Source organism: Zophobas morio, unplaced genomic scaffold, assembly GCF_036711695.1.
Source record: "Zophobas morio isolate AGI-343-1 ecotype UQ-CSIRO unplaced genomic scaffold, CSIRO_AGI_Zmor_V1 ptg000014l, whole genome shotgun sequence".
Classification (NCBI taxonomy): Eukaryota; Metazoa; Arthropoda; class Insecta; order Coleoptera; family Tenebrionidae; genus Zophobas; species Zophobas morio.
Genome location: NW_026972119.1, coordinates 1,859,881 through 2,004,059, shown reverse-complemented (window position 1 = coordinate 2,004,059; position 144,179 = coordinate 1,859,881). Strand labels below are relative to the sequence as shown.

The 144,179-nt window shown below is 34.5% G+C and overlaps 9 protein-coding genes and 2 long non-coding RNA genes across 24 annotated transcripts in view; 7 read left to right on the top strand and 4 right to left on the bottom strand.

The window, feature by feature from the left end:
* LOC135129152 (microtubule-associated protein Jupiter) overlaps nucleotides 1-8,882 on the bottom strand; it is a 10,984-nt gene extending 2,102 nt beyond the window's left edge. The window contains exons 1-2 of one of the 3 annotated variants that reach the window (XM_064056247.1): nucleotides 8,742-8,882; nucleotides 2,442-3,033 (exon numbers count right to left, since the gene is read on the bottom strand). In XM_064056247.1, the coding sequence (XP_063912317.1) occupies nucleotides 2,442-3,033; nucleotides 8,742-8,762 (613 nt within the window). In that variant the 5' untranslated portion in view covers nucleotides 8,763-8,882. Of the gene's footprint in view, nucleotides 1-2,441; nucleotides 3,034-3,618; nucleotides 3,759-8,158; nucleotides 8,245-8,741 lie in introns of those variants that run through there. The other 2 variants (XM_064056249.1, XM_064056248.1) reach the window with 2 other exon arrangements.
* C3g (C3G guanyl-nucleotide exchange factor) overlaps nucleotides 1-46,600 on the top strand; it is a 61,780-nt gene extending 15,180 nt beyond the window's left edge. For 2 of the 5 annotated variants that reach the window (XM_064056242.1, XM_064056240.1), the window contains exons 2-13: nucleotides 23,026-23,836; nucleotides 28,987-29,133; nucleotides 29,342-29,520; nucleotides 29,569-30,060; nucleotides 30,472-30,600; nucleotides 30,705-30,728; nucleotides 33,669-33,891; nucleotides 34,177-34,553; nucleotides 38,174-38,339; nucleotides 38,398-39,036; nucleotides 39,089-39,220; nucleotides 43,556-46,600. In XM_064056242.1, the coding sequence (XP_063912312.1) occupies nucleotides 23,026-23,836; nucleotides 28,987-29,133; nucleotides 29,342-29,520; nucleotides 29,569-30,060; nucleotides 30,472-30,600; nucleotides 30,705-30,728; nucleotides 33,669-33,891; nucleotides 34,177-34,553; nucleotides 38,174-38,339; nucleotides 38,398-39,036; nucleotides 39,089-39,220; nucleotides 43,556-43,685 (3,449 nt within the window). In that variant the 3' untranslated portion in view covers nucleotides 43,686-46,600. Of the gene's footprint in view, nucleotides 1-8,313; nucleotides 8,549-23,025; nucleotides 23,837-28,986; nucleotides 29,134-29,341; nucleotides 29,521-29,568; nucleotides 30,061-30,471; nucleotides 30,601-30,704; nucleotides 30,729-33,668; nucleotides 33,892-34,176; nucleotides 34,554-38,173; nucleotides 38,340-38,397; nucleotides 39,037-39,088; nucleotides 39,221-43,555 lie in introns of those variants that run through there. The other 3 variants (XM_064056244.1, XM_064056243.1, XM_064056241.1) reach the window with 3 other exon arrangements.
* A 5,672-nt stretch (nucleotides 46,601-52,272) lies between these two features.
* On the top strand, nucleotides 52,273-57,867 carry LOC135128927 (glutamate dehydrogenase, mitochondrial-like). The gene is made up of 2 exons (XM_064056001.1): nucleotides 52,273-53,266; nucleotides 57,113-57,867. Exons 1-2 carry the CDS (start codon nucleotides 52,341-52,343, stop codon nucleotides 57,834-57,836), a joined length of 1,650 nt encoding a protein of 549 aa, XP_063912071.1. The 5' UTR covers nucleotides 52,273-52,340; the 3' UTR covers nucleotides 57,837-57,867.
* Nucleotides 57,868-61,815: 3,948 nt separating this feature from the next.
* LOC135129149 (zinc finger protein 239-like) lies at nucleotides 61,816-74,673 on the bottom strand. The gene is made up of 3 exons (XM_064056239.1): nucleotides 74,527-74,673; nucleotides 74,272-74,369; nucleotides 61,816-64,975 (listed from the first exon to the last, which is right to left on the bottom strand). The coding sequence occupies exons 2-3, from the start codon at nucleotides 74,353-74,355 to the stop codon at nucleotides 64,235-64,237; spliced, it is 825 nt and encodes a 274-aa protein (XP_063912309.1). The 5' UTR covers nucleotides 74,356-74,369; nucleotides 74,527-74,673; the 3' UTR covers nucleotides 61,816-64,234.
* A 234-nt stretch (nucleotides 74,674-74,907) lies between these two features.
* On the top strand, nucleotides 74,908-77,261 carry LOC135129142 (small ribosomal subunit protein uS12). The gene is made up of 4 exons (XM_064056236.1): nucleotides 74,908-75,014; nucleotides 75,323-75,482; nucleotides 76,889-77,087; nucleotides 77,138-77,261. The coding sequence occupies exons 1-4, from the start codon at nucleotides 75,011-75,013 to the stop codon at nucleotides 77,204-77,206; spliced, it is 432 nt and encodes a 143-aa protein (XP_063912306.1). The 5' UTR covers nucleotides 74,908-75,010; the 3' UTR covers nucleotides 77,207-77,261.
* Nucleotides 77,262-79,501: 2,240 nt separating this feature from the next.
* Nucleotides 79,502-82,766, top strand: LOC135129136 (PRADC1-like protein). Of its 2 annotated transcripts, XM_064056221.1 has the most exons (5): nucleotides 79,502-80,022; nucleotides 80,233-80,335; nucleotides 80,386-80,522; nucleotides 80,579-80,694; nucleotides 80,914-82,766. In XM_064056221.1, the coding sequence occupies exons 2-5, from the start codon at nucleotides 80,257-80,259 to the stop codon at nucleotides 81,200-81,202; spliced, it is 621 nt and encodes a 206-aa protein (XP_063912291.1). In that variant the 5' UTR covers nucleotides 79,502-80,022; nucleotides 80,233-80,256; the 3' UTR covers nucleotides 81,203-82,766. The 2 variants fall into 2 exon arrangements, with proteins under 2 accessions (XP_063912291.1, XP_063912290.1); XM_064056220.1 differs by having other exon boundaries at nucleotides 79,503-80,335.
* A 384-nt stretch (nucleotides 82,767-83,150) lies between these two features.
* On the bottom strand, nucleotides 83,151-115,213 carry LOC135129135 (phosphatidylserine decarboxylase proenzyme, mitochondrial). 4 transcript variants are annotated; one of them, XM_064056216.1, is made up of 7 exons: nucleotides 114,933-115,213; nucleotides 90,432-90,556; nucleotides 89,960-90,142; nucleotides 89,652-89,890; nucleotides 85,737-85,900; nucleotides 83,627-83,796; nucleotides 83,151-83,569 (listed from the first exon to the last, which is right to left on the bottom strand). In XM_064056216.1, the coding sequence occupies exons 1-7, from the start codon at nucleotides 114,965-114,967 to the stop codon at nucleotides 83,262-83,264; spliced, it is 1,224 nt and encodes a 407-aa protein (XP_063912286.1). In that variant the 5' UTR covers nucleotides 114,968-115,213; the 3' UTR covers nucleotides 83,151-83,261. The 4 variants fall into 4 exon arrangements, with proteins under 4 accessions (XP_063912286.1, XP_063912287.1, XP_063912288.1 ...); XM_064056217.1 differs by lacking the exons at nucleotides 90,432-90,556; nucleotides 114,933-115,213 and adding an exon at nucleotides 90,243-90,394; XM_064056218.1 differs by lacking the exons at nucleotides 90,432-90,556; nucleotides 114,933-115,213 and adding an exon at nucleotides 90,286-90,354.
* A 985-nt stretch (nucleotides 115,214-116,198) lies between these two features.
* Nucleotides 116,199-117,688, top strand: LOC135129144 (uncharacterized). 4 transcript variants are annotated; one of them, XR_010280514.1, is made up of 3 exons: nucleotides 116,199-116,843; nucleotides 116,901-117,021; nucleotides 117,070-117,688. It is a non-coding gene; the product is annotated as an uncharacterized LOC135129144 (long non-coding RNA). The 4 variants fall into 4 exon arrangements; XR_010280513.1 differs by having other exon boundaries at nucleotides 116,199-117,021; nucleotides 117,070-117,459; nucleotides 117,506-117,688; XR_010280512.1 differs by having other exon boundaries at nucleotides 116,429-116,452; nucleotides 116,529-117,021.
* LOC135129145 (uncharacterized) lies at nucleotides 117,285-118,433 on the bottom strand. Its single transcript, XR_010280515.1, has 2 exons — nucleotides 118,040-118,433; nucleotides 117,285-117,977 (listed from the first exon to the last, which is right to left on the bottom strand). It is a non-coding gene; the product is annotated as an uncharacterized LOC135129145 (long non-coding RNA).
* Nucleotides 118,434-119,989: 1,556 nt separating this feature from the next.
* LOC135129121 (uncharacterized) lies at nucleotides 119,990-120,713 on the top strand. Its single transcript, XM_064056201.1, has 2 exons — nucleotides 119,990-120,077; nucleotides 120,133-120,713. The coding sequence occupies exons 1-2, from the start codon at nucleotides 119,990-119,992 to the stop codon at nucleotides 120,711-120,713; spliced, it is 669 nt and encodes a 222-aa protein (XP_063912271.1).
* Nucleotides 120,714-124,594: 3,881 nt separating this feature from the next.
* Nucleotides 124,595-134,554, top strand: Pold1 (DNA polymerase delta subunit 1). The gene is made up of 13 exons (XM_064056215.1): nucleotides 124,595-124,818; nucleotides 124,870-125,134; nucleotides 129,630-130,244; nucleotides 131,310-131,491; nucleotides 131,539-131,772; nucleotides 131,824-131,989; nucleotides 132,040-132,248; nucleotides 132,811-133,072; nucleotides 133,124-133,357; nucleotides 133,409-133,581; nucleotides 133,641-133,890; nucleotides 133,942-134,071; nucleotides 134,125-134,554. Exons 1-13 carry the CDS (start codon nucleotides 124,769-124,771, stop codon nucleotides 134,502-134,504), a joined length of 3,150 nt encoding a protein of 1,049 aa, XP_063912285.1. The 5' UTR covers nucleotides 124,595-124,768; the 3' UTR covers nucleotides 134,505-134,554.
* Nucleotides 134,555-144,179: the final 9,625 nt, after the last annotated feature.

Here is a 144,179-nt window from a genome sequence, read left to right as displayed (position 1 = left end):
TCCAGGGTGAACAAAACAATCAGGGTCGACGAAAGTTTTGTCTAGAGAACCTTAGCCATTTTTTTTTTCTTTTCAAATGAAACATGCCTATTTTATGACTTTTTTTTTGCATCTTTAAAAATTTTTTCTTTGGCTACCACCAATTAGAGAATGGTTTTTATTAATCACAGGTTAACAATAAATTTATTTTAATTCAATCCTTTTATTAACAATAATAAAAATAAAAAAAATGTTCTTTTCGGCAGGTAATGAAAAAATGCTTGTGCTGTTTATTATTATTACATTAACGGTAGTCGTTAATATGAAACGTATTTTTTTTTATATGTAATATCAATATCTCATGCCCATTCGGAATATTGACAGAACAAATGTTAAGAGTAAATACCCACTAAGGAATAATCTATAGATGTTTCATTGAAAGATGCGAGAAAAACTACAATTTGCAATCACACCGTCTTGAATAAATATATTGCAATGGTACTTAATTTTTTAAACAAAACAATTATTAAAGTAAGCGGAAAATATTTTCCAAAATCACAAACTTTCAACGTTTAATTGGCGGAACATAAAACTAATATAACTCTTACTAAATGAAATTGCAGATATTTCAGTAAGTTGTATACCATTTACTTAATTAGTAAAAATTTGCGGCATATTCTGTTTTCACAAACGTACGTTTAATGTCCGAACATACTATATAATATATGGGTAAAGTGGAAAAGAATTTTAACACCTGAACAACATAATATGTGATAGCAGTTGGATGTGTTTCAGAAAAAGTATGTTGGTCCTTTTTAAACTCTAAACCTGTTTCTATTTGGTTGTCAAAAATTTGAATTAAAACGTTAAGTACAATCGTATCGATCAAGTTTAGACTAAAAATTTAGTTTCCGGGACCTCCCGCGATTGGTCATCCCTTATGTTGTGTATGCATGAACTTGGATGAGTTGTGACACTTTACTAAACATTTCCATGAAACAATCTCCCGTCTTTAATTGGACACTATGTATTGGTAATGAAAATTATGAATGCACAATGTTTTAAAGAAAATTAGGGAATGAAGCGATTTATTTTATCAATTTCAGTCGGAATGACTTAGTTAATTTTCCTGATATTCTAACATTTAACAGCTTGATTTAAAATTTATATAGTTAAAAACATTTTCTTAATATCTACAGTTTACTCATCGATATGTCCTTATTTTTATTTCTCGAATTATAAATTGTGTTTTGATTATTATTTTTACAAATATACTTGCGGTCCGAGAATTTCCGGTCTTTTCGAGCTACCATTTTTTCCACTGCTTCCCTGTAAACATCGTGGAAACATCGAATATTGACACTTTCTCGGTACTGCTTAGAAACAGATACAAATACCCAATTTTACACAGAAGTGCAGTAGTTATTTACATTATCAGTGCGGTAACTAATATTTTGCAGTGAGAAGTTTTATTATGATTATGAAGCACGACGGCGAAGCCGGAGTGTTTTAACAAAACCGAGCACTGTAAAATACGCACGAATAATGTATTAAACTTTTTACCCGACTTTTTGGTAAAAATGTTGAATGAAATTCGTTTTACGACGTCATCGCATCATTATTTTGGCACAATATACACAGTAGGTTTTGCATCGCTTTATGGATGAGTTTATTTATATATCAAAAATTGAAAAAATGGTGCTTTTATAATCCCAAAAGAAAGAATTTTATAAAATTAGTCCATAATAAATCCGTGATATCATTTGTCAAACGAGATACGGAATGAGTCTTTCAGAACTCTGTACTTTCAGATATTTTCATGTTGGCTTAGAATACAGTGTTTTTTCAGTTCTTTTCTGCACTGTAACCCTCTGACAGTGTGAAAATAACTGACATATGAAAAACCACTGTAGTTAACAAGAATATACAAAATGCGTAAAAACATTGTTTATGATACAGGACGGTAAAAAATGTTTTCTGGCTATTTTGCAATATTTGTGTATTTATAACGAATTATAATTGCACAAGTTACTACTACTAAATGGCCTTCGATTAAAAATGCTGCTTTTTCTATTCTTGTCGGGGCCTTTCTCTCTCTCCCTTAGTGGATAGTATACAAAACTCACTTGACGTACACCGTGTAAAACTTTTATGACTTAAGCCGCTTAAGCCAAAGCACCCTTATAAGTCAAACTGGCTATTGTATAACTTTACTCAGTTCACATATTCCTACCTAGTAAAACTTTACAGCTCCATTATGGCAACAATGGACAGTAATAATACTGTGAACTTGCGGTTCGGGTCCATTATAAGGGTGATTTGGCTTAAGCCGCTAAAGTCATAAAAACTTTACAAGGTGTATGTCAAATGAGTTTTGTATATTGTTTGCGACCAAGTTTCACAACCAGTTTACTAGTCGGCGGCATATCCGTTAATATTATTGTATCGTAATAAGTACATACCTCGTCGTTTCGTCGGTTTATTTTTAAATTCATCGTTGGAACTAACTCCGATGCCTGTTAGGGGATTCCTGAATTGGGTTTGTTTGGAGATCGATCCAATCGTATCATTTGAAGATGTTCTATTTGAATAACTATTAAATGACGAATGTATAGTTTTAGATGGCGCTCCTCCAACGGAAAATATTGTGGGTGCTAGATTTTTATTTTCGTTTAAAGAGAAAATATCACTTCTGTTTTTCAAAGACACTTTTTCATTTTGTTTACATGAGTCAGTGGTGCTTTTTAAATCATCAGTGGCAGTTTTGTTATTTTTGAGTTCATCAACTAAATTATTATTAATTTTTTCACTTTCTGATTCACAAGCGGTTTTTAATATAGCGGTTTGCATTGTTTCGTTAATAGTCGATGGCGCTACGGCGGTATCTGTTGTTGACGAGTCGTGAAGTTTGTCCTGCGGCTCACTAATTGCGATGTTCTCACTTGGTTTGGATTCCTTCAGAACGTCTATTGATGATTTCGGAATGTTACAAGCAGTATTTGGTTCACTGATATTTTCAGAAACTTGTGCCTCTATGTCACCCATAACTGAAATCTAATAACTAGTTTTTAAATTGATTTATTGTTGGGTAACAAGTGGCGTGGGCGTAGGTTAAAAAATAGAAATGATACTACTAACACCCAAAGTTAATAAACACATGCTAGCAATAAAATTGTACACAACTGCTTTAATTTCATTGCAAGGATGTTTCAATATCAAAACTTTATTCGGTAAGATTCTAAGTTGTCAGAATAACAATCAGTTGACAAAAAGGGGAATAATAATTTAGAACCTTATTTATTTTAAATAAAATGTAACAGTTGGTTTAAATTATGTATTGAGATAATTACATACAGGTAATTAACTGAATATGATAACATTTTTGGAGGTCGCAGTTTAATAAAAATTATATTACCGAAAATTTCGAAGATTTTTGACACTGACAATTTCAAATCTTATCAAACAAGATTATTAGGACTACAGTTAGCGCATGACGATTTGAATAAACAGACATAACACAATAAACATATTCTTTTTTTCTGAATATATTTTAATTAATTTGATGCATTTGCCTAATCGCATGTTGAACCGACCAAACAGTTTTTTTTTGTTTATATTTAGCACGTTAATGAAACTTACCGTTTCTTTGATTTTTGTAATTTTTGCACACTATTGTGGACACTGATATCCTTTTTTTAATTTACAAATTACATTTACCTACTCCAAAACACATTTGATAACTTACACATGTCAAAATTTTGTTTTCAAGGCTATTATGTTAAATGTTTGTGACATTAGTGTGTTGCATTAGTTCTACCATGGCCGACTAGTATAAAGATTATGGCCTGTCCAAGAGGTACGATACGTGTTGCCATCTATTAATAATTACACTTAATAATTTAGCAAAATTTTAATTTGACTTGACATTATGGGACTTCAAAACGTGTAATGGTGGTTTGTTTCGGTATGAATGCCTTTGTGCCTTTCAAAAGGTGTTAATAATTCTTTTGTCGTTTTTGAATTATTAATAGATGGCAGCACGTAATGTACCTTTGACATTCCTTCGGACAGGCCATAATCTTTATACTAGTCGGCCATGGTTCTACAAAAGAAACCGTGGCCAACTCATGCATTAATGTTCCATGACGCGACAGCAGATATATACAGTGCGTCTTTTTTAAATGTGACCATAGGAATTCCCATGTTAAATTTTATTTCCCATGTTCAATTATGTTTGAGTAAAGAGTTAGAGTTGAAATTTTTACTGGATGTAATTTGGGTCATATTTTATCGATTTTATTAAAGGTTATACTTTAAATTAAACGATACTTCATAAAAAAAAAAACAATTATTTGGGTATTTTTGCCGGTGATATTGCAGGCAGCCATGTAAAAATAGTTATTTACCTGACGTTTCTAAAATTTGATTAGGTACTTGTTCGATTACTATTATAGCAACTAGTTTTTACTGACCGGATGGTTACTGGATACATTAAATGCTTATCGACAAGAAAGGTTACACAAAATTTTGCTGCAGCATTCTCACATCGTCCCATACCCGGCAAGGGCAGAATTCAAACATTTTATGACACATTTATAAACACAGGTTGTTTCGGTCGTGGACACCAATCCTGGACATCAAAAACGCAATTTCAGTTAAATTATCTTTTATTTTCTTCACTTATGTTTGAATTCTATCATTCCGTTTCTTTTCTAAAAACTGCAATAACAGTTTGATGATTAAATTAAAATTATGCTGTCAAAAATGACAAGTCAAAATGATAAGTCAGAATCTTCTATGATGTACCGGTACACTAGATGTACCTAAACTTATTAACCAGAATAATGTTTATTTTTTAAAGCACAAAATAGCAATTTACTCCAAAAAGTCGTAAAGAAAATGATGAACCCTAAGGCTATTTCCACCGTAAAAATCATCTCTAAGTTTTCACCCTAACACAAGTTAACATGAAGTCTAAAATTTAACATGGGAATCCGTATGACCACGTTTAAAAAAAGATGCACTGTATATTTTTTTAATTAGTGAATACACGAATACATACACAAAAAAATAATTAAAATATAACCAAGGAAAACACAAATCTTTTACAGGAAATACATATTATTTAAAATGAAAAAAAGTAATTTTGATGTGCAAATCATAATAAATCAGTAATCACAATTTAAAATTATAAAATTTAATTTTGCGAATTTTATTTTTTTGTTGTGATAACCCATATAAGTTAATGAATATATAGTATGTGCGGACTGTTAAAGTATAAATAAAGACGTATGCTATGCGTAGTTTCAAGTGAGTTCTTTGCATAACCTAATTTTGTGATGACCATCAACATTTTAGCAAGGGCACGTATATCAATTTGAGTAGTTTATTTTCGTAAAAAACACAACACTAACTATATGCAGTATAGTGCATATGCAGCAAAATTGACAAAGGACATCATCCGAACTACACTGCACACTTTTTGTGAAAAAAGCTATTAATATTGCCATGAATATGTATAAATAAAATACCTACATTTTCATGTCTTAACCTCGTCGTCTATGAGTGAGATATATTTGGGAGAATCTTCTCATTTAGATTTAGATTTATTAATTAATTAAATGTTCACCAATCTGTACACTTTTTCATAAATAATCAACTTGCAAAACTACATGTAGGAATTATTATGATACGTCTTTCAAAATCTTAATTAACCAGCTGAATAAAAAACTGTTATTGTCGGAAAATATTAGGATAAATTATTCGGATTTGTCATTTAGAGGTAATTGAAAATATCTTTAAAATAAACATTTTTATCATGATAAATTGTTATTCATATAAACTTCCGTTTACGTAATTGTGTACTCATTAAAAAATTTACCCAGCGGTGCGATATGTGGCTGCGGTTTAGTAATATTATTTTATCTTTTGTAATTGCTTCGGCAGGATTACTAAAAAAAACGTTAGATGATTTGACAATACGTATTATTAGTCAAGTTAATCCAAGAATGTTTCATTTCCAGTTGTGTTTCACTGTATGTGCAATAAAATTCAGGTTTCCTGTTTCCGTCCTGTCTATCACTGTTGAAAATCGAATAAAATGAACGTTTCTATTAAAGTACTTATTAAGACAAATGAAGTTGTGTTAATAAATAGAGATTAATTAAAATTATACCTACGTATATCAATTTCTACAAAAAAATCGCCTGAAGTTATTTAGAGAGAACTTTCTTCGTACTTTTGAGGAGTATTCTTGTATAAAAATGTATTTACTATAAACATGTATTTATTATTTTTACGTGAGGACAATATTCTATCTACTTGTTATATGTAATGCAAACATTACTTTACTCGGTTCTACAAATTTCGCGGAAATCAAATAGGTTATTACTGAAATCATAAAAAAGGAGTATTTTCGAGAAAACTGAGTACACATTTGAATAATTATTTTTTGGACATTCCCTATACATAAACGCCTAAAACCACATTACTACAATACCAGTAAGGGGTAACTTCAAATCATATCAATATAACATTTATTGAATAATTTTGACACGCTGCCATCCACCAATTTTTTGATAATAACACGACCTAATCCGTTTGCGTAAGTTTAAAAATATCGACATATTTTAAACTATAATTAAAGCGGCAGCCATGTTATAAATTTCAAACGAGATTTACTTAGCAAAATTGAGATGACGTCATAAATTTTTTGATGTGGGGTACTGACAAATTTTAGCTAGCGTTTTACCATATACACAATTACACAATATTAAAGTGGTAGTTTGGGAGATTAGTGTAATAAAATCGCTAAGAGCCAGATACTCCTAGATTCTTCAAAGTTACCATATTACCCTCGTGATTTAAAGAGTAAACAAAAGTTTGTGGAAGAGTATTTATTAGAAATGAAATCCTCAATGTATGAACTTTTGAACTGAAATTATTTTTTGAATCAATTTTAAAAACTGCCGAAATGTTTAGATTTTTGTCAAAAGCCTTTATACGACTTGTACCAGTATACATTTCGTAATCGATTGTACACCTGGAACCACACCGTCGTTTTTGGGTGTTGAATCACAGCACTGTTTGTAACTGCTATATCTCTTTTGTGTATAAAATGTATAAAAATCAAGTTAATTATCGATGTGTATTAAGACTTCATAACAATACGTAGCTTGCTACATTTTTAGAGTTTGACGAACATAAAGTAATAATGAATGAGATATTAAAAAATGACCTGTGTAGGTATGCGTAATTTGTTGTTTAACTTTGAAATAAGTGTATTGTAGAAGTAATCTAATCTCATAGACTAAAATAACGTTTGCATAAGTGCATATAAATTTTTATACAGTAAGGAAGAATAAGTTTTGTAAACTTATATTCCACTGTTTTAATTCTATCTGCGTGCACCTTACAAAGTAGATCCCAAATAATATAAATGGATTTAAAACAGAATGCTAAACGCTATAAACAACAAGTTTTATTGGTTTAATATTAATTAAGCATAAAGGAAATGATCATTTACTGTGCAACAACCACTTTATTTAATATTTTTTTGTTATAGTTTGTCTAATAGTCCAAATTTATCGTGATTCTCTAGCACTTGGATTTTTTTTTTAGTTTATGTTACTAATTAAAGTCATGACTGCTGATATGTGGAGTAAAGTCTATTATTTCATTTGTTGTAAGCAGGTTTTATAATTGGTGCAACGTATTTGTAATAATTACGTTGAAAAACCCTGTAAAATTTTCCGTTACAAGGTTCGTAGTATCTTTATTTAGTTCTGAGAAGAATAATCCTTGTCGAGGGTTGCACTTCCAACGAAATTAAAAATAGTAAAGAAACGCATTCCACAGACTCCCTCTTATAGTTTCAAATGACATTCCAGTAATGCGAAGTAAGTAGTTTTTACCTACGTTTCGCCACGTCTTGCATAAAAATTGGTCAAAAAGGATCACTTACAGCAATAAGTTCAAAAGGCGCGGTTGATTTGAACAGACCTCCGTTTGTTTTTTAGAATAGGGGTATTGGTAGATTACATCGAAAGGGTAACTAAAAATTTAGTGCAACCGTAACTACTGGATCTTGTGTCGATTTTAAAAGAACAGTTAAAAAAATTGTGTTTAACGTACATGATCATGATACGAATATTACCGAGTGTTTCAATGTGATACATACTTTTGAAGAAATTAAGTTTGAACTCGGACGCAGAGTCACAACAAATCAACACCAATTTCTCAAGTACGAAGCCATAAAAAGAAGTGGGATAGGTTAAGTTTTTCAACACATTGTGTAAATTGTTTTAGTAAATAAGCGCTCCCTACTCTTCGACGGTCTGCTTTTTGGATCAGTTTTACGAGGTTTCAGTAGCATAACATACTCAAAGTACGCGGTAAGTGAGTGAGCGGTGAAGTGATACAGTTGGTGCTTGGTAGACATGGGTGGTTTCCACGATTACGATTAACCGATATTAGTAACTAATATAATAAAATATTAGTTATTATTACTGAAACGTTGGATGTGGTTCAGTGCAGATGTAATGTGCATTAACTAATAAGGCTCACACAGGTAAATGTCATATGTGTTTTAAATTTATTTTAATTGTATAATAATAAACAAATAATTTAATACAATTAATTGGAAATAATGACCAGTCCTAGGCACTAATTAAACAATTTTTAACGTAAGTCTAAAACGTTTTGTAGACATGCAGACGGAAAGGATATTGAGTATTTGGGCGTAAATATTTATAAACTGTTACCTTTTTAGCGATTATTTTCATAAATCGTGTCTAACATATTAATCACTGAACACTATGACACATCTCGACGTCATTATTGGTAAACTTTATCAGCTTTAAATATGGTCACATCCTTTTATAGCAATGGACGCATGCAAATTTATTTCGTATCATTGTATGGTAATCTACTGTAAGAAATAGCATCCTAAATCTCATGGTTTTATTTCATTATTTATTTACATGACGTTTGCTGTGAAGCGTTTGTCTGTTGTTGGATTAGATGTTACTGTTGAATTTAAAACGACCGGAAACCAGTGGGTTCCCTTTTGAAGAAACTCCTTTGTAAAATACGATTTTCTAGTTTTTTTAAACGAGATTTCTTTAATTTGTGTCGTTTTTATTTTCAAAGATAAGGCAGGAAATAATATATTATTTTTTGGGTTTGTCAATAATACCCATTGATCCTCATTAAAGTTTTGTTTCTTAGTAATCTTTTATACATTTTGATAACTTATAAATGATTTTTAATACTTTTTTCTAAAATTTACATACAGTCTATTAACGTAAAGTAAGTTTAGATAGTCGAAGCCTGTTCTTTTAATATGATTATTAACGTAATTTTTCCGTAGCGGATCTTTTAAACACAACTTAAATTTTTTTATCGATTTCGGCATCTGTTTTACAAAATAAGTACGTACCTATTTATTAAGGAAATATGCTATTGCGTAAATTAAAATTAAATGACGAATTTGCGAAAGTACATTTATGTGTTATAATAATTATAAAATAATAATGACCAACGGGGGTTAAAACATTTTACTACTCTAATAAATGCTCTAGTTGATTGTGCACCTTTCTAAGTATATTTTGTCATTGGAGTTGTCATATTTATGTTTGTAATAATTAACGCTAACTTATATAATTTAACATTTTACAATTTAATTTTGAGATCTTGTTGATGTTATAAACTTATCATAAACATGGTATTTTTTTTTGCATATCCCCCTCAAAATTTTGCCGAATAAATCCTATCTAATATTCGTATTTTTTAGATTTGTTTATACAACCTGTCTCAAAAATTAATTAAAGAGTCAAAAATATTTTATTGATTAAATCATTTTCCCGAAAATTTGGGAATACAATACTGTCAAAAATTAGTATTGCACTGCACCAACCACGTTGATATACATAAAACTTGGTATTCTTTGTTATTTATCGAGGTAATTGTTCAGCATTATGTCAAAATAAATGTTACTGAGTATGATTAATAGTCTGGAATAATCCGTTTTGTGGTTAACAGTGGTGCGTGGAACAGCAATTAATGAATGAAGTAGTTCAAAATGTAATAATTAATTTGTGCAAAGAAGGGCATTCCAATTGGAAAAATTTGCCGTTTATTATGTTATAATGTCAGAAATATTATTTGTCTATACCAAACCAGCGATTCCACCTCGCCAAAATTTCGATATGTAAATAAAAGTAAAGAGTCGGTTATGAATAGGAAGACATTAAAACGAATTATTCGTCAAAATATATATACGTTCCAACTATAGACAGTTGAGCTTACTGTGGGACGAAATAATTTGAAAAGATGTTTGAAAATCCACAGGCCATCGGGAAGGTCATAGATTAGGACTTGGAACGTAAAAAGTAAATAAATTTCAGTAGTTAAGTCAGTAAAATCTTAGGCCAAAGAAATGCCACTCTGACAAAAAAACAAGGACAAACATTTTGAATTGCGAGCTGCATACAGTGGAGTGATGACTGATGAGTCCTGGTTTGAAGTTTCTGTGGCAATAGCAGAGATCGAATAATTCGACTGAAAAATGAAACATTTATCACCCAGATTGTTTCAAAGAAAAAGTTAAATATACAAGATTTGTTATGTGGCGGTCGATGTTTGTAACAAGTATTGAAAAACTGCATTTTATGGGGGGCACAGTTAATGCAGGAAAATATTTAAACATCTTAGTCAGAAGAAAGTTTATTACCTACAGTGATGCTTCAGGATCTGGAACAGAAATTATTTTCCAACAGGAGGGTGCATCCTGCTATGCGTGTAAAAGAGCTTCATGATGCTTTACAGAAAACAACATTCCTGTACTAAAATGGGTGTCCAGGTGACTTGTCTCCCGTAGAAACACTATGGAATCAAATGAAAAAACGACTTCGTGCAAACCCAGCAAAAAACAATACTAGCACTAAAAGAAAAACTGCCAAGAATTTGGAAAATTCCCACCAGAAAATTTCCTGAAGTTGGTAAACACGATGTCATATAGAATGAATGCTGTTATCAAAAATAAAAGAGGTGTCACACAATAGTAACTTTCAGATCAACGTGTTTCCAAAATTCCGTGTAATGCTATTTTTAATTAAACTCCTAAAATTCCTGATGCTATTTAGTATTAGACGACCCCATATTATTAGAATATTAAAAAAAACAATAATGTACATTTACTTATTCATTTAAATTGTATCGTCCAACGGATCAGATTTTTAACGTGTGGACCAATTGAAGTTCGACGGGGCTCGTATATATTTTATAAAATTTAAATGACGTTTACAATGTAATTCTAATGTAAAATGGTAGCGATGTTTCGACAAATGTTGATTAACGTTTTACCATCGACACGATAGTCCTAACTTTATATAAAATTTGACAACAATCGGTCCAGTAATTCCGGAAGTTATCTTTTTAATAAAAACCGAGACAGGCCGAAACTGGATACCTATTTTTTCGTATTCTAAAGGTCATGTAACGTTGAAAAACACGAAAGTACCGTATATAATAATACTTCCTTAGCATATGCTCCGAAAGTAAAAATGAAACAAACTGCGGGAAAATGTACGAAGTCTGCTTCAAGAAAACACTTCGAAACAGAAATTATATAAGTATAAGCTAGTTATGTTAAACATAATGGCTTTTGGAAAAAACCAAAGAAGACAAAATTTTGTCAGATTGCCGAACAATGTGTTGAAAATCAACGGATAGAGTCATATTTTTATGGGAGGTGCCAAACAAAAATACAGATTTTATTAAAAGTTTTGATTGTATAAGCAGCAGAAATTAAGTTGCAAATATATACAATTTAATGAATTGACAAAACAACTACGTACGGATTGGATGAATAATTCATTTAGAGGGAGTATTGAAATATACTAATATTTTATTTGTGATTTTATGATAGTAGTAGTAAGACTTGTTAATCTGTATTTATTTATATTAAAGTACATAGTACGTTTTTTAATTAAAAGTCCACCAACGTCGCAATTTCTCTCAGCAATACGTATAAGTGGCAACAAGACGACGAATTTTTAGTGGAAAACGAAGTTAGGTTAAGTTACTTATTACAGACGTTGATACGAGAACAATTTTTTTACGAGACATATTTAAATTTTGAATTTTCTTGGCGCTTGCGTAAAGTTCTGTTTTGACTTGATAGAGTTGCCATCAGCATTTGTAAAAATTACTAGATGTATAGGGAAATTTTATGCTACAAGACAAAGCAAAAGATTGTAAACTTTTTTTTATAATGCTATCAATACTTAACCTGCGTAATTGTTTGTCGATTTTGCCGTAAGGCTACAAGGCTATGATAAGTACAGAAAAGGGCTGAACCTATGAACGAACACATTTGGTTTTTAATGATAATAATAGTAATTTTTTACCCAACAGATGACGGTGTCCAAATTGGTGCATGGAAAGGGCTCCTTACAATAACTATGAATGTTAAAAAGTGCACAAAGTGTAAAGTGATACCAATCTAGAAAATATATGTTATTTAAAAAAAAAGTCAATTAAAGTTAGTTGTTATTTTTAGATTTTTCAGTTTTTTAGTGAGGTAATACTAAATTCAAACAGTAGTAAAGCTTCATTTGGACATCTTACAAGATATTCTCCGTAATCACCATAAAAACGATGATTACAGAATTTCCTATCGATTTTACCAATAAGATATAAATATCATAAGGATACCACACAGAAGCGCAGTGCTTTTAATTTAGATCTAATAAATATGGTATTTCCAAAAATAATATAAATAATATACATATAAAACATTCAAGTAGCCTAATGTAAGGTATCAGTTCGGATTCTGATTTAGTATTACGTCCAGATTTGGATTTGATTTGATCCACATTTTTAATCTTAGTACCAATTAATACATACATCGCACTGTGAGAGCAATACTCACGTAACTCAAAAAACAGCATGTTTTGAGTAATAATGATTTAAAATTCCCAAGTTTTTATATATTATTTGTGTCTTAAATACCAAAGGCTTCGAAATACATTATAGTCGTATTGTCAATCTATTATTAATCGTGTTTTTATTCCTTTAGAGTAAAACCTTCTACTCTTTATAGAAAACAAGAAATTTTGACTTACGTGACTATTGTTCTGGTACACCATATCAAATATTTTGGCTTGCGTGTTAATAAATTTAAGACAAGAGCAAACTAGCAACACATTGTAATGAAAAAAATATAACAAAACACAAAACGATCACAGTATTATTTCATTCAACATCTACTATGGCTAAATTGTTATAAAATGTGTTATAATTTTATTTAATTCGTTTTTTTATACATAATTGATTCAGTACATCGAATTTTTTTACGTATTGCTAAAGGACCAAATATTGTTTAATCATTTTCATTTTAGCCTGATGTCAGCGTTGTCGTAATGTTCGGGAATTGATTGACTATTGTTTCCTGATATACTTCCTTTCTATACGAAGTTACAAAATTCCATCGAAATTTTTGACAAATTTTAATTTACTTCACTCTAATTAACTTTCCTACCTTTCCTATTCAAACAAAAATTGATTTCCATGTTTTCGGTCAATTCTTAACTATATCAGAAGACATTGTGCATTTGTTGTGTTCAATTTGTACCTAAATTAGTAGGAGTATCAGATTATCAACATCGACTGAAACCTCATAGCTTCATAGCTTACTTGCATTTCACTTATTTTTGAGATACGGCAGTCTTGCATTAAGTGCACACGTAATTTTCGGAAATGCAATACAAACATTTTGATGAATTTGAGCATTACGCAACTATTAAAAACCGTTTATACTTACATACACTAAAAGTACATTAACTTTTTTATGCATTAATGATAAATTTAAAAATTCGGCAAATTTTGACTTACGTGAGTCTGGCTCTCACAGTGCGACATATAAATAATCAATTTTAGACGTTGATCTAGAAAATATTATTAGCTTACATTTAATTTCGTTAATCTTAAGTTTGTTCTTTGGGTACCAAGTCCTAAAATTATTTAAATCCTTCTGCGCAAGAAATCGTCAATAGAAGTAATCGAATGAGCAAACTTTAAGTTGTCTGCGTAGAGAAGGATACGATAAATAAATTGAGAAAGTGCATCATTTAAATAACGTGCGGTTCTTCAAATTTCGAATCTAGGTGGGCTTTGAAATAAAAAATTGTCGTTGATAATGATAATACAAATTTTTTACGTGTTCACTTTTTTGGGTTAGATATTACTATTCTGCTTCTGCATTTAACGTGACTTTGACCGATGTGTGGTGTATGGACCTCGCATATAGTTACTTACGTTTCTAAACTACCAGCCAATATAAATTTAAAGAATCGCCCGTTATACTTATATTATAAATAAGATAGTTCCTTCCATAACACCACTAGAAGTTTAATGGTAGAGAGGGTACGAAATACCGTGAACCGTGACCTTGTCTTGCACTGTGCACTGTATTCGAAGACTTTTCTAAATTCTTGTACAATTAAACTGAAAGAGCAGATAATGAGTCACATAAACAGCAGCTACAATCCGTAACAAAGAAAGCTGGCATATTATCTAAATAGATCGATGATAAAGTTAGATTTCACATTGTTGATAGCATCAAATATATTACACGGAAACTGTGGAAAACTTTGACCATATCACAGCTGTTAGGGGCAATTTTGTAAAAACAGAAGAAGCACTGTCGCGGCTAAAGTGAAGAGGACACCTTCACGTCCATACGTCACTATATTTCCTTCAGAAACCAGGTTAATCTCTCAACCTAACCAGTAAACGTATTCTCTGTTGTATTCTGTTGCCACCACCTCTACCACCAGTCAGTCAACAGCCAGGACACCCCTTTCATGGCTTTCGCCAACCCTGGTGTGTCATGGGCCAAAGGCTCAGGTATATACCATGGCCTCTCTGGAGATTTTGCGCGTCAGTACTACTCACCGCAACCTGCCATCTCCCTTAACACCCAACTCTTTGCTCTTATGTTTCACTCAACCTGAGTCCGGCCCTGTGAGACCATCACAACACAGCTGGGCCTTCACGCCCATCGGCTACTTTACACTCAGTCTGACTCTGACTACCTTTAAAATGCACCCTCGGCATCTGAGGTATGTGTGGGAGTTAATAATTAAAACTGATTGGTTTTGTCGCATTTAAGACCTGCACTAAAAATTCCGCTTACACAAGCCTAAGTAAAATCATTATTTTATATTATATATCTATTTATTAATGTTATGATATTAATTAATATTGGTATGAAATAAACCCATATGCCGCCCCAGTACGATGCTTATGGGTTTTCTATGATGAGTGGTGGTGACTGATCGTCACCAACGGCGGCGCTCGACTAAAGAAAAGCCTGGAAGTGAAAGTCGCGGTGGGCACTCCAGAAAAACATCGATTGCGAAATATTTAGAAAGGATCGGTGGCTGTTTAAATAGAGACCATCGCCGGGAACGGCACTTTGGTCCAATCAATGAGAGAAGTAGAGTCGTCAAATCCATTCCCGTCGAGTCGGAATTATTCTGTACATTATCGCTATACAGTCGCGTAAATTAGTACTATTGAAAAATAAATGTTGAGTTTTACCCACGCTGATTTTAATTACCGATCAATGTGAATTAACTAAGCTTTGGTGTGGGTTTCGGCATTTTTTACCAATTTTAAAAAAAATCAAAGTTACCGAGTTGTTGCTATTGCGATTTCTCTAAGATTTTTCATAAACAACCATTTAACTAGCAGACGCCATAAAATTTATTCATTAGTGCTTATACTCTTATAAAAATCTAAATTTAGGTGACCATTACGTTTAGATGGATTTAGATTTCTGAAGAAGTAAAAAAATTAATTTAACATTTCCAAAAATTTGTTTTCAAATTAATATTACGTTAAAGAACTCGATTAATAATAGCAACAGTGAAATGTCGACTATGAAATTCTTCAGGTGGATATCACTTCTTAGGCCAGGCCAATAAAAGCATAAAGCTAAACTGCATGAAAATGGGTCCACTGAAGAGTTTTATTTTTCCCATTTATAGTTATCAAAACGGTCTACAATGCAACTTTTATCACGTAGCTTTACTAGAACCTGAATTTCATGTAGGCTGCTCTCACTAGATACTTCAAATAAGTACCGAAAGATGAATGTTTAAAACCAAATATTGAAAACAGAATTTTATGCCCAGTACGTTTGCTTAAAAAATATGTGCACCCAATATAAAAACAAACTCACTTAAAAAATAAAAAATAGATCAAGTCGTCTGCAGAAACCATACATCGTTACACGAAAGGAATAAGATCATCATCCATTTCAATCGTTCCGCAGCTGTTATCCAGTGAGTCCTTGAGTCGGTCCTCGTAAGGTTATAAAAATAAAAGTCCACGGCACCACTAAATTGCTTATATTTGTATGTACCAAATTCCTTGCAGTAATTGCATTTTAATATAATATTTACATTTAATTCAGACATTCAGGAAAACCTTTTCTTCTTTATTATAGTCTTTTGGTATACAACTCGAATAGCAGTGGCTCGTGACTGTCTGATGCGCTGAGGCGATGATAGAAGTTTGACAATAATAGTATAAATAATAAAATTAATTAAATTCATGTGATTAATGTATATTACTTGGTATTAATAGTTAGTAATGATAAAAGTCTTGCCTGAATACCGGTCATTTCCGAGTCAGTAGTGGGTCCTAATAATGATAATAATAATAATAACACCCATAACACATTTAATCAACAATGTTTTTACAAGTCAAAATTTCTAAACGTTTTAAGCCCATGAAATTTTTAATGTGTACTTCGGAACTTTCATGTGACTTTGCACTTTGGATGAAATTCTTTAAATCGTTATATACCGGAGACGTCGTCCATGTGTTTTTTACATTGCCTAAGAGTAGACATGGCCAACAATATAGACTTTCAGCATAAATTTATGGCTACGGCAGAGCCGTTTATATGTTTCGTACCAGGCTGATTTAAAAAACCTAGAGTACTGACGATTTTGTCGCTTATCAATGGAAATTAAATGAATTAACGGTTTTGACTGCTCGATATTTAGCAAAATTTATCGACGTTCTAACTCGGTTCGCCGTGAAAACGGCGTTTCAAGAAGCAACATGACAATATCGTACTCGGGATTCATTTTTCACTCACCTGTACCCTGTACCTATGAAATAGACAAAAACACGAAATACCAACACGTGGGTGTTTATTCACGTTTCTGTAAATTACCCACGCACCCTGCACCCCATTCTGTAAAATAAATCGGAAAATGGTTTAATTAGTAAGCCGAAATTGGCCGAGAAGCATCGAAGATATCGCCTCAGTTCCGAGCGAATTTATATATAGGAGTATAGAAGCTGAGTCATGGAAATCCGTGTCTGTGATTGGGCTTCGTTGGTTCAAGCATTGATTAAATACATATAGATAGACCCATGCTATTGTTTGGAGCGAACAGGCCAACGGCCGGCGAACAAGAGATGGCGCACCAACAGTCGGCCGTCAAACGCCGGCGAAAAGCTTGGACACCAATCGCGCGCGTAGATAACCCAAATCGCAGCAACAATACATTTAATAAAGCTACCACTCGACAGAGGGCGACGAAAACAATGTGTAAAAATCTCATAGTAACCATTTATATAATTTGCAACGTTGCCAGATGAGCCTAGCACAACTCTGCCGTTATTTCTAGTCGATTAGATTTTATTTCGTTTAAAAGTTTCTGGTGAATAAATGGAATTATTATAATGAATAAACAATACAAACAAATTATTACTTGTTATTTTAAATACTTGTTAGTGTTGATGAAAACATAAATGGTAATTAAAGTTATTCTAAATACGGTCCGGTAGCTCAAATTTTACAGTACGAGTGATATGTTTCAGGACGAGTAGGTAGCCGAGTCTTTAATTTCGAAACGAGTACTGCGAAAAGAGTTACCGGACGTATGTTGTTATGTATTTTATTTCATACTGTCAACATACTTTTTTATTCGATAATATTATTATTATTTTGAGAAAAAATCCAAATCGAGTCACTTTTTCTGACATCGTTAGCAACCGCTCTTTGGTAAATGTTTTAATTTGTTTATTCGTGCAAATCAGCATCATATGTTTAAACACATAGTACTTATAACACTTTACAGGACTTATTGTTTTGTATAATCCGACTCGATGGACGAATGTTTTGTGCAATCCGTCTCGAAGGACCAATGTTTGTGCAACTCGGCTCGTCCTACCAATATTTTTTTTAATCTGGTTGATACGACAATGTGATACCGAATTGTACTTTGATATTGCTCCAAGGACCTTTGTTTTCTTGCGTGCGAGATAATAGACAGCGTTCGGTTTCGATGTTTAATACAGGACGGTTACAGAAATACTAAATTTACATTTGTATTTACAATAACAGGTAAAGCAAAAGAGACCCAAAAGGGTCAGTGGCCGCTTCCGGAAATGGAACACTTGTCCTTTTTGGCTCAATTTTATCGGACTTGTCCGTTTTTTTGATTTTACCGGAATCGTTCGATCCAGTAAAACGTCAAACTTGACATAGTATAAAGTAAAATAAATAAATTTTATTCAATTTTGACATGTAAACAAACGTTTATTTTGCCGTCAGTAGGCCACTAAAGCTTTGGTTTATCCGGTAGCACCATAAAATTTTTAAACCGCTAGCGAAATAAAATTTTTATTTTGCTGTTTTAAAACCATGGTTACCATTTCTGTAATTTCTCCAATGCCTTGCTGCTCTTTCCATCTAAGGAACTTTTGATACACTTTCTGATTTGCTCTTTTTTGGGAGCAAGTTTTGCCGTTGGAATCTTGCATGATTTTGCAATTTTTCGATAATTTTAGTTTGTTTAAAATAAACAAACACCGTCGCCAGAGTCACATACTACACACACACACCTGATATTGTAACCTAAATTCTACGCATATAAAACTTTTATTTGGTCGCTGTCAATTCTGACGTTTCTCGAATGTGAACTTTGAATCACCAATTTTTTCACAATTTGGGACTTGGGGTTGTCAAAATTGAATAAAAGTTTGTATTACACTCGCGGTTAAAATGAATGTGTAACTCGTGGTCTTAAGGCGCTCGCGGCATACTCCGCTCTCGCCTTAAACTGGCCGCTCATTAAACATTCACTTTAACCGCTTGTATAATAAATAACTATTATGATGTAAATACAATTAAGTATATCGATAATTCGCTACTGAAAATTTATTGAAATATAATTTGTGTTAAAAAAAGATTTTTGTGGTTTTATGGTTTATTAACATAATTTACTTATTTGAAATTAAATATTTTTAATACATAGCACAAGTTCTTGATATTCTTTATTTTTATTCCAAGTAATAATTGTGTTTCCTTTAGTTTTAATCAAGAAAATTTTTCGGTTATTATCTAACATACTTTTGTACATTAAGAAACTCCATTCCACGTCGCAGGACGTTACAGGACAATATTTAAATAAATAAAGAAGTCGTTTTATGTGTTTTAAAATTCACTCTGATTTCCGGACTTTAGACTTTTTGGTGTTTCACTTCGGGACAAGAACTAGTCGTATCTCAAAGAAAACAAACAATGGAATATACCGTATTGTACCTATATTTCATAGTAAAAATGTCTAAATTTTTTTATGAAGAGACAGACTGTTCTAGGAAACTTTACTAAATCTTTTCATTTACGAGCTATTGAAAGTCCGCCGGTCTCACTGATACTTCTTACTTGGCTCCTACGAATGAAGCGAAAAATGCACAGATTGAAAATATAGTAAATGGGGTAGTATGTATGCGTGATATGTCGTTAGACATTAGGTATTTTGCAAATAAAATTTATTTCATTGAAAACAGAAACAATAAAAAACATATCTGTACAAGTTTGGAATCGATATGGCCAGTTGTTTAGAATATGCAAATATGCTTTTGTTCGTATTTACAATTATTACGAAACAGGTTATCAAATAATCTACTTTCACATGGCGAGACTTTGAAGCGGCCGAAGAATTAAAAACCATAAATTTTCATTGAAGAAACAAACTCTTCCAAGAAAATTACCAAATCTTTTAGTTTACGCACTATTGGACGAGCACTCCTTAAAACGGTCAGTATACCTAATCGCATTATTCCATTGATACCTACCTACCGAAAACGTTGCCAGATGAGCCTAACACAAATTTGCGGATATTTCTCGTCAACCAGATATTATTTCATTTAGAAGTTTCTGGTAAATAAATGGGATTATTGTAATGAACATATAAAACAAATAAATTGTGATTATTATTTGTTATTTTAACCCATTAGACGCTTATAGGCTTATAAGCATACTTTTCTTGAAAAATCGGTAATAAATTCAGTGAAACATCTTTGTGCCTTAATTCCTATTGGTAAACTGGGATTTTGAATAGAGGTCGCAGGAAAATTTTGTATGGTTTTATGGTTTATTTACATAATTTTCTTATTTACAATGAATGTTTTTGATATATAATACAAGTTCTTGATATTATTTATTTTAATTACATTTAATAAACCATAAAACCAAAAAAATCTTTTTTTAACACAAATTATATTTCAATAAATTTTCAGTAGCGAATTATTATCGATACAATTAATTGTATTTACATCATAAAATTTATTTATTTTACTTCATACTATGTCAAGTTTGACGTTTTACTGGATCGAACTATTCCGGTAAAATCAAAAAAACGGACAAGTCCGATAAAATTGAGCCAAAAACACGGAGGTAGAAGAGACACTCTTCTACCTCCGTGGCCAAAAAGGACAAGTCTTCCATTTCCGGAAGCGGCCACTGACCCTTTTGGGTCTCTTTTGCTTTACCTGTTATTGTAAATACAAATGTAAATTTAGTACTTCTGTAACCGTCCTGTATTAAACATCGAAACCGAACGCCGTCTATTATCTCGCACGCAAGAAAACAAAGGTCCTTGGAGCAATATCAAAGTACAATTCGGTATCACATTGTCGTATCAACCAGATTACAAAAAATACTGGTAGGACGAGCCGAGTTGCACAAACATTGGTCCTTCGAGACGGATTGCACAAAACATTCGTCCATCGAGTCGGATTATACAAAACAATAAGTCCTGTAAAGTGTTATAAGTACTATGTGTTTAAACATATGATGCTGATTTGCACGAATAAACAAATTAAAACATTTACCAAAGAGCGGTTGCTAACGATGTCAGAAAAAGTGACTTGATTTGGATTTTTTCTCAAAATAATAATAATATTATCGAATAAAAAAGTATGTTGACAGTATGAAATAAAATACATAACAACATACGTCCGGTAACTCTTTTCGCAGTACTCGTTTCGAAATTAAAGACTCGGCTACCTACTCGTCCTGAAACATATCACTCGTACTGTAAAATTTGAGCTACCGGACCGTATTTAGAATAACTTTAATTACCATTTATGTTTTCATCAACACTAACAAGTATTTAAAATAACAAGTAATAATTTGTTTGTATTGTTTATTCATTATAATAATTCCATTTATTCACCAGAAACTTTTAAACGAAATAAAATCTAATCGACTAGAAATAACGGCAAAGTTGTGCTAGGCTCATCTGGCAACGTTGCAAATTATATAAATGGTTACTATGAGATTTTTACACATTGTTTTCGTCGCCCTCTGTCGAGTGGTAGCTTTATTAAATGTATTGTTGCTGCGATTTGGGTTATCTACGCGCGCGATTGGTGTCCAAGCTTTTCGCCGGCGTTTGACGGCCGGCTGTTGGTGCGCCATCTCTTGTTCGCCGGCCGTTGGCCTGTTCGCTCCAAACAATAGCATGGGTCTATCTATATGTATTTAATCAATGGTTCAAGTGAACCGACGCTCTGGCCGCTTCAGTTACAGAACTCGGGGCATAAATCGTACAGTATTCAATGGAAAATGTTCGCAGAAAGCTTAAAAAATAAAAAATCATCTACAGATTTCCCATTTCAACATATTTTTGTAACTAAAAATGCATTGACAGCTCTTCTGTAATTATAAATTAAGTCAATCTGTTCTTAATATATATGCTGTGAGGCGCCGCCTCACTTGCCTCATATGACGAGCCGCCACTGTCGAATAGTCCAAAATATTAACAAGGTGTAGTTTTTCCTGATTCGACGTATTAGCCGAAACACGTCTCCCCCGATGGCTGTATACTGTTATGGATGGTCTTGTTAGTTACAGTAGCATAAATCGAGAATTTTATTTTTGTAACTTGCGTGGATGTAGTAATTTGATCGGAATTTGATTTTTTTATTTCTGGTTCTACAGGTATATTGAGAAAAATTACAAATATTTTCATCATTTTCGATGGGATGCCTTTTTCTGAGACGCTTCATTGGAACTGTTTATATATAAATTATTTGTTTTATTTTTTATAATTTTAAAGTAACGTTCATGTAATCATAATTGCTTCTTTAACACTGTTTCTGGTGGGAACTTTTTTATGGCTGCATTGTACGTGTTTTGTAAGAACATAATTATTTGCTAAAATATTTATTGTTACTATGTTACGCATATCATTTGGTGTCGCGCGAAAGCAAATATTTGCAGATGTATTGCATAGTATGTATTATTAGAATACTTTATACACTGCGCCTTTTCTAATTTGTCAACATGCTTTCTTATTTTACCGGATTTCAGAACAAACTTAGTTATTCTTCAAAAAAAAGTATATTTCACAGAAATACGAACAAATACAGTAAATATGATGACCACAATTACAAATATGTGTTTTGTATACTGGTTATGTTGCGCAGGTGGTGGTGTGAATCAGATGAGGGTTGGTGCTGAACTGTCTTTATTTTTCTCTTCAAGGTCGTTGGAAGGGTAGGGTGTGAAAACCCAAAAGTGGGACATAGTTAATAGATTTTTAAAATTAAATATTTTTTGCACAACTGAAAACTGTAAATAAACTTCTGTCATTATTATTGGTTCATATGTTTCTATTTTCATGTAAACAAGAGCATCTGACTAATAGTTAATTTTGTTTTTTTCAGAAAACGATAGTCCCATTGCTTCACCTTTGGCTGGCTCAGGTCCAGGTGGTCACAAACCATCTTTTAAAAGCACTAAACTTGCCAGACGTGCTCGTTCATTTAAGGACGATTTTTTGGGTAAAATATCTCAAATGCGCAGCCCTACAGGTCCGGGCTTACGATCCCATAGTCCTAAAGACCGACCGTCCAAATCTGATATAATCGGTCATGGATATCCAACGACAAAAGGGCCTATACAGGAATTGGATAATTTGTGGAAACAAACCCAAGCAACCTTGAAGCATTTTAAAGATGTTGTCTCTAAACAAAAATTAGAGATGTTACCGGGAAATGGCACTATAGTGCTTGATACCGTTTGGCAAATCAATTTGGCTGTTAAATCTTCAGTGTCATCGGATTACAGTAGTGCAATTTTTTCAGCTACAAATCACATGTATCAAAGTGTAGCTAGGTTAATCAAACTGTGTGATGATGCTTTAATAGATGACAAAAGCAGCGAATTGACGAAGGAAAATGTTAACGAAATTGTGGCACAAGTGGAGATTGCGGTACAAGATCTTATCAGATTAGCTCAAGAAAAGATATCTCATCAACAAATTATGTACAAAACAACACCAAGATCATCATGTGTGAACACCAGCTTAGAAATGCCAGCACAACGAAATTCTTTACCCGACATCCCATTGACACCGAGAGAACGAGAACTTTTAGAACAGAACTCCCATGGTCCACCTTTGGTAAGGAGTAGTCACAGTTCGGAATCAATATTGAGAGATTCAAGTCCCCCGCCTAAACCACCACTACCAGACGGGTAAGTGACATCGACTTTTATACCTACATATATATAATTTTATTGACATAAAAATATTTTTCATCATACAAACTTTGTCACCCCCTTTCATATTCTTAGGGGTGGAATCTCGAAAAAATCTGAAATACGTGTTTCATTATTTGTGTTGAAGAATATTAAATTAATACTAAGTTGCACGTAAAAATTTACAGTAGAAATATTTTTCCCATACAAACTTCGCCACCACTTTTCACCCTCAGGGGTTGAATCTCGGAAAATGTTTAAATCCGTGTTTCATTATTTGTGTTCAAAAGCACCAATACCACGTTTCACGTAAAAATTTAAATTTACAATAGAATATTTTCCCCATACAAACTTCAGCACCACTTTTCACCCCCTTAGGGGTTGAATCTCGGAAAAGACTTAAATATGTGTTTCATTATGCATTAATACTAAATACCACGTTAAAAATTTAAAATAGAAATATCTTTCCTATACAAACTTATCCAACACTTTTCACCCCCCTTAGAGTTTGAATCTCCGAAAATACTTAAATAAATGTTACATTATTTGTCTTGAAGAACATTAATACCAGATTTTAAGTTAACTTTACCATAAAAATATTTTTCCCATACGCACCCCTTTTCACCCCCTTAGGGGTTTAATCTCGAAAAATACTGAAATACGTATTTCATTATTTGTGTGAAGAGCATTAAATTTTTAGTAGAAATATTGGTCCTTACAAATTTTACTACCCCTTTTCACCCCCTTTCCAAATTTCAAATTTCTATCATTAGCTGTTTGATCTGGCCGTTGATAGGTCAGTCGGGACATTGCCTTTTATATATATGTATAGATTTTTTTAACCTAAATTTTTCACTTCCATACAATTTTTCAAACATTTTTTTTTCATACAAACCTTGTTCTGATAATTACAAACACAACAAAAAAAGAATCAGCCAAATAGATGCAGTCGTTGTGAAGTGATACGCGTACATATATTCAGCAAATGGTTTTTATTTATAGAGATTATTATACAGGGTGTCCCAGAAATAAGTGCCTTAATTTTAATCAGTTATAGAGCTCATCAAAATCAACAACTTTTTTTAATAGGGTTTTGTTAGGAACTTTTTAGATATCAAGTTAAAAATTGTTAAAGTTTTATCCCAATTAAGGATACCCGCCCATGTGCCCATGGATCCTCAGTTCCCCATAGTCATTATAATCAGTAAGTTATGGTCAAAAACAGTTACTGGGATACGTATTTTTCTAATATGCCAACATGACAAACATTTAAAGAGAAATTGAAAGTGCTGATTCCTAATAGCCTACGAATTTTCATCGGCCCTAATGTCGCTGTTAATTACACCTTCCCTGGTGAATCCGGCATCATCAGTTGATGGTATAAGAGATACAAAATTTGCTTGTTCGTTTATTTTTCTATTAACCCGCTCACAAAAGCTTTCCTTACGTGTTGTGTTGGTTTCAATAACTGAAATTTCTGGTCATTCTGTGAGTATCTTCCAAATACTACTCACCAATGCTCAGTACATCACAAGCATCGCGTGCTAGTGCCCGGTCGAGCTTCGACACTCTCCAAAACAGCCTCTTCAATATTAGCAATTCTATTAATATGTAACCTACCCCCATTATGAGCTGCAGGTTTAAAAGATCCGTATCTCGAAGATGCTGTACAACGTTCTTAAAAGTGCGCACATTTGGCAGACGACGATTTGGGAAACGTTCTGAAATAGTAATTTACGCAACTAGTTCGGGATAGCCTGCTTCCCGCATGAACGCTTGTTTGAGGCACGACCGAAGGGAGTGCCGCATTTGCGTGAATGCGGGAAGCAGGCTCACGAACGTGTTGTGTACAATATTTTTTGTGTGCGGGAAGTTCGACCTCCCGCACTCTGGTGAATGCGCGAAAGCTATCAAAAAAGGTCATGAGTACAAAAAAATTCTTTTTGCACTCATGGCCTTTTTTGATGATGTTTCTGTTTTTTGTTAAATTTAATTTAATTCTGCGTTTATGTCTTATTTTTTTTGCTAATTTGTACAACATATGTCAATAGTGACTGATTCTTTAATAAAATAACGATCACTAGTTAAATTAATAATTTTTAAAGTGGTTTTGCGAAATTTTTCAGGGTGGACGGTATTGTTTAACTGCGTTAAATATTAACTAGCGTATTTCATCAGTTCTCAGAATAATGAACATAAGAATTGTACTCAGCGTTGTCGCTAAAGCAACTTTACAAAATTCTTTTTTTGTTGTACAAAAATAATAATGTTTTATAAAAGTTGAAGTACAAGTTCTGAAATTGAGAATTATGGCATTTCGTTAAATAAATGTTTGATGCCATGTTGTTGCCGTAGTATCAAACTTTCCTGTATTTAAAACATCGTCTTGGAATCGTATTGGTGAATGTGAAATAAGTGTTAAACAATACTTTAAACATTTATTACGTTAATTTATTATAAAAAAATGTTTTTTGAAAATTTTAAGCGATTTTTATCAAAATTCTAACAGGTGTTTAATATTTTTTTTACAGTTATAAAATTATTATCCAGGGCAACTTTGAATGTGTATTTTGGGTTGCATTTCGAATTCAGACAGACTCATAACTCGTGGATCATCCTGTCTAATGTCCGTTCCATACATGTTTACCTTGTGTGAACATATTATGTATGAAATACATATATGCTTAGATATACGATAACAAAATACTAAGCAGTGTAATTATGGGAACACAAAATATCTTTACTCAAAAAAAATACATTTTTTTTTACATTATACTGTAGAGTCTGACAAATAAAATAAATATGTAGCTGTGTTTTATTTTCGTGCATATATTTTCATAACTTCTTAGCCAACGGAATTATTTTATGTGATTATGATGCCACTCCAGACCTGTCTACACTAAGAATATAAAAGTTGCTGCTGTTTGTCTCTTACATTTGATCTGACCAACTTTAAGTGCATCACAAAATACATACATATGCAAAGCTTTTTATAAAATTATTTTTATAAAAAGTACAAACATAATGACCTAGTAGTTTATTTTGACGTTTATAATAATTCTTTTGTTAATTTTGAAGTCGGAGAAGTTTCTGGTCTTTGCGAAAAGATGCGGGTTAGATACACTAACGATGAAAAGGTTGATACGGTCTTATTTTGTGGAGGATGCGGAAAAATGCTGTTGCAGCAGCAAATCTCTGCGCAAAAGGATATCCCGCTAGGCAACGACCAAGATGTTTAGAAAAAACTGTAAGACAAAATTGTCCGAAAGAAACAAGAGTATTTTTTAAATCTTTTAAAAACAACACGTTGAGTCATCGAAAGCTGCGTGGAGAAAATCGACCAGTGGCGTCGAGATTTTTGTTCTTGTAGGGGTCAATGAAGATTGTAAAAAAAAATATTCCAGTAATTATTTACTTCTCTCGCAAAAGGAACTATAGTTCTGAAAAGTACTGATTTACCAGCCGAAAATATAGAATAATAATGATAATAAAACACCGTACACGGACGAAATCGAAAACAGCAACGGCAGGCACACCACTATAAAACAGCTGACTGTGACAGCTGAAAGCACCACTCAAATTTGAAAGTTACTCACCCGACTCAGAATTGGTCGTCTGCGCAACTTTCTTGGTGTGCTGTTTTCAAAAGATTTCCGCCCTTACCAGGTGACAGTAGTTTAAGATCTGAAAGAAGATTTTCCCAGAAGAATCCAATTTTGTAATTTTATGCAACATAAGAAAAAAAAATGTATAACCCACATTGGATCAGAACAGCTGATTTTCAAAATGTTTATTCCGTAAACGTGTGGGCTGCTATTGGAGATTACGTAATTCGCCCATACTTTTTTGAAGGCAACTTAACAGGTTGCAGGTATCGACAATTTTTGGAAAATGATTTGCCGGGTTTATAAGAGACTGTTCCTCTCAACGGTCGACAAGAGCTGTGGTTTCAGCAGGACGGGACACCACGTCACTATCACAGAGTCGTTAAGGATTATTTTTTAGTGTGTGGCAAATGTAAAAATGGATTATGTAGAAGAGACAGCAAAAAATATAATGTTGAATCTATTGCCACCAAATTCAGAACATTATACCAAAAAACATACGAGGAATTTCTGAATTGATGTGAAGATAAGAACGTAAGTCACTACTGAAGACAGTGGCAAAATTTTTGAAATTACCTGAGCCAAATACCTATAAGAGCAACTGTTTGAGGTGTTCCTTCGCCACACTTTTAACAGCGGCATGGTGGTTTTACGTTGAGGATTCGCTTTCGAACAAAAATGAAGATTACAAAACAGTTTTAGTTGGAAATCTCCAGATCCCTTCAACAAGCAAGTGTGTTGCTAATTACAATAATTCATGCACCAATATAAGCTTGAAGAATGATGTTGTCAATGAAAAAGTTAATCCGTATGCTTTTTTGTTATAAATAATTGTAAGATAGATGTAAATACTCACATTAACAAATAAATATTTAACAATTGGGTGTATTTAACTAAAACTTCATCGAGCTAAATAAGCGCTTTCACGCCCTAGGGACAAAGAGGCACTTTGCGCGCGGAGATGAAGGCAAAAAAGAACATTTTATTCGATTGTACATAAATGTATTTTGTGTTACTTTGAAAGTTGGTCAGGATTCTGTTATTATTATAATACCCACCCTGTGATTTTAAATTTATTTTTAGATAAGATTTTTCAATTGAAGTCAATAAAGATATACAACCCACAACACACAATTTGCACTTGTTTATTGAATCCAATATAAATTTAAAACACACCGAAGGCTGGCTTTTTCAAATATTTTAATTTTTACATTTATGTGCATCAAATCCCGTCTGTTAAAAAAGGTCAAAAAAACATAATTTACAGTCCTTGGTGGTATCTTGTAATGTAAATCCGTAACCAAACTTGTTATTGAAACTGAAACATCGTTACAGATCTTCAGATACACACGTCGATGAAAGACTAAACAAAAATGTAATAAAAAAGTAATGGTTTACTTGACTTATTTCTTTGTTAGATCGAGAAAGGGTTAGCTAGGTTTGGCAATCGCTTTCTAAAAGAAAATTAGCAGTACATCTTTTATTTAATGCTTATAATTATATTCTATTTTTACATTATTTTTGTACCGAATCTTGTTACAGCGTGCTGTTTAATATAAGTCATTCAGAGCCGAGCAGCTGTATAACGCCACCTCCTTTACCCCCTAAAAAGAAAAATTATAAGTTGCATCGACCTTCCAAAGAATGTTGTAGTATCGACAACTCGCCAGTAACTTCTAGTCTTGAAAGGTAATTTTTACTTCATTAAAATCACCATTTTAATTAACTACTTACTAATAGGTAATGATATATGACAAATAATAATCTGATTTTACTTATTCTTCTTTTTACGGAGAATTAAAAGTTGCAGTTATCAAAAATGTATATTTTAAGCTCATGCATACTAAAATTAGAGTAATACTTTATGAACAAAATAAATTAAAACATGCTTTTATAGGGTTTCAGTGCGATCAAAATCACCTGAGGACTCCATTTCACTTTTATCTGCGAGTGCAGGTAGTTTAGATTCGATGTTGAATCATTCAAGAGGAGAAGAAGATGAAGAAATAAAAGTGATAATGGACACAACATACGATGGTGAAGGGGCTTTAGAAAATCATACGTCAGATATATTCGGTAAGTGTTGGAATAGTGGATGACGAATAGTTTTACAATTTTGTGTAGGGCATAACGGATCACACAGTTCTTGGGAAGAATCATCGTTGAGCTCCAACATATCAAGTCAAATCCCTGACCAGCAATACGACTACAACAGATTATCTAATACAGACTCAGGATTTATGTCTTCGCAGTCATACAGATCCTCTAGTTACTCAAAAAGGAGTTCGCAACAAAGTTCTGTTAGTTCTCAATGGGTTACACATCAACATATGGTAAAACAGGTATCAGCTGAAGTTAAAGCTGAAAATGTTGTACAGAATTTCGGGAAAGACAACGAAGGTTACTTGACCATAAGGAATTTTAATCAAAAAACAAGTAGTAGTAGCAGTAGTAGTTCTTTGGTGTCCACTGTAATGAATCTGGGGCACCAAATTACCACAAATGAACCTGATACGATTTTTGACGATTCGCTGCCACCAGCGATTCCACAGAAGACAAGAAGAAAACAGGAAAGACAACCTTCACCTTATGATAATGTACCTGATAGCAGTTTAGGTAAGTGAGAGCAATTCATTTCATTTTCTTTATATAAATATCACATTCATACATCTCAGTCAAACTCCATCTCATAAATAAATATTAACAGTGTGCTGTTATATAATTTTTCTCGTAGTCAAAAACGATCATGTTTACTGTCATTTAAAACGCCAATTTTTATTAGGAATGCGCTTATATTTCTTCAAAAAATTTTTATTATCTATACAAAAACATGGTTTGAAATTTTCAGCAAGCATAATAAATTACAAACAGTATACACTATGTACAATAAATAACAAACAATATATATAATACATCTTTAATAGAATATGCAAATATAATAATCCCTCTTATTTTTTTACTAAATGCGCTGGCGAGTCATTACGATTCCTTGTTCAAATATTTACAACATGATTATTTTCTATATAGGAGGAGAGCTTTTGGTCACTTGTGCGGAGCACCAGTCTCATCAAAGTCTTTCCAGCAGTACGAGTGTGTCGAGTACAACCGCCTTGGACAGCAATAAACCTCCACCTCTCCCACCCAAAAAAAAGCATAGTAAGTAAAATTTGAGTTTTATTTGAAATTTTGGTTATGGTTGACATTATAGAGTCTAGAGTTATTAATATTAGATTTTTTAATGCGATAAAATTTGTTCATAGTGTTCCAGTCTGTGGCTTACTCTGGTAAGTAAGCCGCTAGAAAAGAACATTTTGTTATTCTCAAAAATGTTTTAGAGGCTTGTTATTTTTTTTGTTTTTTTTTTCTGCAAACTAATTTTGTAGTTTATTGTGATTTGTGCTACAGCACTTATATAACTGTATCGTTTCGTATTAATTCATTTCGAGTGTTTGTGGTGTTTGTGTGGTGTGGAAATGTATATATATATATATTTTCTTAATTTATTGCTCAAACAATTTACATTGCAAATATTTTATGATTTTAATTTTTTAGAAGTTCCTATAAGTTCATTAATTTCTATTACGTTAAAAATTATTAAATTGTATACTTTATTTCTTAAAGAAAGTCCGCAATGATTATTGTAAAAAAATACGTTTATCCATTGTACCCCACTATATACAGGTGTCAGAAAATTTTTTGGATTTTGGTACTCAATTAAAAACAGTTTTAATAAATCCCTATAGAAAAATTCGAACATAAATTAAGAATTTTGTAGTAAAAGTGTTCTCTTAATAAGTTACGCACCAAATTTACATTTTTTTTTTTTTTTTTTAATGAAACACCTAATTGCACCTGTAACCAGCCTAGCAAGGTTGGGGCGTGAGTTGATCAGAAATAATATTTAGTTTAAAAATTAAAATCAAATTAAATGGGTAGCGTGAATTTTGTCTGATCTTCCTACCTGAGAAGTGCTAATCACACATCACAGAAGAATGGGAATTCTCTTACCTTTCGAAACTTCCCTTTTCACTGCTCAAGGGCACGGCCTCACTCACTAGTACAAATGGGGTCATTAATAATGACCGCCTCCCGCAGCCATGGTCCTAGCTATGGACTGCCGAAAATACCCCAACCCTTGGAGAAAGCATGTGGTTGTTGTTGCGCTTGTACACCAACCTTGCCTTTCTCGAACGGTTCGGGTACTTTCGGCAGTCCACAGCTAGGACCATGGACGCGGGAGGCGGTCATTATTAATGGTCTCATCTGTACCACAGTCCTTGAATCACTAATGTTATTTTATCTAACTCGAAATGGGTTGGCCGCAAAGTCCGCAAAAAGAAAGTCCAACTTACAGTTGAAAATCGGTGACCCATATTTATTTATACACACTAATTATTTAAAATTACAAAAAAAAAATGAAATGAAGAAATGGATCACTGCTCAGGGTGATGTCCACAAATTTGGAATTGGAAGTAAAGTCACTTGAGCACCAAAGTAAAAAAATAAAATCCCGACCAAAGAACTAACATAAATCGTCCAAAACTAAGCTTTTATTACTTCGTAAAAAGTGGAGACCCCACCCGGCATCAGGGGGGCTAACAAAGAAAAACCAATGGAATGCAATTGTTGAAATGAAGTGCTTTCTGGTTCTCTCTCGAACCATGCCAGCAAACCGCCCAAATCGCTGTTGCTTTACATGTATTTATTAAAAATTACTTCCCTAACAATACCATTTACAGTATAAAGCAAACCTATTGAACAGCCATTTGGAGTAGGCCACTGGCTCACGACTTGATTAGGATAGCCAGCCATGGATCTCAAAACCCCTTCTGTTGCTTGAAACGGTTTCGCCTAGGTGAAATCGCAAACTTCATTCCACCTGTGGTAGGCTAGATCTATGGCTATCATCCATCCGAATTTTCAATCTTTCCTTTTGTCAAAACATACTTACATATCTACAAAGCGAGGAAATCGCTCGTAGTAATCGTCGACCAGTGGTAGATTTTTTCGCAAATACTACTTGTATATAAACACATATTAAACAAGCGATTACATTTTCTACATATCCTTATAACAACGGACGAAAAATACCGCTACCGCATTGATTGTTAGTTAGGTGTTCGTTTGAACGACAAATTTTAGATTATACATTCATTAACAAATTAAAAGTTTTTCGATATAATAAATCAAAAAACATGGAAAACGGCCTATTATCTTTAGAAAAATTAAATTATTGTACAGAGAAAGTTTTATTTTTTCATTATTTGCAGAAACATTAACGTAATAGTGAATTTCATACACCGTTTCTTTTCTAGATAAAAAATACAGGGGCCTTCAGAACTAATAGAAAACCTCTGAGTTATATGTTATGTTCTTGTTTTGTTACAGTGAAAATAATAAGTATGCTAAAAACATGTTGGAATACCACAAATTGATTTTTATGAAAGCTCAGTTCTGTGACTCCACACTACTCTTGTCTTTACATTTACCAACAATATCGGCGTTTTCTGAAAAAATTGTGCTGCAGTAAAAATATTTTAATAACTGTACCACGATGCAGCAGTGTTCGTACAATTTAAATCTTTTAAAATTTCTACCAAACCGGAATTTTTCTCACTAAACGAAATTAAATAATCACGATATTGACGTGACATTTTAAAATTGTATATTACTTAACAAAAAGAAATAAATGTGTAAAAAAGCTCAGCATATTTTTTAAAATGCTTTAATTAATTAAAATATTAATATCTTTAGTTTTCTCAGTGTTGTTAAAATAGTAAAACTTCTAATGATTGCAACTTTAACTTAAAACCGAAAAAGGGCTGGATACAGTTAAGACGGGCGATTTCACGTGTCAGTTAACAATTAATATGTATCTACTTTTTTTTCATTTGTTTTGAATGATTCACTTGTATGAATTTTACAGTTACTACTTCACTCTACTGCGCTGCCTTCTTTTTTCATTGCTTTTTTATGCAGCAATTGACACATCTAAATAAGTTTTGATTGTGCCATTTTCTCATCACGTTCCGGAGGCGTCCCATGCAATTTAACAAGTGGAAGGATTCCCATAAAACAATAATGCAACACTACAAGCATATTTTTCCTTATCTATTTTCAACATTATATGGAATGCATTTTTTTTATAATTTTTTGCATGTTAACGTGTTTTGCTTAATTTAGTAAATAATTTTGAATTACAATATCAAAATTTACTCTTCCAGTAATGGCTTACATGGAGATGTTTGGCAACTGCTCTCATGCTAACGAACAGGAATTTATGAGACACTCAGTACACATGGTTCAAACGCATTGGGGTCAATCATCCACCTCTGGGTTACCAACAACGCAGTCCTGTTCATTTAATCATACTTCTCACAGTTCTAGTCGATCATCACATTCTCAAATTCAGATTTTAAACGTACCACATTCCACGATGGACCAAAGGTATAATGTTTACTCGCAACTTTCTTTATTGTAAATTAGATTTAATGTACAAACATTACACTATATATGTTATAAATACGTATTTATTAAACAAAAATTACCATATATATAGTTCTACAGGTGTTTATTATTATATCTGTGAAAAAAATCTACTAGAAAAAATATCCAGTTAAAGTATTGTTCTCATAATTGTTGTATTCATCTAATGCTTTTTAGTCCTTTAACCTTTTGTTCAGTACTTCCATCAGTTATAAATGTATTAACGCTGTCTTTCGTTATGTGTAGATTATCATCACCAATGCATTCTCCAAATACCGACATAATGGAATCAAATTCTCCTCCTCCAGCCTTGCCACCAAAACAAAGATCAAGGATCAGCTCAGTTAAAACATCTCCACCTGTCACACCAACAGCAGGAGAAATTAAATCACAGTCTTCTGTTTCTGCATTGCCAGATCTTCTAGAACATACTACAAATTCCAAATCTAATGATGACAAAAACGAAGTTAATGAAGTTAGTGTCTGTGATATAGATTTAATGGAAGAGCCCAATGTTGAAAAGTGGTTGGTCATGAAAAAGCCAGATGAGGAAGGACCAGATATCAGAGGGGGTCCAATAGACGCTTTGATTATCCAAGCTACGAAAGCTACCAAAAATGGTGGTAAGTTGACTATTTTTAAAGTTTATGCTTACAGCTTTATTAATTTGGTATCAAAATTTATGACATCTCGCAAGTTTGTCACTTATTACTCTATTAAAATGTGACAATGCCATAAAAGTTACTTAGTTTAAAGGACCACGATTGTAGCTCACTCAAGAACTATTGACAACATTGATGTTGTATGTTTGCTTTAAGAATATATAGTGACTATATAAAAAAATGCTTATAAAACCAAGAGTGGTTTGCTAAAAACGACTTGCTCCCAAGGAAACAATTTAAAGAGCAATTAAACCAATGTTTTTATAGCTATGTGGAACCGTTGACTACAGATAATAACTAATACACTGTTTAAAATATTGACAATGTTTAAGCGATTGGAGCTAAAAATTAGCAACCATGTTGAGCAAAGTATTTTTACTTGTGAAATTTTGAGTAACATCGAAGTGTATTCAAATGATTGAAATTTGTTTGATGTTCAACTACTTGTATGTTAAAACTAAATGTTGTCAGCTCGAGCTCTTGGTTGAGAATGATGTCGAACGTGATGTTTGTCATTTTCGTAAGCAAACCTCTACTTCTCAGGTGGGTGATGGTCGAGACCATCCCTGCTTAGTTGATACTCAACACGCTCGGAAAGTAAAAAGTTGAAAAGGGAAGGATTTAGTTCAAATACTTAGTTGTTGCAGCCGATTTATTGTATGATGTCTCTAAATACATTTCATTTTGTGAAGTTAAAGCAAAAAAACTTTCTCAAAAACTTGTCATGATTGATTGATTAATCAACCGCTAGTATGTTATATCACAAGTAGTTAAAAATCAACATTTGAAGCACATTCATTGAAGCTTTTGAGTAAAATTTGCAAGTTACATAATTATTAAAATGAAAGTAGGATTGCAATAAGTAAGATTTACCTTTACGCTAGATAAACAGATTTCACATCTCTAAATGAAATAGATGCATTTTTAACTAGAAATTCATGTGTATTAGAAAATTTTTAAATTTTAATTTTGGATCATTCATCTTACGCAATTTGTTTTTGCTTCAAATTGCAGAAGAAAAGGAAAATGGTATGTAAAACATTAAACTCTCTAATAGAAGCAACTTTTCTTCACTTTTTCTCTGTTACACTCTACACTGTTAAGCATATGTGATTCTATTGCCAAGTGTTTTTACAAATTATGTAAATATATTTTTCAGTTTATGATGATATACTGCATTTTAAAAGCTAAATTTTTTGTGTTAAGGTGGTTTGGTAGTGCATGCAAATAGTATTTAAAAGGGTGCAATTACTTATTACTATAGAGCGGCAGGAGAATTCGTTGTATCTGGCGCTATGCAATAACAGTCTGTTATTTTGTCACTCTTCCTCACTTGCACAGTTTCTAACAACGATGACGCTTAGCAGAGAAGTAACACAGTACTACGACTCATTGATTAAATACATCGGCGTTTGACGGCCGAATGTTGGTGCGCCATCTCTTGTTCGCCGGCCTTTGGCCTGTTCGCTCCAAACAATATCATGGGTCTATCTACATATATGTATTTAATCAATGTACGACTTAACCTACTCCCCCAATCTGTTTCGGTAGTAGTTCCAGTAATCAGATTCATCTAGGAAACAGATACTAGTGTTATATTGTATGAAACCATAAACTTTAAAAAAGGTGTTAAATACAAATATGTTGATTGTACTTATAGGTACTTTGCATTTATTGGTATTTTGATTTAAGACTTTACCTACAGTAACAATCTTTTTAAGTATAACAGGTAATGACTGTTTACTTATTTGTGTGTTCTGCAAATTACAATGTGTGTAAGAAGTGTTTTTTCATTCTTTCATTTCCTTGTGAATAACAAGACGGTGAAAAAACACCTTTTTATCCAACTCAACATAAAGACATAAAAAAAAAATATAAAGCAAAATATTAAAAAAAAAAATCGTCGCAAATTTTTTTTTAAATTATCTGAATTTTCATTTTACTATAAAATTGAGAAAAAAATACACTGCAAAGTTCGATATTTTGATACGTTTTATTTGCTTTTGTAAAATGGTACATATTTCTTTAAAGCATTTTCTGCGCTTCGTTTTTGCGTAAGTAATGAAGCATGCATTTTTGAGACGCATGAAATTATTTCATTTACTCGGGTATTATGCTTCTTTGAACAATCCGATCCAACATTACCAAATTTTACATCAAGTTGTACTAGCGAACAACGTTGCTCAGAATTTTTTTTTTTTTTTTGATATGCAATAATTTAAAGTATTAAATAGTGAAGCTAAAGATGCATTTTTTTAAATTTGAAATGGTATTTTTTGCTTTTTTCCGCGGGCTATTCTCCATTTGCAAATTTAATATCATTACTTTTGGCTAATAAATAGAAAAGTTATTTGAGGTTTCCTCTTTTAGCTGATACACCCTGTATATATATATGAGAAAATAAATATGCCGGTAGCTTTTTCTTTGACACAACCAACATTTTTTTATTTTATTTTTTCTAAAAACAACAGTCTAAATTACGAGTATATTGAAATATTTTCAAAAGTAGATCATAGAGATGCCATAAAAATTTCAAAATGGCCTATCAACCAATAACTGTACTAATTGAATTCATGTTATTTGAATTGAGACATACCGTATACATAGATGGTTATCATGTATTTTGGAACGTACATCAAAAGATTTTTTTATTACATATATTCTTATATGCAACTGAATCAGAACGAAAAATAAAATTATGTGTAGTCTTGATGTCAAATATACCATATTGATGTTATACATACATTATAAACATTTAAAATTTTCAAAAGTACATTAAAACATTGTGTCTAGTAAATTTTGAACATACATTTTTAATCATGATATGTGGTTGTGCTCCTAGTGTAAAGATATTTGGGACATGGCGTTCAACTTAACGCCAACTGTTTTGCAACATAAGAATTATTTGAGCAGTGCTGCAAATAGTGACCAGTACTATTAGTTTTGATGCCAGTACCTGCAAAAATAAATCCGATAAAATATCTTGTTATAGATATATTTAAAAATATATGTTGGATTGTACTAATTTATTTATTGTTATTATATATTCTGACACTTCTTCAATTGTCGTTTGTGAATTTGATAATTGTTTAGGTTTGCGCGTACCCCTTCTATGAATTTTTGGATTCATAACTCCAAAATTTCTAAATATCATAAATTTTATCTGTAACATTTTAAAACTATCAAATCACCTTAATGAAACTACAAATAAGTAGTAAAGTTTAGTATTCCCTAAAAACTAAGAACATACATATTTTTTAAGTTCTATTTACGTTGGTAAATCGAGATTGAATGCACATACTCTATGACCTTTATTTTTACAACATTATAACTTTGATTAAGATATTTATGCTTCAAAATATTTTGGGTGATTGGTTCACTTATCTAAGGCTATATGTCTTGTTTTCTTAAATGGGAACTGTAATTAATGACCGCTTCATTTCTTACTGTTTTTCACTTTACTGAGGTCATATAACCTTAGAAGGTTTAGATTATTATTGCATTACATTTTTAAACTATCTAAATGTTTTTGTATATTAAGGAATAACGAATGTTTTGCCTAAAAAAAAGTATGTTTTCAGTTTTCATGTACCAAGAAGCATTTCTGACAACTTATCGCACGTTTATCACTCCTTTGGATCTGATCACCAAACTTATAAGAAGATACGAACACTTTTCATATCAACCTAACAAAAAATTACGATCGGAAGCTTTTGCACTGATTGTTCGAGTCGTCAATGATCTAACGTAAGTGTAACAAGTCTTCTTAATTTTCTGATATATGTATATATGTGAATGTCTGCAGTGTTTCAGATCTAGACGACGAGTTGCAATGTAAACTGATGAATTTTGTGCAACAATTGATTTCTTCTGGTGAAATAACTTTGGCAAAAGCGCTTCGAGTTAAACACTTAGAACGATATGAAGCAAAACAGCTCAGTTTAAAATATACTAGTGTTGTAACTAGTTTGTCCCTTAGTGCTAGATCATCAACTCTATTAGATTTTAAGTCGGAACAAATTGCTGAACAAATGACTTTGCTTGATGCAGAATTATTTATGAAAATTGAAATTCCAGAAGTTTTAATATGGGCACAAGAGCAAAACGAAGAAAGAAGTCCCAACTTGACAAGGTTTACTGAACATTTCAATAAAATGTCTTATTGGGCGCGGACTAGAATTTTAACAGTTGATGGAAAAGATGTCCGAGAGAGATACTTTCTTAAATTCATAAAAATCATGAAACATCTAAGAAAAATTAATAATTTCAATTCATATTTGGCGTTATTATCGGCGTTAGATTCTGCACCCATTAGGAGATTGGAATGGCAAAAACATGTACAAGAGGGCCTAAAAGAATATTGTGCGCTGATTGATAGTTCATCGAGTTTTAGAGCGTATAGGCAAGCGTTGGCAGAAACACAACCTCCTTGTATCCCGTACATGTAAGAAACGTACTACTGTTTGTTTAATAAATTTTTTACTATTAAATTTTAGTGGGTTGGTTTTGCAAGATTTGACATTCGTTCATATCGGAAACAGTAATCTTCTAAGTGATGGTACAATAAATTTTTCCAAAAGATGGCAACAATTTAATATCGTTGAAAATATGAAAAAATTCAAAAAGGGGTGAGTATTTAAAAAAATCACGTACTAAAGTTGTACTGTTCTTGAGTAGCCTATTCTAAAATTATTTGCAGAATGTTCAATTTTTGAAGTATAATATACAACTTAGTTATTTTAAATGAAACAACCTATATATGTTTACATAGTCTGATTGGCTTCTTCCTAAGCGTTATAAAACCACCTGTTACTTTTGCTTAAAATTTAGCAATTGGTAGCAGCTTCGGTTGATTGAGAACGGCAATAAGAATATTGTCGGAATATGAACGTTGCCAAATTTACGATCAACAAGTGGTTTTTCTATTTGTAGCAGTGGCGGCTCGTCATATGAGGCAAGTGAGGCGGCGCCTCACAGCATATATCTTAAGAACAGATTGACTTAATTTATAATTAAAAAAGAGCTTTCAATGCATTTTTAGTTACAAAAATATGTTGAATTGGTAAATCTGTAGATTATTTTTTATTTTTTACACTTTCTGCGGACATTTTCCGTTGAATACTGTACGATTTATGCCCCGAATTCTTTAACTGAAGCAGCCAGAGCGTCGGTTCACTAGAGCCAATGAAGCCCAATCACAGACACGGATTTCCATGACTCAGCTGCTATACTCCTATACATGAATTCGCTCGGAACTGAGGCGATATCTTCGACGCTTCTCGGCCAATTTCGGCGGACCCATTAAACCATTTTCCAATTTATTTTACAGAATGGAAGGGGTGCAGTGTGCGTGGGTAATTAGCATAAACGTGAATAAAAGTCCAGGAGTTGGTGTTTCGTGTTTTTGTTTCTTTCATAGGTACAGGGTACAGGTGAGTGAAAAATGAATCCCGAGTACGATATTGTCATGTTGCTTCTTGAAACGCCGTTTTCACGACGAACCGAGTTAGAACGTAGGTAAATTTTGCTAAATATCGAACAGTCAAAACCGTTAACTTCCATTGATAAGCGACAATGTCATCAGTACTCCAGGTCTTTTAAACCAGCCTGGTACGAAACATAAACGGCTCTGCCGTAGCCGTAATATTTATGCTGAAAGTCTATATTGTTGGCCGTGTCTACTCTTAGGCAATGTAAAAAACACATGGACGACGTCTCCGGGATATAACGATTTAAAGAATTTCATTCGAAGTGCAAAGTTACATAAAAGTTCCAAAGTACACATTAAAAATTTCATGGGCTTAAAAGATTTAGAAAGGAACACAACTATTGCCGAATCCCTCCAAGAAAGTGCTAGTTTAAACAAAATTTTGACTTGTAAAAACATTGTTGATTAAATGTGTTATGGGTGTTAATATTATTATTATTATTACTATTATTAGGACCCACTACTGACTGGGAAATGAACGGTATTCAGGCAAGACTTCTATCATTACTAACTACTAAGACCAAGTAATATGCATTAATCACATTAATTTAATTAATTTTATTATTGATAATATTATTGTCAAACTTCTATCATCGCCTCACCACATCAGACAGTCACGAGCCGCCACTGATTTGTAGATATTCTCGCCTACACAAAATATTGTTACGTCGTTCGGTAATTAAAATCGGCATGGGTAAAACTCAACAATTTATTTCTCAGTAACACAAAGTTACACTAATTACACAGCGATTAATGTTCAGAATAATTCCGACTAGTCTGGTGACAATTTTCGGCAATGACCTTTCCTTCTTCGGGGGAAAAAAAGCCATAACAAATCTCCTGTCTGGAAACCTATTGAGTTACTCTTAAGCTCGTGGCGTGTTTTCATTCTATCTTGCCGTCCGAATCTTATGGCGCATCATTTCGTGAACGCTCAACAGCTTCTTCGTCAAGTCATCGTCATAATTTGTGACCTTCTTTGGTCCTTCACTTGGAGAGCCGAACAGTATGTCACAAGGTAGACGAAGCTCCCGCGAAAACTATGCACGCCGGTGTCTGACCCGTTGTGTCATGGACAGCTGACCGATAAGCTTTCAGGAACAGTGGAAAGTGTATACCCGAACTTTCTGATGTTCAGGCACCACCTTCAAAAAATGTTCTAACATGGTGTGATTGAACCGTTCTACCGTTCCATCCGACTGCGGATGCAATGGCGTAGTCCATCTCTTCCGCATCCCTAGTAGTTCAGTAATCTTTTAGAATAGGTTTGACTCGTAGCTTCTGCCTTGGTTTGCATGCTTTTCGATTGGTACTCCAAACCTCTTGATCCAATTGTCAGTCAGCATCATTGCAACCGTAGTGGCTTCTTGGTTCTGTATGGCATAAGCTTCGGGCCATTTTGCTGAAATAATCGTTGATGATCATTATGTACTTATTCCCGTACTCGGTCACCGGGAAAGGACCTGCTGTGTCCACTGCAATTCTTTCGAAAGGTGACCCGACGTTATATTGGTGCATGAGCCATCTCGCCTTAGTCGTTGATCCTTTGACCGCTGCACAAGTCGTACATTTCTTGCACCAATTCTCGACGTCTTCTCGACAACGGACCCAGTAAAATCTCCCTAACTTTAGAAAGCGTCTTGTTGATTTCAAAATGAGCACCAGCGCTCCCGTTGTGCATTTCTCGAAGTACTTCCTTGATTCTGATGGCCGGAACCACCAACTGCATGGTGGTATGTTTCTCATTCGGACTTTCCCAAGCTTGCTTAAACAATCCATTCTCGACACGTAGGGACTCGCACTGACCTCATAACTCTTTGAAAGAGAGTGATTGGTCTGATATTTCCGACCAACCTGGCCATTACCCCATCTTTTTTCCATTTGAGCAGCGGTTCGATATTCAGTTTTCGTTCTTGATCTTTTCTAAGCTGAGTCGTTGTTCATTCTTCATCTTCTGTGATTGTTGTCCTTTCGCAGCTGAACAACGCTTCGCGCTGATTAATCTTGTCGCATTGTTGTGAAGCTTACCAACCGTGAAGGTAGAATGAGAGGAGGGAAGATAATTTGAAAAAGTGGCTGGTACTGCGCTTTTGGTGGGGGTTATAAATAGCTTTTCTAGCTCCTCCGAGAAACTGGTTGTTCCAGTGGCGTGCTCGAAAGCATTTGTCGAGGGGCTGAACATAGATACAAAAATTAATCAGTAACAAGTTAATGGCATTGATTATATATTATGTATTTAATCAATGTTAATGATAAGGGTCATGAATGAGTAGTGGTAAAATTATTTTACTATTTGCTGCCTGTGGACCCATTAGTAACCAAAATGCACCGCCTCTGATCCTCTGTTGATAACCGACAACTACCGATGTAGTACGGAAAGGGTCATAAATGGCTCTTGCGTGGAGCTCTTTTGCCGACGTTCCTTTAACATGGGTTAAATTAGGTATACTCCCTCCTGTCATCCTACCTCCATGTTACCAGCCCTGTATTGGATCTTAAAGTGAAACTGTTGAAGCCGTTCAAGCCATCTAGCCACTTGTCCTTCGGGATTCTTGCGTTCCTAATGTTCAACAGCTCTGACGATCGCGAACAACTCTTTCCGTGTAGCACAGTAATTCTTCTCGGGTTTCGATAGTACGCTGCTGAAGTACTCGATGACTTTTTCTTCCTTGTCCTGCACCTGTAACAATGCGGCACCTATTCCAAGGTTACTCGCGTCCAATGATTGCGAATAGGACAGAATAGGACTAGAACATACTGCATTCTTCAATCTTCAAATTTGTCTCCTTCATTCGGCTAAATACTTCTTCTAGATTGGTTAAGTGATCCTCAAATGTTTTCCCCATTATCATGATGTCATCTAAATAAACCATGTCTTCTATGTTAGCCCTCCTAATACCATCTCCTTAGCCTCTCAAAAGTAGCATTATATAGTCCAAAAGACATTACAGTAAATTGATACGAGCCGCTCCCGGCAGAAAAAGCGGTATTTTGCTTGTCTTCTGAATGAATACCAAGTTATCAGTAGTCGCTCTTGAGGTTCAACGTAGAGAACCAGGCGGATCCCGATAATGTGAGCGTGTCATCAATTCGTGGAAGCTGGTAACTGTCCATAATTACATAGTTTACTTTCCTGTAGCCTAAGCAGGATCTCGTCGACCCATCTTTTTTGGTGATTAGCCCTGCAGGCGAAGATCTTGGACTGTTTGATTCCTCTATAACACCTACATCCAACATTTTCCGTACCAGTTCCCCGGTTTCTTGTTTTGCCAAAAGTAACCTTGCGCCGTACGTACTAGAAAGTCCTTTAAGCGTCGTACCGAGGCGGTGTATGGATTATTTCGTAACACTATATACTTATATAGTATGTAACTTTACAATACAAGTTATTTCCATTTGATGCTGTTAATAACTAACCATAGACATTGCAGTTTAATGTTTGAATATATTAAAATAAAATTTGTGTTATTTGCAGCACTCATTCGTTCAAGAGACATGAGCGCATAATTCAATTTTTTCAAAACTTTGATGATTTCATTGGAGAAGATGCAATGTGGCAACTATCTGAGACTATAAAACCCCGTGGAGGCAAGAAACCTACTTAGTAAGTAAGATGCTATGATGGGATAATAGCAATACTTCACAGCTATATCGCAATTTGAAAATCTACATATGTATATATATACCGGCTGTCCCAGTTTTTTTTTGTGGTAATTTCATCATTCATACATGATAGAGTAAATAAATGATTTTTTTTTTTTTGGTGCAACATTGCCTGTTTTTTTACATATTTTGAAATTCAACAATACATATATAAAAATAAAAATCATTATATGCTGCAATAAGTAAAATCATCTAACTTAAGGAGAGTATTTAATGCACCAAAAATACAAGAAATATCACCGCTAAATTAAATATTTAATGAGGTTCACATAACGAATATATACAACAATCAAACTGGGACAGCAGAGCGTGTATTTTAAATAATACATTTATTTTATACATTGTGTGTACATCTAAAATATCAGTATTTTACGAAATACTATTTTTGCGGAAATTTTTTGTCCTTTCTTGGAGATTGAACCGTTGTGTGACTGCCACTGTCATACGATGTTAACATCTCAAAAACAGTAGGATTTAAACATTTCTCATTTGAGATTTCATTCAAACAAGGAATATTTATGCAACGAATTTTCTTTAATCTTTCTATTTTTATTTTTTCTATACATTAACGGTAAACTATTTTGTAAACATCAATGTGCCACAATTTTTGTTTGTGTCACATGATCTGAAAACTCCATAAATAATTTTTTAAAATACGTTTATCATTTCAAATCAAGGACGTTGTACGTCATTGTTTCAAATCCATTCCTTGTATTTTCAGTATTTTAAATTTACATTAAATTGGATTGTAAATAATAAAATTTAGATTTTAATGCAAAAGGTCCTTGTTTTTTATTTGTGACTTTTATACACCTACGAATGTTGCTGCAAATGTTACATCGGTTACTTAATTGAATGACATTAATAATTAATTGAGTGATCTAATTTTGTCTTCTTCTTCACATACTGACAGTACTGATAAAATTTAGAAAACTCCTATAATGCAAACCATATGAGTTTAATACAAGAACGTTGTATTAAGAGGACGGACGATGCCCTACCGTTCAAGTGTTGAGAAAGTGACTAACAATTCTTTCAGTCCACAATTACCGTTAACAATCTATTTTTAAACAGCCCGCCCACTAAAACTAAAAGTTGATACAGTGCGCGGTGTAAAAGCAGTGAAGTCGCACAGGTTTCCATCTTTCGAAGTAGCACAGGGATGTGATAATTCATTTTTCTCCAGTAAGGTATCACAGCAAGTGCCAAGTCATTTTCTTTTATTTCGCTTTAATGGCTTGTATAACTCATGTTTTACGTTACTACAGACTGTATTATAACTTCATAAAAAATTAATACGCATTAAAACATTGATTTGTTAAAATATAAATGAAAACATACTAGATTTGGTATAAAATTATAATGGTTACTAGACTAGGGGATTCAGTTGGTTTTGTCGGGTGCAAGCTTATTCTTGCAAAAAATTCAATATATCGTTTATTCGTTGAACTATTCAAAAACTTAAATTATGTATATGTCTGTTTTGCAACATGTCTTGCCTATTTTTAGAAGGTGTTATTTTATATATTAAACAATGATATGACGTTACTTTTGCAAAACTACAAAGAAAAAATTAAGCTCTTATTTTGTGGTATAGGGGTGTTTTCATTTTTGTCATTACTTCACACAGATTTTATGAATTTTATTCATCTGTGTCACTGTGTAGGTATAATGAATAGACAGCGGATTTCTGTCGGGTTACGTCACGATAATAGGTGGGGACGCGCTGGATCGCCAGGACTCAGTAGCGGGTGATAGATAATAATCACTGAATTTAATTATCACTTATTCCATAAATTCAATTAACGATTTATTAATCAAACGGCTAAGTGAATGAGAACTGGAATTAACAGCAGAGTGCAACGAAGCAGCGTTATTCTAATCTCAAATAAACGAAGTGCAGCCCGTGACTGCAATGAATTCCCATCCCGTACGAGCCGTACCGAGTTTGGCTTTGCCTAGCCCGACAGAAATCCGCTCTCTAATAATGAATCACATGAAATGATTTGTAAATTTTTTAAATGTGATTTGTAATTAAAAATATAGTATTAATTGAAAAAAATTACACTGATTTAAGCGATCGTACTCTTTTCTTTAGTCTCAATTTATTGTAGAGTCGTTCAAAAAGTAACGGGTGTGACTTCATCTGTTACAAACCAGTTGTAGTATTTATGGAGAGTTCATAAATTAACTACTAGTATTTTTCAATGTAAGACTGAATTTTTGTATTATATACTTATTTCCTAAAAAAATAATAAGATTACGAGGTTATACTTTCTGTTCTTACAATACTTACTTATTACGATCAACTTTACTGACGTACTAACAATTTCGTTTATATTCAACGACGTTAAGACACTGTTGTAGCACTTCAAGCTGTATGTTAGATAAATTTACATAATATAATAGTTATATGTGTAATACGAGCATAATTGTTAGAAAAAAAGTTAACTATTAGAAGGCCTAACTAAATTTAAGCAAATACATTATGAACGGCTGAGTAGACTGCTCTACAAAACCCAAGTAAATCACCCTAAAAGGATTAATCAGTATAATAAAAAGGAATTTTAGTTGCAGTATTTTTTAAATCTATATTATACAGATGTGTTTTAAATTTGCGAAAGTGTCGAAGGGTATTTTTCGAAGTAATAGCTCCTATTAGCTCAATTATATAAGAGAAAAATTCATTCTGATGTTTTTCAAATTATTTCTACAGAAATGTGCTTTTATAACTTAGATCATAGAATAGAAAATGTTGGTACATATCATCGTTATTAAAGTCTAATGATGGGCTGCTTCACTTGTACAGATAACTGAGTTAGTTACAAACAATAAACGTGCATTGCGACATTTTAAAGCGTTTTTTTGCACATTTCTGTACCCACTGTGATGTTGAATTTTTCATGTTTGTGTGTATGCTTTTAATTTTTACAGGAATTTTTATTTATATTGTTTAGGATGGCCATAATTGTCTATACTTAAAACGTGTGCCATTATATTTGTTCGTAAAATTTGTTTTCATGATATTAAAATTAAGAAAATCAATTGATTTTAGAATGTGTTTGTGTTATTATTCTATATCAGTTGTGTGATGTAAATACATTGTGTAAATCTATTTATATATGTATAGTTTTCATTTTCAATTTTGGGTGACATGTTTTGTGTCCTTGCTTTTAAATTATATATGTTAGTGTGATATTGTACTGTTAAGTACGCAAATAAATATGTCTGACCAAGAAAGTATTTAAATATTTCATATTTTCACCTCAAACATTTAAATTCGATGTATTTTATTGTCTACCTTGTGCGAACTTGGAGAAACAAAATAGTATCCATTGAAAATCAAAAATCTTACCCGGCTTATTTTCTAATTTTTAACACTTGGTAAAGGATAAAATATCTACAGCGAATTGAGAAGCCTGTTCTTCTAAAATACTGAAAGCATCAAGCACTTTACTGAGGTGAGTATTTTCAAACATTTGGTAACAATCATGATAGTGTTACTGCTTACATCAATTTTATAAACACACTAAGTAGATGTTACAAAAATTAGCCTTTTATTATTGGTGTATTTTCTTCACATTCGTGTAAATAGTTAAACCCAACTTATAAGTTTTGCCCCAGAAAATAAAAGAAAAGCAATATGAGGTGATAGCAACGAAACTCTAATATAAGTTATATATTATAATTATATAATTTAAAAAAATTAAAAATGAAATTTGGAGATAATTTAAGGTTACTGTGAACGTGGTAAATCGCTCATCAGAAATTATTTGTTCATTATTGCAGTCATTTTGATTTGAAATTAATATTCAAAATAGCATGTTTCTTTATATGTACAGTCGCGGACAGTGAATTTCGTCCACACAATTCACGCGAATTCACAAAAATTCACTGTAGTCGGTGCTTTATTGTCATGATGACTGACGTAAGTATTGTCAAATTTAATTTAGCTTCGAACCTGCCATCGATTAGTTATTTTAATAAAGGTAAACTAATATCCCTTTTCCAAGACGGGATGTCGCTACACTTTTGGGCTTACCGCGGACTAGTGTTAGTTATCGTATAAAAAAATGTTTGCCCCTTTATGTCAAAATGACAAAAAAAGGTTAGAAAGATCTAAGGGCTAATTTAGACTTTTTTCTATCAAAGAAATTGGGTGGACGAAATTGACTGTCCACGACCGTACTACCTTTATACATGTGTCTCAAAACATTAATTATTCATTTTACTGATTATATAAAGAACGGCTTATATCGAGAAACTAAATTTAAGAAAAGTGTTATTTTGTTCCAATGTCGGAAAAATATTACCACCAACGAATAACAAGAAATTATTTATTTTGCACTTTACCTCTGTTTCTCCTAATACTGATATTTTGTGAACGCAACAGCTAATCAGACTTATTATTGTTCTAAATGGAGCGATTTTTGTATTTAGCGCTTGGGCTATATGATTTGGTAAAACCTTGCATTGTGCGTCTGTGTCAAATTTTACTTTAAACGTAATTTTACCTAAGTAAAATGCAGTCCATGCATCTTCATCGGTTTGTGTTTTGCTTCACTGATTTTGTGGTGACCTTGCCAGCTCTTTTCTGTAATTGTTTGTTTCAACATATAGCGTCCGAGTTTTTGGCGGTAGCCGTCACAAAATTGTCCCTTAGATCCCAGACTTGTGAAGGGCCGCTTCGGGAGGTGAGAAGGCTAAAGTGGGATTAACCTAGCCATTCGTAATGGATAGAGTTTCCGGTGTTAGGGACGCATACCTTAAGAGTAGAAGCGCGTAGAAGAGGTAGAAACGTGGGCAGTGCCCTAGAGGACACTGTCGAAGTTTGTATAAATGAATAAAGACCAGCGAACAGTAAGATAAATGTATTGCTAGTGACAAGTGTTAGGATAAATAAGAATGATAAGAATAGAATAGTATATGACCGTGCGGTCGAAATAGTTGAATGTTAGTTACGAATTGAGAGTTGTGAATTGAATGTGTATGAATGAGTTAAGAATTAAGAATGAATGCTACCCTGTGTTCCAAGGTGGGGGTGGCTCTGGCTCCCACCCTTACGGGTGGGGAGGGGTGAAACAGGTCCCCGCCAGAGGCTCTAACATAACCCCCCGCCTTGAAACAATTACATTGTTTTAAGACCAAAAATAAACTATATGGATAAACTATATGATAAATACAAATGAAATTACATGAATGGGATGGATATTGTTACAGAAAGCAATGAACATGAAGAAACGCATTAAACTAAAAAAAAAGATATCTAAGACAAATTACATGTGTACAATATCAGTGAATACACAATATTTACAATAGACCTAAAAGTAAATTTACAACAATTATAACGTACCGAATCAATGAATAATACGAGGAGTGAATAATATGGCGAATGGATATAACAATATAAATATGAATTAATGTACATAATACAATAAACCAACAAGGAGATGCATATAACAAATTGACAAGATGTATGCAATATGGTTAAATAGAATTCTAATGGATGCGGTTGCGAAATTATCTTTTTCACTTCACCGACACTACACACACCACCACTTCCTTTCCAAAATGATGTTGGAGGGCCGCGTCCTAACCGCCACTGTAGACGCGGAAATTTCTCCTTTTTCACGAGGACCCATCTTGCCATTCCTGGAACGTTGGAAGATGGCCTTTGCCACCCTAACCTGCCTTTCAGTGTGGTCAAATATTCGAGGTACCACGACTTCCAGAAGTGTTGATGGTAAGCGTGGATGAGGTGCCAAGGGATCGCCTGTTGATGGGAACGACGACGTGGTTTTTTCCTGAGGGACCAGTGGATGGCTGGCCGAAAGAGGCATTGGTCAGGTATAAATGCGACCAAATTATTGCGGTCGCTGGACAGCGGCTTCGAAAGGCGCGAATTCAGGACGGCTTTAACTCTGACAATGAGCGCATACACGCCCTCGCCCTCAAGATGGTTTTTATCAGTAATTTCGTTATACTTCCGGCTATTCATATTTAAACTCTTTGAACTAAGATTTGAACGGTCAACAACCTCGCAAAGTTTATTGGAAGAAACGTGGGGATTTAAAATACAATTGTGTGACAGGTAAACGGAATTATTTGAGGAATTTTCGTTAAGTACCTTCAGGTGCACAAGGTCTAGGTACTTCCTTTGAGAGACAATAAAACCCTCGTTACGTTTATGATCACGTCCCTTTGCTAACAATAACAGTTGGACAGCCAGTTCTCGGGAATTTCCTAATTTAGGTAGATTTTCGAAATAAGGGACTGTGGAACGCCCCAACTTCCTCTCGACTGATAACAGCCACTTTGGGTGCATTTGTGCAAAATTCTCTAACCGCGGCTGATTTTCCGAAAAGGGGTGTTTGACCATGAAATAGCCATCGGGTGAATGGCCTGTGGTAGTATACTGAAAAGGGGTTGCACAAAGATCGCTTTTAAACCCTTTGCTTAATGACCTGCTTCCGGTTTTGACGGTTTCAGCTTCCCAGAACCGAGAAATAATTTGGGCTGAACTAATTTTGTGATGATGGGAAGTATTATTTTTTAAAGATGCAAAACTGCCGCTAAGAATCAACCCCAGCGCGGTATTTTGAAGCACCGGTGGGTTTTTACTGGAATGACTTTTTATTTTGGGTTTAGCATTTTCGGAATGTTTTTTCTTGTCGAGTATTGCTACGTTTGACGTGTTGTCTTTAATATTTGAGTCTACGGATTCACATAAATATTGCGACCTAATTTTAAATTGGTTACAGACTAACAATGAGCCACAGTTTTTTGAATTAACTGGAGGACTTTTTACTTTGTCTAGTGCGGTAGATGACTCTGCATTAGAAGTTTTATCTAAATTAATTTGAGATACGCCTTCGGAGTTGTAACAATCATTAAAAAGATTATTTTTCTCTTCATTGGGTGTTGAATTTGGAAATTTTGAACGATTTGATATTTCACTAGGAGTTTTTGAAATAACGGAATCAAGAGGAGATTTTTTACCAATAGTGAACCGCAATTTACGTAGAGCATTGAAATGGGTTTTGTGAATTTTGATGGGTTCTCCATTTCTTAATTTGTGTACCTTTAAAGGCTTTAAATTTTGACAAGTTTTTTCCAGATCCGTGGTTGGTACGTTAGTGTTTATCTTACATGAATTCGAGAAAGTACACAATGGATTAGTTTTTTCAATGAGAACATTATATAATTCGGATATTTTTTGAATATAATTTAGCACGTCTCTGATATTATAAATTATAGGTTTGATCGTCTCCGTGTTACTCGTGTCATTCGGGACTACCATTGTTTCGGATTTTTGCTGAACTACAAGCATTTGTAATTCTGAATAAATTCGCTGTACGTCTTCATATCGACGCTTTAAGTGGCCTCTTTTTTGATGATTTGCAACATTTGATATAAAATTAGAATGTGAATCTATTTCGCTGAGAAGAATTGAAAATTTAACAAAAGTATTGTCTTGGATTACCACCATCTTGAGTACGAGAATAATGTATTACACCAACCAAACAGAATTAAAGCTTACCTGGAATCCTGGATTCGTGGATAGAATTATCTTGGCTGACGCTGAATGATACTTGAAGATTTTGCACAGCACTCGCGGTCGTCACCGATAGTTGAACACTGCGCGGATGATTTCTAGGTGATGTTTTGATAACTACTTTGCTGAATTCCAGCCGATGAATGATATGTTGAGAATTACACTTATCACTACCACTGTTATTCTGTCGCTAATCCGGCTCGAAGGACCATGTCGAAATTTGTATAAATGAATAAAGACCAGCGAACAGTAAGATAAATGTATTGCTAGTGACAAGTGTTAGGATAAATAAGAATGATAAGAATAGAATAGTATATGACCGTGCGGTCGAAATAGTTGAATGTTAGTTACGAATTGAGAGTTGTGAATTGAATGTGTATGAATGAGTTAAGAATTAAGAATGAATGCTACCCTGTGTTCCAAGGTGGGGGTGGCTCTGGCTCCCACCCTTACGGGTGGGGAGGGGTGAAACAGGTCCCCGCCAGAGGCTCTAACAGACACATTCTCCCAATACTTCACATAGGACCTGTATACTGGTATAACCGAAAAACGAGAAACAGATCTGAGCGAAGGGTAGGGGAAACTCGACGGAACTGTTCTTCGACTACGTGACGACGGTGGTTTGAGGAAGTTCTCAGGGCTATTTCCGCCTAGCGGCGGAAGTGGGTATCGTGGCTAAAGTGGACTTTTTAGAAATACCAACGGCTGAATTGGATAAACTCAACTGAATAGAACTAATGCCGTTTTCTATTTATTAAATTCGCTAATTGTCTAATTAGCGAAATTACGTTCCGTACAAGGCATTATCCGTTAACGTACACAATCGCCAATAAGGACACTGTATTTTCTATGTTTCCATAGATATAACAGCTTTTTCTACGTTTTGCGTATTGTAAGTTCTACAGGTCGTGGTTCTACGAAACGTGGTTTCTCTAATTGTCTATTAGCCTGCAAGCAAGCCATGTACATAATATACTTCAATATTTATACGTCAACAACCAAATTCTGTTTTGAATTGCAAAAGTATTAGAACAAATTCGAAATGGCTTTGATGAAAATATGGGCTAATAGAGAAGTAATACGATTCATGAATTTACGTTTACCACGGATTCCTGCATCATGTGGTCAGAATCGTAACTATGCCGATCATAAAATTCCTGAACGTTTAAAAAATATGGAAAACGAAGCAAATCCCAAATTCTATGATATGGTTGAATATTTTTTTCATAAAGCATGTGTTTTTATTGAAGATAAGTTGGTAGACGATTTAGGAAAGATTAAAGGTACGAAATTACCGCTAGAAATGCGGAAAGCACGAGTTAAAGGGATTCTCTCATTATTGGAACAATGTGATTACATTTTGGACGTAGCTTTTCCGATTAAAAGAGACAACGGTACTTATGAAATAATTCAGGGTTACCGAGCTCAACATAGTTCTCACAAACTGCCTATGAAAGGTGGAATCCGATATTCTCTCGACGTTAACATGGATGAGGTGAAAGCTTTAGCTGCATTAATGACATTTAAATGTGCGTGTGTTGATGTGCCTTTTGGAGGGGGCAAAGCGGGACTTAAAATTAATGCGAAAAACTATTCAGAAAACGAATTAGAAAAAATTACAAGACGTTTTGCTTTAGAGTTGGCTAAAAAGGGGTTTTTAGGCGCAGGTATAGACGTTCCAGCTCCTGATATGGCTACGGGCGAAAGAGAAATGGCGTGGATTGCTGATACTGTTAGTAAAGCTGTGGGTTTCAGAGATATCAACAGTAAAGGTTGTGTAACGGGAAAACCAATTAACCAAGGTGGAATTCATGGGCGAGTCTCAGCCACTGGAAGAGGGCTGTTCAACGGTCTTGATGTGTTCATTAATGACGCTAACTACATGAGTAAATGCGGCTTAACACCAGGGTGGCAAGGGAAAATTTTCATACTACAAGGTTTTGGAAACGTTGGTTTGCACGCTATGAGGTAGGTTTTTTCACATTAATGTTGTACAACTTATGCTGGAATTTAGAAATTTTACCACAGAAGTGATTATTCTTTCCATAAAATTAATCATATATTTTAAGAGTAATTTAGGGTATACATAATGTTTGTATTTTGAGTCGCTAATTAATTAGCTATGGGCAAAACATATTCCATGACGTTTGCCTAAACTTTACTACAAAATAAAGAATAACCAGCTTCTTAAATATACAAGAATTTTTTCGTCCATAAAATGAGCTGCAACTTATTTTTTCCAACTCATTGTTTGTCTCTTTATTTACCGTAACCAACAGTATATTATTCATCGAATAATAATGTCTTACTGGATAATTACCCACGTCCGTACCAAGTATATATTTGCAACCAGTCTATTTATGTTAACACGTTAAAATTTAGCCACCGTTACAAAAACGCATCTTCTTATATTTGCGGCGTATGACCAGTCAAGCACACTTGTACCAACACAACTTTATTGACTACTAGCTAACAACAAAATTTAATTAAAGGTGACGGAAGATAAGCGCCAAAACTTTTTTCTCTCACGCGTCTCTTAAGCGGTGCTGCTGTTGCCCGGCCACTTCTCGTCATTCTAAATGTTGCCAACAGTTGAAATTAAATCTTTAATAGGTTACAGTCCTCCCCTCTAAATTTGCTATCCCATTTCCTGTGTAATTCCTACACCAACCTACTAATTACTGTTTTTACATTAATATAATTACCTTAAGTTTAGCTATTCATTACATATGAATCTAGGAAATAGCAGCGCGGTACTCTCACGTGTCGTTTAGGTCTAGTAGAAATGTCGGTTGTGGATATGATAGGATATATGATTTTGTGATTGAGGATAGAGGAAAAAGGAAGTACAGGAGCTCTTCGATCTTATCAAAAGTTGCCGACTTCCCTCTGTTGCAGTTTTTCTCAGGTTGTTTTTGTCGAAGTGTTCCTATGTCTGAGGTCGGATATAATTTTTTATGTGATCCATATGCTTTTTGGGTGGTTTACCTTTATGACATGTTTTCATTTTATGTATTTTTGAGCCAATTTACTTCGTGACAATGGCCTCGATCCAGTTTTTTTATTAGGATCCAAAATCACGAATGAATACATTCTTCTACTTTGTCTTTCGAGCGGTCGAAAAAGTGGAAATCCAAAGGGTCTCTCACTCAAAGAAATTTAAGATTCAGAAATCTGAAGGAAAAGTGATCGCACCGATTTTTTGGGATAAGGATGGTATAATTTTAACAGATTACTTAGAAGCTGGCAAAACTATGACGGGACTATATTAATCTTCATTATTGGTTAAACTGCAAAAAAATGATCGAAAAACGTCGCGGGGAAATCTCAAAAGATGTGCTCTTTATGCAAGAAAATGCCCCCCCATATTCATCAGATTTAGCACTTTCTGATTTGTCTCTTCTCGAAACTGAAAAAAAAACGTTTGAAAGGAAAGATATACTTATCAAGTTTTCGCCGCAATAAATCGCCTTATAATTTACATTTTAAATTTTGAAAATGTTCAGTATTTGAAGACAAAGAAGTTATAAAATCGTAGACCCTGTTATCATCTTGACAATGTACATGTGGGTACGCAATTATAGTCGTCTTTCGTGTTGTTAGGAATAACTAAAAAAAACTGGTCGGAAGTTGTTTCAACAGAACTTTCTTCGCACCTAATAACTACAACGGAACATATCCGGCATTTTCGAGTTGAGTTTTTAATTTACACAATTTTGTGATCACGTCATCAACGTTTTTTGCAACGACACGTGTATCACCTAGGATTAGTGCAGTGTAATACTAAAAATAACAGTATGGTATTTTTCTGGAAAAATGGAGTGAGTCATTTCTGATTTAATCAATAAAATAAATTGACCCACTCATTAATTATACCTGTTTAAACAAATCTAAAAAATATAAATGCAATGATAAATCACAAGGTGCACATTTTGGGTAGAATTTATTCGGCAAAATTTTGAATTGACGTCATCAATTTTTTGGGGGAATATAGATATATTTTGATTAACAATTTAGCATGCTTACAATAACTTTAAAACGTCTGCAATATTTCAAAGTATTCAGTTTTACAATTCTCGATTTATTCAATAAAATAAATTTACTGATTTATTAATTTTTTGAGTCACCCTGTATCAGCAAATCTAAAAAGATGAATGCAATGATAAATTACAAGTATAGTCTGATCATATTTTGCACATTTTAGATAGGATTTATTCGGCAAAATTTTGAAATGACCTCATTAATTTTTGGAGGGGATACGCAAATATATTTTGATTAAAAATTTATTATGCTTATCACAACTTTAAAACATCTGCAAGATTTCAAAGCATTCGCTTTTACAGATTCAAAATTATATTCCAAAATCTTGTTTTATATATTTTTTTTTCCAAAAACCTGGGCGTTTCGGGTAAAAACTCAACACGGAGTCATAAACTACAGGTGTAGGACTATGTTATTTTATACAATTTAAAACCCATTTACTATGTACAATTTTGAAGTGACGTCATCATATTATTGGGGCGGATGATTAGACAAATCTGACAATAATCAGCCCAGTATTTTCGGAGATTATCTGTCTAATAAAAATCCGGACAGACGACAGATAGACGAACAGACGAACAGCCAGACAAATGGAAACGGGAGACCTATTTCTTCGTACTCTGGGGGTCATGAAAGGTCGTGAAGACACAAAAGTAGTACACTAAGTTAAGTTTTACCCTTGGCACCAAAAACATTGGCGTTCACAGAATTTCAATATCTATTCATTTTCAAGATACAGGGTGACTGCGAAATATAATTCCCCTTTTTTTTGCGTGTATTTCGCAATCACCTTGTATAAGACCGCGGAGATAGGGCACTGTGTACCAAAATAAAACTGGGTGGCAAATTAGATTACTGGTACAATCATTGTAATATGTAGTATTTAACTGTAATTAACTTCAGGGCACAACGCCTATACTTACCTTGTTTTTTATGAAAACAAATTTTATTGAAAATGTGTCAGGTACATATTTTGTAAATCAATGATACAGTATTATACATATTTAGATTTACAAATTCATATATAATTTCCAAGTAGGCAGTGTAGAACAAACAAATGAATAGTTTTGTTACAAATAAATGGTCTAAAATTATTTAGATATAACTTCCTTCGCTTCTGAGGCAAAAATAATGCATGTTAGATGGCAATTTTCAGACTGATTTAAGAATGTTTAGTAAATTATATACGTTGATATGTTATTCTATGAGAAATTCTGTTCCTAGAACAATAGAACAGTAAACTACATCAAACAATTTTTTAGTCAAAGGACGAAATTGTCTCAAAAATATAGTGTAGGTTTTTGTATGATAAAATTAAAGACGGGCAAAATTAGTTGGCGCGCTCGAGAAGTGCTTAAACTACTCATTATCATTTCCAGTCCAGGGTCGCGCCACCGAACATGCAGCGATGGGCGAAGCGAAACAATAACATCGCGCGCTACAGAAGGAAAGTGGTAGGAGTCGCATGCATTAACTTTGCCTGTCTCTAATGATAATCCACACAACAAATTTAAAAATGTCGTCTTTACTAAATAAATCCCACTTAAAATATGTAAATTAAGGTGCTACCTTGTGGTTTATTAAGTCTTATTAGGCTTTTAGAAAAAAATTAAAAATTGTATAACGAAATTTTACAATTAAATTTGCATATCTTAGAAACTGCAAAACATGTTACTCTAAAATTTTGCAACCGCAAGGGAAGTACTTTCATGACTCTTTAGACCAATTTTGTAACGATCATATATATATAATTAATCCAGTAATACGACGCAGGTACCTTCATCGAGCTGGAGCCAAGTGTATCGGAGTAATTGAAATTGATGGTGCTTTGTATAATCCAGATGGCATAAAACCTGCAGAACTAGAAGAATTTCGTCTATCTCAGGGAACCATAGTCGGATTTCCTGGAGCAAAACCCTTCGATCGTGATGCTCTTATGTACGAAGCGTGTGACATTTTAGTTCCGGCTGCTGCTGAAAAAGCTATTCGCAAGGATAATGCCAACAAAATAAAAGCGAAAATTATTGCTGAAGGTGCTAATGGACCAACAACACCAGCGGCGGATAAAATCCTTCTCGCTAAGAATATTTTAGTTCTTCCTGATTTGTATCTGAATGCTGGAGGTGTAACTGTTTCATACTTTGAATGGTTGAAAAACATCAACCACGTTTCGTTTGGAAGGCTAACATTTAAATATGATGAGGATTCCAATACACATCTTCTTCATTCAGTCGAAGAGTCTCTTAGAAAAAGTTTAGGAGGTGCAGGAAGTAAAATTGCAATAAAACCTTCCGAACAGTTTAAATCAAGAATGGCTGGCGCTTCCGAAAAAGATATTGTTCACTCTGGACTACAATACACAATGGAAAAGTCTGGAAAAGCTATTAAAGAAACTGCAGAAGAACATAAGTTAGGACTTGATCTTAGGACTGCAGCGTATATGAATAGCATTGAAAAAATATTTTCCACTATAAATGTAGCAGGTTTAACTTTCTGATTACGGTGATTAAAATGATTGTTGTTCATAACATCCACTTCCAACTCCCACAAATCATAAATTTCATTGTATAGTTTTTATGTATCTACTCCACTGTTAACTACAATTAAATGTAAAAGACGGTTATTTACATTTAACACATTGTTGACAACATCACCAACATGTGATGGAAATACAAAGGTAAAATTACCTTAAACAATTAGTAGGGACCCATCCCAGCAAGACATAGACACCAAAATATCAAAGAAACAATATTGTTACGATGATAGTTAATTAAATAAATTCGGCGTGGGTAAAACTCAACAATGTATTTCTCAGTAATATAGATTTATACGACTAACTACACAGCGAATAATTTGTACTCAGTATCATTAATCGATTCGGCTGGATTACAGTAGACTGGACTGCTCCCGACAGTGGTCGCTATTTAAACAACCGTACGCTTCTTCTGGAAAAGTCGCGAACGCCGCTTTCGAGGTTGTTTTGGAGTCCACCATCGAAATTTCCCGCGACTTTCGGTGGACCGCTTTCAGACTTTTCTTTATTCGAGTACCGCCGTCACCGATGATGAGTCACCACACCGTACATACTAAAAAAATCCATAGCGGCGTATGGGTAATTTTGTAACAATATAATCATTATATCACAGGTGGGAGAAACATAAATATCTAGAATGAACACACTACGGAAGTTAATGTTTAATTTGACTATTAATAAATCTACTAGAAGTATATAAAAACAAAAAGTCAGTTTTATTGGCTTCGTGTTATGTTTGCGCCTGTTAATGTATTGGTCAAGTTGTGTTTTGATGATTTAGAAAATTTAGTACAAGCGACGTCGTAAATCCAAAGACTAATACCTCTTACAAATCGTGTTACTACAATTGACAATGCTGCAACCAGTGAAATATTGTGACGAAAGCAGGTTTTACGGTGCATGTTGTTGATTTCGTCGAAAATTTTTAAAGGTATGACAGACGTTGGTGCCACCTTTGAACCCTTTAGTACTACTGGCTGATCGGGAGAGTACTAACGCCTCACGTCACGATGTTGCCACTTTTTACGGAGTAGTGCGTTGGAACCCAGCTTTTGCTTCCCAAAGACGCGCCGGGATTACTTTCATCATAGATAGCTCGTGAACGATCGGTTACAGAAAAAGAAAACAAATCCTCTTCATTACCTCTAGTTACAAACAAACGGCAGGACGGTACTCCGCATATATCTTCACATCGAGAGTGGTTCAATTCAATAGTTTAGATTGAGTTAGGTAAAGTAAAGCAAAGTAAGCAAGAAGGGGTAGTATCCTGTTGGTGACCTGCCAGGGGAGCGAAACTTCTTACGGTGTTGCCAGTACTTAGTAAAGAGATGGTGTTAAAAACTAGCACCTTATTAGAATTTATTATTTCTGTGTCCAGATTATTTTAAATGATTAACATGAAAAGGTCTTAAATAGCTCTTCATTTGGTTTCACGAATGCTTTTTGCAGCAAATAGATCGTTGTTAGCTTGGGTATATTGAAGACTTTAAGGCCAGGGTCTATTTTTGTTACATGGGTTTTTAATATGTACATTTCGAAATGTAACATCTCCATTATTAACAGACTTATTATTGTTGTAAAATTTTAAATTTGTCCACAACTTTGTCTCTAGATATAAAGAGCAATTTTGCTATCATCGTGTTTTTTTTTATTTTAGTGAAATTGTTGCATCACGTACTTATATTCCAAAAACAGTATCTCAGTTATTTATGGAACTTTCAGAACGCGATTTTCAACACTGTTAATACTTACAAAACTCTAGGTATCCTGTCAGATATTTGTCGTTTTGTTGGAAATGAGATACAGTAAAAAGAATACTTCTAGCGGCTTCTGTTTTTTGCTGTATCTCATTTCCAACAAAGAAAGTCGATAATGTGTTCGGGTACATTTTATCGGACGATGTTTAGAGTTTTGGAAGCTGAACAGTGGTGAAAATCGCGTTCCATAATTTCCATAAATAATAATAATTGAGACTGATTTTTAAAAACACGTGATGCAACAATTTTAACAAAGTTAAAAAAATATATATATGACATTAAACTTTAAAAAAATACCCTTGCATTATAGTACAAGTTGTGGACGGGGTATATTTAAAATTTCATAACAATAAGTCGGTTATTAATGGAGATGTTACGTTCTGAAAATTAGTGACATTCTGTGACCCAAACGTAGCGACTAATAATGATGGATTGAATACATACAGGAGAAATAATACTGGATCCAGAACTGATCCTTATCGAACACCAGACAATACCTTACCTTTTGAAGAACACGATGCAGCTGCTCTTACACTAAAATAACGGTCGTTTAGGAAAACAAAAACCTCAGTCCACTTTAAAAAGAAATGCACACGCCAGCTTTGTTCAACTTATTAGACCTATGACCTAGACAGAAAGCGATGATGTAGAACACGAACAAAAGCCTTTTAGAATTCCAAATAAATGACATTAATTGCTCATTTCTTTCTAATTACTAGGGTAGCACCAAATATTCCCTGCCTGACAGATCCTGGTACAGTAGCATATTAAGATGCTGGAACTGATTCTAGTCGTATTAAACTTGGAACACAACAAAATACAGTTTCCGTCAACTAGTTTTTTGACAACTGGCATTTGTATGGCATTTGTTCATCACGATGTCTGAAGTCACGAAAATTGAGTATCGAGCAGAGATCTTTCCCTTCAAAACATTAAAGATCGGTTGGGTGGGGTGTATGGGAAAGTCCTAGTCTTATTTTTTGATGAAGGAGTGGTCAAAACGGTTTCGAATGGGGCAGGGATCCTTGGAAGATGACGCCAGAACAGGTAGGCTGGTCGAAGTGGTAACGAACAACAACATTGTCCTTGTTGAAGATCTCGTGTTATTCGATCGACGTTTGAAGGCGAAAGAAATAGCACAAAAATGGGGCCTTTCAGATACAACCGTTTGCTGAATCGTCCATGATTATTTAGGCACGAATAAAATGAGTGCACGTTTCGTAAACATTTCTCAGCAATTCAGGGCCAGCGTCGTGTTGAATGTGCTCGGTCGTTTTTGGAGCTCTACAGAGAAAATCTTGTCGCCATACTGCAGACAATTGCCACAAGGAATGACACCATGGTTTTGTACTATGAGCCTTTGTATGTACAAAAGAGAGTTGATGGAAGGGAGACGAAACGGAGAAGCATCACCAAAAAAGTTCAAAGTCTGTCAGTCGACAAAAAAAGGTGATGGCTACGATCTTTTGCGATTTCAAGGCATTCCTCTTATGAACATTAAAGAACGCAACACCACAGTTAACAGGGCATGTTATGCAGTTCGTGATTGCGGTTTTCAATAAATCGATCAGGCTCCATATAGCCCAGATATGGCCTCCAGTGACTTGATTTGATTTCCCAAACAGGTATGATTACCTGTTTGGGAAATTGAAAAACGGGCAGGGCGCCATTTCGGTGACAATGAAAAGCTGAAGATTACAAGACAAGCAGAAAAAGTATTTTTTAAAGATACTGAATTGTTACTGAAACGATGTAATAAGTGCATTGATGTTAGGGGGGGTTTACAGTGAAAAATAAAATTGAATTGTAAATCTATTTAATTGTAGGGAATTTTTGGTACTGCCGTCGTATGATGTCCAGTCGTTTAGACATCGAAGTAAGCAAGAAACGATAGGCTTATATAGTAAGAAACTGTCCTGGTTTTAAGAAATCACATTATGATGATCAATCAAGAATTGATGAAGGTGACAACATGACTCTTTTTATAATTTTCTGGTTTTGTTTTGTCGCTTTTTTTAGTAAAGGAGTAACTTATGCCTGAATTCATATTGGTGGATATTTGCAATGAACAAGTTTATTCATGATTGTTTTTTCAAGCTAGGTGACCCTTAACATAAATACTCCCAACACATATCTACCCTGAAACTGAACTGTCAAGAATAAGTACGGGATAAAACCAAACAAATTAAGATTGTTGCGTATTTATTTCGAATATAAAACTACATAGTGACATGCAAAATACAATACAAATTTGTATTAGTAATGATAGCTGTATAAGGAACATATTTCTAGAACACTTCGATTTAGAAGAAATCATTACATTGTAAACTTATTTAAAAATGGAAATTGATGTTTTCATGAGATGTCAAGGTAAATGAGTCGTGAAAAATAAATACACTTTTTGGAGATCAATAATTTGGCGAGTTTCAATAATGTCGGAAATTATTGCACAAGTAAAAATCTTGCATAGTTTGTGGCTAGTTTTTAAAAATCAAATATACCTGCAAGGTACTAAATTCGCATAAATGATTAAAATAACTAGTAATGAAGTTTCTTGCAGATGTAAGTCTCCTCTTTTAGTACCAATAGGTGAAGCAACAAACTATGCAAATATGACAGTCTCTTTAGTTACTCTTTTAAAATTACTAAAACAATCCGATCATTCACAGACTTTGTTGTAAAGCAAAGTCTTATAAAATAGATAAATATTCTTTGTAAATTTGTATAAGTATATATAATATAAAAACGATTATAAGAGTAAACTTACAAAAATACGAATTGAAATGAGAGTAATGACTTTCAGTGTGATATTGACTTGATTAAATATCGTTCTGTCTACTTAAGTAAGTACAAAATTAAGGTTTATATTTCTGAGAAAAAAATAGCACTTAAAAGTAGAACCTGTCTACAGAGTGTTTGAACAATTCTTTCATTTTGGCCACAACCAATCGTTTTTCGCTTGTAATATTTGTTATTTATTATTTATTTATTTACTAAAAAGATACACCAAACGCCAAACTCCTTTCTTCACTTTTATGGAAACATTTAAAAAGCTATGATTTTTTGTAGATCAAAAATTTTAATCAAAACTGTCGAATTTCAAAAGTGACATTCCATTCATTAACTTTCATTTTACTTTCATTCTCTTTATTTATCTTCGCTAACTTGATTTGTATTCACATTTACGATTTGAACACACAAAAATTACTAGTAAAACATAGTGCTAAACCTGTATTTCACCTAATACTAAATGATTCAAAAAAAAACTTCTAGAAAATTATTATAATTCGAACTATCAGCGTGCTGTACTCCAGTTGAATAATAACGTAAATAATGTCAAAACTTACGCCAAGGAAAATTTTTCAACATATTCAAACTTATACAATTTTATTTTTAACAAAGACAAGCAAACATGAATTTGATGTATCATTTGTAATATTTCATGTTTATATTTTTCCAGGTATCATTTGGAAAGAAAACATCAATGTACTCTTAGGCTTCTAACCCATACTATTATTGGAAAAACTGTTACTATAACAAACTCTGTCACCAATCTGTTTATTTAGTCTGTAAATTTAGCAAAATTGTAAATTTACAAAACCCGGCTTAACGTTTAATTCTAATTTTAACAGGTGTGCTACAGAATAGTTATTACTATCTGTTAAAACAATTAGACCTGTAGTCTCTATTTGAACAGGCACTAATGGGAAAAAATATAGAGCTTTTCGGTTTGTTCCTTCAGTAAAATCATATGTCCATTGACCACTAAATAAAGAGGTCGTTATAAAATTATTTCACAGGCTCCGTCAATCAACGTGAATGTTCTCTTAGTTAATACTAACCGCCTCGAAAATGTCCCTTTTCGGCAATGAGTATTGAAGTAGAAAAGAGATCCTTTTTTAACATTGTTTTTCATCGAATGCAGTTCAGCTTTACAAATCTTGAACTATCTACGAAATAAATTTAATATTTTATCATGTAACGGTGTATTGTAAAAACGTTACACAAATAAATTAATTATATTTTATGGAGTTTACCCTCAATTTTCTGACATTAAATTTTAAGCAATGGCATCGTATGCATTTAGGTAGAATCATTACTGAAAAAACTGAACCAAATTTTGTGTTAAAATGCACAGTTGTAATAAATTTTTGCACTCCTGGGAGTGAAGTTGCTGTTTCACATTCTCTAATTTGGGGACTGAAATGGCTCATTTAATCCCAATGGACTGAAATAAAAATAGGATGTTTCCATGACAACGAAATAGCAAAACTTCAAAAGTTTACGAATTTAATTGCTGCTGTCAAAGTGACATTCGAATTTATTTTTACAATTTCAGGTTTAAATTAACTGGGAGTACAGAAAATAGCGTTTATACCACAAGACTGCAGTATTATTTAATCCCTCAGGCGATTATTTTCCTCGCCTTCGGTTCAAGACTTAAACTTTCGCCTTCGGGATTAAATGATGCACTTTAATCCTTTCATTATTGTATAAGAAGGGATAAAAGTGTCTATATTTTATACCCATTAAATTCGAAAATTGAAAGGTATTAATTTTATTGCACAGTTGTTTAATCAAGTCATGATCAATCATTGCAAAAAACTAGCATTTTAAACCATCCACTCTATCACTGCTCTCATTTCCCACGTCCTCAGAAAATTTATGATTATTTCTAATATGTGAGTTAAGATTCCCAGACTGCACAAACGCTTTATCGCAAAAATGACACTTAAAAGGTTTTTCGTCCGTATGAAGTCTTATATGGTTATTTAGGTTACCCGACTGAGTAAAGGCCCTATCGCAGTGAGGACATTTAAAGGGCCTTTCTCCTGTATGAATTCTCAAATGATTGACGAGGTTGCAGGACTGTGCAAAACCTTTATGACAAATTTCACAAATATATGGTTTATCCCCTGTATGGGTTCTCATGTGAATGAGCAAATTACTTTGAGTATTGAACCCTTTCATGCAAAACGTACATGTCAAGGGATCATCAGGATTTTTGCTGATTTGCTCGTGTTTTAGCAAATGAGTTTTCATTCGACGAAAATATTTTTTACAAATAGGACATTTTTCGAGAGGAAGGGATTTACGTCGGGCGTAAGTATCACCAGCACGTTCCGCTTCGTCTTTTGAGACCAGTCTTACCGTTTGTCGAGGAGATCGAGAAAAACTTTGTACTTTGATGTCGTCCTTTGAAGGCGAATATTCTTTATCGAAGAGTCTTATTTTGATTTGAGGTTTTTTACTTAAAGGAATTATAGATATGTCTGGTGGCACCATTTTTGAATGAATACCGTTGAGGGAAGATGTGCAGGACTGTTTTCTTTTAACGCACTTTTCCTACAAGAAAAATTCTCAGATTATTTTCAAGTTTAACACTGCACAGCCAATGTTAAAAAGAAATGCTACAAAAAAAAGAAAAGAGTGTTAAAAATGTTTGAGTTACATTCAGAGACTTTAAAGTATTTTAAGTATTTAAAGTCTCTGGTTACATTATACAGGTGTTCATTTTATCTGTTCACGCCTGAATATTTCGACATAGGCAACCCATTTTACGTTTCATAAACAGCTTTGATTAATTTTTATTTTTAAATCAAATTAATTCATTTTTAAATAATAATGAACGCATAGATAGCAATGATCAGAACCAAAATTATGACAAATTATTTCTGTCAGCCAAATATTTTCAATTTTCGTTTGCTTTAAAATGTTTTCGAATTCTGAAACATGACATGCTATTAATATTGGGAAAGTGTGACAAAAATTTTGATGCTACTGTTCGTCTCTACGCCAGGCAATATCCCAATAGAAGAACTCTCTAAATCAAGCGTTTAGAAAACGGGAAAAAAAATTACGAGAATTTGGGCAATTCAATAAAAACAAAGTTATAAATCGAACTGTAACAACGCCGGATAATGAAGCTGCTCTAATTAAAATTGTAGCAGAAAATCCCAAATGGAGATTAGTGTGGGTTCGGTTTTCAACATCTTAAAGGCAAACCGATTTCATCCATACCATGTGACAATTGTCCAATATTTAAAAGAACGCGATTTTATCCGACGGTTAGTGTTTTGCGAATTTGTGAGGGCTCAATTATGAGACAATCAAGATTTTTTATTTAACTTTTGATTTACGGATGAAGCCACATTTACCAATAACGGGTGTGTAAACAGACATAACTCACATTACTATGCCCAGCAAAATCCCCATTGGTATCAGGAACAGCACTTTCAAAAAGTTTTCAAAGTTAATGCTTGGTGTGGAATTGTTGGTTACCACGTCATTGGTCCACATTTTTTTGAAAGAAATTTAAACGGACCTATGTATCTAAATTTGTTAAAGAATATTTTACCTGAACTGTTGGAAAACGTAGAAGTAGACATACGAAGACGACGCCCTGATCTAACGCCACTAGATTTTTTTCTTTGGGAGAAGGTGAAAAATGACGTTTATAGTGTCCCAATCGAAAATGAAAACCACTTACGTGAAAGGATAATAGCGTCATGCAGGTCTATAACTCCCGACATGTTAGAGTTCGTAGAAATTTTGAACGTAGGATAGGACTTTGTGAAGATCGTGGAGGCAGGCATTTTGAACATTTATTATAAATTCGTTTTCGTTGTAATCTGATCCATTAATAAATAAATAAATTAATTCATTAATTATTAATTTTTTCAATTTTGTCATTATTTGGCATTTTTCTGTGATTGCTATGATTGCTTATTAAAAAAAAAATAAATTGGACGAAGTTGTCTCCGGGGAGTATAATATGTTGTCTATGCAAAAATTGTCAGGCGTGAACAGATAAAATGAACATCCTGTATTTTGATTAAAAATGTATCATGCTTATCATAACTGTAAACCATCTGCAAGATTTCAAAGCATTCGGTTCTGCAGATTCAAAATTAAATTGCAAAATGTTGTTTCATAATTTTTACTTTTTTCCAAAAACCTGGACGTTTCGGGTAAAAACTCAACACGGAGTCATAAACTACAGGTGTAGGACTATGTTATTTTATCAATTTAAAACTCATTTACTATGCACAATTTTGAAGTGACGTCATCGAATTAGTGGTGGGGATGATTAGAGAAATTTTGGTTACAGTTTTACCATCTACATAATATAAATACATCTGTCTAATAAAAATCAGTGACTGCAGACAGACGGATAGACGGACGGACGGACAGACAGACGGAAACGGGACACGTATTTCTTCGTTCTGTACGGTTCATGAAAGGTCGAGAAAACGTAAAATTCCAGCGTCGGCCGACGGACTCGATTACAATACTTAGTTTCCTTACGCTCAGGAAGAAAAAGTGGTCGAAAGTTGTTTCGACAGAACTTCCCTCGGTCCTGACGTACAATGAAACATATCCAGCATTTTCGAGTTGAGTTTTTTCTTTACACAATTTTGTGATGACGTCATCAACATTTTTGCAAGGACACGTATATCAACTTGGATTTTTTGGGGTGGCGTCATTAATTTTTTAGGAGGGATGAGCAAACACATTCTGAAAAAAAATGTACCATGCCTATGATAACTTTAAAACATTTACAAGATTTCAAAACACTTGATTTTGTGGTTCCTAATTCAATAAGTAAAATAAATTTACGTATTCATTAATTTTTTTTGGGCCACTCTGTATATGCAAATCCAAAAATAATGAATGGAATGATAAATCACAAGTGCAGACTCATCACATTTTAGATAGGATTTATTCAGCAAAATTTTGGGGTGGCGTCATCAATTTTTTAGGGGAGATGAGCTAATACATTTGGATCAAAAATTTACCATGATTATGATAACTTTAAAACATCTCCAAGATTTCAAAGCATTGGTTTTGCAGATTCAAAATTAAATTGCAAAACGTTATTTTATAATTTTGATTTTTTTTCCAAAAATCTGGACATTTCGGGTAAAAACTCAATACGGAGTCGTAAACTAGACGTGTAGGACTATGTTATTTCATACAATTTAAAACCCATTTAGTATGTGCAATTTTGAAGTGACGTAATCACATTATTGGTGGGGATGATTAGGCAAATTTTGGTTACATACAAAATTTGACAATCGGCCCAGTACTTTCCGAGATTATCTGTCTAATAAAAATCCGGGACGGCAGACAGACCCAAACGGGAGACCTATTTCTTCGTACTCGAAAGGTCATGAAAGGTCGAGAAAACGTAAAGGTAGAGAGTCGGTCAAGCGACTCGATTACAATACTTCCTTTGCTTACGCTTGGGAAGTAACAACAAATTAATTTTTTCGCAGTGAGTTTTGGATTTTACATGGGTAGGACCATCACCGTTATCCAATTTTCAAAATATTATTTTATGAATAATAAAAATTTTCAAATAGAAGTATTACTTTTAACTTTTTGAAAACAAAAAATTTGTGCACGAATTCTACTTTATTTAATGGCACTCGAATGTATTTTATGGTTTTTAACCTTCGAGATATGATCTGGGGCTCATGCGATTAAAAAAACCGATTTCGTGGACTTCCTTACTACAGTAAAAGTAACCCCACATCAGCACTCTATTCAACCTTTGTCTTTATGGTGGTGGAAATCATCTTTTTTTTTAATATTTATATACACTGTTTATTTAAAAACTGGTGGTAAGTAATACAAATCCCCTGCAAAATCAATTATAAGATAGTATGATGTACTGTATATGTAAGTATATGTATTATCCTCCTATCCCTTTAGAACGTAATAAACTAATAACTAAATACATATATTTTATTTATTAGGGAACAAAAGATAATATATTTTATTAAATTTTGACATGTAAACAAACGTTTATTTTGCCGTCAGTAGGCCACTAAAGCTTTGGTTTATCCGGTAGCACCATACAATTTTTAAACCGCTAGCGAAATAAAATTTTTATTTTGCTGTTTTAAAACCATGGTTACCATTTCTGTAATTTCTCCAATGCCTTGCTGCTCTTTCCATCTAAGGAACTTTTGATACACTTTCTGATTTGCTCTTTTTTGGGAGCAAGTTTTGCCGTTGGAATCTTGCATGATTTTGCAATTTTTCGATAATTTTAGTTTGTTTAAAATAAACAAACACCGTCGCCAGAGTCACATACTACACACACACACCTGATATTGTAACCTAAATTCTACGCATATAAAACTTTTATTTGGTCGCTGTCAATTCTGACGTTTCTCGAATGTGAACTTTGAATCACCAATTTTATCACAATTTGGGACTTGGGGTTGTCAAAATTGAATAAAATTTTGTATTACACTCGCGGTTAAAATGAATGTGTAACTCGCGGTCTTAAGGCGCTCGCGGCATACGCCGCTCTCGCCTTAAACTGACCGCTCATTAAACATTCACTTTAACCGCTTGTATAATAAATAACTATTGTTACAGCTTCATTTTCTGGTGTTATTACTATAGTTACGACGCTTAACTTTATTTTTTTTTAAGTTTACAAACTTCTCTTGTTTGCGTTTTTTAAAAGCTTGGTTAGAAGGAATTGTATATTTGGGACATCGCCCGGCATGTAGACGAACGCCAGCATCGAAATTATCATCAGCCTTACCACGCTTTCCCACAGTTAAAAGCAAAAGGTTTTTTCGAAATTTGAAAACATCATTAGCAAAAGTTGGAAATAATTTTATTGCTAGAATTAATTTGTCACAATTTTTGACGTAATCATTGCCATATTTAGGAGCATTATTTATAAAAAAAAATTAAGACGAAGTCGTTTATGGAAAGTAAATGTGTTGCCTATTCAGAAATATGCAGTCGTGAATAAATAATCACCCTGTACTTAAAAACAAATAAATTACAACTGATCACATTATTTCAAAAGTACTACCTGTATAAGAGATATATTAAAAACTTATCACAACCCTTAGATTTCAAGGAAATATAATAAACAAGATACAAACATTGGCACTGCAACACGATTTACATGATTACAAAACAACGAACTCTAATTAATGAGTTACCATTTTAACAACCTTAAAATATGTGACAATCTTCCATAGCTCCTAAATTAAATTGTAAAATTTAGTTGCATACATTTTTTTTTAGTCTATAAGTAAAATGTCAAAAATATGAATGGATAAATAAATAATAAGTGCAGAAGATACTATTTTATACATTTTAAAAATGATGAGCAAAATTTTAAGATAACGTCATCAAGTTCTTCAAAGAAATGAACATATGAATTTTGATTGGCGATTTACCATGTTAATGATAACTTTCAGGCGTGTGTAGAATTTCAAAGTAAAGGGTTTTGTAATTCCTAAGTAATCTTTTTTTCCAAAAACCAATATCCACAAGATAAAAAATAAGCTGGATCTAATAGTATTTACGTGGAATAACGTCCTCAAATTAGGATCATCCAAATTTTGGACAATTTCACAACAATGAATGAGTTTATTTGTCCAATAGAAATCACAGAAAAGGCAGATGGACAGAAAGAAAGATCTATTTTTTCATATACTAGGAGCTATTAAAACACAAGAAAAGACGACGTTAGCCAATACAGTACTTCCCAGATTGTGCTTGTTAACTAAAAAACTTAAGAATGTTTTAACTTATTTAAACAGGGTGATTAAATTTGAGAACTGTTAGTTTACTTGTACTATTCAAATGGGACACTTTATCTTTTATAGCATTTACGAGCTTATCGTCAACTCAATATTTTTTATACCAAGTTTTTCAAGGTTTATCCTAACGGTATTTTTACAATTAGTGTTGCTGTATGATTTGCTGACAGAAAGTTTACTTATTTTTCATGACCTTAAATTTTTATACATTATAAATGCAACATATTTCAATAAAATACAAACCCTATAAAAATATTTCATTTCTAAATATCTGCATGTGTTATACATTTACACATCTATACTGTTTGTAAATAAAAAACGATTTTTGCAAGTTTTAGCACATATTCAAGTCGTCAATATCATTTTGGCATGTTCAACAACTTACAGAAAGTTTGTTACTACAAGATATTTTGAAAAGCAATATATGTATGAAAATGCTAATTTCCATTACAACTGCAAAAAAAATTTTAATATTTTACAAACCTACAGCGATTTTGCCAGCCACTTAAATCTCTCTTCGTAATAGAACTATGTCATCTTTTAATGACATCAAAAGAATGCAGAAAGATCGCCAAACAAAAATAAATAATTATAGAATTAAGAATAAAATAAAGCTTGCGTTGACTTGAAAAAGAAAACTTACATTTAACGTTGTTAACTTGTTAGTCATTAAAATTTTTAAATATACTCGTTGAGGATCGTTTCAATGACTCCGATATTGAAGTAAAATAAACAACAAAACAAAAACAAAAATTCAAAACAATATTAATAAGCGTCTCTTGAATTTAATTGGCAATATTGAATCTTAACAGCTGAATTGTGTGCATTTTCAATCCTCTATCCTAAACCAATTTGCCTGCAGGGGTTAGGTACTGTTTTAATTGTTAATTACTCTTCAGTAAGCACATAACAGGGGTTGCCGTCGTCACGTTTCCGACAGCGAGGGAAGTACTGTCTAAACTCTTTAGACCAATTTTTTTTAGGCTGCATTCTTTGTAGTAAAAAAAGATTTTCTAATAAAACTTATTACTCTTATTCTAAACATGGTATCTGCATAAAGTGTAGAAAGCTTAAAATGGGAGTTTTTTTAAACGAGCCATTATTAACTTCAATTATTCTACCAGGGACTAATGGTAACGTCACCTGTAGTTTGGACGGAATTTCTAGGGAGTTGACAAACAAACACAACATTAACATACTAAACATTAAAAGTGTACTTCTTTTATTCTTAAGATTGGGGACATAGTAATTCGTTTAAGTATATGTGTGGATTTTTGAACGCAAAAAATGAGTTTCACAATTTGTTATTTACTTTTTTTTTGTGATAAATTATGATCAAATTTACGAAATGTTACACAGCGATTTATCAACAAAACGTTGGGGTCAATGACTTAAAGTATTTAAAATAAAATATCTACATAAATATATTAATTTGAGATTAATGCTTTTGTAGAATAATAAGTGTAAATAGTGGCCATTCTTTTGATAATGCCTTGTGCAGAATACCTATCTGCTATTTACAAATGTACACACATTTGTTTCTATTGTGAAATATTTAACCTTGTTGAACGGAATCGCTCAATTTAGTTTACTTTCATAGGCATAAAAACGGAAACAAAAGGCTCGCTACTAAATCGCATTAATTTTGCGGATCTTGACATATAACAATCGAACCTTCTTTATTTTTGGTGTACATACTCAATATTACCAAAATAACTCTACGAGTAAAAAAAAATGGTGTAAGGTTACTTATACAGACTTCCCCAGCGCCTGAGTGGAATCAAATAAATATAATTAAAATACAGAATAGAATTTGATTTCGCGATTTATACCTTTTTATAATAACCCCTGTTAAGTTAAAACAATCATATGCTTGAAGTGTTAAACTACAGGTAAAGAAGCATGCTCAACATTTTAGCAAAGACACATACTTAAATTTAGACAGATACAATGTAATACTTCTGATAACAGTACTGTATTCCCAAATTTTCTGAAAAATGGGGTGAGCGGTTTTTGATTTTATGAATAAACTAAATTGCTTCATTCATATTTTTTTCTAGTACAGACTCATTATTTGCATATTTAGATACCATTTATCCAGCAAATTCTTAAGATGACGTCATCAAGCTTTTGGTGGGATAAACAAATAAATTTTGATTAACGATTTACCATGCTTACGATAACATTAAAACGTTTGTAAAATTTCAGGGCATTTTACAGTTTCTGCTTTAAACTAAAAAAAGTCAACATTGTGTAACATTTTACAGTTTAAAGTAGAAACTGTAAAATGTTCCACAATGTTGACTTTTTTCCAAAAATCTGGATGTATGGTAAGAAAAAATCAAGGTGGATTGATAACCTACGAGTATATTTATTTTACAATAATTAAATATCACTTACTATTAGAGATGTACCGACTGTAGGTCTGGCCGACTAACCGACTAGCCGATTGTTCGGCCAGTATAAACAGACTAGTCGGCCGACTGTTCGGCTTTGCTAAAACCGGTTTATAAATGCGACAGACAGTGTGTTTTTTTTCTATTTCTCTGACTACCTTAAAAAAAATTTTTATTTTAATAAAAGGAATAACTAAAGTTCCTTTGTTTTCCAAAAAATGTGTTAAATTTGTTTGGATAATTTTAACATTTAATTTTTTTTAGTAACTCAGTACAAAAATAAAGAATAACACAATTTAGAGCCAGTTAATACAATATTTTAACTGAGATTAAGTTGATCGCGCATTTAACAAGGCCATTAGCGAGGTCTGATTGGCGTAGAGTCGGTCACATGGTACTTCAACCAGGGGTTAAAAATTAAATCGCAATTAAATATTTAATTGAGGTTCTGTAAACCGGGTTTAATTGTTTTATATACTATTTAAATTTTGATAAAAAAAACCGACAGATCGGCTGTTTGGCCGAACGGTCGCCGACTGCAGCCGACGATGAAAAACGGCCGAATAGTCGGCTTATCCGACCGGTCGGCCACTAGTCGGTACATCCCTACTTACTATGCAAAATTTGAGATCACGTCATTAAAATAGTAGTGAGGGGGGGGGGGGGGAGGATCGTCGAGAAAACATGAAAGTAGCCGTAATGTATGGAAGAAATGAAAAAAGTGCAAATTATTACCTCACTTGTTACAATCAGGTAAAAAATTTGAAATTTACTGTAAAATGTAATCAACTTTTTATCGAATATTTATTACATTATAAACTGTATTGAAAGTTGAAGATAAAATTATCTTCGATTCGTTCAACAAATCAGTTCATATATTTTTAGTATTTCTAGGCCACCTGGTTGTGAAAAAAAGAAGAAAAACATTAATTATTGTTAAAATACTTTTTTAAATTTCCCAAAAATAAAATCTTACAGCATGTCAAGGGAATGCCTTACTACTCAATAAATTATAATACTCTTGTGATCCACTTTTGAAGCCTGCAGCTTGCCTTTGGTCAATTGATATCGATAATGTGTTGACGTGACCCAGTTTGGTCACATAATCAAAAAATAATGCTCACCTTTTGGTGATACATTTTAATGGATTGTCAAAAAATAGTTTCTGTTGTAAAAAAATGTGGGTGCATATTTTTAAGTTTAAATATGTATAACAAACAGGTCTTAAATAACCGTCTCCAATAAAGAACACATTATGCAGTCTACCTTAGATCAGTTATGTAATCAAAAGTTCTGTATTAACTGAACAATGTTTAATAATCTGTAAAATATCTTGGATAATGCATTAATAAACTTGCAATCACAAAATCATTATTAAGACAGATTTTACTGCAATTGCGTAATCTTCTGACACAAGAGAGAAATGTTTCATAACTCTGATTAATTTGTTGTTATGCATAAAAAATGCATTACAGAATTATGCATACATTAACCATCTTCAACATAAATATATATTAAAACAATCCGACTGTGGAATTCTTTCAGCCAACGTACATATCACAACTCTAAAAATTCTAAAATGTCCTGCTCTGATTTACTATAAAAAAAGCAACATAAATATATTTTTAGAGACATTGTAGTCTGAAGAATCATTGTAACTCACATCTTCATCTTCACTGGACACATGATTAATGATCACGTCAGGCTCCAAACTTCTGTGAAAATCCCTTTCTTGGGCATTTTCCATGATTAGCTCCGAACCTGGAATAAAATAAACATTGGGAAATCATTCCTTCTAATAATAAAGCCGCATATGTGTTTTGTTTACGAACTGCATAATTTTTTTGGTGCTGTCAAAAGTCGCAAAATAAACAAACGAGCAATTAATGTGTGATTCAGCAAAAGGAATGGTAATTACCTTTATTACTGAAAAGTACCGAGTAGAACTGTAAAACACGCAAACATTATAAGTTGGTCCAGATTAAAGATACAAAAAAAGCTATACAGACAAGAACTCGAAAGGTTGCTTAAAAAAATATACAAAAAGTGCGCTTCGTGCTGTCAAAATTCATTTATCCTCTTCTAATGCAAGAATCGGATCGATTTCATAGTAATGCCAACATCCATAGTACATTAAAAGTTACTAGAATTTAAAAAATAATTTACGACAATAATTGCTTAAAAATAAATAAAACCAGTCTTTTTTGTGTGATCAATATTTACAAAAGTGAAAAACATGTAGGTGTACTATTTTTAATATAACATGTGTTTTTTTTTTCTCAAAATAGTCCTAAATCCTAGGGACTTTATGCTTGCCGTAGATATTGGCAATACATACATACTTCTTTACGTCGGGTTGGCATTGACGTCTTTCTTTTCACCGAATTTTCCTTGCAGCAAGCATGGGTGAGTGTAGAGAAAATTAGTTTTTTTTTTAAATTGATAAATAGCGCAAAGTAGAGAAACGAAAGTAAATCAAAATTTGTAATTTTTAGTTGTATTTTTATTTACATACTAACAACTAGGTTAACAAAAGTGTCTGCTTCAAACAAACCCGTTGAAATTTTGTAGACGAAACCAGCATTTAAATCTAAACCATCCTATACGTAAATACACGCAAACCGTAATTTTTTTGTAAAAATATCGTAGCTAAATGTATTCGGGAGTTCTCAGCAAAAATATTTTTAAGGTTACTAATTTTGTGTTGTTTTTAGGCAAACCCCGCGGTTTGAGGACGGCAAGAAAACATGTGAACCATCGTCGTGAACAACGATGGGCGGATAAAGATTACAAGAAAGCACATTTAGGAACGCGTTGGAAGGCAAATCCATTTGGAGGTGCATCTCACGCTAAAGGCATTGTGCTTGAAAAAGTGTGAGTATCTGTCAGATATGGTATACATTAAACACATCGCACTAGAAAACCGCTGGGTATCCATTGATACTTTAGGGTGTATTTCGTGCAAAATTAAATTGATGTACTCTGAACCATTGGATAACCATTTTGATTGGTTCTACACTCTGATATGAGTACAACATAATATAATTTTTGTCAATTCTGTGCGCAGAATTTACTTGTGAATGGGTGCTTTTGAATCAATCACAGGAAAATTCTGTGCGGAGAGTTGATGGTGGCGGCAACGAAATTGAATGTAAGTATATTTTAAATGTAAGTTTTATAATACTGTTAAAAGTGTTCAACTGTGGAAGTTCAATTAGATAAAAAAATGTTGTCAGTTAATGGTATGTGCAAACGGAATGGAGATCTACATATAAATGTAAACGAAATGTATTATCACTAAAATGGGCAGATTGCCTTTGTTTCTGTCATCCCATCATGTTGGGAAGTCCTTTTTAATTTTGTTGATCATTCTTTTTTAATTTTTCTCGTTAAGTCAATGCTCTAAATTAGTGTAGATAACATAAGAAACAGTGGCTAATTCCCAACACTATGACGGAAGTTTACTTTTTTGACAGAAAATCTTTAGATTTTGATAATAAACAAATCATTTCAGTTTCACAAACAAATCTTGATTGTATCTGAGTTTCTTAACATCCTGTATTTAGTTTTTAGTCATAGGTGTGTGCCATCAAGGCTTCTGTGCACCAAACGTTTTTCTTCTTCTCATTGCTAACTGAACGTAAATGTCGAACATTTAAATGTTTTCTTTTATTCCTTGTCGATGACGATATTTTGCTTCAAAATTCTTAAGTCATTTTAAAACAAAAACTGTACTTCGTATGCTTTTATATGACTAAAAATAGAGATTTGGTGTGGTTAAATATTAACCATGTTATATGGACGTCAACGACTAAAAATCTCTTAAGTAAATTTCAATTTTTTATGAAAACGAATAGAAAAGATTGTATTCTTTTTTAATATGCCTTAAGTAAAATGTTGATTGTTATTTTTTATCATAAATGAATGGACAATGATTTCTTTCGTCGAAACTTGTTACAATTTTTGCTCTGAAAATTGACGGACTTGTTCAGTTTCGGTCACTTTGGTAGGCACAACCAAGAAAAGGACAATTTACGATCTAGGAATTTTAGTGTTTGTTATCAATAGTTTCCAACATGTTTTTTCGTTGGATTCATTAACGTTGAGTTTATGGTTTCAATGTCCTCCTAGGTTCTTTATCCATTTGATATGATAAATAATCCGTAATTTAGAGTCAGTAATTTACAAATTCTATCACTGTTTTTAAGACTGTAAGGTGGTGGATGTTAGAGTTATAGACTATAAAAATTCGCATTTTTATTTTTATATCTTCGTTGCAGGGGCGTAGAAGCCAAACAGCCGAACTCAGCTATCCGCAAATGTGTAAGAGTTCAGTTAATAAAGAATGGAAAAAAAATCACAGCATTTGTACCGAGAGATGGTTGTTTAAATCATATTGAAGAAAATGACGAAGTTTTAGTGGCAGGCTTTGGTCGGAAAGGTCATGCTGTAGGTGATATCCCTGGAGTTAGATTCAAAGTAAGTCATGGACAGTGAAAGTTTCAATACTTACAGACGTTGTTTTACAGGTTGTGAAAGTTGCTAATGTATCCCTATTAGCTTTGTATAAAGAAAAGAAAGAACGACCCAGGTCATAATTCATTTTTTGTAAACTTTTTTTTACATCTTAAAATAGATGTTTAATTAGATAAACTGTTTTATTATTCTACATCATCAAAAAGAATAACTTTTAAACATATAGGTTCTGAACAGTATTGTTTATCTGAATAAACAGTACTGTTTCATCTGTAACTAGGTTCCAAATGACAACAGATGAAAAGTAGACGATACTATTAAATTATGATTAAACTTAAACCTTTAAAGTCGCTTTCTGAATGTTCAGTGAAAAATGAAGCACTTGACAACGCTAAGTCTTCCTCAACTGAAATGATTAAAACTACTTCAAACCTTCCGTGTCAAACGGTTGTCATCTATTATTATTGTGCAAGTGGGTAAGTTACACATTCAAAAATAAGTTCCTTCAGAACTAAAGGGTTAATCTTATTTGAGGTATTTAAAGCTTGTATCTGAACATAATTGATGCACATCCCAACAACCGTGTTATAAAATTTCCACGCATAAAATAAAAAAGTCGGTTACGGTATGTTGGTTTCATTGCGGTTTCTGAAACAACTGGATGTTAATTTCAGGATAATCTCAAACGCTACAAAACCAAAGTCGTTTGATGTTGTTTACATACTGTTGAGATTATTTTTAAATGTTAAAGTAGTCTGTTGCAACAATCTTTTATAGTGCATTTTAGAAACTATTCAACCAATCACTTTTAATATATGACATACCATCTATCCATCCCCATCAAAAACTTACGAAGTAAATCCTATTTGTTACAATTTAAGCAGCATGTGGGAGAAACTTCAAACTGTGAACTCAGCTTTATTGAACGTAAATTCCAAATAGCATGACCATTTATATTTGATGGATTTACAACACCGGGGCTGGGATTTATAGATACTTAATATTAGAGTCGTAAAATTTTACGAGGATACAAATTTTTTGCTACAATAATACATAATCCATCATCAACAGACAAGTATAAATGAGAAAAAAATTTGAAGGCGGGAAGGTACCTACCCAATAAATAACGGGTGTCTGATTAAAAACCGGGTCAATAGCTGCATTCTAATGTATTCTTTTTTTTTTCGTATGTCGTAGTATTTGTCATCGTGTTCGAGATAGGTAAAATAGTTATGTTAGCGCCGCTTATGATGGGTGTCGCGACTCAAGGTTGAGCCTGTGCTGAGCATTGTATGGTTGGGAATATGAGTAGCGGTGCGAGGTCAGGACTGACAGGAGGCATGTAAGGAAACTACCATGATACCAGACTGGTGGTTGTGGATGCGTCATTTAATATCTGAGATATACTGTGATCTGCTGAGACTGTATGGGATATACTGTGGTATGGGATACGTTGTAGAAAAGGAGCAGCGAATAAAGAATTCGTGACGCTGTGTGTTTCTAAATTTGGGGAAAAACAAGATATTAGTTGTTCATGCTAAACTCAGTTTAAAGATTAGATTCACAACCAAGGGGGGTGGAATTCTTATGCCAAGCTCCTCGTTCACAACAGTCGATATAATAAGCGGTTGACAGCTTTTAAAATTCATTTAGGAAACGAGAAACGACGTACGGAAAAAAACCTGATGACATATTTAATACTCTTGAAGTGCTCTTGACCAGCGGTAGTGTTATGCTTTAAAAGGATGAGCAACCCCAAGCAAACAAGCCCAAAAAATACTATTTGTCCTACCGTTCTCACAGCTTTAAACACAGCGATAATCTAATTTTGAAAACGCACTTGCCCTATTAAAAGATGGATGTACAAAATGACCAGACTACATTTTTAAAATTCTAACCCTTTCTTCTAGATATTAGGGGTCACAGTTTGATGAATTTCAATACGTGTTTGTAATGCCTTTTTTAAAGGAATTCAAAAATCCGGTCTGGTCATTCTGTAGAAGAAGGCTTTGTATATTTTAAGTTAAAATATCTTTTAGATATTTCCGGTAATTACTATAAGAGAGGTGCAGGACAAAACCAATATTTCGCAAATTTTCGATTTACAATGCAATGGGGTGCCTCCTTTACAGGGACATGATGAAATTTTGTAGGTATACCCATCTATTTGTATAGTCTCAGACAAAAGTATATTATACCTAACTTTCCCAAAATTTAAATAATCTTATTATGTGGGCCAGCGTTGGCTCAAGGTCATTTAGAGTTGCTCATCCTCCTAATTTAGACACCCGGTATATTCTACGGTGTCCCTGTGGTGGTGTAGTGGTAGCCGTGGCAGGTAGGTGACATTGGCAACCTGCTGGCACATCCTGAGATTTGTGTGGACCACGGTTGTAGAATAGATAGGTTTGTACACTAATGGCTTGGGATGGCGACGCTTCTTTTCGATCCCTATATCCATGGAAAGGACACATACAGCTAGCGCCTCTACCTTGTCCAGCGGAAATCATTCTAGTTATTTTGGGGATTTTCGTTTACATTGCTTTATGAACAATACAAAATTTGTAAATGACATTTGATCGGAGTCGATAAGTAGGATTTCTTTTATTAATTACATCGGTTATAGACAGATGCCTATAGAGTTCTGTGTCCCTAAAACGTCAAAAACCAGGCGACGCGATCGACAATTGGCGTCGCTAACCAGGGATATGCAAATGTATGCTAGTGTATCAACCTATCTATTCTACAACCGTGGTGTGGACTGTGGCATTTTTATAACCATGACTCCGCGAGACTAGAAGTGAGGTTAAACTGTTGCGAGATAAGATTTATGGTTGCGAGACGGTGGAAAGTGGTTTAAATGAAAGTGAGATTAAGACGAGTTAGAAGGTTGTTGAAAAATTTATTTCTTATTTTGCTAATTAAGTGCAAGAACAGAGTAAGTGACGCGAATAATCTCTTCCAAAATTATAACAGAAAGCAAAATTTAATCTGTCAAAATGTATTCAACTTTCCGCATACTCACATATTATTTAACAATTACCAAAACTTATTTAAGAAATTAGATTGTCACTGTACAAATTTGACCTAAATATCTATTTACTCAGTCACATTTAATTGTTTAGTCCCTTCCAAACTCATTTTTTAGGGTTTACCAGCATTTTAGATTATTATGTATGCTATAGCCTCCTTATTGAAGAAAGTGTTTCTATTAGGCATATTATTTTTCCTCGGCAGCAGTGAAGGTGGGCGTAAGTAGTACATACATATTTGTACAATTTTTGCAATTGTTTTGTTCCAGCAAATAACTTGCACATTCATGATGGTGCAACAACAGCAGAAATTATAGCTGGTGATATTTTTTTTGAAATTATTGAACCTGTAGAGTTAGAGTATACTTACCGCATCAGACCTGCTAAAGATTTTGGAGCACCTTTTGTATGCTTATAGTATGAACTCTTGTTTCATTGGTTTCTTAATTTTATTACTTTTAGAATGAGTCATTTTATATAGAACATGTGCCACTTGTGCCTATTCAACCGAAATTTGGTTGTACAACTCCTAATAATATTGAAGATATTGAAGGAAATGTTGCTTTAATTGAAAGAGGGTAAGTTTATTTAATCATGGATATGGTTACAATAATTAAGTAATTTTATAAATATACAAAGGCTTAGAAAAAGATAACAGGTTTTAAAATTTTATTTCATTAATTTAAGGGGCGGTATATTAAGCCCAAAAATTTATTCCTTCAGCTTAGATAACTTTAATGTTGATTTGTTCCCACTTTCAATATTTTATCATTTTTATTAGATTAATTTTATTGTAGGGAATGTTCATTTAAAATGAAAGCCATAATTGCGGAAAAAGCAGGAGCCCAAGCAGTAATAATCACAGACGTTTCAAAACCAACTGAAGAATATTTTATTGAAATGATTGATGACGATTCAGCCGATGAAGTAAACATTCCGGCAGCATTTTTGATGGGTAAAAATGGAATTATGATAACAACAACTTTACAGCAATTAAAACGATCTTATGCAATTATTAATTTACCTGTAAATTTAACTTTTACACCTGTGCATGAGATGAATCAGCCACCATGGCTGGGTTGGTAATAGTGCCGATTGCCGCCTTTGTTTTTACTTGTAGCAATATTTTGTGATTGTTGTATAACATCTGAAGAAGTTATTGGTTCCTTTAATGCTGCGTTAGTTCTTCTTTTATATATATATATATATATATATATATATATAAATGTTCATTGAGGAGTTATTTAGTGTTAAGTTTTAGAAATTTTTTGCTGGCCCGCCATCTGTAATTAACATACATGCGTTTAGTTACGTTTATAATTTTACAAATGGCAACAGGGAAAAGAGGGGGATTTTAGAATAAGTTACGAAATTTGGACAAATAAAGTAGGATTTGACTTCAGCAAAAACTGAAAGTATATAGTTATTTTTACTTCACAAATATGTGGTTGACCAATTTGACTTTAAAAATTATTTTCCATACATACAAAAATCTGTTCAAAATCAAAATGTTACTTTACAATGTATGCACCATAACATATATACAACTATAATATTCCACATTTCATGGCGCCTTTACAGTTTCTGTGTTACATACAAGAATGGCTTTGAAAAATTGCAAATTATGTGAGAATTTCATTTTAGGGTCAACGAAAATGACCAATATTTTAATATATGTAATATCTTGGTCTTAAAGAACAAAGGTTTTTTTTTGATAAATTTTTATTTGTTGATAAAATCCTTCCACAAAAATAAATACTACAGTATATTTCTTCATTTTAAAGTATTATGTATTTCTGAAGGGTCAACCAAAAAACTGGCCATCGTACATAAATTGAAAAATGTGATTATAGCAAAAAATATATAATTGTTGTGTTATGGAAAATAGAAAAGGTAAAATATGTAAGAATTTTTTTCAGGAGAAACCAAATTCAGCACAATTAGGTATAAAGTTAAATTTATGACTATGATTTATACATCGTACAGGTTCAAGTTGTGATATGTCTAATTTACTGTAAAACGTACCTGAATTTTTGTACCGTACCTTTAAAAAAGTAATCCGCCATACTATTTCATTTGATTAATTTTATCCTATGGTTCTTCCTAATTCATTTGAGCAAAACTGTATTTTCTATGTTAACTTTTCAATGAACAAAATAAAGGAAACGATGTTGCGTGTTCCCTAAGAACGTAAAACATTTTAACATATAAAGGAAATTATACAGCACAATAAGATTAGTCCAGAATTCTACTTCATAAAACAACGAACTGATTAATAATTAAGAATAATATTGAAATTTCTGTGACTTAAGTAATTAATTTCAACTTAAAACTAACATGAAGTGTAATAAGTACTTCTTTGACCAATTTCTTAAACAAAACATGGCCTTTTAGTACATACCCATGTTTGTTAAATGTGTGTATTTACGGTACGGTTCAACAGATTTTCCCATTAGTTAAAAAAATTACGTGGAACTGACCAAAAGAGAATATTCTGTCGAACAGTACTAGGTGTTTTATTTTTTGCCATGAAACTTGCTCATCTCTAGTCACATTGTTGGCAATAAATTTTGTAAACGTTTACTGTTACTGTTGCTCTCGTTTGTAAGTAAAATAATTTATTCAATAAAGTGTATTCAAAGACTTGGAATACTTTTGTATTATTTCTATTGGCCATACAAGTGTACGAGTATATAAACAAAGCGTTACACCAAAGGTGGTCTACATCTTTAGTCACATAACTCGTGAATGATATGTCAAGGCTTTTTAACCAATATTCTTTTTTAGGATTGTTTAAATTTTTAAGAAAAATTATACATTTGTCTAAAATAATGACATAATCCTAAACATTTTACAATATTTTTCGAGAACCCCGAATGTTTAATTTATATATATTTTTACAAACAAGATATTTTCAAAATATTTTGTTAATAGTAAATGTTTCAATAACTTTCAACATGATGTAGTCGCAACGGATACCACAACTACTCCATAATTCGGTCAGGAAACTATAACGGCAATGAAAACAAACATGTTACTTGAAGGTGCACAGAATTATCGTGTACTCCTACATGTAATTAAATATCACAATAAACATACAAAATTTATTTAGTTTTAACAACTATTACTTTAATACTTATTTGTGTTAACTAGCTTTAGGAATATCTTTTGATGAGGTCTGGATTCTATCAACGAATTTTTGGTGTTCAATTTTTCCTAAGCTTTGTCCCATTTTCACGTGGTCTCCTGGTAAAACAGTAAATTGAAAACCAACTGGAGCTTCAAATACCAAAACTATAGTAGAACCCATCCTAAATTCTCCAAACGGGTCTCCTTTTTTCAACTCAACATTGTTACCTAAACAAAAATCTTTACATCGTCCAGTATTTTTAGGGTGATTGGTATGGAGATTTTTGTCACAATAAACTTTCACGGTTCCAACATTAGTAGCACCTGAAGATAAAATTGCAGTAGATTCGTTTATTGTAAAATACATTTGGGCTAACTTACCCACAGCAGCATATGAGAAAAATCCATACTTCCAGGTTCCCAAATAGACTGCGCGTTCGTTTAGACAGAATAACCCAGGCAACCATTTGGCTATTGTAGGTTTCACTGATAAAAGTTGGCCATGAAAATGTCGTCTGAGCGTGGGCTTCCATTCAGCGGGCGAATGAAATCTAATTAAAAAAATAACGTTTATTTCCGCAGAATATTTTCGATACGTTGTTCATATAAGGCATCAAGATTTTCAGCAACTGATAATAATAATAGCCTTACTAAACCCAATATACCGACATCTACAAAGGATTAATAATCTAAGAGTTGCAAACGAAACCAAATGGGAATTTTTTATAACTGACAATATACATATGTATTATTACCTATGAGAGAAATACATTCAACGAAATTGATTCTGATTTTAGCAAGTCAGAAATGTAGAAACAACTTAAACTAATGTGAAACATTAGTCAAACATACAGAATAGTCAGAATATAGTGCCATATAACTATAAAAAAACACTTATTAAACAAAGGACAATTTTGTGATCATTAAACATAAGCTATAAAAAATACTAAAATTTTAAATACTCTACAATTTTTCGCACACAACAGAAAAAAATTTCAAATAATGTAAAATAAGGCTAGATCTGCTACAATTGACGGCAAAAGTAACCAATAACAAATGAATGCCAACTAGGGACAACGCAGCAAATTCCTCATAATGTTTGCTGAAAATCTACAAAAATTTCAAATGTTATGCTGTCCCAGTTACTGCGAATATAAATAGTGAACGTGGAAAAGATAGTAATTTTTGCAGCAGGCACGATATCTTAAAAAGTTTACAAACATGCTTTTCTCAAACTTCAAATAGTAGAAAATATTTTTCGGCCAAATTTAGCTACTGATCACTATAGCAAAGAAACGATTAATGGTACATACATAAAGAATAACATCAACTTAACAAAAAGAAATGAATCCACTGAATATTAGTGAGATGCAAGTGTGGCGACCTATGTGTTTGGTAATCTTAAGCACATAAGCGAAACACAATGAATGCTAGACAACTCGTTGGAATATGCTGTACTGACGAGATCCAACAAGATCGAAACTGCAGTCTGCAGCTTTCCAACGGGTTGTCTAGCCTTCGGTGTGATAAACATTTTGCAATCCACTGAATGTTCTGGAGTCGTGACTAACTGAGCGATTTTAGACTACAATGAAAACAAAATGGGGAAGAGTAGTAAAAAGTGTAAAAAACAGAATGGAAAAATAGAACAATAAATTGCAGAACTAGTGATAGAGAACATCACTTACACTAGTAAAACATTAATATATGTATGTATGTATGTACATATATGCATACTAATTTTAGAACTGCATCAACTAAAAAATACAGTACTGTTTTATTGAAAACTTGATTTTGTCATTGTAAAAATTGTTCTGAAGAGAGCATGTAGATGCACAAGCCCAATCCATTCTTCAAAACATTACATTAGTAAACTACGATTTCGAGGTTTCTCAGTATTGGTTAACAACTATTACGGTCGATTAAGAAAAAAAAAACACGTTCCACTACATAAACGTTTTTCTACTTGTTATTAATGTTTGGGAAATGTGTAAAGTAACTCGAACTTTTTGAAAAACATGTTAAAGGTCATAAAATTCGACATTAAGTTATGCTTTTCTCCCAAAGAAATTCAATATACCACTTGCGCTCAAAACCTAGAAGGTTATTTGAAAAAAAAATCCTACAAATATATTAAAAAAATAATAAAATTATTGAAATTACACATATTTAAATGAGAAATTTTGGTTCACACCGGCAAGGCAAATGCGAAACTGGTGAATATAACACGTTTGGCTTGTATACACATCGCGTTAACTTGATAACCAACTAATAATAAACAGTTATAAAAATTTGTAAAAACTGTAGTTATCCTTTTTTCGATAGTGAAGTACTGTGAACGTTTGCTAGAAAAACAAATGAAGTTTGTAAAGTAACCCAATAGCTATGCTTGCTAGACGATCTTTAGAACTGTTTTCGAATTTCGAAATCTGGTGTCATTAGTACGAAATAAATGACAGACATATTTAAAGTGACTGTATGAACTTCATACCTATGGTAATCTCCTGGAGCTAAGTAAATAACACATTGGTAGAGAGTGTTTTCGCGGTGAGTGTGGTGAAGCAGGGAAACTCTATAATCATTTGAACCATTATTGTTGTTTAACCAAGTATTCGCACCCAAGAAATTTTCCAATGAATATGTTACGCCTTTCACCTAAAAAATAAAATTTCTAATTGTAGCGGTGGAATAACTGAGTACAATTTAAACAAATAAAGGTAAATAATTGTTAAGACTTTTACTATTTAAAATATGTCTTTTAATAACATATGGGTTAAAAGAAATGGTTAAAAAGAGAAAAGTAAACAAGAAGAAAAAAGTTTACCAACAATTCACTACGAACAAAGTACAGATTTAAGTATGTATTCCAAAATTTTATGTCTCTAGATTTTCTACATCTTTATGGTATCAAACATTTTTGGTAAGTTCTTGTTTCTGTGGGTTTGCCCATAGTAATTTACACCACATTAGACATATGGTATTTCACTCTGGTTTACATATTACATTTTCTCTTATATTATGAATTTATGACCTAGGAAACTATAAAATATGCGGGGTTTGTTTCATAAAAAAAAAAACAAGCAAATAAACTACTTTAAACTACCTTTAAACTATGTGGTAATATTTAGACGCGCGCGGTTTTTGAAACATTGTTGCGGAAGTTCAGCAGCCCTTAGCCCTTCCGTACGTGCACCCTCCAGTGGTACCAAAACCCTCCATGGACTCTCCGTTCCGTCGTGCTTGCGTTAATATTGTTTTAGACCATAATTATTTGCACTTATTTCGTAAAGTATTATTAATAATAAAATTTTGAATCTTTTTATGTAATTACGACATAAAACTCAGTTGTAACAATATTAGATTAACAAATCTGATTGTTAAAAATTTAAATAAGTTATTTATTTTTATTTTATTGTTTTTAAAATACGGAGTAACTGCATCACACGAAATTATAACTTTGAAAATAATTTCAAAGTTTTGTTTTGTTGTATTTGAGTAAACAAATCATAAATCATTTTTGTGTGCTGTATTGTTTTTGAAAACTTGTTTGAAATCCTATAACATTTTTGCGATTTCCTGTAGGACGCAAAGAATAATTTTGATTTTAATGGAGTTTAATCTAGTAAAAAATCCGAGTCCAAAAACGTGTAGAACCAGATGCTGTTTATTTTTTTAGGATTTGTTGCAGTACTAGTTGCAACTTGCAACCCATTAGTGCTAGTATCACGAAGAAAGAGACTACTTGTTCGAGAACCCCTTATTTCGACACAATTCACCGCTTATAGTAGGTAAAGAAGTTGTGCTGTGTTGAACGTTATCCTTTTTCTTCTATGCGTTCTTTCTTTCAACTAGCCCAATTCCGCAAACTTCGATTGAATGCAAGAGACTTTTTTACCCTCCTATTATCCAAGAAATACATAATAAAATTTCCACTAGATTGCATTTTAAAGAAATTACTATGTACTGTAACCTCATTTGATATACACCTGTTAAAACTTTTATGACTTAAGCGGCTTAAGCCAAAGCACTCTTATAAGTCAAACTGGCTATTGTAAGCTTTGTTGACCCGAACCGCAAGATTATTACTGCCCATTCTTGGCATAATGTAGCTGTGAACTGAGTTAAGTAATACAATAGCCAGTTTGACTTATAAGGGTGGTTTGGCTTAAGACGCTTAAGTCATAAAAGTTTTAACAGGTGTTTGTCAAATGAGGTTACTTTACTTACTTTGAAAGGCAGAAAAGTTGAAGCACCTGTACATTCCTTTACATCACATCAACATCAACCTATTAATAATCAAAATGGTTCTTTAGAAACTTTTGCGGTGTCCATTATAACACCAAAAAATGTCTTTTTTTTATCTAACGAAATCCCGTACAACAAAATGAGAAACGTCATTTATTTTATGAAAAATAATAATCAGAGTAATGTCTAATATGGCTGTTATAAAAACCGTAAAAAATGTCATCATGATTCCGTAAACAATCAATGGTACTCCAACGAATTCCTATATCACTAAAAACTCGTGCAATCAATCCAATTTATAAGACAAAAGGTCAGAACGATAATATGCATTGTTTTCGCCTCATATGTATCTATTAGAGTTCAAAATTCTATAGTTAGAATGTTGAATTATTTAAAGACAAAGAAGCTACTCCCACTCTATACATTCTCGTGAAGAGTGTCGGAATGCAATAGTGGTGGAGTCTTAAGTAGTGGGATAATAAGGCCTTAGCTTAGTAATCAGTTTGTTCATCCTTGGAGAAACATGGCGTCCTTTTGATCAAATTTTGATGTTGTGGGTTTGTTCAACTTGTGTATTTATATACATATATATTTTTTCCCTATTTACCATGATATCCGTAAGAAAAATCAAATGAACACATGAATTTTCCGCAATTATTTTTTAAATTATGATATTAAAAGCAATAATAATTCAAATTTCAACGCAATTGTAATTAATAGTTATTTATGTACCAAAGACGAAAAACTGTCTATTATAGTTGTGTCTGCAAATTGATAGCCGAGGTTAGCAAGCAGGCGAGACAATAGACAGTTTTTCGCCGCTGAGGTGCATATTACATTTTTTCGTCGACCTTTATGAAAGTAAGCACTCACCTCGTAAATAATTAATTTGACAACAGCAAATGACAGTCTATGATTATGTTTTTATTAAATCGTGGATTTACGAAAATGATCCAATCGCAAAATTTAGGATTTCGTGAAAACTACAAAACCGATTCCTTTGAAATTTTGTATGCTCATTATCAACACGGTAAATCGATAGCAGAATTCATCTGTTTCTTCCCTAAAAAAAATTCATCCCAAAATTTCGATAAGTAAATTTTGATTGTGGTTTAATAATGTATCTGTCCACATTTTTTAAATACGGAATGTTTCAAAAATAAGTGACCTTAATTAAATAAAAAATATATAGTGATTTCCACCGAAAAGTTTATGACACCATACATATAAATTACAATCGGTCCGGTAGTTTTGAAGATTATCTGCCTAATAAAAATCTGAATAGACGGTATACAGACTGAACCACGATACGTAATTTTTATACTCTATGGGCCATGAAATATCGAGAAAACAACGCCCTCCGATAGACTTACTACTTTGCTTACGCTCAGAAGGTAAAAATAAAATTCGCAAAATTAAATTTTATGATTTTTCGAACATTTTGTATGCTATAGAACGTTTATTCCCACAACACCCAAAACACACAAAATATTTGTCGACGTCATTTTATAAGATGTTCGCCTTCACTTTTGCATATTACCTATTTGACCTGTCACTATTACTATGAGTTTGAAGACGTCTTTCGATGTCTGTATATACTAATTACTACCCAACTTCCGTCGTAAATGTCGTCTGTGAAAAATACTAAGAGTATCTATTATCCCTTAATTGTGCAAAAAATGAAAAAGTTTATTTTCCAGATATCCAGTGTATTATTAATTTTTTATTATACACGATAAAGGAAAGAAGGTCACAGCGTGATTTTATTTCTTCTTATACCTTACAGATTCTTTAAAAAATAGCTTAATAACTTACAGTTAAGTTAAACTCTAAACTCAATATTTCAATAGATAATAATTTACAAAATGTTGAGATATTTTTGTAATAGTTTCAGACAGGTCATTCGATTGTAAATATTTTCATTTAGACTGAAACCAGACAGTCTACATTCATATAAACATCAGAATACACTGAACACGTTTATATAAAAAAATATGATGTCAACTAATCGTTGGAATGGTAAACAGCATAATATATAAACATGCTGATAACAGAATCATGAAGCAAAAAAAAACAGCAATTAAAGACAACATGCAAATTTCCAGATGAATTTAGTTTATGGCAGATTGATAATATGAGATTATATCGAAAAAGGACATACTTGTTCAACTTGATTGGTATGGACCGTGCCAAAGTGCAAAATTGTGCCATCACATGGTGAAACCAAGTCACTTGCGTGGTCGATTGCCCGAATTCCATTTTTCAATGGCCTGGCAAAGAAATCCGCCAGGCTTGGATAATACCTTAAATCCTCATGTAAAGCTTCCGACAATTTAACACCAAAAGTGTTAGCATACAAACCATATATAAAAGGTCGTAAAAACTCCGGAAGCTGGATGTCTGTAAAGTTAAAGAAGCAGTTTGTGTTTATTTAATAATAATCAATAATAACATATAACAACAAAATACCTGCAATCCATCCCCAACAACGCGATACTGTTCGCAAAGGTAACATGCAATAACAGTTGATTTCCCATTCATTGGCAAGACGTTCTGCTGATTTTTTTCGATACGAACGCCATTGCATGACAGCGATTAGACAAATTCCTACTGGAACGAATCTAGTGAAAATTCCCTTCCACTCAAATTGATCTACATATATAAAAAAAGTAAATATTAATTTTACCAGCAGTTTCAATAAATGATGATAATGACTAATGAAGTTCCAACATAATATGTGGAGTTTGCAGACCTTTAGAAATTACAAGTTCATTAATATAATGAATGGTCCATACAATTATTTCGATGAGATGTGGAAGCATGTTGTTAATGTGGCGTGTGTAGAACAAATGAATTATTTCTTAGTGTCTTTATCGTATTTATAAATTTCATAAAGGTTATCTTTTGACCTTCCTGTTTATTGGTTATTTCTAATGCTTACCAGAATTTCGCTCATTTTTTGATAAATCTCTTTTGGGAACTAAATTAACAGATTTTACATTTTTTCTTATGTGCCAGTTTGATGAATTAATCCAATTTTTGTATACACTAGTGCGTTGATAAAGTCTGAAAAGAAATAAACACATTATTATAAAAAATATCCCCGAGATATGTTTGATTTTAAATTTCCAGAAGAAGCAAGGTTAAAACATCATGTTTTTTTTTAAGACATTCGCAATAGAAATATTATTGTGAATGAAACATTTCAGTGAATGAACAGTTAAGAGATGTCTGTTTTTTGAAAATATTCTTTTTTAATTAAATGTTCAACAATGCAGTAACATATTTATAACAAAAACTGAAAGAAAGTAATTTTTGTAAATTTTTAGGCACTTGAATTTGCAAGTTTTTTTTTAATGTACTTTAGAGTGTTAAATTTTATGCCTAGTGTGATTTTTTGTGTATTTTCGAGTGTTTAGTTTTACGTCTACTTTTATTCCCAATCGTTTGACTTTATTATTAGAAATGGTCCATATTGACATATTCAGTTGTTAGGCCACTACACTTACTGAAATAGACGAATTATTTTATAACATGCGTCTATTTGAAATGGTAGACAGTAAGACTTTTCTTTCTATTTGTATAATTTAAATAAAAGTATACAATTCTTTTTGAGGAGTCTTATTTTTTTTGTTTTCTCACTCTAAGTGGTTTTAATCAATTTGAAATCTATTGCGAGAGTTAGAAGGCTATGAGTTAGTCTTAGTTTTACACCATCCGTCATTTAATCCTACTAAAACAGAAAACAGGACATTTTATAATGTTTGTACGACTATTAACCAAACAACCTGCAGTTTATTGAAACTAGCCGTTTCAGTTTTTTTTAATATGCAAGTTCTATCAGGTTATAGAGAAAAAAAAAAGAATAGCCAAATGCTTTTAATGTAATTTGGGGTTTTTCTTTTGTTAAGTTTGTGAAAATTGTTTCTTTTAATTTTTAAAAAGATCATTTGTACGACTATTCGTAAATAGTGGAAAAAAATTATGTGGTACAATGAAATTAATTTTTTTTGGCATAAAACGGTTACAACGTATTTTAAAATGTTTGTACGACACGGTTTGTCTTAAATATATGTGTTCATTCTCATTGCATTGCTTGAAACTACTGCCGCGGAATGTATGTCCATATTAATTTTATAAATAAAAACAGCGATAAAATTATTACGCACAAGCAGAGATTCAGCATATGTAGATAGATATAATTATTTTTCTTTAAATTTAGCGAAGTATATAAAATGAAGTGTCAGAAGTCGACATTAATTTATTTTTCTGATAAAGGTTATTTTAAGTATAGTTGACTGTACATATTGTACAATCTGCACAAAAAATATGCAATAACTTTAATTCAAAATTCGAAATGAAAATTAATTAGTGGTAGATGTTGATTGCATATTGTTTTAAAAAATTGGTCTAAAGAGTTTAGACAGTACTTCCCTCGCTGTCGGAAACTTGACGACTGCATGCCTATTGTATTTTTTTCTCATTACATTTTTGTAGTGGGAATTTAAAAAAAATTGCGATGACGTCATCAACATTTTTGCAAGGACACGTATATCAGTTGGGATAGATGTAGTGTAATACTAAGAATAAAATTATTGTATTCCCAAATTTTCGGGAAAATGAATTGGGTCGTTTTGAATATTGATTTGTTATAATCAATAAAATAACGAAACAATTTACTCACGTATACGGCGCCGGTGTGTAATATGTAGAGAGCGGATTTCTGTCGGGCTAGGCAAGGCCAAACTCGGTACGGCTCGTACGGGATGCGAATTCATTGCGGTTACGGACTGCACTTCGTTTATTTGAGATTAGAATAACGCTGTTTCGTTGCACTCTGCTGTTAATTCCCGTTCTCATTTACTTAGCCGTTTGATTAATAAATCGTTAATTATATTTCTGGAATTAGTACCGATTAAATTCAGTGATTATCTATCACCCGCTATTGAGTCCCGGCGATCCAGCGCGTCCCCACCTATAGTCGTGACGTAGCCCGACAGAAATCCGCCGTCTAGTAATATGAGAGGCAACTGAAAATCGTTTATGTATAAACATTCTTAATTTAAGATGACAAGCGTAACAGCATACGTGACTGCCCATTCACAATGGACATAAGACATAAGAACGAGCGCATAACAGAATTTACGTTTTTGGTTTGTGTCTGGCTTATGCTTATATCTACGTTCACAGTGGACAGAGTGAACTCTGTAAGAATTGTTAAACTGCGCAAACGCAGAACGGAATAACTCCCGGCTAAACATAGAAACGGCTAACCTCAAACTGAGTCAATCAAAATATCTAACCTACAATTTCATACGATATTCGAACTTGACAACTCGCAGTACAGAACAGACTCGCAGTGTGAAGCTTTGATTATAATTTATATAATATAATCAAAGGTGTGAAGTGCCAAGTGCCAACTGTCAAAGGGAATTCAATAGCAGCATTCAAAAGTCCCTAGATTTTAACATAATTTTGACATAATTCGTGCACAAAGTTGAACTTATTTCAACTTTGTGTACGCACATAAGGATTACATAAAACGTTCATAAGCATAAGAATTACGTTCGTCCACTGTGAACAGGGGTACACGTTTTCCATCGTTTCAACTTTATGTATTTATGTAAGCTTTATGTGCTTGTTATGCCTTATGTCCATTGTGAATGGGCAGTAAGAGTCAAACAGAGAAACTGTAAACAAAACGACCATCGGTTTTATTGCTTCGACTTCCGCTTATTATATAAAACATTGAGTTTTATTTTAATTTTTGACGGTGGAATTCACAATTGGTTGATTATAAACATGTCTATTTCACATTCGCGGAACCTAGACAGCGCACACGTCTGTAATCTTAAAGTCGATGTAAATAAGCGTGCTACCCTTATGTTTCAACCGAGTTTTTACTTTAAAAAATTTTGTGTCTACCAAATTGGGTTGCTCCAATGTAATACTAATAATAAGTGTTGCCTTTAATTTAATCAATAAAATAAATTGACTTCATTAATTTTTTTGAGCCACCTCATAAGAAAATCTAAAAAATATGAATGAAGTGATAAATCACAAGTACAGACTCATCATATTTTTACGCTTTAGATAGGATTTATTCGGCAAACTTTCGAGCTGACGTCATCAAATTTTTTGAGGGGGGATTAGCAAATACATTTTGATAAAAATTGGTCTAAAGAGTTTAGACAGTACTTCCCTCGCTGTCGGAAACTTGACGACTGCATGCCTATTATGTTTTTTTTTCTCATTACATTTTTGTAGTGGGAATTTAAAAAAAAATTGTGATGACGTCATCAACATTTTTGCAAGGACACGTATATCAGTTGGGATAGATGTAGTGTAATACTAAGAATAAAATTATTGTGTTCCCAAATTTTCGGGAAAATGAATTGGGTCGTTTTGAATATTGATTTCTTATAATCAATAAAATAACGAAACAATTTACTCACGCATACGGCGCCGGTGTGTAATATCTAGAGAGCGGATTTCTGTCGGGCTAGGCAAGGCCAAACTCGGTACGGCTCGCACGGGATGCGAATTCATTGCCGTTGCGGACTGCACTTCGTTTATTTGAGATTAGAATAACGTTGTTTCGTTGCACTCTGCTGTTAATTCCCGTTCTCATTTACTTAGCCGTTTGATTAATAAATCGTTAATTATATTTATGGAATCCAGCACGTCCCCCCCCCCCTATAATCGTGACGTAGCCCGACAGAAATCCGCTGTCTAATAATATGAGGGGCAACTGAAAATCGTTTATGTATAAACATTCTTAATTTAAGATGACAAGCGTAACAGCATACGTGAGAGTCAAACAGAGAAACTGTAAACAAAACGACCATCGGTTTTATTGCTTCGACTTCCGCTTATTATATAAAACATTGGGTTTTATTTTAATTCTTGACGGTGAAATTCACAATTGGTTGATTATGCCACACGATTTTTAACCAAAAGGTCGAATCCGATTCAGGGCCAGCTGGTGGCAATTGGTGCCGGCTATTGTTACGCTCAGGGGCCGAGGGTTGATTAGGTTTGGCCTGAATCAGGGGAAAACGATACGTAACTTAATCTCTAATTGGGCGCCAAGGTCCTCCGGCAAAACGGTGGTGGGAAGTGCTTGGACCTAAAGCACTTCTCGAGCCGACCTGAACTATCGGGTTAAAAAAAAAGAAATGTGGGTGTGAGTTGTATATTGAGAAAAAGGGGAAAAAAAAATCAATTAATTATAATTAAGTAAATAGTAAACGCCAGCACAGCAGCGTCTGACATGCTTTGTGTTGCCAATCTTACCATCCCAGTTTCACCCCCCGTGGCTGCTGGTAGATCTGATGGAGGGCTCCTCATCCTCATCAAAGCGCAAAAAAGTCGAAAGTAAACCTGTCTATTCAGACCAAGAATTAGTTGGATTAAATTTAATGGATGATGTAACATCTTTGGACACTTCCGGAGGCTCAAATGAAAGTGGACAGGATCCTGACTTGGTTTTTGAAGTTCTTCGTTGGACATCGACTTTTGTGGACAAGTCTATGTTTATTAAATGCGTTATGGAGGATAAGGCACATAGAATACTTCTCACTGCGCCGCCCAGATTTGGCAAGACTATGGCTTGCAATATGCTGGAGAAGTTTTTTTGAAATTGTCAGCAGTGAACAAAAGTCGGAGAAATATAAACTTTTCCAGGATCTCAGAATTTGCAAATGCATAGAGAATCATGATTGTGAAAGTAAAAGATTTTTTCGCAAGCATTGCGGACAGCATCCAGTAATTTTGCTTGATTTTGCACAATTATCAGTACAGTCATATAGCGAATTTTTGATGAGCCTTAGAAGGATGATAGGGCAGGAGTTTAAAAAATTTAAAATATATTTAATCCGTAAAGACGGTGAAACATATAGCTGGTTAAGCAACAACATGGAAGAACTGGATCATACCGATTTTTTGGACTATTTGAAACCAGCAGATAAAGATGATCGTTGGATAAAAGCAAAAGATCGTAACGAAGCAGAAAACTACATAATGGTGGCTTTTCAATATTTGATCGAGGTTTTGTCGGTCCACTATCAAACAAAACAAACCCATAAGAGAATTATTATAATAATAGACGAGTTCGACGCACCTTTTATGAATATGTTATTTAGTGAAAACTCAGACCAACAGATCATAGGTTTAATACAACAACTAATGCGTCTTTTATGCAAAAGTAGGATGTCAGCACAATTTGTTCAACGAGTAATAATTTTTTCTGTCACTGCATTAGGCGGTATGATTTCATTAGTTCAAGCTAACAATGTGAAACGTAGAACATTCTTGGACAATGATTATGGTTATTATAAATACTTTGGATTTACTAGGAAAGAAGTAAACGCTTTAGTTAACAGCTGTGTCCCAGAAAGTCAACGACAAAAAGCTCTTGATGAAATTGCTATGTGGTACAACAATTACATTGTAGTGGGAGACAAAGATACAACTATTTCTAATCCTGTGTCTATTGCCAGTTATTTACCGCATCTCGTACGAAAAAATTATTGGATTGAATCGGTTGGAACCAAATATATCTGCCAACTATTTAAATTCGAACAAATGCGGGAGAAGGTGTTTCCTGCCCTTAGAGACAATGAGAAAATTTCCATCAAAACAAAAACTATAGAGTTGAACGATATTCATAATCTGAAATCATTATGTGAATCAATTTTGAATTGTATCAAACCAGAGCAGGTAGACTTAGCTTTTCAGTTTCTCACAGAATGTGGGTACTTTAACGTTATTGACAAGAATGATGGGAATTGGACATTACAAATTCCGAATCTAGAATTGAAACAAGTATTTACAGACAAACTTCAGGAGGCTTTGATAAAATTTGAAACTAACCTGTTTACTGTAGAACAACAAGAGTCATTTGTGAATGCATTAAAGTCTTTAGGAAATGGAGAGAAGCATGAACCTATGGAATATGTTGCGTTTAAAAAATCTGTGGAAAATTTGTATACCGACCGAGAATTACCAAAAGCTCATTTTCACTTTCACTGTGACCTTTGGATGTTAATCTCTAGTTGTGGGAAGTTGGATTGCTTTTCAGAATTTGCAATAAAAAAGGGATGGTCACCCAAGCTTGATTTAATTATTATTTCAAAATGTGCAGTAATTATAATTGAACTAAAGCGGCATGAACGAGATTCTGCAAGGAAGGCCCTAGAACAGTGTCTGCGGAAAAAATACTATGAAGCAATCGAACTTGTAGGAAATGAAAGAAAGGGTTTAAAGAAAATTTTAATTGGTCTTCATCTCTCAGATGATCGCAAAGTGAGCATGAGGTATTTAGAAAATTTTGAGAAAAAAACACTGCAAAATGGACCAAACAGAAAAACAACAAAAACAATTGTAGAGGATAGCTATGAATGTTAAAATCATTCTCTCTGTTAGTTATGTACCCTGTTTTATTTTATGTGCATATAGAATTAAACTATACATATAAATTTAAAAAAAAAAAAAAAAAAACAGTTGTAGCGTAATGAAATCGAAATAGTCTGGTCTTACTCTGGTGGTAGGCGACCCTAATGTGTTTGGCACGCAGCTAGGCCCCAAAATCCGGAACAAATCCGAAGACTGGCCGGAACCTTCACAAATGTCCCTCAGGACGTCGTTCCTGGACCGAGTCTAACTGGGCGGTGCTTGCCCGGACAATCCCATCCACTGGCGAGCGCAAATTGCTCAAAATTCCTGGACAGCACCAGCACTCCCGCACGTGGCAAAAATTTTTCAACCAAAAAGACTAATGGCGACTCAAGAAACGGATGTTAAAAAACCCTATCACGGCTTCTCGAAGGTTTTTCCTTGAAGGAGGAGAAAGGCGGGAAATTTCCGCCATAAAGGCTATGATGAAAAAGGGCTAACTATTTCAAATTTGACACATAGTTCAACTTCCGCTGCTTTGCTCCTGCGTACAACCTCTGTCAAGTTTTTGACATTCGGTTAACCTCCTAATCCAAGTGTCAACAGCAATACACGCGCCAAAATAACGCAAATCGAATTTCAAAACGATAGGGGGAGTAGCAAGGCAAAGAGGGAGAAAAGCCACCCCCAACATCGGGTGAGTCGTATTTACAAGGCAAACAGAAATGGCCTTCGAGCTCTTCGTAGGCCAACAACCCTTGCCCGTCAACTACGCTTCCCTCCTACAGGATAAAGTTCAGGGCTTAATTTAAGGAACTCAGGACCCGCTCATGTAAAATCTTATCACCTCTCGTAAGTGCTCCAATCTAAGTCAATAAAATAAAGCTTAAATTAAAAATTCTAGTAGGGCAGAGCGTTCCGAAACCAGCTATGTATTACTGGTTGCCTTCTTACAGGCGCGCTTTACCGTACATGAAGAGGCGAAGGAGAGAAGAAATGTGGCTTATCACGGAAGTCAAAACTCAACCGTGACAATTATAAACATGTCTATTTCACATTCGCGGAACCAAGTGAACGCATAAAACAAATGCAGGTCTGTAATGTTAAAGTCGATGTAAATAAGCGTGCTACCCTTATGTTTCAACCGAGTTTTTCCTTTAACAAATTTTGTGTCTACCAAATTGGGTTGGTTGGGGTGTAATACTAATAATAAGTGTTGCCTTTAATTTAATCAATAAAATAAATTGACTTCATTAATTTTTTTGAACCACCTCTTAAGAAAATCTAAAAAATATGAATGGAATGATAAATCACAAGTACAAACTCATCATATTTTTTGCATTTTAGATAGGATTTATTCAGCAAAATTTAAGGGTGACGTCATCAATTTTTTTAGGAGGGATGAACAAATACATTTTGAACAAAAGTTTACCATGCTTATAATAACTTTAAAATATTCCCAAGATTTCAAAGCATTCGGTTTTGTAATTCCTGATTAAATCGATAAAATAAATTCACGCCTTCATTAATTTTTTTGAGTCACCCTGCATATGCAAATCCAAAAATATGAATGGAATGATAAATCACAAGTACAGACTCATCATATTTTGTACATTTTAGATATGATTTATTCCACAAACTTTTGAGCTGACGTCATCAAGTTTTTGGAGGGGATAAGCAAATATTTTTTGACTAAAGATTTATGATGCTCTTTATAGCCTTAAAACATCTGCAACATTTCAAAGCATTCTGGTTAGCAGATTAAAAATTAAATTTCAAAATGTTGTTTTATAATTTTGATTTTTTTTCCAAAAATCTGGACGTTTCGGGTGAAAAGTCGATTCAGAGTTGTAAACTACATGTGTAGGACTATGTTATTTTATACAATTGAAAACCCATTTACTATGTACAATTTTGAAATGACGTCATCGCATTAGTCGTGGGGATGATTAGACAAATTTTGGTTAGCGTTTTACCATCTACATGATATTCTTAATATAAGTACAAAATTTCACAGCAATCGGTCGAGTACTTTCGGAGATTATCCGTCTAATAAAAATCCGGGACAACAGACGGACAGACGGACGGACGGACAGACAGACGGAAATGGGAGACCTATTTCTTCGTCTTCTAGGGGTCATGAAAGATCGAGAAAACGTAAAAGTAGAGAGTCGGCCGACCGACTCGATTACAATACTTCCTTTGCTTACGCTCGGGAAGTAAAAAAGTTAACGTGCTTATGATAACTTTAATACATCTCCTATGTTTCAAAGCATTCGGTTTTGTAGTTCCTGATTAACTCAATAAAATAAATTCACGCATTCATTAATTTTTTGAGTCACTCTGTATATGCAAATCGAAAAAATTTGAATGGAATGATAAATCACAAGTACAGACTCATCATATTTTGTACATTTTAGATAGGATTTATTCAGCAAAATTTTGGGGTGACGTCATCAATTTTTTAGGGGGGATGAGCAAATACATTTTGATAAAAAATTTACCATGCTTATGATAACTTTAAAACATCTCCAAGATTTCAAAGCATTCGGTTCTGTAATTCCTGATTAAATCAATAAAATAAATTGACGCATTCATTAATTTTTTTTCGGTCACCCTGTATATGCAAATCGAAAAAATTTGAATGGAATGATAAATCACAAGAAGAGACTCACTATATTTTGCACATTTTAGATAGGATTTATTCAGCAAAATTTTGGGGTGACGTCGTCAATTTTTTAGGGGGGATGAGCAAATACATTTTGATAAAAAATTTACCATGCTTATGATAACTTTAAAACATCTCCAAGATTTCAAAGCATTCGGTTCTGTAATTCCTGATTAAATCAATAAAATAAATTGACGCATTCATTAATTTTTTTGAGTCACCCTGTATATGCAAATCGAAAAAATTTGAATGGAATGATAAATCACAAGAAGAGACTCACCATATTTTGTACATTTTAGATAGGATTTATTCAGCAAAATTTTGTGGTGACGTCATCAATTTTTTAGGGGGGACGACCAAATACATTTTGATCAAAAATTTACCATGCTTATGATAATTTTAAAACATCTTCAAGATTTCAAAGCATTCGGTTTTGTAGTTCCTGAGTAAATCAGTAAAATAAATTTTGCGCATTCATTAATTTTTTTGAGTCACTCTGTATATGCAAATCCAAAAAATATGAATGGAGTGATATATCACAAGTACAGACGCATCATATTTTGTACATTTTAGATAGGATTTATTCGGCAAACTTTTGAGCTGACGTCATCAAGTTTTTGGAGGGGATAACCAAATATATTTTGACTAAAGATTGATGATGCTCTTTAGAGCCTTAAAACATCTGCAACATTTTAAAACATTCGGGTTAGCAGATTCAAAATTAAATTGCAAAATGTTGTTTTATGATTTTGATTTTTTTTCCAAAAATCTGGACGTTTCGGGTAAAAACTGAATTCGGAGTCGTAAACTACATGTGTAGGACTATGTTATTTTATACAATTTAAGACCCATTTACTATGTACAATTTTGAAGTGACGTCATCGCATTAGTGGTGGGGATGATTAGACAAATTTTGGTTAGCGTTTTACCATCTACATGATATTCCTAATATAAGTACAAAATTTCACAACAATCGGTCCAGTACTTTCGGAGATTATCTGTCTAATAAAAATCCGGGACGGCAGACGGACAGACGGACAGACAGACGGAAATGGGAGACCTATTTCTTCGTATTCTAGGAGTCATGAAAGATCGAGAAAACGTAAAAGTAGAGAGTCGGCCGACGGACTCGATTACAATACTTCCTTTGCTTACGATTTTTATTAGACAGATAATCTCCGAAAGTACTCGACCGATTGTTGTGAAATTTTGTACTTATATTAAGAATATCATGTAGATGGTAAAACGCTAACCAAAATTTGTCTAATCATCCCCACCACTAATACGATGACGTCACTTCAAAATTGTACATAGTAAATGGGTTTTCAATTGTATAAAATAACATAGTCCCACACATGTAGTTTACAACTCCGAATCGACTTTTCACCCGAAACGTCCAGATTTTTGGAAAAAAAATCAAAATTATAAAACAACATTTTGAAATTTAATTTTTAATCTGCTAACCAGAATGCTTTGAAATGTTGCAGATGTTTTAAGGCTCTTGTACGGAAGCGTAGAATGGTCAGGTGGAATTTTTTTTGGAAAAAACTCGACATGTCGAGATTAAACTCAACATGTCGAGAAAAAACTCTACATGTCGAGATTAAACTCGGCATATTGAGAAAAAACTCGACATGTTGAGAAAAAACACGACATGTCGAGAAAAAACTCGACATGTCGAGAAAAAACTCGACATGTCGAGAAAAAACTCGACATGTCGAGAAAAAACTCGACATGTCGAGAAAAAACTCGACATGTCGAGATTAAACTCGACAAGTTGAGAAAAAACTCGACATGTCGAATTTAATCTCGACAGACGGGCAAACAGATAGACAGACGGAAACGGAAGACCTATTTCTTCGTCCTGTTGAGGTGATGAAAGGTCGAGAAAACGTAAAAGTAGAAAGTCGGTCGACGGACTCGATTACAATACTTTTTTCGCTTACGCTCGGGAAGTAAAAATCTATCAAAACGATTTATGTTTCTGTTGTCCTTTCCTATACAAACAACAATTTTGAAATTGGTGTCTGAAATTATTACGTTTCGTAAATTTAGTGGATAAAAACATACTAAGTAATTTCTATCTTAAACCAGCTTCATGATAAATAGGACAATGTACGAATTCCTTCGTTCCTGAAGTACAATGAAACATATCTAGCATTTTCAAAAAATTATAAAATTTGATTTTGCGGATTTTATATTTTTTGAGGACCTCTATAAGTTGAAATAAACGTGAGTATGTAATGCTAAAGTAAATGTAAAGAAGTATGCTACGCGTATGTTTCAAGTATGTTTTTGACGTGACAACGTCTTATAATTCGATTGAGCCGGCTGCACGCACGAAAAAACATGACTCATGCGGCGTTGCCTCGCTCTGAGGCGTTCCATGTGACTCATGCGGCGTTACCTCGCTCTGAGGCGTTCCATGTAAGGCTTGAAGTGCAAGCGAGAAAATCTAACTTGATCAATTTCATTGTGATTTCTAATTACCTCCTTCTCTATATACATACAAATCTATTAAACAAATGAAATTAAAATTTTCTTTTGAAAAATGCTACCATTCCATCAGTATTTTCTTAAGACGTTGTCACGTTCAACTATCGTCAGTAAACCGACTTTACAGACAACCGATTTTTACTTTACAAAATTTTGTGATGACGTCAATCATCATTTTTGCAAGAACACGTATTGTATACCCCCCCCCCCCAATGTTTTGGAAAAAATCGTGTGAGCCGTTTTGATTTAATCAGTAAAATAAATTAATATATTCATTCAAATGCAAAAAATGTTATTGCAAAAGTATAGACTCATCATGATTTGCACAATTTAGATAGTATTTTTTCGGCAAAATTATGACATGAGACATCATCAATTTTCTGGGGGGGATAAAGAGATTTGATTAAAAATTTACCATGCCTGCAATAACTTCAAAAGATCTGCAAGATTACAAGGCATTAGGTTTTGCAGTTCTTGATTTAATTAATAAAATAAATTGAATCATTAATTGTTTTGCATCACCCTGTATAAGCAAATCGACAAAATATGAATTTAAAGAGCAAAATAAGAGTGATAAACGATACTGCAGACAAAACGTAGTTGGCAGCTCTTTGTACAGGTGGCTGCCTGGCTGCAAGATATAGGTACACGTAAATTAGAGGAAGCAAGTGACCAATTTTGCATTTTTCACAATCTCGAGATCATTTGTGTCAACAAACGATCAGTCAAAGACGAAATCGTATTTTTGTAATAACCAAATTAAAAACAAATAAATTTTATTTTATTTTATTACATGTTTATACATCGGAAGAATGTCATGTAGACATTTGTTTGATTTGAATAAGTTTATCGCCTCAAAACCGATGACTAAAATTATTCATAAGCCTCAATTGAAAAAAAAATATTCTGGATGTTTATTATAATTCTTACTTTATCATTATTTTATTGTTATAAAGACAAGCATATTCTCACATTTTCGAGAAAATGTTCTTAAATTGATCAATAATAAATTGACTGATTCATTAATATTTTTGACCCACCCTGTATAAGCAAATTTAAAAAATATGAATGCAATTATAAATTACAAGTACAGTCTGATCATATTTTGCACGTTTTCGAAAGAATTTATTCGGCGAAATTTTGAGATGACGTAATCAATTTTTTGGGGTTGATAAACAGATACATTTTTATCAAAAAGTTACCATGCTTACAATAACTTCAGAACGTCAAGATTTCAAAGTAATCAGTTCTGTAATTCTTGATTTAATCAATGAAATTGATTCAGTCATTAATTTTTTTCAAACACCATGTATAGGCAAATCTAAAAAATATTAATGCAGTGATAAATCACAAGTATAGACTCATCAGTCATTATACTTTGTACATTTTAGATAGAATTAATTCAGCAAAATTTTAGGGTGACATCAATTTGGGCAAATACATTTTGATCAAGAATTTACCATGCCCATGATAACTTTGAAACATCTCCAAGATTTTTTTTTGTAGTTCCTGATTAAATCAATAAAATAAATTCACGCATTCGTTAATTTTTTTGAGCCGCCCTGTATATGCAAATTCAAAAAATATCAATGGGGTGATAAATCACAAGTACAGACTCATCATATTTTGTACATTTTAGATAGGATTTATTCGGCAAATCTTTGCGCTGACGTCATCAATTTTTTGGAGGGGAAAAGTAAATATATTTTGATCAAAAATTTATCATGTTTATCATAACTGTAAACCATCTGCAAAATTTCAAAGCACTCAGCTTTGCAGATTCCAAATTAAATTGCAATATCTTGTTTCATAATTTTGATTTTTTTTTTTTCAAAAAATCTGGACTTTTCGGGCAAAAACTCAATTCGGAGTCATAAACTACATGTGTAGGACTATGTTATTTTTTACAATTTAGACCCAGTTAATTATTTGCAATTTTTTAAGTGACGTCATCACATTTATTGGTGGGGCTGATTAAATAAATTTTGGTTAGTGTTTTACCATCTATGATATTCCTAATATAAATACAAAATTTGACAACAATCGGCCCAGTACTTTCTGAGATTATCTGTGTAATAAAAATTCGGGATGGCAGACAGACGGACGAACAGATAGACAGACGGAAACGGGAAACCTATTTCTTCGTACTGTAGGGGTTGTTGAAGGTCGAGAAAACGTAAAAGTAGAAGGTCAGTCGACGGACTCGATTACAATACTTCCTTCACTTACGGAGTAAAAAGTCTAAATGTCGAAATTAAACTCGACATGTTAAGTTTAAACTCGACATGTCGAGTTTTTTCTCGACATGTCGTGTTTTTTCTCAACATATCGAGTTTAATCTCGACATATCGAGTTTTTTCTCGACATGTCGAGTTTTTTGTCGAGTTTAATCTCGACATGTCGAGTTTTTTCTAGACATGTCGTGTTTTTTCTCAACATGTCGAGTTTTTTTTCGACATGTCGTGTTTTTTCTCAACATGTCGAGTTTTTTCTCGACATGTCGAGTATTTTCTCGACATGTCGTGTTTTTTCTCAACATGTCGAGTTTAATCTCGACATGTCGAGTTTTTTCTCAATATGTCGAGTTTATCTCGACATGTAGAGTTTTTTCTCAACATGTTGAGTTTAATCTCGACATGTCGAGTTTTTTCCAAAAAAAATTCCACTGACCATTCTACGCTTCCGTAATAAAGAGCATCATAAATCTTTAGTCAAAAAATATTTGCTTATCCCCTCCAAAAACTTGATGACCTCAGCTCAAAAGTTTGTGGAATAAATCATATCTAAAATGTACAAAATATGATGAGTCTGTACTTGTGATCTATCACTCCATTCATATTTTTTGGATTTGTATATACAGGTGACTCAAAAAAATTAATGAATGCGTAAATTTATTTTACTGATTTACTCAGAAACTACAAAACCGAATGCTTTGAAATCTTGCAGATGTTTTAAGGTTATAAAGAGCATAATAAATGTTTAGTCAAAATATATTTGCTTATCCCCTCCAAAAAATTGATGACGTCAGCTTGAAAGTTTGTCGAATAAATCCTATCTAAACTGTAAAAATATGATGAGTCTGTACTTGTAATTTATCACTCCATTCATATTTTTTGGATTTGCATATACAGGGTGACTCAAAAAAATTAATGAATGCGTAAATATATTTTATTGATTTAATCAGGAACTACAAAACCGAATGCTCTCAAATCTTGCAGATGTTTTAAGGTCATAAAGAGCATAATAAATATTTAATCAAAATATATTTGCTTATCCCCTCCAAAAAATTGATGACGTCAGCTCGAAAGTTTGCCGAATAAATCCTATCTAAAATGTACAAAATATGGTGAGTCTCTTCTTGTGATTTATCATTCCATTCAAATTTTTTCGATTTGCATATACAGAGTCACTCAAAAAATTAATGAATGCGTGAATTTATTTTATTGAGTTATTCAGGAACTACAAAACCGAATGCTTTGAAATCTTGTAGATGTTTTAAGGTTATAAAGAGCATAATAACTGTTTAGTCAAAATACATTTGTTTATCCCCTCCAAAAAATTGACGACGTAAGCTCGAAAGTTTGCCGAATATATCCTATCTAAACTGTACAAAATATGATGAGTCTGTACTTGTGATTTATCACGCCATTGATTTTTTTTGGATTTGCATATACAGGGTGACTCAAAAAAAATTAATGAATGCGTAAATTTATTTTATTGAGTTATTCGGGAACTACAAAACCGAATGCTTTGAAATCTTGTAGATGTTTTAAGGTTATAAAGGGCATAATAACTGTTTAGTCAAAATACATTTGCTTATCCCCTCCAAAAAATTGATGACATCAGCTCGAAAGTTTGTCGAATATATCCTATCTAAACTGTACAAAATATGATGAGTTAGTACTTCTGATTTATCACTCCATTGATTTTTTTTTGGATTTGCATATACAGGGTGACTCAAAAAAATTAATGAATGCGTAAATTTATTTTATTGATTTAATCAGGAACTACAAAACCGAATGCTTTGAAATCTTGCAGATGTTTTAAGGTTATAAAGAGCATAATAAATTTTTAGTCAAAATATATTTGGTTATCTTCTACAAAAAACTGATGACCTCAGCTCAAAAGTTTGCCGAATAAATCGAATCTAAAATGTACAAAATATGATGAGTCTGTACTTGTGATTTATCATTCCATTCATATTTTTGGATTTGCATATGCAGGCTGACTCAAAAAAATTAATGAATGCGTGAATTTATTTTATCGATTTAAGCAGGAATTACAATACCGAATGCTTTGAAATCTTGGGAATATTTTAAAGTTATTATAAGCATGGTAAACTTTTGTTCAAAATGTATTTGTTCGTCCCTCCTAAAAAAATTGATGACGTCACCCTTAAATTTTGCTGAATAAATCCTATCTAAAATGCAAAAAATATGATGAGTTTGTACTTGTGATTTATCATTCCATTCATATTTTTTAGATTTTCTTGAGAGGTGGTTCAAAAAAATTAATGAAGTCAATTTATTTTATTGATTAAATTAAAGGCAACACTTATTATTAGTATTACATTGGACCAACCCAATTTGGTAGACACAAAATTTGTTAAAGGAAAAACTCGGTTGAAACCATAAGGGTAGCACGCTTATTTACATCGACTTTAACATTACAGACCTGCATTTGTTTTATGCGCTCACTTGGTTCCGCGAATGTGGAATAGACATGTTTATAATCAACCAATTGTGAATTTCACCGTCAAGAATTAAAATAAAACCCAATGTTTTATATAATAAGCGGAAGTCGAAGCAATAAAACCGATGGTCGTTTTGTTTACAGTTTCTCTGTTTGACTCTCACATATGCTGTTACGCTTGTCATCTTAAATTAAGAATGTTTATACATAAACGATTTTCAGTTGCCTCTCATATTACTAGACAGCGAATTTCGGTCGGGCTACGTCACGATTATAGGTGGGGACGCGCTGGATCGCCGGGACTCAGTAGCGTGTGATAGATAATCACTGAATTTAATCGGTACTAATTCCATAAATATAATTAACGATTTATTAATCAAACGGCTAAGTAAATGAGAACGGGAATTAACAGCAGAGTGCAACAATACAGCGTAATTCTAATCTCAAATAAACGAAGTGCAGTCCGTAACCGCAATGAATTCGCATCCCGTACGAGCCGTACCGAGTTTGGTCTTGCCTAGCCCGACAGAAATCCGCTCTCTACATATTACACACCGGCGCCGTATACGTGAGTAAATTGTTTCGTTATTTTATTGATTATAACAAATCAATATTCAAAACGACCCAATTCATTTTCCCGAAAATTTGGGAATACAATAATTTTATTCTTAGTATTACACTACATCTATCCCAACTGATATACGTGTCCTTGCAAAAATGTTGATGACGTCATCGCAATTTTTTTTTAAATTCCCACTACAAAAATGTAATGAGAAAAAAAAACACAATAGGCATGCAGTCGTCAAGTTTCCGACAGCGAGGGAAGTACTGTCTAAACTCTTTAGACCATTTTTTTTGTGTGTAATTAAAATGATTTGGAGTGTAATTTTTATAGGCGGTTTATTTGACCATTTAATAAAATTTTAAAATACAAACTAAATAGTATTTATTGCAAATTAAAATACGTTCAACACTTTTTGCGATAATATTAGTGGAAAATTAGATGAGCGTAAGCTAAGGAAGTACAGTATTCGAGTCCTTCGGACGATTGGCCACTTTTTCTCGACGTTTCATGACTCCTGGAGTACGAAAGAAGTAGGCTCTCGTTTCCATCCTTCCGTCTATTTGTCTGTCGGTCTGTCTATTTGCCTGGCGTCTGTATACATTTTTATTGGACACATAATCTCCAAAACAACCGGACCGATTGTTGTCAAATTTTGTACATATATTAGGACTATCATGTAAATGGTTAAACGCTACCCAAAATTTGGTTAATCATCCCCACCAAGAATGTGATGACGTCATTCCAAAAAGGTTTCTATTCTAAAATGATTTAAATGTTATACAATAATAAACTCCCATACTTGTGGTGTACGAATCCGATTTGTTTTTTCCCTGTGAGGTATGCAACTCACAATGTTAATTGTTAGTGATGTGTAGGTTAACTAGGGAATAGAACTTCTGTTCGGGGAAAGAGAGAAACTTCTCTCGCTTTCTCTCTCGTATGGCGGCCAGGCATGGATGGATGCAACAGTTTTGTATAGAATAAAGGTACATTCACAATGAGATAATTTGTACAAATAATTTCAACACAAAATTAAAGCGCTGCGGGAACCAGGTTTTATCATTCACAATATGTGCAATTTGTAACCAAAATTAGCACGGTAAATGTGGAGTGTGAGGTTAGGTAATAATAATAATTTGTGAAAATACCATTAAAAATATCGAAAAGGAAGGGAGAATTTATTCATTGTGTCAGAAAGAACAAGTATTGTCACGTAATACAACACAAAATAGGTTATGAGCGTCGTCCGTCAACATTGTCAACTAAACATAAGTACTGCGCAGACTCATATCATACAATTTGACGTTCAATTTGCAGTTTGGCCGCAAAAGTTTGGAGTTTACAAACTTTCACGTTACGTACTAATTATACTTATTAATTTTTCTGATGTGAATGGTATCATTCAAATGCGTGTAGCAAACTACTACTTATACGTACTAATTTTACGGATTACATACAAATTATCTCATTGTGAATGTACCTTAATGGTTGAGTTGAGTAAAGTGTATCCAGGGGATACGGTGTTTTAATCCTAAGATATCACATTCCCTAAACAGCAAAATGATGACAAAAAAAATTAACACAGTATAGTAGCATGTTACCACTAACTCTGGATGTAAGCGACAATGGTCAAGTGGTTAATTTTATTATTATTTCTGAGAGGCCATTTTTCGCGTTGATATTTGCACAATTCCCTTGCAATTTGCGCTCCCACGCCGCAGAGGCTGCGGGGGTGCTTTTTATGTCGCTGATTTTAACTTTACAGAGGTTATCACAAAACAAACATAGCAAAATCTAATTTTATAATTTTTGAAAGAAACGGCATTCGTTGGACTTGTACTTCAGGAGCGAGAGAAGTTCTGTCGAAAAAACTTCGACCCATTTTTTTAAATGGTTAGTATCAACTTTTCTCACAAATAAAACCATACAATTAAAACACACACGACGCGTGGTTGTTGCTTTCTCGAAATAATAAATAAATTTAAAAAAATTTCCAGACTCGATGTTTTGCATTAATCTCAATAAATAAGTGTGTTAGGTCATCCCGGAGATAGATTACAAGATTTAAAGTGAATTCATGAAGGTTTTTAGATAAGCTTTAAATTTCATTCTACATTTTTTTATGATAACATATACGCGTAAATTAAAAATATGGCTACATTAACAAAACCATGGGTCAAACAGCGTCTCACTCTATAAATCTCAAACGAGGAGACGTGTGGGCAAATTTTGGTTACATCTTATTAATATCCACTCGTTAAAGTTCTAAAATTACAAAGTCATCAGTTCAATAGTCTTAGGGCTTATCTATCTAATAAAACCACACAACAAACAAATGAAAGGGGACCGACTTTTCGTGTTGTATAAACTTTGTAACGTTAGAAAAACATCAAATTACAAAATAAAAATTCGTTAAAATGATTCTACAACTTCCTTCGATTTATTTAGGAAGTAAAAAAAATAATAGATGCCATTTTCGCCCATTAAATTCTTTTATTGACGGCAATCAACATCCCATTCTTCTATATTTCTTCACATTACATAGATTTTAACAGACTTAAAACACACTAATTAAACAAATCTAACTCAGAATCTCCCGATTTGAAAATTAAATTTCGTGTAGAGAATAAATAAATAAATAAATAATTTAATTGCCCAACAGAAACTTCCACTAATAGGACAATATTAATTAAACATAATGAAAAACTAATAAGAAAAACAAATGAGAAAAAAAACTGTTCGAAGATTATTTCGACAGAACTTCCCCCGCCCTTGAGTACAACTCCAGATTTTTCGAAAATCATTTGGTTTTACGAATTTTATTTTTTTTATGATAGCCCTTATAAGTTAAAATAAAGATATGTATGTAATGTTAAAACAAAGGTAAAAAATTGGTCTAAAGAGTTTAGACAGTACTTCCCTCGCTGTCGAAAACGTGACGACTGTATGCCTATTATGTTTTTTTTTCGCAGTGGATTTCAAAGAATTCGGTTTTGTAGTTCCTGAGTAAATCAATAAAATAAATTTACGCATTCATTAATTTTTTTGAGTCACCCTGTACATTCAGATCCAAAAAATATGAATGGAGTGATAGATCACAAGTACAGACTCATCATATTTTGTACATTTTAGATACGATTTATTCGGCAAACTTTTGAGTTGACGTCATCAAGTTTTTGGAGGGGATAAGCAAATATATTTTGACTAAACATTTATTATGCTCTTTATAACCTTAAAACATCTGCAAGATGTCAGAGCATTCCGTTTTGTAGTTCCTGATTAAATCAATAAAATATATTTACGCATTCATTAATTTTTTTGAGTCACTCTGTATATGCAAATCCAAAAAATATGAATGGAGTGATAAATGACAAGTACAGGCTCATCATATTTTGTACATTTTAGATATGATTTATTCGGCAAACTTTCGAGCTGACGTCATCAAGTTTTTGGAGGGGATAAGCAAATATATTTTGACTAAACATTTATTATGCTCTTTATGACCTTAAAACATCTGCAAGATTTCAGAGCATTCGGTTTTGTAGTTCCTGATTAAATCAATAAAATATATTTACGCATTCATTAATTTTTTTGAGTCACCCTGTATATGCAAATCCAAAAAATATGAATGGAGTGATAGATCACAAGTACAGACTCATCATATTTTGTACATTTTAGATATGATTTATTCCACAAACTTTTGAGCTGACGTCATCAAATTTTTGGAGGGGATAAGCAAATATTTTTTGACTAAAGATTTATGATGCAGATTAAAAATTAAATTTCAAAATGTTGTTTTATAATTTTGATTTTTTTTCCAAAAATCTGGACGTTTCGGGTGAAAAGTCGATTCAGAGTTGTAAACTACATGTGTAGGACTATGTTATTTTATACAATTGAAAACCCATTTACTATGTACAATTTTGAAGTGACGTCATCGCATTAGTGGTGGGGATGATTAGACAAATTTTGGTTAGCGTTTTACCATCTACATGATATTCTTAATATAGGTACAAAATTTCACAACAATCGGTCGAGTACTTTCGGAGATTATCTGTCTAATAAAATCCGGGACAACAGACGGACAGACGGACGGACAGACGGACGGACAGACGGACGGACAGACGGACGGACAGACAGACGGAAATGGGAGACCTATTTCTTCGTCTTCTAGGGGTCATGAAAGATCGAGAAAACGTAAAAGTAGAGAGTCGGCCGACGGACTCGATTACAATACTTCCTTTGCTTACGCTCGGGAAGTAAAAAGCGTGCTATGCGTTTGGTTCAAGTGAGTTTTCCCCAATACAAAATTTTGTGATGATGTTATCAACTTTTTTGCAAGGACCGCATCTCAATTTGAATAGATGCAGTGTAATACTAATAACAACAGTAGTACATTGCCAAATTTTCTTAACTTAATCAATACAATCCTTTCTCATTCATTTTTTTTAAGTCACCCTGCATAACTAATTCCAAAAACTACGCGTGCATTGGTAAACTACATTTAAATAGAATGTATTCATCAAAATTTTGAGATGACGTCATCAATTTTTTGGGAGGGGCGAAACGAATAAATTTTGATTAACGATAATCTTAAAACGTTTACAAAATTTCAGAGAATTCGATTTTGCAGTTTCAAAGTTAAATTGCAAAATGTTGTTATACAATTTTAATTTCTTTCCCCAAAAATCTGGATGTCTAGAGCGAAAACGCAGCACGGAGTCATACACCACAACTGGCGAAGTATCGTATTTTATAAAATAAAAAAAAGGTTGTTGCAAATTTTGGAGATGACGTCATCCCATTGGTCGTAAATGATTAGCCAACTTTTGGTTGGCGTTTTACCATATACACGGAATTCCTAATATATATGTATAAAGTAATAATTGATCACAATTAGTACGGTCATTCTGTCTAATAAAAATTGACACATACAGACAGATGGACAGACAGAGAACAGACAAACAGACAGCCACACCGACACTAGACAGACAGACGACAAACAGATGGAAACAGGAAACCACTTTTTTCGTACTTTACGGGTCACGAAACGTCGAGAAAACATGAAAATGGCAAGTCTCCGGATGGATTCGCTTACTATACTTCCTTAACTTGCGCTCCGGAAGTCAAAATACGTATATGTGTAATATCCTGAAAAACACAGAAAAGCACAATTTCAGTACGCAACAGTTTTTTTTCGTATTGGTTTCGCAATTGTCGCTATCCTCTTTGCATCTAGTCGAGTGATTCCTTGCACGTTACCCTCCACATGTTGCTCTTTCACACGCTTGTTGTGTCTATGAGTTTGCACCCCTTATCCTTCGGTGTACCTGGGTGGACCGAACACCGGGACTTCCATTTGGAAAGGCATTTTCTGCTTCGTACACCCACAACGCCTAGCTTACGGAGGCGCGTATTATGTGGTAAAAGAGGAGGATATTTAAACCATAATAATTATAGCAATAACAATAATCAAAAGCAGAGAGGATTCACAAAACATAAGTGTGGGAGTACGTTATTCTACGAAATTTAATTTGTTTGTTGTAAAAAATTTTGAGGGGATGTCATCACGTTGTTCGTGGGGATGATCAGCAAAATTTTGGTTAGCGTTTTCGGATTTACATGATATTTCTAATATACATACAAAATTTGACAACAATGGGTCTAGTAGTTTCGGAGATTATCAATCTAATAAAAATCCGGACAGATGCCAGACACGCAGACAGACAGACAGATGAAAACGGTAGACCTATTTCTTCGTACTTTAGGGGCCATGAAAGTTGAAGAAAACGTAAAAGTACAGTCGGCCGACGATCTCGATTTGATTACAATATTTTCTTCGCTTACGCTCGGGAAGTAAAAAGAATACCGTAAAACCGCATTTGAAAAATAATAATCACTCAAATAATGCAGGCAGCCATGCAGGTTGGTAGTTAATTTAAATATTTGAAATGCAGGGCTGGTAAAATTTGATTATTTTAATCCAAATAAATTAAGTTCGACTCCATGCCCCCTCAACGAGTGTACTTATAATTAGTTAAGATCACTTTACTAAAAATTTTCTAATCTGATATGTTGTGAAACTGTCAACTTTAGTAACGATATCTAAAATTCTGGATGTTTTTCCCCGAGTTATTATATTATTCACACTTCATAGCTTTTCGCTCAGGAGTTTAAAATAGTTCGTTAGTGGCATTAAAACTAATCAAACTAACAATGAGATATTTTGGAGAGATAGAACCATGAACATGATTGTCAGTTGAATTACCAAAATTGGGAGAATCATCTCCAACAACAATTTGATGACGTCCGCTCGTTATATTGCATAAATATATATATGAAATAATAAACTTATCTACTTGTGGTTTATGAATATGTGTTGATTTTGTCTTTTACTACAATTTTTTTTAATGTTTAAACCGCCTTGTTCTTTACCAATACCGAACGTAATGTTATAGCAGGAACAGCTCAGAGGTACAGCCTCGGCGTGCGTCGTATACGTGTTCATTAATACGAAAGAAAGGAGTTATGGTGTCCCGATTTGAATCAAAATTTTGCGCACCGGGCTTCTACTTAGTAAGAAAAGGGTAGAAATATGAATAAAAGAAAAACCACTAATTTAAGCGAGAGATGTGCAGAGGGTATGGGTTTGGGGAGAAGGTGACTCGGTGACTCGACTCGACTATTCGCCATATTGATTTGATCTCGTTTCCAAGCAAAAGATCACGTCAGGAATAACTTCAAGTTTTCGCTCTGTGCAAATTCAGCAATTTGTGCCGTGATTTTGTTCCTTTTAGTATCCTGCGGTTTTCCCCGACTGAGTTCGTCAGTCTACCAATCTGCTGGCGCAACAATTCGCCGTTTCGTTCAACCAACGAAGTTTTGTTCCGGTGGTAAGCACGTAAAGTGTTTTATTTGTTCCTCACTTGTAAACATCAATTTACCAAGTCACTGTATTCAACATGAAAATGTCACTTAAAATTTTTACAGCCCTGCTCGTGCTCATACAGCCATGTATTTTTAACTATTATAAGTTAAAATGACAGCCAAAGTTGATTCAGGCAAATTTGCACTCACAACGTTTCTTTACCTTTACTTGAACATATTACATACATATTTTTATTTTTATTTATAATGTTTGTCATAAAAAAAGTAAAATTCGCAAATTACGTTTTACTTTTTCGAAACAGTTGGCTTTGATGTACTGTACGTTATGGGCGAGGGAAGTTCTGTCGAAATAATCTTCGACCAATTTTTTATTAGTACTTTTACGTGTTTTCAATTTTGATCGATAAAATGTAAAGTAAGGTCATCGGATGAAAAATTGATTTTCCTTCAGGTAGCAAAGGAACCATCACATCTATTATGAACAAGCCTCATTAATTTCGTTTTTAATGGTTTTTAACAGCAGTTGCTACTAACAGGCACATCACGTTGATCTATGTACACATAGTAGATCAACATGATGTACCTACTGCACATTTTTTATTTTTGTAGAAACAGAACATGCAAATGCACATGTTATTAAAAAAAATATGAGCACAGACCAAAAATAAGCACTGTAAAATCAAAAAATATTTAAACTTTGGATGTGGATCTCCTAACCTACTAATATGTTTACTTACTTTAATAAGGCACCGTTTGTACAGTAAGAAGCCATTAGTACAATTTCACTTGTAACATAGAGATCCAATAACACAATAAATTAAAACCAAATTTAAACTGTATTTACAGGTTGCTAAAATTTAACCTCACTTTCCACACGACCACTCAACTAATAAACATTACCCCCAACACTGTGAAGGTCAGTGCATCATTTCCATCAATTGTTAGTAAGTAGCAGTAAGTAGTAGTAAGTACTATCCGATATGCAACACACACTACTGTATCTTAAAACCACTGACGTGTAAAATCAAATATTAAAATCAAAGGTATCGAACCATAGGATATAGTGTGCCATAGGTATCGAACTTAATAAAACTGCGCCGCCAGAGCACGACCAAATCTATGTATTTTGATAGGGAAAGGTGGATGATTGATATAGGTAGATGGTTTGAAAGATTTATTAATAAATTATTAAATCTTTAATATTACAATCGGCCGTGGTCCGAGGCTGGATCAGAGAAATCTACACACCGTAGAATATTCTGTAGTCTGGAAATAAAATAGCTATTTATGGTATAAGTAAATAAAAGTAAATTTTATCCAACGAAAAAACAGTTTAGCACACGAGGGGAAGCCGAGTGGGATAATGTTTTTGAGTGGATAAAATGCGTTTATTATCGTGTATCATACAAGATTTTTTCCAATTTCGCAAAATTTTTCAAAAAATTTATTGTTTAGGTAATCCATATACATAAATATTAATTGTACTAGTTATTACTAATATGATGAACATTTAAATAAGGTAAATTGCCTAAGCTGCCTGTACTTTCGTCACGCTCAAATTCAAAGGATGTTCCTGGACTTTCATTAGGATTGTTTTACAGGAGGTGGACTATCAAGCGTTGCAAATTTTAGTTGAATATCCACACATCTATAGCAACGAAAATTTCAGTGGTAGTGCGAATTTTTAGATTTGTTACTTTATTCGTGTTGTCAATGACAGTGTGAATAAAGTGTTACTATAAAACATTTTATTTATCCTTTCGATTAAACTATTGTTTTAATAGCGAGATTTAACATACAAAATGAGCATTTTATTAGCAGAAATTGGAAAAAGAATATTTATTTTATAGTTCATACCAGTTCACCCAAATTTGTTGAAGAATATTTGGTGACTATCGGCATTGCACTAAACTCAAATCCATAAGGTTGTAACCACTCCCTAGTGTAAATTTTTAAAAATTATTCAGTGTAAATCTGTCTTTTAATAACCTGGTGACCACGGTGGTAGAAGTAAGGTGTGGAAACAAGCCGCTCCAATTTGTTGAATAAAACACGCATCCCAGTAGGCTTATTTACTACGAAATAGTATGCAGCACAGTATGTCCATCTATGTATTAACATTTCAACTTGTCAGTGTATTTATGAATGAAATAAGTGACAGATTCGTTGGAGGGAAAATAAATCACAGCACTACGGTTTGTGGTTGGTCTTTGGTGTGAATCGTGTGATTGGTGGATGATTCGACATTTGTGATTGGGTAATAAATGACATTGGCATAAATGTCAAAGATTTAATACAGTTTTCTATTACTTAATTTCAACTGATCTCTCTAGACGTCGCTGCGGTGTGGACAGATAATGACATATAATCCAAACCACGCGATTTGTGTTTTCTACCAATGATTTTGAGGAAAGTTATGAATGAGGTTTCCACACCTTACTTCTACCACCGTGCTGGTGACATATTTGGTGACCTGTCAATATAATGTCAGTTCATTCATGTATTCGCGACACATGATTACGTTCGACTTCACTGCAATTCTTGCACTCCTGCACAGGTTATTTCATAATTATCATTGTAACTTGTCGCAATATTGTACAAACTGATAAACAATTTTCAATAAAAACAGGATAACCTGAGTCTTCATGGTAATTATAATACAAGAGCAACGATAAATAGAAACGTGTTTTATCTTTCATCTGTAGAAAGAATGCCACCTGCTGTAATTTAGACTTGCAGTCGATACGTTTACGAATTACGATAAAATGAACCCAAAAATATTGTGGTCACGAATGAAATCAAATATTGGGCTGGTAAAAAAACAAGGTGAATTGATTTATTTATTGTTGCTGCTTCATAAAAATTACTTTACAGATGGGGAATAACTGAGATATTCAGAATTTGTTTAAATTATTGTACATGAGTATACGTGATAATTATATGTGTGGCTAACTATGACTCGAAGGATCAGCTCTCTCGACTGAAATGATCAATCTCGCGAGCAACACCAAAATTGTCTATAATGGGTAGATCACCTTAATTAGTTGCAATGGATGACCAATTTTTCCTCAAAAAAATGGGACACCAACAAGTCTTTAATGTTATGTTTAATAACTCTAATATTTGGTACTACTTATTATTTACAAAATGTACAAGGGATTTGGTTGAAGGCGATAGGTCTGGCTATGCTCCTCCGTCCTGACGATTTTAGTGGTAATAATGAACAAAATGTAACTTCACAAAATTCAGAGGCTAAAATAATAGGTATGTTGAAAATAATTTGACGGCTTATTTAAACTTACTGTTACAGGAGTGGTTAGAAACATTGGGAACACATAGACCAAATAACCAAAAAGCAATTATTTTTCTGTTGTTAACTTTCTTAAATCTGAATCCCATGGATTTTAATACTCAACGTAAAGTATTTAAACTTGCTGTATATTCTGGATGTTCTTTCGCAAAAATAAACAAATCCTGAAGAGTAAAAAACTCATTTTTTTTGTTTTTGTCAAATATACGGTAGGTTAGATCTTCTTTAAATTCCAAATTTGAATACCACTGCGATTTTTGTTTTGGTTTCCACTTTGCTTCTTGTAACGGTTCTCCAGATTGGTGTTGGGTTATAATTTTGTGGGCTTGACATCGAGAACACTATGGAAAGGATAGGAATTAATGATAAGTTTACAGGGAAAGTATGCAGTGCTTGAATTTAATGAGGGACATTTAGTTGTATTGTGTAGGATATAAAGAGTGGGTATAAAACTTGAAAAGACAATGTTGTACTAAAAAGCGAGATATACACTTTCAACTTGAGATAGTTAAAACTAAAAGTCCTTCGACATACCACCATGTTGTAATAACATGAAAAAAGTTCCGAATGTCGATACGTTACTCTCATAGTATAGTACTCTCTTTCCATGGTATAAGAATAACTACATACTGAAAAGATTTTTACAAGCTTGAATTCAAGTTCTCGGGAGGATGCTTGGGGATAAGCAAGTTTCAATTCATTGTGGCAGTTGGCAAGTGCCATTTTCATCTGCTTATTTACCACAATATGCCGTGTCGGTACCATTTTTCAATGGTATGGTTTAATAACAAACTGTGAGATATTTAAATAAAACTCTCGTGCGTAATTGTCAAATTTTGACATATGCGCCGCTACCAATCTGTTCATGTGAAAAACACCATTGGCTGTAATGCCAACCTTACAATTTAACGAGTGGTTACAACCTTATGGATTTAACTGTACACTGCCCGTCTTGTTATTGGCAATAAAATGTTATAAGGATTGATTTCCAAAATAATACACAGAGATCGAATCTGTAAAAGACAAACGTGACACAAACCACCAACCATAAATAGGTATCTTGTTGGTGCTGTCAAAAAAAAAAACGAACTGTAAGAACAAAGGCTAGGAATAAAAGGATCCAAGTATATAACACTATAAAAAAATTCGCAGAAGGAAAAGTTACCCAAGAATATTGTGTCAAATTAGCAAAAATCTAGTTTTTAGAAAATAAAAATTGATTGTCAAATTACAACTTTCTGTGCTCTAAAAATGTCTTAATTTATATATACTTACCATCACCTTTCACTTGTATCAATTATTAATTGTATTAATGCCTAATTAATAGAAATTTTTATATTTACCTAATAAATATTAATAACAGAAAAATGTTGATCTTGAAAAATATTGTTTACTGATTAGGTGTTTACTTGTGTAAACTCCATCTAAATTTTGTTAGAAAATAAAAACTTTCACGAGTTTAAATATACTCCCCACAAAAATTATCACACCATCCTCAAAATTTTGTATGTTTTCAATCTGAAATCTGAATATATGTAGAAGGAACATGTGGTCGAAGTCACATTGGGCGGTATGAATAAAAGTGAGGAAATGCTCATACTCGGAAGTACGAAGTACCAACTTGAGTTCAACTCAAAATGTTTCTGGTTTTTCTAGTTGATGCTTGAGTAGGTACCAGTCGACGCTCAAGTAGCAACTCAAGACAACAAAAAGGAAAACGGAAAACAGTGACAGTGTTGAACCATCGTGGCAAAAATGGAGTCACCAAAACATAAGTTAACACGCATGGCATACACAATTTAACATGGAAATCTCTATGACCAGTGTTAGAAAAAATGCACTGCACAAATTATGCGTGAATAAAAGTTAATTAAAAAACGGAAGATTGAGATATTCCTACCTGTCGTGCTATAAATCTTTGGCTCACATGCGGGTCATTGTCTACAGTTTCAGTTATACGAATTTCATTTTCGACACCAGTAGTGGTAAGTCCTCTATTTCTTGTTTCTTTCGGCAAATTTTGTCTTAACGTTTTTTCTAAACATCTAAAGATTTGGTCGGATGAATGTCGCCTATCGGGATATTTTCTTTCGTAGAGATTTGCTGCTGCAACGGCATTTTTTCCGCATTCTCCCAAAAACCAAGATCATAGGTATCAACCTGTGGCCGCCTGGAAGTAGGCAACCAGTTATACATACATAATGCAGCCACCGGATTGGCAGTTACAACGCGCAAGCCCAAAGAGGAAACGCCACGGTGGAAACGTAAAACAGACTCTCTTCTTCTCCGACCACTCACCGTGTGCAGACGTCCTCTTCTCTTCAAGACCTCCACGTGGACATACACATACAACCTTGGGCCGTGTTATCATTTTTGTAGTTGGTATTGTAAATAAACCTGTACTAAAACCGTTTCCGTTAGTAATTCGACGACAACAATTACAATTGGTGACCCCGACGTGATCGAAGAACTACGGGTACGAACATGCCGACTGCCGAAGAACTGCAACAGCAACTCGAAAAACAGCAAGAAGCCATCCGGAAGCTAGAGCACACTCCAGCCGGTCACAGACGTAGCGAACCCACCAGACAAAGAGAGGTACGACACAATTAAGAAGAAACTGATAGCCGCCTACACCGACTCACAGGAGAAGCAGCTACGCAAGCTGATAAACGAGATGGAGCTAGGGGACCGACAACCATCCCAGTTATTCCGCGAAATGAAGGCACTCGCGGGGCAGCAGATGAATAGCGAAGTCATAAAAACGCTCTGGCTACAGCGACTTCCACCACATGTCCAACTCGTGCTGTCTGCGAGCGAGGGAGTACCGCTGGAAAAGATGGCAGAAATCGCGGACAAATTGGCGGAAATACACAGAAGCAACGCTATGGCTTCCAGTATCAACGCGATAGGCGCCACCAGCGACACGACGCGGCAGAACACCATCGTACCAACGCAGGAAACTAACCTCATTACGGTAATTGCAGACCTCCAGAAACAGATGGCGGCCTTATCGGTAGCCGTAAATCACCTAACCAACACGAGAGGGCGCAGTCCACAAGCACGGCAAAATGACAGCCGAAATCGGTCAAGGACACACAGCAGGCAACGCACGGATCAAAATGGCGTTTGTTATTACCACGCCAAGTTCGGTGTAAACGCCCGAAAGTGTTTCAAACCCTGCACGTTTGTACAGCCGGAAAACTAGAGGCGCCGTCGGGTATCGAGGCGGTACACGACGACGCGCGTCATCATCGTCTCTTCGTCACGGATCCCAAATCCGGTATCAGGTATCTAGTCGATACCGGAGCAGAGGTCTCAGTCCTGCCGAAAACGTTTTCAGGTAAGGCTCAGTCACAGACACAAGATACACCCGCCCTATTTGCAGCGAACAACACACCCATCCCCACGTTCGGCCAGAAATTCATGGTGGTTGACTTGAAGCTACGCAGAACTTTTAAATGGGTTTTCATCCTCGCGGACGTCGAGAAACCAATAATAGGGGCCGATTTTCTCGAGTACTACCACCTCCTACCGGACCTGAGAAACCGGAAGCTGGTAGACCCCTTGACACATCTCTCTTCCCCTGGTTTCGTATTGGCCTGCTCCGTACCACGCATTACGACGGTGGCAAAAACCTCCAGCTACCACAACCTGCTGGCGGAATACCCGGAATTGACGAAAGCACCACGTCCGGGAAGTCAAACATCCAGCTCCGTAGTGCATCACATATACACAACAGGCCCTCCTGTAGCTGAAACACCACGCAGACTACCACCGGAGAAACTCAAGGCTGCCAAAGCTGAGATCCAGTACATGTTGGAGCAAGGGTGGTGTCGCCCCTCCAGCAGTCCATGGGCCAGCCCACTGCACCTCGTACAGAAGAAGAATCCTGGGGAATGGCGTCCTTGTGGGGATTATCGGAGGCTGAACGGGGTAACAATCCCAGACAGATACCCCATACCACACATCCAGGACTTCTCGGCCAGACTAGAGGGAAAAACGGTGTTCTCCACGATAGATTTGGTACGTGCTTACCACCAAATTCGAGTGGCCGACGAGGACATCCCAAAAACTGCAGTGTGTACGCCATTCGGTTTATTTGAGTTCACAGTGATGACTTTTGGCCTACGCAATGCCGCGCAAACTTTTCAAAGACACCTCAATAATGTGCTCAACGATTTAGACTTTTGTTTCGCATATATAGACGATATTTTAGTTTTTTCCGCGAACCCAGAGGAGCACGTGCGACATTTAAAAACGCTGTTTGAAAGACTGAAGCAACACCAAATCGTGGTTAATGCAGCAAAGTGCGTGTTCAGGGCAAGCGAAGTGGAGTACCTAGGACATAGCATTTCGACTCACGGGACCCGTCCAGCAACCGCGAAAGTGACGGCGATAAGTGAGTTTCCTAAGCCGCAAACTGTGAAGGACTTACGAAAGTTTCTCGGCATGATCAACTTTTATCGTCGCTTCGTCAAAAATGCCGCATCTATCCAAGCACCTCTACATGTGTATCTGCGAAATTCGAAAAAAAATGACAAGACGCCAATCAGCTGGACCAACGAGGCGGAAGAAGCGTTCAGCCAGTGCAAGAGCGAGTTGTCCAATGCTGCGCTGCTAGCACACCCTTCCGAGAATGCCTCATTAAGATTGACCACCGATGCTTCGGATACAGCCATGGGGGCTGTGTTGGAGCAGGAGGTTAAAGGCGACTGGCAACCCCTGGGATTTTTCTCAAAAAAGTTGACCAACACCCAACGAAGGTACAGCACGTACGACCGCGAACTGCTCGCGATATACGAAGCCATCAAATTCTTTCGCTACATGGTAGAAGCGAGAGTCTTCACGGTTAGAACGGACCACAAGCCTTTGATTTACGTCTTCAAACAGAACTCAGAGAAAGCTTCCCCGAGGCAGCTACGCCAACTCGACTTCATCAGTCAGTTCACTACGGAGATAGAACACATACCGGGCGAAAACAACATGGTGGCGGACACATTATCCCGAATCAGCGAAGTTCACACGGCAGCAGTGATCGACCCGGACGAACTCGCCTCCGCCCAAGAACAAGACCTGGAGTTGAGAAACCTGCTGAATTCCAGTACCAGTTTGAAACTCCAGAATCTCACACCCATGAATTCGGATACGGCGATCTGGTGCGACACAGCCACGGGGAGAATTCGCCCCTACATACCCCTCCACTTACGAAAAAGGGTATTTGACATGGTACATTCCAAATCACACCCAGGCGGCAAAGCCACATTCAAGGCGGTACATAAAAGTTTCGTGTGGCCATACATGGAACGCAACATAAAAAAATGGGCGCGCGAATGCCTTCCTTGCCAGCGGTCAAAGGTGAGTAGGCACACTAGAACACCCCTAAAACATTTTGAACTTACAGAATGCCGATTCGAACATGTACACATGGACATCGTTGGGCCATTACCACCATCACAGGGACACCGGTACTGCCTCACGATGACAGACAGGTTCACCCGATGGCCAGAAGTAATTCCCATGACGGACATGACGGCGGAGACGGTGGCGAAAACCTTTTACGCAACCTGGGTTGCGCGGTTCGGTTGCCCCCACCGTATTACAACTGACCAAGGCCGGCAGTTCGAGGCCACACTGATGTCTGCCCTCACAGACCTTTTGGGCACTAAACGTTGCCGAACCACGCCATACCGACCACAGTGCAACGGGATGATCGAGAGGTGGCACAGAACGATCAAAGCCGCCATCATGTGCCACGAGACCAGTGACTGGTACGACATCCTACCTACGGTGCTGTTAGGTTTAAGGACAACAATCAAGGACGACCTTCAGTGTTCCCCAGCCGAGCTGACTTACGGCACGCAACTACGAATCCCGGGGGAATTTTTCTTCGCAAACGACGAGCCAGAAGTCGACCCCAGCAATTTCGTCGACAAGTTGAGGCTCCACATGCGCAACGTCCGACCAAGGCCAGCAACCCACCATGGCCACCACAAGACTTTTGTACACCCAGAGCTGTCTGACTGTTCCCACATCTTCCTCAGAGATGACTCAGTCAGGAAGCCGCTACAACCACCATACACCGGACCACACCACGTATTACGACGTACAGACAAGGTGATAGTGATAAGCAAGAATGGAAGAGAAACCACAGTGAGCCTGGACCGAGTAAAACCGGCTTTCATATCGGCAGAGTCCTGCACTCCGCCTCATGTGCAGCCCCCAACGCAACAGGTCCCGACAACACCTGCGTCGACGAGCACCACTACAAGGTCAGGAAGAACAGCCAGGCCACCAGTGAAATTCCGCGACTACGAAACGTAGTCACTGGGAGGGGACTACTGTGGCCGCCTGGAAGTAGGCAACCAGTTATACATACATAATGCAGCCACCGGATTGGCAGTTACAACGCGCAAGCCCAAAGAGGAAACGCCACGGTGGAAACGTAAAACAGACTCTCTTCTTCTCCGACCACTCACCGTGTCCAGACGTCCTCTCTTCAAGACCTCCACGTGGACATACACATACAACCTTGGGCCGTGTTATCATTTTTGTAGTTGGTATTGTAAATAAACCTGTACTAAAACCGTTTCCGTTAGTAATTCGACGACAACAATTACAAACCTTTTCATCGTTCGTATATTTAACCCTCATCTTATCGCGAAGACTAAAAACTTATCGGAACTCCAAATTGACAAATAGAATGATTGCGAAAGTCAAAATTAACAACTAGGTAATTATGTTTGTACATTTTAGAAAAATAAACTATAAAAAGACTTACGTATGAGATATGTATTTTGTGTTGCACTGAAATTTGCTCAGGGTCCCGTTATTATAATAGGTACTCACCCTGTATATATTTAATCGATGTTAATGTTAATGGTAAGGATCATTAATGGGTAAAGGTCAAATTCGTTTACTTATCAATATCATATTACTTCCATGATACCACCCATTATACAAATTCATTCCTCCATGTTTATTTGTGACATAAACATGTGAGCATGGTGGACCGTCTAGAAATAAAAGGTCTTTGAGAACCTTCGTCCTTCGTTTTTTTTCCTCACTCTGACATAAGACCACATAACCTATACGTCAGTTGTACCTTGCGCGGGAAAAGACGGTGTGGACGGCTTTATCATCCAAAGACGGTTTTACTTGGTTTTACTAGTTTATTATGCTAGTTTCTTTTGTATGTTCATTTCGCATTTAAACCATTGTGTAAAAAGTAACTGGTAACAGAGAATACTTTAATGTGATAAAATGGCCAAACGCACTAACACTGGCCCAAGTACAAACTGCAAAAAATTTAAGTAAGTAAAAAAGTGATCATATTATTCGTAATAAAAATAATGTTCCCGTAGGAATGATCCATTATTTCGGCCTCCGACTGGTTCAATAAATCCTACAGAAGATGCTTTAATTTTTCAAGAATTGGAGTTGGATCACTATTTAGGACAACCGTATAGGGGTATGCCTGGAGCTCAAACAGGTCTTGTACCTGTGATACGCATGTTTGGTGTTACAAAAACGGGCAACAGTGTGTGTTGTCATATCCATGGGTTTTCACCATACTTTTATGTGAATTTACCAAACAGTTTTTCTCAACATGACATACGTAACTTTAAAGTAAGCGATTTATGTCAGCATTTATAGGTCAGTTCATGAAAGAACAGAATATGTTATATGGTCTGTGTATTACAAATTCTGTGGACACATGACGAGGAAAATGCACATCAAATTTGGTACTCTCAAATACGACGCAGAAATTTTGTTACAAAGTTTAGACACTCTATTTTTGTTTAACGTTGAGGCGCACAATAGACCTTCAAATTTACAGGAATAAACACTTCCTCTAACTGACTGTTGTGTGTAGTCAACACATGGGAATATACTCCTCCATACAGTCATTAAAAGAGAAAAGTTCAGTTTTGGCAAATCGGCAACTTATGCTTGCCTATGATAGGCAAGTTGATAGCTTAGACAGGACAATAGTGACACAAACACAATCTTAATATATAAAAGTGTTTGTCCTGACTGACAGACTGACTGATTTATCAACGCCGATACTAAACTATTGAAGCTAAAAACATGAAATTGGACAGTAGGTTCCTTTTGTGTTATAAGTTCCCACTAAGAAAGGATTTTTGGAAATTCCTTTCCTAACGGTCTAAAATAGGGGATGAAAGTTTATGTGGGACTCCTGTCAGTTTTTAAGTTAGATAGGTTCATTGGGAAGGAGGAAGTGAACAGGGTGGAAAATGATGTGATCTAATTGCGAAATTCACCCAAGTGGAACAGCGGGCAACAGCTCTTCTAGTAATGTAATAAATAATAATGATAGAAAAGACGGCCATAATAAAAATTAATTTCCTGCTAGGAGATAATGTTGCAAAGGAATTTTTTATGCATTATAATTTTGTTGAACACATTTGAGTTTCTCCATTCAAAAATTACATAAGCATCGTTCGAAAAGTACACCGCACGGGCAACAGCTCCTTAGCAAAAAATTGAACTGTCGTCTCTTTTTAGCAATAGCTATATTCATTACGAATGATGATTATCCTGATTTCATATAATTAGAAGGTACGGTTTGTTGACTTATTTGTTCTTTGGCCGTGGTTTGGGATATTTGAAAATATAAACGGTTAAAATTGTAGAATCTGGTGTAATTTTTATTTCCCGATCGTGGCCGAAATAAGTAGATATTGTAATAAGGTCCAGCGAGCGACTAACTACCTTCATGTTTTCTCGATGTTTTATGACCCCTAGAGTACGAAAACATTAGTCTCTCGTCTCTGTCGATTTTTATCGGACAGATAATCTTTGAAACTACCGACGATTGTGAAATTTTATATGCACTTTGGGATTATCGAGTAGATAGTAAAACGCCAACTAAAATTTGTCTAATCGTCTCCATCAACAATTTGATGACTTCCCTTCAAAATTTTGTACCTACATTGAATATTTTTAAATTTAAAAAAAAAACACTCGTACACTTGTGGTTTATGATTCCACCCTGATTTTTAATCACAATTACATTACAAAATTGTTTGCGCAATATTTGTCTAGTTGTATATAACCGATAACTTGCGCACGTAGAGAGTAGCAATACGTGGCCGCAATCTAATAAGGCACAGAGCTGCAACAATTTGAGTTTTGTAAAAAATGCATGTTAAATGAAGGTAAAATAAAAAAATTGACTTATTTGTCTACCAATAAACCAATTGTCGGATTAGAGTACATCCGCTGAGATCTAAACACGGATGTAAATCATTTCGAGTCTGCATACTTAGTTGCCTGAATTTAGCAAAATTTTGCATATTGTTTCACAGAGACATCCATTACAATATTAGGAACAAAGTTTTGCGTTTTTTCTGACATATTCTGGGAAGGTTAGGTTTTGCCGTAGTCATATTTCAGTGAAATATCGTCTTTTCTCTGTCTTTATTACTTCCCGAGCGTAAGCAAAGGAAGTATTGTAATCGAGTCCGTCGGCCGACTCTCAACTTTTACATTTTCTCGGTCTTTCATGACCCCTAGAGAACGAAGAAACAGGTCTCCCGTTTCCGTCTGTCTGTCCGTCTGTCTGCCGTCCCGGATTTTTATTAGACAGATAATCTCCGAAAGTACTGGACCGATTGTTGCGAAATTTTGTACTTATATTAGGAATATCATGTGGATGGTAAAACGCTAACCAAAATTTGTCTAATCATCCCCACCACTAATGCTATGACGTCACTTCAAAATTGTACATAGTAAATGGGTTTTAAATTGTATAAAATAACATAGTCCTACACATGTAGTTTATGACTCCGAATTGAGTTTTTACCCGAAACGTCCAGATTTTTGGAAAAAAAAATCAAAATTATGAAACATTTTGCAATTTAATTTTGAATCTCCAAAACCGAATGCTTTGAAATCTTGCAGAATATATTTACTCATTCCCTCCAAAAAATTGATGACGTCAGCTCAAAAGTTTGCCGAATAAATCATATCTAAAATGTACAAAATATGATGAGTCTGTACTTGTGATTTATCATTCCATTCATATTTTTTGGATGTGCATATAGAGGGTGGCTCAAAAAAATTAATGAATGTGTGAATTTATTTTATTGATTTAATCAGGAACTACAAAACCGAATGCTTTGAAATCTTGGACATGTTTTAAAGTTATCATAGCCATGATAAATTTATAGTCAAAATGTATTTGCTATTCCCCTATAAAAAATTGGTCTAAAGAGTTTAGCCAGTACTTCCCTCGCTGTTGGAAACGTGACGACTGCATGCCTATTGTGTTTTTTTTCGCAGTAGATTTCATATATTTTTTTTTGAGTCACCCGGTATATGCAAATTCAAAAAATATGAATGGAATGATAAATTACAAGTACAGACTCATCATATTTTGTATATTCTAGATAGGATTTATTCGGCAAACTTTTGAGCTGACGTCAACAAGTTTTTGGAGGGGATAACCAACTATATTCTGACTAAAGATTTATGATGCTCTTTATAACCTTAAAATATCTGCAAGATTTCAAAGCATTCGGTTTTGTAGTTCTTGATTAACTCAATAAAATATATTCACGCATTCATTAATTTTTTGGAGTCACCCTGTATATAGAAATCCAAAAAATATGAATGGAGTGATAGATCACAAGTACGGACTCATCATATTTTGTACATTTTAGATATGATTTATTCCACAAACTTTTGAGCTGACGTCATCAAGTTTTTGGAGGGGATAAGCAAATATTTTTTGAGTAAAGATTTATGATGCTCTTTATAGCCTTAAAACATCTGCAAGATTTCAGAGCATTCGGTTTTGTAGTTCCTGATTAAATCAATAAAATATATTTACGCATTCATTAATTTTTTTGAGTCACCCTGTATATGCAAATCCAAAAAATATGAATGGAGTGATAGATCACAAGTACAGACTCATCATATTTTGTACATTTTAGATATGATTTATTCCACGAACTTTTAAGCTGACGTCATCAAGTTTTTGGAGGGGATAAGTAAATATTTTTTGACTAAAGATTTATGATGCTCTTTATAGCCTTAAAACATCTGCAACATTTCAAAGCATTCTGGTTAGCAGATTAAAAATTAAATTTCAAAATATTGTTTTATAATTTTGATTTTTTTTCCAAAAATCTGGACGTTTCGGGTGAAAAGTCGATTCAGAGTTGTAAACTACATGTGTAGGACTATGTTATTTTATACAATTGAAAACCCATTTACTATGTACAATTTTGAAGTGACGTCATCGCATTAGTGGTGGGGATGATTAGACAAATTTTGGTTAGCGTTTTACCTTCTACATGATATTCTTAATATAAGTACAAAATTTCACAACAATCGGTCGAGTACTTTCGGAGATTATCTGTCTAATAAAAATCCGGGACAACAGACGGACAGACGGACAGACGGACGGACAGACGGACAGACGGACAGACGGACGGACAGACGGACAGACGGACAGACGGACAGACGGACAGACAGACGGAAATGGGAGACCTATTTCTTCGTCTTCTAGGGGTCATGAAAGATCGAGAAAACGTAAAAGTAGAGAGTCGACCGACGGACTCGATTACAATACTTCCTTTGCTTACGCTCGGGAAGTAAAAATTGATGACGCCACCGCAAAATTTTGCTGAAAAAATGCTTAAATGTGTAAAGAATGATGAGTCTTGTGATTTATCACTGCATTAATATTTTTTAGATTTGCTTATACAGGGTGTCTGAAAAAAAATAATGACTGAGTCAATTAATTTTTTTGATTAAACCAAGAATTACAAAAATGTAATACGAAAAACGACATAATAGCCTTGCAGTCGTCACGTTCCCGACAGTGAGGGAAGTACTGTCTAAACTCTTTAGACCAATTTTTAAACATATAATAATAGAGGTAATCCATAAGTGGTAACCATTTCAGGGAACAGTTTAAGATTATATTGATCATATATTGTAAATTGAAGCTAAAAAACTGATAGCGTGATTCCATTCTTTCATGAATCGAATAATACAATTACATTTTAAATGTATTACTTACTCGTAATTTCAAATAGAATGCAAGTTATGTTATATATGTATCAATTTGTTTTTATACTTGTTTTAGGATAAGTTAAATGAAGCATTGTTAGCAGACTCAAGATCCAACAAGGACAAGATTTCAGAGATAGTTTTGATGGTGGATATTGTAAGTGGAAAATCATTAGTTGAGTATCAAGGCGAGGATGATGTTAACTTTGCAAAAATAACTCTGGCATTACCAAAGCATGTGGCTGCTGCCAAACGTTTATTAAGCACCACTGTTGTTTATCAGCCCCTTGCAAATCATGTTTTCCATTTCTATGAAGCAAATGTGGATGTTGAAACACGTTTCATGGTTGATACAAATATTTTGGGCTGCTGTTGGATCGAACTTCCACCTGGCAAGTGGTTTCAGCGTCCATTTAATAACATGCGTGTGACATCTAGATGTCAAATTGAGGTGGATGTTTCATGGACAGATTTTATTTCCCATGTACCAGAAGGAGAGTGGTCTTCAGTGGCTCGTTTTCGCATACATAGTTTTGACATCGAATGTGCTGGGCGAAAAGGAATATTTCCAGAACCTCAAGTTGATCCTGTTATTCAAATAGCAAATGTTGTAAAGTTGCATGGAGATGAAGATATTGTAGTTCGGAACATTTTTACATTGAAAAGCTGTGCACCAATAGGTCATGCAGAGGTATTTTTTTAAGCTAGTTGTGATTTATTAAAATATGTTATTTACTTGATGAGTTGACACAGTTCCACACTACTACAATGAAAACGATAACATTTAAAACAAACATGAATAAATCTGGTTGGCAGTAGACACTTAAACTTGGGATAGCTTTTGGTGTTGCGTTCAAGGAAAAGTTTGCAACCTAAATAAATGGTGGTAATTTTCAGATTTGTTTAAACTAAATTAATTTTTAGGCGACCATTACAAATTTAGTCGTTTTACGTCCATGAAGTGTCGCTTTTTGTGCTGAAAGGTCAGAATTACTTTTTGAACTCATTTGGTTTTTTTTTTTGGACTACTTGTCACTTTTTTGGACTCAGATGTCAAAAAATTACTTTTGCGTCCTTGGTCGTGTGTTTTTGAGCAAAATAAAAAAAGTCGATTTTTATTTTAACCAGATAATCTCCGAAAATACTGGGCTGATTGTTGTCAAATCATATGTGTATGTTAGGAACATCGTGTAGACAGTAAAACGCTAATCAAGACTTGTCTAATATCCTCAGCAGCAATGTCATGAATCATGACATTGCTGCTGACATTTGAGGTGATATCATGACTCATGATATCACCTCAAAATTTTGTATTTATGATTTATGTTATTTAAAGTTTATAAGATAACCCTACTCCAACAGTTGTGATTTATGAATCAGCCTTGATTTTTTACTCTAGATTCCCCCCTCCCTTAAAAATCAAAATTGTATAACATTTTACAATTTAACTTAAAAACTGTAAAACCGACTACTCTGAAATCTTGCAAAACTTTTAAGATAATTTACCTATTTATCCCCCCCCCCAAACTTCATGACGTCATCCCAAAATTTTGCGGAATGAATCCTATAAAAAATGTTATCATAAAAAAAATAATACAATTGGAAATCAAATTTTACGGTTGTTAGAAAGAGTTTGATATATTGTACTGCACTTCAGAGGCGGGGGAACTTCTGTCTAAATAACCTCAAACCATTTTTTTACATGAGGACACTTGGTTGAATTTACAAAAACTTTAAGGTAACACATTTGTTTTAGGTACGTAGTTTTGATACAGAGCAGGAAATGTTGGAACAATGGGCTGTATTTGTGCGAGAAGTGGACCCGGATGTGTTTACTGGTTATAATATAAATAATTTTGATTTTCCATATCTCATTGAGCGTGCTAATTACTTGAAATTAAAAAATTTTGATTATCTTGGGAGAATTTTAGACATAAGGTAAACTCAAATGATGTTTTACTCTATATTTAGATTTTCTAACACAGGTCTACCATAAAAGAAACTGTAACGCAAACAAAAATTGGCAGAAGAACTTTTAAGTCAATAAATTTTGAAGGTCGAGTTGCTTACGATATGCTGATGGTAATTAAAAGAGACTTCAAACTGCGATCTTACACTTTAAATAGTGTGTGTCAAGAAATTTTAGGGGAACAAAAGGAAGATGTCCATTACAGTATTATTACTGATCTACAAAACGGAGATGAACAGAGCAGGAGAAGGTGTGGTAACCATACATGATTTTGTTCTGTTTGTAAAAATGTGTTTTAAAGACTTGCAGTTTACTGTTTAAAAGATGCTGAACTGCCTGTTAGGTTACTGAATACCGTTCGAAGTTTTACCAACGATATTGAAATGGCTAGGGTAACGGGTGTCCCCATCACTAGCTTGCTAACTAAAGGCGAGCAAGTAAAAGTAGTAGCTCAGTTATTGAAACACGTAGATATTTTGTTTCTTTGTTTTTCAGTCTCATATATTACACTTTTTAGGCTAGAGAAGCTGGATATTTTATGCCTACCCATCAAGGAGCACCTTCGTCGGAGCAGTACGAAGGGGCCACCGTTATCGAACCAATGCGAGGTTATTATACTGATCCAATAGCTACTCTCGACTTTAGTTCTTTGTACCCAAGCATAATGATTGCACATAATTTGTGTTATACGACACTTATTAAACCAAATAACAAGGACAAACTGGGGTATGTAGTTGTAATAATCGTTTTTTCTTACAATATATTTTTTGCGAAAGAGACGTGTTAAAGTACCACCAGTAGAGTGTGTCTTTAAATAGGATTTGCTGTCAATAGCGGTGTTATAGTGTCATTAATTTTTTTGTTTTTGGTTAATGTTTCACTTTTGCATAATAATTTTAAGTTTCATAAAAAATTTTAGAGTAATTGGGTTGGTTGTTTTCACAATAGTTTAGTGAATTTCTAACGGAAAACCTACTGTGGGCCATAAAATATGAAGGAAACTTTGTTCAAGAGGATCTTGTTACAACGATTCCAGTTACTATGGTTCGTTAAAAAATTTAGAGAAACTTGCTACTGATATTGAAAACATTCGATGTACCTACTGTGTAGTAGATTTGATGGGTACAAGTACGACCGCTAATAAAATGTCTTTTAGCGTCCATTTTCTGTTATATATTTTCACTCGTATGAAAAAGCAACTCCGAATTTCATTTACTACATGTAATAATACCTAAGTTTATATGTATCAACTAAATATTTTTAAAACTAATTGCCGTTTTTATGACAGTCTTACAGATGATCAGGTTACTACTACTCCAGTGAATTGTATGTTTGTAAAATCTACTGTGAGACCAGGTTTACTGCCCCACATATTGCAGCATCTTCTAGCTGCACGTAAAAAAACGAAAGCTGCGTTAAAAGAAACTACAGATCCTGTAGTTAAAGCAGTTTTGGATGGTCGACAGTTGGCATACAAAATTTCAGCCAATTCTGTTTATGGTTTTACTGGAGCTCAAGTAGGAAAACTACCTTGTCTAGAAATTTCAAGTGTAAACATTTTCACTAAATAGTGAAACAACTTAGTTCGAAATTATTTTTAGAGCGTAACGGCATACGGACGTACCATGATTGAACAAACTAAAATGGAAGTCGAGCAACATTACCGAATAGCCAATAACTATGAAGCTGATGCAACTGTTATTTATGGTGACACAGATTCTGTAATGGTTAATTTTAAAGTGAAGTCTTTGGAAAGAAGTATGGAACTAGGGCGAGAAGCTGCTGATTTGATCAGCGCCAAATTTATTAAACCTATAAAATTGGAATTTGAAAAGGTTAGATCAATCAAACACAATTCTGTTATACTTGAATTTATTCATTTAAAGGTTTATTGGCCCTATCTCTTGATTAATAAGAAACGTTATGCCGGTTTGTATTTTACAAAACCAGATAAATATGACAAGATGGATTGCAAAGGAATTGAGACTGTACGAAGAGACAACTGTACATTAGTCGTTGATGTGATTGGTACATGCCTACAGAAACTTTTAATAGATAAGTAAGTTATTCCGTTTGAGGATCAATGTTGTTTTTAATATTGCATATTTCAAATTTTAGGGATCCTGATGGAGCTGTAGATTACGCTAAAAAAGTTATTTCAGATCTGTTACAAAATAATGTTGATATATCTCAACTTGTAATAACTAAAGAGCTTACAAAAAATGACTACGCAGCTAAACAGGCCCATGTGGAATTGTCTAAAAAGATGACGAAACGAGATCCAGGAAATGCTCCCAAACTGGGAGACCGCATACCGTATGTCATAATTGCTGCCACGAAAAATGCTAGAGCTTTTGAAAAGGCGGAGGTGATAGCTAAATGTCTCCTGGTACAACTTTGAATTTTCTTTTAATTTCAGGATCCAATTTATGTTTTGGAAAATAACATTCCGATCGATTCACAATATTACTTACAGAATCAACTCTCAAAACCGTTAATTAGAATCTTTCAACCAATTTTAGGTGATAATGCTGAATCAGTTTTGTTGCGTAGGTTTTTTTTTTCAAGTGAATGAATAAATGTATTAAGTTACACATTCTAGGTGGAGAGCACACTAGAACTAAGACTATGGTTACATCAAAAGTTGGTGCTTTAGCAGCATTCACGAAGAAAAAAGAAACTTGTTTGGGTTGCCGTTCAGTGCTACCCGCAGGGTCTGAACATGAAGCAGTTTGTATTCATTGTCAGCCAAAAGAATCACTACTGTATCAACAAGAATTGAATCATCATAGAATGTTAGAAGACAGATTTTCAGAACTTTTTACAGAATGTCAGAGATGTCAAGGATCATTACATGAAGAAATTCTTTGCACTAGTAGAGATTGCCCAATTTTTTATATCCGGAAAAAAGTTCAAATGGAATTGGACCAAAGCAACACAAAAATTTCGAGGTTTGGAAATCCATTGGTTGATAATTTTTAATGTTGTAAAATGACCCGGTTAAAATTTTTAAATAAAAGCAAGTGATTTCATATTTTTTCTTTTTTGGAGACCACATGTCGTTTTAAATCAATCAATTTCCTTATTCAGAATGAATTGAACGTGCAAAATAATTCAGATAGAATAAATTACAAAAAATACATGCACTAACTTTTGTACCAATCCTCATCATCTTTTAACAAAACTTTCAAAACAAAAGTTTTCGAAATATTAAAGAAAAATTGGTATAAATACATTTATTAATTGTTTGAAATGATAGACAACTTAATTCAGTGTACAAGTGGTCATAAGCGTGCGGTCTCCCATATTTCATTACGTAAGTATTAAAGTTAGAAGAAAAACACCAACGCTGTACGATTCTTCGGGGACGCACATTAATAATTATTTTCAAGTATTTCGTGTGTTCCGCATTTTTTTTTTTTTAACTAAACATTGTGTTATTTTTGTATTAAGTGCGCGAAATCACATGAGAATGTGGTTAAAAAAACTTGGACTCATACACGAAATACAAACAACGGCAGCATGATTGACGACTAAATTTAAACTATGGGCTGAACATGGAACTAAAAATGCACGTGGATTAATATCAAAAATTCTCTTTTGTAACCCATTGTATTGTCGTGCCCAAACTGTTTTTGACCGCGGCCGAGCATTTGAACACTAACAAAATTATTTATTTGGGTGTAGGCCCATTTCCTTGGAAATGGAAAAGCCAAACTGCATGTGAGGAAAGAGGTTGTGATAACCCGACCACGCCTTAAATTGACATGTGAAAAAGAAATTGAAAGTCCGCGAAAAATTTAAAAATTCAAAATTTGGCCTTGGCTGTGATCGTCTAACAAACTGGAACTCTACGTTGTGTTTTTGAAAAATGGCGGGATGCGTTCAGATGCAAGTGGTGGACCCCAAGGTTGGAAAAGTACCGCTAAATAAAACACAAAATTTATGGAGGACACAAAAGTATTTATTCCTCCACTGACAAAAAAACAGCTGCGTGCGAGGGTGACTCCTCCTAAATCCCTAAATATGTGCGATACCTTCTAAAACATAATAATACGTGCGTGGTAATTAAACTTCTAAAACTACTAGATACGACTTCGAGTAATGTACTTGACTCTTTTTAATAAACTGCGACTGGTTATTTACATGCTAGCTAAGTACTATCAAAACTGCTAAAAACAATTAAAACTAAAAATTCAGTCGAAATCAAAGAAATCTTCCCCTGAGAATAAAGACAAACTAAAACTAACCGAATTAAAACATGTACTTAACTCTACGCTAATTATGAAAATAAAATATTCAAAAAGAGAGATAAGTAATTTTTACTTATTTTTTTAATTAATTCGCTAAATACGCCAGGCGCGAACACTTGAAAATGAATGGTCAGAGCCTTTCAGCGAAACTAAATCCAGAGAAAATAGTACCATAAATGCTTTCAAGTACGGTGAAGCATTAAATTCACATGAAATGTGAGGTTTCCCAAAACTATGGTAAAATAATCAAAGAACGGAATCATAATGAACGGTAATAAACTCAAACCAAAATTATCAACTGCAAAGGAATTACATTGAAGTGGTTCCAATTCGGAAACTTCCCAAAAACCCATCTAAAATATCCGTGTCGCGAACGCAGAGGTCGAATCCGCAAACTAAGGAAGGGTTGGATTAATTTTCATAAAAGGTGATTGGTACATTCTCGAAAAATCCTTCCCGAGGATCAAAAGCTCACGCAAGGCCAAAAGTACCGCCACTGGTACCGCTCAGAAACAAGGACATCTGTTAACGCTAAAAATTCCTTCCGCCTCCGGCGCTATTTGTTCACACCAAACGCATCGAAATCCCCCGACAAAAAACGCATAAATTAAACGCTTAATAGGTACGGCCGAAGTCGAGAACAGAGTAGGTTAGCGAGAGCAAGATCAGTTAAGTGAGACTGATGGTAGAATTATAGTTCTTCCACCACTTGGACAGTATCTAGTAAAATTTTATTGATATTTCAAAGTTAACCATGAAGGTTGAACCCACCAAACCATAAATCACAAATTCAATGCAACCCTGGACGTTTCTAGCCCACTATACACTGGCGGCACGCTCCCTTTATTGGCGTCATTATCCCCTTGCATTGTCCGACAATTCCTCAAAGTAGCGGTTGTATAATTTAACTAGGTACTGATGTAGTGTTAGATCTGTACGCAGATGCAGCACCGAAATTTTTCTGTCTTCTTCTCGGCCTCATCAAATTTTTCTAAGTTCGAATTTCTTCAAAATTCAGCCAAAAATCGTAGAAAAATCGGTAAGCAAAGGGACAGCGTGGCCCACGCTACCCACGGCAACTCGAAACTTGAATGAAAATCGCTTTCTGCGCTACTGCTTTTTGCCGATTTATTTTATCTCCCGCGATGTTAGCAAGCCATAAAACTACTTCAGTTTAGTTTGGTTTGACTAGGATTTCGTCTCTGAGGGATTTACGCGAGTTCGGTGCCGTAAATTTTTCGGTTTTTTCAACTTGTATCATGGTTCCCATGTCGTCATCGCTTCGTTGCGTCAGCCTGTTGTATCTCTGTTAGTAAAGGCGGCGTTGTAATTACGATTGTTGGTTTTTATGGGTGTACACGGTTCTGCGCATGTTGTCTGCAATGTCTGACAAGCGCAATGATATTTGATATTTGCGAATATGCGAATTTTGTTCTTACTTTTAGAGATTAGTGGTCGGGTTTGATTGTCTGTGCTAATGGTACTACATGCTTGTTAAGCATGAGTTAAGATTTTTATTGTGATTTTCTCGTGAACTGACGGCCCGTTACAGTTATTTGACATGACGAAGATGTGCAGAACACATTTTCATTTAACGTAATGCCAAAAAATTAGAGTTGGACAACTTTAGAGTTACCTTAAATTAATTAAATTTTTTGCGTATGAATACTCTATTATATACGTTATACCTATTAAATTAAATCTTAAATTTTCGTTCATGAAGACAAAGCACTTGCTAGGAGACTTCAGGAGATTCATTTATTTTAGGTCTCACTCTTTTGTTTATCAATTTATAACCAAGCTTTCTGGATGCTTATACTTAACTACAATGATATTACATTATAACATTTCTGAGTTCCTCACTCAAGATAGTTATTAGTTCATTTACGGCATTTAAATTGACCTAACGTTATCCCATTTTTGGAAAACGGAGGAATTTAATTTGTGATTGGTTTGTTATTATCCGGATATCACCGTTCAACAACCTGGAGATTTCATCATCGAGATATTGTCGGGACGCGGGATACGTACCAGCAGAAAATGCCCATTTGGATTTTCAACTGGATCTTGGGTTTATTTTTTGATGTGTTTGTTTTGGGTAATGGAGAACAGTCCACGATATAGGTAAACTCTCGAAACTAAATTTTCTGAGTAACCAGTTACTTGAATTAATGCATAATTTAATCTCATGTATATAAATTCTTTGTTTGAATCGTTGATAAAATGTAGCATAATTTAACATCATGTAAATTTGCAGTTTTTTTTTTTATCAGATTGGAGGAATAAATGATTTTTGTGTCCTCCATACATATTGTGTGTTTTATTTAGCGATACTTTTCCAACCTTGGTGTTCACCACTTTACATCTGAACGGATTCCGGCACAAAAAAAAACACATACACAAATCGGCAGAGACACCAGATGACGACAGACGGCAGTCAGACAGGCGGAAACAGGGATCTATTTTTTCGTAGTCTTGGTATCATGCCATTCGCTGGATGAACCCCGTCATAATATTTCCTTAGCTTACCCTTCGGGAAGTAAAACGAAATATTTCTGTCTTACATAACTCCCTTTCCGTGTGGAAAAGGTTTTATTATGTTTTTTTGTAAAATTCGCAAATCTCTAGTTAGAATACAGGTAGCGTAAAAATAAATTAATTTCATAGCTCTCTTTTTAATCTTTTTCAAGGAGCATACCATACGTTTTTAAAAATCAAGGTTTCAATAACAATAATAGATTGTGATACTAATAATAAATCTAAGAAATATTGTGCGAGATTCATGTACCTGTCAGCACAGTTTTAGGAAAAAGAAACCAAACGCAGAATTTAGCAGTTTATTCTTTTAAAACGCAATCATCGTGTATCAGCATCCGAACACAAGTCCATTCCTGTCCCTGCCGTCTCCGCGTCGGTGTTGCTCGGACAGTCTCGACCGTTGGCGACCCGCCGCCTCCGGCTGCCGAGCTCGCCCGATGGAAAATGCTGACACGGCCTTTCCTGACATGGAGAGTGTCCTCACTCGACGGACATGGGCACCTCAGTCCAGGTCCTCGGACTGAAACTCATACATACAGGCTTTAGACTTTGATCGTCACTTCTCCTACATTAAAGATATAAATCAGAGAGCAAGCTGCCTGTCTGCCGGGGACGGTAACTGGAAGAAAACAGGGTAAATTTGGCCAAACTTACATAACGCAAGAATACAATACAAAACAAATGATGGCGAATATTAAATGTAACGCATAGAAGGAAGCTTAATTTTTAAATGAACATAATACTTAATAATAACGCAAAACAAAACTAAAACTACACCTTGTGTGATCGTCACCCAGCTCTGCCACCCACCAGACTATCAAACACAGAAACCTCTGGTCAAGCCTGAATCAGCGAGCATCAACAATCCACAAGCCGGCCAAATGCGAGTAGCGCCAATCACCATGGACTACTCCCGATTTGAACCGTACTACCTTACCCATACACGACCCATGGCCTCATATTGTCGATGCCGGCCGCTCCACGGTACTGCAACTTGGACCTGGTTGCTCCCGGTATGTCTGCGACTTCATACCGATCATTTCCGAGAACTTTGGTAACTCGGAATGGGCCACGCCACTTGGGCAGTAACTTTCGGCTAGTTCCGGTTGCAGGGCCGCTGGTTAGACGGATCAGCACCAGGTCTCCTTCCTGATATGGTTGACCAGCAGTTCGAACACGGTCGAAACGAGACTTTTGAGCAGCTTGGTCCTTGATTGTACGCGCAGTTATTTGGTTTCGAATGTCAGTGACGTCGACGATGGCGGGTTCTTCTGGCTGTAACAATCTCTGTGAAACAACTCTAAAACCCATAAGAGCCTCACTGGGACAAACTCCAATTGCTCGATTTAACGTTCCGTTAAGGCCTAATTGAAGATTAGAAATATTCTTATCCCAACGGTCGTCGTCGGAATCGGCGCCCATTGTTGCCAGGGAATTAAGAATAGTATGATTATACCTCTCTACCTGCCCGTTTCCCCTGGGCATGGCGACCGCGTTGAAGTGTAATTTTATTTTTAGTTCATTACACAAAGCCTGAAATGCGTCGCTGGTAAAGGCTTTGCCTCGATCACAAATTATTCTATGGGGTGCCCCGAAAAATTTAATCATATCTCGCAGTGATTTAATAACGAATTTAGTCTTTGTGCTTTTTACCGGGTAAAGAAGGACATATTTTGTGAATGCGTCGACGACGACCAATAATTGAGTATTTCCCGATTTGGTCTTAATGAATGGTCCCAAATGGTCGAGATGGATTGTGTGAAACGGTACTGGTACCTTTGGGATTGGATGGAGACTACCTTGTCGCTTCCCACCTGGGAGTTTAAAATATAGACAGTTCAGACAATTATTGATGTACTTATGGGTAAACCGACGCATTTTTTTGAACCAATATTTGTTTGATACTAGCTCTACGGTTTTGTCAAACCCAAAATGACCGGAATCGTCATGGGCCATCTGTAGGATTTGGAACCGCGCAGCTTTGGGAACTACCCACCGTAGGCCTCGTCCGGTACTTTTGTACACTTTTCCGCCTTTTAACGCGTAATTATTAAAGATATCAGTATTATTTTCGCGATCGCCCGTTTCTAAAATGTTCTTAATTTCGATGATCTCCCGATCCGACTGTTGAGCTGCTAACAGCCAGTCTTCCTCGCTGATGACGGTGATGTTTACATTACATTCGCAAGGTGGTAAGTTGCGACTGAGCGCATCTACGTGCTGCATACGACCATTGTTCCGGTGTTCGATATTAAACCGATATTCGTTAAGTTCTAAAACCCATCTCCCGATACGGGCGTTAAGATCGCTCTTAACAAATGCGTTTTTAACCGCAGCGCAATCAGTAATGATGGTAAACGTCCTGCCCAGCAAATATTGCCGAAATCGTCGTACAGCCGCCACGATTGCAAGGGCCTCCAACTCAAACGAGTGGTACTTTTGTTCGTTAGGACTTGTGTGTTTGCTAAAATACGCTACCACTTTTTCAGCTTGCCCACTTGTCTGCGTCAGGATAGCAGCCACGCCCAACCTACTGGCGTCCGTATACAATTTAATATCCAAATTCGGATTAAATAAGGCAAGTACGGGTTCCGAAGTTAGACACTGTTTGAGGACCTCAAACGCGGTGGCTTGAGACTGGCCCCAACACCAAACAGTATTTTTATGCAGTAAGGAAGTCAAGGGTCTCGATTTCGCCGCATAGTCCACGATGAATTTTCTAAAATATCCGGTAAGTCCCAAATATTGCCGCACTTGATGGACATCGGTGGGCACAGGAAAATTCCGGACCGCCTCTATTTTACGCCGAGTCGGCCGAATTTCTGCCTCACTAATCTCGTAACCTAAATATTCAATACTTGTGTGCAGAAAAAAGCATTTTGACAGTTTTAAAGTTAACCCATTTTGTTTGAGAATCTCAAGTATCTCTTGTAAAATTGCCAGCGATTCCTCAACAGAATGAGCTGGAATCAAGACATCGTCTAAATAACAAAGAACCTTAGTGAATCTTAGTTGACCTAATACAGTGTTTACCATCCGCATAAATACAGCTGGCGCATTGGTGAGACCAAAAGGGACGCGTAGAAATTCATAATGCCCGTCCTGGGTCACAAAGGCGGTCAAAGGGATGGATTCCGGGGCCATTGGTATTTGGTGGTATCCAGAAAATAAGTCAAGAGTTGTGAAATATTTAAACCCTGACAGACGTCTTAGTTGTTCCTCAATTAAGGGTAGAGGATACTTATCTTTAATAGTTACCTTATTAAGGGGACGATAGTCCACACATAGACGGAGTTCGCCAGACTTTTTCTTGACCAGTAGTACGCTACTTGCATAAGGTGAATGCGATTCCCGAATAACACCATTTTTAAGTAGATCACCAACTATATCGCGGATCTGTTCCCGTTCAAAATCGGAATAGTGACGCGGTCGTCGAGCGATTGGTTGGGAGCTCGTTAACTCAATGGTCATTTGCACCGTAGAAGTAACACCAATTTGCGACAAGTTTGCAGCAGTGCAAACAGAATATTGGTCTATTAGCGAAACCAACTTTGTGACAGCGTCACTGTCAGAAATACCTATGTGGCGGCACAATAACACGCGGGTAAAGCAGAGTAAAGATAAGTTGTCTTGTGGTGTAGCGGTTAGCATACCAGCCCGGATTGCTTGGAGACGTGGGTTCGAATCCCACCGAGGCACAACATTTTTCTCTGCTTTCCCACATTGGTGACCTCCGACAGGCAACGCGCACGCAACATCCTTCTGCCACCGCCCTGTGCCCGCTGTGTTCGGGGTCCGCAGCACCGCCAGGGTTCGAACAACGACCGTAAGAGTGGTAGGAGCGACGCCAGCAACTATCTCCTTCGCACCCCAGCACGACCGCGCGCTGTGTCGCTGGGGGGGGAGTACTGTGGCGGCACAATAACACGCGGGTAAAGCAGAGTAAAGATAAGTTGTCTTGTGGTGTAGCGGTTAGCATACCAGCCCGGATTGCTTGGAGACGTGGGTTCGAATCCCACCGAGGCACAACATTTTTCTCTGCTTTCCCACACCTACATTCAACGCAGTTTCGCTAATCGCGTTAATATTGCAAGGTATATTCGTTTCCTGGGAAAAGATCAACGTGTTCCCTGTTTTAACGTATATAATATCGTACAAGTCGGTGAAATTCTGGCCAATCAGAATTTCAACGCCCATAACACACTTTTCGACGACATAAAATTGCAAATTTTTGTTGATGCCATCGATCGTTACATTTGCTGCTACACAGCCGCTTGGAGAAATTTTATGCCCGCCGAGAGTCATTAAAACCACGGCCGTGTCCAAAGGCAGCGCCGCCACTTTAAGCCTTTCAACCGCCTCCTGACTCATCAGCGAACACTCGCTTCCAAAATCGACAAAACATTTTATTTGGTGACCTTCGATCATGATAGTTTTGAAATATTTCTCGTTTGGATTGGTACCAACAAAATTCACGGACTTTTTTGCCTCGATGGCCAATAGTGGTGGCTGTCTGGACGCTTGTTGGTTTTTACCAGGGCAAAATCGACGGAAGTGACCGGATTTTCCGCAGTTAAAACAAGTTGGGCCGAGGACCGGCTTATTAGCCGTATCATTGCGCGAAAGAGATGACGTTTGTTTTGGGTTTCTATAAATAGATGAAACTGGAGCTCGCGTCGCTGGAATGTGAGAAACGTGCCGGGTTGCGGTTTGCGTTGCAAGTACTCGATCATCGATGGTTTTTAAATGTCCTGCTAAAACAATCGGGTCCGTAATACCTGCAGCTTGGACCGAGAATTTAATTTGCTCGTCACAAATTCCACCCATTATTAGATTTACGCGATCAACGGGGTTAATATTTAATTTTAGCTTATTAATTAGCGCAAGTTTATTAAACGTATATTCGTAGAGCGTTTTACACTGCTCTGGTGTGTACGCCATCATCATTTGAATCGCCTTATGGAGATCGCGCTTTGGTGGAAAATTTCGCAACAGTATGTCATGCCATTCGGGCCACGTAAACACTCTACTAGGCAGTGTCCGATACCACGTTTGCGCTGGGCCTCTTAGTTTGCTCAACGCCAAATGACACGTTGTCCTGTCGTCCCAATTATAAATTTGAGCGTACTCACCAATCGACTCCAACCACTCGTCAACCTCGTTTTCTAAAGGATCGAATTCGGCAATAATGCTGCCGGCCGTAGAAAGGGGGATCCCACGTACCTGCTGGCGAGTCTCACGCACCTCCACCTGCTCTGCCAGCTTACCAAACCCAGCTGCTATAGCCTCACTGATTTGCGAAACAGAAGCAGGACCAGGACTGCTGCGACCAGGACTGTCGCCACTCCTCGTCCTCGAGTGAGCTCGCAAGCGGTGCCGTCTCGCAAGTTGTTGTTCTGGAGTCGGTTCCCGCAACTTCTTGTGCTTTTGCCGCCGCTCATGCCGTGAACGAGACCCACTTGCACCATCACTAGATTCACTCCGGCGCGAACGTCGCCGTTTGTCTTTTTTATGGCGTCGCTGCTCTTTCGGCATTGTCGTACAAGTGCACGCAAGGGTTTAAAGAATCCCACTTCTGATGTCAGCACAGTTTTAGGAAAAAGAAACCAAACGCAGAATTTAGCAGTTTATTCTTTTAAAACGCAATCATCGTGTATCAGCATCCGAACACAAGTCCATTCCTGTCCCTGCCGTCTCCGCGTCGGTGTTGCTCGGACAGTCTCGACCGTTGGCGACCCGCCGCCTCCGGCTGCCGAGCTCGCCCGATGGAAAATGCTGACATACCTATAGCCATTTTTGGAAACAGGTGATAGTAACGGACAAAACGCTTTGCTAATGGACTGATGGGCTTTGCAAACTGCCTTGT

Excerpts from the sequence above, each read along its gene's own strand:
- LOC135129121 (XM_064056201.1), top strand. The coding sequence starts at position 119,990 with ATGCCGACTGCCGAAGAACTGCAACAGCAACTCGAAAAACAGCAAGAA. Across the intron at positions 120,078-120,132 it reads CACTCCAGCCGGTCACAGAC|CCGCCTACACCGACTCACAG; the intron begins GTAGCGAACCCA and ends AGAAACTGATAG.
- LOC135129142 (XM_064056236.1), top strand. Across the intron at positions 75,483-76,888 it reads GGCATTGTGCTTGAAAAAGT|GGGCGTAGAAGCCAAACAGC; the intron begins GTGAGTATCTGT and ends TCTTCGTTGCAG. Across the intron at positions 77,088-77,137 it reads TCCCTGGAGTTAGATTCAAA|GTTGTGAAAGTTGCTAATGT; the intron begins GTAAGTCATGGA and ends GTTGTTTTACAG.
- LOC135129135 (XM_064056216.1), bottom strand. The coding sequence starts at position 114,967 with ATGGCTTCTTACTGTACAAACGGTGCCTTATTAAA. Across the intron at positions 85,901-89,651 it reads ATACCAATCAAGTTGAACAA|GTGAAAGGCGTAACATATTC; the intron begins GTATGTCCTTTT and ends TTTATTTTTTAG. Across the intron at positions 83,570-83,626 it reads TTTCTCATATGCTGCTGTGG|GTGCTACTAATGTTGGAACC; the intron begins GTAAGTTAGCCC and ends TTTTATCTTCAG.
- Pold1 (XM_064056215.1), top strand. The coding sequence starts at position 124,769 with ATGGCCAAACGCACTAACACTGGCCCAAGTACAAACTGCAAAAAATTT. Across the intron at positions 125,135-129,629 it reads ATGACATACGTAACTTTAAA|GATAAGTTAAATGAAGCATT; the intron begins GTAAGCGATTTA and ends TACTTGTTTTAG. Across the intron at positions 134,072-134,124 it reads TGCTGAATCAGTTTTGTTGC|GTGGAGAGCACACTAGAACT; the intron begins GTAGGTTTTTTT and ends TACACATTCTAG.
- LOC135129149 (XM_064056239.1), bottom strand. The coding sequence starts at position 74,355 with ATGGAAAATGCCCAAGAAAGGGATTTTCACAGAAGTTTGGAGCCTGAC. Across the intron at positions 64,976-74,271 it reads TGTCCAGTGAAGATGAAGAT|GAAAAGTGCGTTAAAAGAAA; the intron begins GTGAGTTACAAT and ends TTTTTCTTGTAG.
- LOC135128927 (XM_064056001.1), top strand. The coding sequence starts at position 52,341 with ATGGCTTTGATGAAAATATGGGCTAATAGAGAAGTAATACGATTCATG. Across the intron at positions 53,267-57,112 it reads GTTGGTTTGCACGCTATGAG|GTACCTTCATCGAGCTGGAG; the intron begins GTAGGTTTTTTC and ends AATACGACGCAG.
- LOC135129136 (XM_064056221.1), top strand. The coding sequence starts at position 80,257 with ATGTATGCTATAGCCTCCTTATTGAAGAAAGTGTTTCTATTAGGCATA. Across the intron at positions 80,523-80,578 it reads AAGATTTTGGAGCACCTTTT|AATGAGTCATTTTATATAGA; the intron begins GTATGCTTATAG and ends TATTACTTTTAG. Across the intron at positions 80,695-80,913 it reads GTTGCTTTAATTGAAAGAGG|GGAATGTTCATTTAAAATGA; the intron begins GTAAGTTTATTT and ends ATTTTATTGTAG.